The sequence below is a fragment of the Lacerta agilis genome, chromosome 1, assembly GCF_009819535.1.
Source record: "Lacerta agilis isolate rLacAgi1 chromosome 1, rLacAgi1.pri, whole genome shotgun sequence".
Classification (NCBI taxonomy): Eukaryota; Metazoa; Chordata; class Lepidosauria; order Squamata; family Lacertidae; genus Lacerta; species Lacerta agilis.
The window spans coordinates 103,177,204-103,293,084 of NC_046312.1; the positions used below are offsets into that span (position 1 = coordinate 103,177,204).

Here is a 115,881-nt window from a genome sequence, read left to right on the forward strand (position 1 = left end):
ATTACTGCTTATCGGGATGCACACATAAAAACCCTCTGCATTGAGAACGTTCTTGGCAACCCTGACCATCACATTGCTACCCATAAGGACAATGCCCACAACCTTGTCCAGATTGCCCAGATGGCGTGTGCAGTTGCCACTATGTTTGTGTTTCTGTGTGTTTCTCTCAGGGAGGTTCCTATGTCTCAATAACTGCATGACAGGCATAAATTCAACAGGTCCATCTTCCCTATAAAAAAGTAAAATCTGCAAATTCACTTTTGGGGGGAGGTGTGTCAAACTAAACAATAAAAAAACCATTATTAGAAACATTTCATGAGCTATGCTTTAATTTTTTCTCAAATATTTAACCCAAAGATGGTTTTGTAAAAATAAAAACAAGATTCCCCCCCTGTTTTTAGTTAAATCAGAATTACAAACATGAATATGAAATGTCCAGTCTTTTATCTTCTGGGAGGGCATTCATAACAAAAACCATACTACTATAACTTGGGTAGAGGAGACATCCTTTGAATGTACACAGACCAGAGAGCAAATAAACAACTTCCACTGGAACAATGATGTTAGTGTTTGGTTTGTACAATGCAGAACTGTCTTTCCCCCTCCCAGTTAGAAAATAAAGAATGGCCTTGTACGATGAACAACAACAAAAAAAATTCAAACAATATTTGATCCTGCCAGAAATGCAAAACATCAAAGAACTCTTTAGTACTGCAGTAACATAAGCTCCCAGTTCCAGACCCTCGCAGATTTCACTGCAACCCAGGCTTCCTTGCCCCTTACCCCTTTCCTTTTTTCATGGAAGGGAGAAGTGACTGCAAGGAAAATCTGGAAGGGAAAGGGGTTAAGCACCACCACTGCACTTACCCTTCCTCTGCTCCTGATTTCAGTTCCCAGTGGCTCTTTCTCCCTAATTAAATTTCTAATACTTAATTTTAATATTAGAAAGGGGCAGTCCAGAGAACTCCAGATGATCTGCCATTAATATTTTGCATAGGTTTTTTTATTTAAAAGTATTTATAAAGCCCTTAATTATTATTATCGTTATTTTTAAGCTGTGCACACTAGTACAAATCAGCATAAAGCTGGAGAAATATAAAAGCAATGATCCAGTGGTATAGGGCCCAGTCTTATGATCAAGGAAAGGCTGCACACAACCATACATTTTTTTTGCAAGACATTTAATGCAAATAGTTGGTGCTGCTTCTTGTATGGAAGAGGGAAGGACATTTTCCAAAGTGGAGCAGCAGCAGCAGCAGAAAATGCCTGTTTTCAGGTCACTGTCCTGTGATATTCTGTAAAGTGCAGTGCCATGAATAAAATCCCCTGAACTTACAGGTCGATATAGGGGCAGGCAGTGACTCACAAAACTTTTGACTAGTAACTATTCCGCAACCAGTGCGGTTCTCTCAAGCGCAGCTATAAATATGTTTACATCTAGGCTCTCCACTCCACAACTTGGCCACAGTCTTCTGCACTAGCTGCAGTTTCTGTACCATTCTCAAGGGAAGCTCCACATAGAGCGTGTTACAGTAGTCCAGTTGTGACGTTACCAGCACCTGACTCATAATAGCCAATACATCCCTGTCCGGGAAAGGGCGTAGCTGGCGTACCAACTGAAATTGATAATGGGTCTCCTTGCCACTGAGGTCACCTGGGTGTCCAATGACAGGTGAATGTAGGAATGGCTCCGAACTACATACCTCTTCCCTCAGAGCGTACCTCTCTCCGTAACTCTCAGACCACATAACCACTCACCGAAAATGTCTAGTCATAGCAAGATTCAGCCTTAGTTTGTTGGTTGGCTCTCATCCAGCTACCAGAATGTCACCATTTCACCATTTTGAATCATACCAATAGTCATAAAGTAATGAACAGGAGACTCAAGTATTTAACAAGGAGCTTTATTTGAACCATGCAATTCTTAACAATGATGTTTAAAATGCCTGTTGCTCTCGGTTTCGATTCCCTGCTTGGCGCTCCCCAGACCTGCCATAAAACCACCCAGGCAGAACATTTTAATTCCTGTTCTTGGTCACCTCACCCAAAAGTCACTCACAATGGTTTCCCCTGGCTACCTCCCTGTCAGAATGGTCGTGTGAATCCAATAAGAGAATCTGTTTCAGAAGATGAATGTGGAAACGAAAAGTCATATAGTTCTTGGTTTCTCAAAGCATTTGAAATCGAGAAACTGTCTTCATAAGCATTATAATAGTCAGGGGTCCCTTTACCTTTACCTTTTTAATTTCACCTCAGCCTGTTTATTTGGCTGAGGTGCTTCCCTTACGGTTAGTTTCCCCCACTTAACATTTCTCAGGAGTGGACTCTTACCTTTTTTTTTATTCAGGCCATCTGTTAAACATGAAAGCCCTTTAATTTGTGCCAATTCTATTAATTTCCCCGTTATTCTTATTGAGGAATTCTGTTGCTACTAGAAAAGTTGCTATCTGCACTAACGAGCTGGTTCCATAAACAGTATCTGCAACAATTTGGATATTCAAATTTTCTCCCTGCTTTACTGGTTGGAAACGAACTTCAATGGGATTTTAAAGGGTTTTCAGTTGCATTTCATTCTACTAACTAAAATGTACAGATTGGAGGAGGAAGAAAAAGGAAGGCAAACATATTCTCATTTTGAATCGCACAATCTCACTCACAAACACACACACACACACACAGTTTATACCCAATCTTGGTTTTTTTTTTAAAAAAAAAAGTTATAACAATATATCAACCAAAGAATGTTAACAGCTGAAGTACATATATTTTAATACTGTAGTCATTTGCAAACGTGATGTTAACATTCAGTCTGTATATTAATTGATACTAGTATGCAGTGTTGATGTTCTCAGTTGCTGACTGGAATGTGATGGAACAATATTTGGCAGACAAAGTTGTGAGAACTAGTTTGTGAGAATAGTGGACATACAGTTATTTATTTGTGAGATGAGTAAATCTGGTTCTAGTCTGGATTTCAAGTTTTTGAAATGTAAAAGTGTTTCAGCCTTTTTATTAACAATGCATATGTTGCTAACAGTTCCAACACCAGCTACCAAAGCTCTGCAGAGGATTCGCCATGTTCAGTGGGGTTTTCTCCCAAGAAAATGTGAAAAGGATTGCCACCTTAGTTTTAAAGTAGCTCCTGGACTCATTTTGTCAATGCCCATAATGTAAGACTAATACAACTAGCTGGTAAAAATGTATGCAGTTATTTTCTCTCAACACAGAATGATAGGATAGGAAAACAGACAGGAAGTGGTTTTCAAAGGTGGTGTGGTTCATTCTCACAGAACCCTTTAAAAACAGATCATAGCAATTGCAACAAGTTATAACTTTATTCTTGTAACGGTATCCTCAAGTCTACTCTATTTGTCAGGAAATCACCAGAATGGAGAACCATCTTGATTATTCTGCGTGTGTGCTTTAAAGAGATTACAAATTAGCCCAGGGCTATCTAAAACGTCACTAATGTTATGCCCATGTTGTGGTGGGGGGGTGTCCTATGGCACCCACAAAAATGTCTTAGTAAATATCCCCTCAAAAATGTTTCTTCTCCCTGCCCAGTTCCTGTTTGCACTGGCTCACATTGAACACACCCTCTTAAACATGTCTCCACATTTCACTGGATGCCAGGATTTGACACCCATCCTCCCATCAGTTCTGAACTGAGGAGAGTTGCAAAGAGCTTCTCTCTGTGAGTGAAACAGTAGCTGATGTGCCTTCCCCACCCCACAGCTGCGATGAGGAGCTCACACCGTTTTGTGGTCCTTTCTATTTTCTTCTCTTTTAGATGTGGAAGACATGCCCTCATAGCATAGCTGTCAACCCTCCCTGCTGTTCCCCACTGCTATAATAAGGGAATTTCCTGCAAAAAAAAGGAAAAGGTTGATGGCTATGCCTCATAGCAGCAGTTTTGTGTTATGCCATGACCCCACGGCAGCCATTTTATGACTGGTGCCTGCAACACACTTTCAAAATTCAAAATGTGCCTGCTGGCTGCCAAAGGTTGGCGTCCCCTAGCTGTTAATTCCATTTCAGTACTAAAAATGGATGGGGGGTGGGGGTGGGAAACTATCTCTAAAATACCTTTTTGGATTGAGCTATGTTAAAGTTATTACACTGCTGATTTAAGTTACTACATGTATTGTTGTGGTTACATTTCTGAGGTGCAGTAAAATTGCACATACTAGCCCCAATCCAATGAAAGTTAGTTGTAATTTATGACTGCAATCCTAGACACACTTGCGGGATTAAGTCCAGTTGAACTCAATGGGACTTACTTTTGAGCAGACATGCATCAGTCCCACCAAAAGCAGTAGGAGTGAAGTTAGTCATGACTAACTTGTTCTGTTAATTTCAATGAGACTTCCAGCCCAAGCGTATCTACATGCTATGTACTCAGAAGCAAGTCCCCTAATAGTCCAACAAACAGTACTCCCAGATAACAATCCATAAGCCTGCAACCATGCAGTCTCATCCTATGCATATCTATCTGGAAGTAAACATGATCAATAGAGCTTGTTCCCAAACAGAAAGGGTGCATAGGGTTGTAGCCTTAGATTACAGGTAAGCTTAGGTTGGATCGAAGCTGCAAAATATATTTTGATAACTTGATATTATAGGTGAATAAATGTCTGGCAATTGGGAAGGGAGGAGAATCGCAGCATGCCCATCAAATCCTCTGCCTCAGTTTTATGAATGCATCATGGACTCGAATTCATCAATTCTCTGTTTAGTGTTTCCTTTCCGGATCTTCCGGTAAGATATTGTATTGTATCGAGAATAACTGTGCCTGGAGATATCATTTTTCTTTACCAAGCTCGGCTGCTCAGCAGGTTTCTCAGTCTGAGAGTTACAGCTGGCACTGGCAGAAAGGAAATCCTTGCTGCTGCTCTCCAGCCTCTTTTTATGTTTATCTTCATTGCTTTCCTTCTGCATTATTTCTTCGGTGCCGTCGAAGTCTTCCTCTGCCATGGTTTCATTTTCTTCTAGTTGTATTTCCTCTTTCATTGGCTCCTTGGGTTCACTCAGCTCCGCCTCTTCCTGTTCCTGTTCCACCACCACCTCATTAGTGCTGTAGACTTCTTCAGTCTGGGGTTCCTCCATCTTTCTTTCTTCCGTCTTAGCTACTTTATGGTCTATAGTGCTCACAGGATGCTTCTCCTCACAAAAGCCTGTAACAAATAACAGTGGGGTTACAGCGCAGTGGAGCTAGGGTAAAACTATGGTGGCAAGGAGGCTGAGATGCAAACCTGGGAAATCCCTTGTTTAAAGTTTGCCGTTACCTCAGTAGGTGGCCCATGGTCACCCACTGTCTCTCAGCCCTACTCACAACCCACCTTATTATTATTAAGACAAATAATGCTGACAGCCTTGGCATGAGGAATACTGAGATAATATATGTGAAAGCAGAATCAGAAGAGGTTTTGTCTTTGTAAAAACTGAAGTACCAGTGCGCATATTTTGATTTAAAAAATTCAGTGGGTGCCAGTACAAAATGGCAATGGTACTTTGGACCAGTGAGTACTGTCACACACACACAACAACAACAACAACAGCAGCAGCAGCAGCAGCAGCAGCAGCAACAGCAACAGCAACAATAATATTGTACTATACAATAATAAGATTATATGGCCATGGTCTACATACAACACCAGCATACTAAAGAGTCTACCAGTGCCCTACAGATCAATCTAAACATTCATAGGAGTGGGGAATGTTGTTCCCCCTTCTGCTTTTCACACTTTTCCTGAAATATATAAAGTAACTGTGTCTACAATTCTATACACCAGGGCTGGGGGACCTGCTTGACTACATCTCCCATCATCCCTGATCATGCTAGGCTGGGGCTGATGGGAGTTTATAAGCAAATGGACTAGAGACCCCATGCACTCTTCTCCACCATCCTTACCGCCCAGTGGAGCGACTTGAATCCTGAAGCATGACCTCTCTAGCAATATGCTTGCACTAACAAATTATTAGTGAGGCATCCATTAAAGGGAAAGAGGGACACAGGAAGGGCAGGGGTTTACCAGAAATGGATAAAAAGAAATAGGAACTGTACCCGGAGCAGATGGTCTTATCATCATCATTTTGCAAAAATTTATAGCCATCTAATTTTCCCATTCCACCATCACAAACAAATTAGAAAGATAACTGAGGTGTAACATACAGCGCTTGAAAGCCTTGAAATAGATATTTACTAAATGTGACACAGATTGCTATATTTTCTTGACTCAAAGCGCAACTAATTGTCTGCAAACAGCCACTTTTCTCAACCTTCTTATTAGGGTAATATGCCTGGAATTTTTCAGACAATATCTGGTCAGTAGGGGGATAGGTAAGTAGGTGGAGTCCAGTATTGTTTTGACCGGTCAGGAGGTGGTAACATAGGAGAGCAGCCTAGTTTGATACTGGCTTACTCAGCAAAATACCTGATATAGACTGACCACCTATGCATTCCCAACAAATAGAAATGCACCCCCCCCCACCCAATAAAAGGACAAAATGTGATATGGATTTGTATAAAATAGGCTTGTGCTAATTTATATATTCAAGTGCACATTTAGAAATAACTACTATAATAGAAACAGAAGCGCATTACACAGCGGGAAAGACTGTGATGAAGTGACCTGTCTTGCCTGCTCAGTCTCCTGTTCTGGTGGTAACTTGATGGGCAAATGCTCTCCCTTCTTATGGTTCTTAACCTTGAAACGAGATTTAAACCATGCAGCCCTTCAAACCCAGGACTGTCCTCTGTAAGTAGGACACATGGTCACTCTATCCTGATATCTAACTGGGCAAACATACTGAATAAGCAGTAGACTATCCAACTCTTGGTTAGGCCTAGTAGTGTTACACTCAGAAGGTGGTACTGAGAAGCTTATTTTCCATCCTTTGGCCAGTAGGCTATGGGATGCCTGCTGGAAAGGTCATCTAGAGGTTTGAGTCACAGCAACATCAGCATGCAGGTAACGGTCATCTCTACCTCTTCTTTCCAACTACTTGAAATTATTGAAAAGTGTGTGTGTGCGTGTGTGTGTGTGCGTGCGTGTACCCCACTGAAGTGCAGTGTGGCTTGCTAGATAGCTCAATGGTGGGATAGCCAGAGAAAGACATAGTGTCCCATTCAATTGTCTACAGCAGGACCAGAGAATCTGTGACCATCCCAATGTTGTTGGACTCTTAACTCCCATCAGCCCGAGCCAACACGGCCAGTGGTCAGGAATGATGGGAGTTGTGGTCCAAGAACACCTGGAAGGCCACAAGTTCCCCATACCTGGCCTAGAGTCCAGACTGAACAAGTAAACACTAACATCTGGCTTAAAGGAATGTCATATTGAAGATAGCTATGCTAGGCCTTCTATTGTAGCTTCTTTCAAGATTTGGAGTATTTTGCCCAAAGTCATTTTATAAAAGTTCAGTGCACTTCTGTAAGCTCCGTGGAGGGTGCACACGCTGATAAAATAGCATCACTTTGTGCCCCTCTGTGTGGCACTGGATATTGATGGATTTTGACAAGTAGTTAAAGTGGATCTAAATGTATGGAATGACTTGCCAACTGTTGTTAAGCAAAATCCAAATAACGGGTGTTAATGCGTTGTCAAGATTGTGAAATCGCACACTTAGCAGGCATAAAGCTATAAAAGGGGGGGGGGAAGCCTTCTCTTATCAAACTTGGTTCAACCTGAACTATTGGGTCACATTTCTACAAGCTTCCTGCATGGATGTTCAAGGTGAGAAGGAGTATCAAAAGCCCTTTTAATCTCTTCCTAAAATAGTCACCTGAACATAGACATACATACAGCTTCCTGATACTCCTGGATAAAATATTTAAAGGTGGTAGGAACCATAACCCACTTTGGGAGAGACATGGTAATTCAGTACCACCCCCCGTTTCACTTGTAATTTTCAAATAGGGCAGGCATCTATTTAAATTAATAGGAGTACCCAATGTGGTTTCAGTTGTGGGACTATACGATCCTATGCACACTTGTTAGGGAGCAAGTCTCACTGAACTTAATGGGACCTATATCCACATAAACATGTGCAGGACTGAGCTGTATGACTAGCAGGAATGTCGCAACACATGAAGAGCCACATAAAAAATGCTGTTAGCAAAATTTGCCAGATTATTCTCTGGATGAAGAAGAGAAGAAGAAGAAGAAGAAGAGGAGGAAGAGTTTGGATTTGATATCCCGCTTTTCACTACCCGAAGGAGTCTCAAAGCGGCTAACATTCTCCTTTCCCTTCCTCCCCCACAACAAACACTCTGTGAGGTGAGTGGGGCTGAGAGACTTCAGAGAAGTGTGACTAGCCCAAGGTCACCCAACAGCTGCATGTGGAGGAGTGGAGACACGAACCCGGTTCCCCAGATTACGAGTCTACTACACCACACTGGCTCCCAGGGTCAGGACAAAAATTCCTCATGGTACTTGTAGACTTCAGTCCTATACACGCTTACCTGGGAGTAGGTGTCAATGAACCAAAAAAACATAAAACTTACTTCTGAGTAGACCTAGGCTGCATACACACCATATATTTTAAAGAACATGGCTTTCCCCCAAAGCATCCTAGTATTCTGTAATTTAGCCCTCACAGAGCTACAATTCCTAGCACCCTTTACAAACCACAGCTCTCAGGATTTATTGGGGGAAACTGTGTGATCTAAATATGTTTTAAGTGTATGGTTTGCACACAGCCATGCATACCATTGCACTGTTACTCATATTAGATAGAGCTCAACATGGACAAGGAATGTGGTCTGCAGGTAGTTTCTCTGTAGAACTTATAATAAAGAAGAATTTTGCAAGTGTTGCATTCAAACAGGAAGTTATTGGAGTTTCTAAGTAGATTTTAAACAATTGGTTCATGCCCACTAGTTTTTTAAAAGTATTTTTGAACCATCTGCAGGGGGTTGGACTAGGTGATCCTCAGGGTCCCTTCCAACTCTACAATTCTAGGGTTCTAAAGTGTGTTGTTTCAGAAATATCACAAGCAAAGATGCTGTCTATATCCACAGGCTTCATGAGAATCTCGGTCAGGCAAGTCACTCAGGTGCTTATCTCGCTCTTCCCTTAAAAAGAGGCACTGATGATGCCATCTCCTGGACTAGGTACCCTTCCTGCCTTCATATGTCACCTTGGGAATGCAGACAAACACTAATAGTGTGTCATTTCTGAGACTGGTGTTAGGTGTGAACACATATTGCAAGAGCACCATTTTTTTCCAGCTTTGCCAGAATTGGGATCCTTAACGCTGTGCACAAAAACACAGGAAAGCAAAGGTTCTGGTGGTTCTGGTTAAATATTATCTTACTTCCATTTTACCTTTCTCCCCTCATATAAGACATGGGTCCATAAAGATGAGCACAGTGGTTTTTGCTATCCTTGCTTAAATTATTACACAAACTGCGACTGGGGAATCTAAAGTCAAGAGCAGGCACCCCCAAACTCGGCCCTCCAGATGTTTTGGGACTACCACTCCCATCATCCCTAGCTAACAGGACCAGTGGTCAGGGATGATGGGAATTGTAGTCCCAAAACATCTGGAGGGCCAAGTTTGGGGGTGCCTGGTCAAGAGAAAGATAAATGGCAAATGTACCTTATATACATAGGCATGAACTGTCTAAACATATGCCTCCTTCTGAAATATAAACTTTCTTAACAGAGCTGTGCCTATGCTAAGGAAACTGAGGGGCGCAGGGAGTATCCTCAAATGGAAGGTATCGCACACCACTTCAATATAAGTATGTGCCTCACTCTGTTTAAATTTCACCACATAGTCAACAACTTCATGTGGGATTTTCTAGAAGATCACAGCTGAATTCAGATTAACAATTGAGGGAATAACCTGAATCAGACAATTCCTGCCTACCAAATGATGCAAATTTGGTTGGAATGTTGAATCCAGTTTCAGTCCCTACCAGTGATGATCATCACTGTCCAAGCTGACCACACTGACCATCTGTTAGAAGCTGTGTGCACAAAAGCAAATAGGACAGGTATCCATGCCCAAAGCCCCAGAAAAAGGAAACCAAATGTGCATTACACTCCATGGGATTCAATCCATCATATATATGTTTATTGGTGTTAGCCACCCTGAGCCCGGTTTCGCGGGGAAGGGCGGAGTATAAATAAAATTTTTTATTATTTTTATTATTATTATTATTATTATTATTATTATTATTATTATTATTATTATTAGAAGCCTGTCGTCCCTTGTTGGTTGACAGTGATGGTGTTTGCTCATTAAGAGTGGAAGCTCATGGGCAGTCAGACCACTTGCATGAATGAGTCTAAACCCACCATAAAGGTTATGTATCACAGAATACCATTTAACCATGTAGAGTATATAGACCTTGTCCCTAAGCATGAAATTTTGGCCATTCACTTTGCAACATGCTGCAGTTGCTGCTGTGTCCAGCTTCACATATGCAAAAGCAGCTGCATCATCGCAGCAAGTTGGAAGATATTGCAAGACGCTAGGCTGCAGTTTCCATTACTAGCAGTTGCCACAGGTGGGAAGTGCCACACTCTACTGCAGGTGAAGTTATTACCTTAATTATCATTTCTAAGTCCACAGTAGACTCCAGATTTTTGTTTATTTGGGTTTTTTTACATTCCCTCATCTCCACAGCAGGCTATGGCATCACATAAATCCAAGGATCATCAGTGACTGAGACTATATATAATGTTCTAGAAACTGCAAAAACTAAGCAAGAGCAGAACTTGGCTTGTCCATGAAACGCTGACCATTCAGGCTCCACACAGGTGTTTGTAATATAACAGGGTTATTAAACTGGAAGATATATAGGGTTCCTTAAGCAGAGACCTAAACACAGGCCTACTGCAGGGATTTCCCCCCTAGACTAAGGGAAGAAAAGGGAGAACATTATCTGGATGTGGGGCTGTGTTTAAACAGGACACAATTAATTCACTGTGCCTGATCAGTACCTTAAATGGGAGACTACTGGTTACCCCAGATTCAGACTTTGTTTATTGCAGTATAGTCCCTTAACAGGGCTAGCCAAAGCCATTTTGCTTTCTGAGGCAAAGGACAAAATGGCACCCTCCCCCATTCTACATGAAGAAGATGTGTCATGGGCCAGAAGTCAGCTTTGCCTGCTGAACAACAGCCTGAAGGGGGAGAAAGAGGGATGACTCCACCTGCAACTGGTCAGCCATCAAGGACACAGAGGAGAATGTGCTGATGAGAAGCAGCTGGTTTCAGACTTCTTAAGCAGAGCTTCCAGAAGCAGTCAGATGCTGGTAACAATGCTTGGAGTTCTTGGCCCTACCTTGCTGCTTCCTGGTTGTTTTGACCCTGTACCTCCTGATCATTGGATTCCCTGACTCCTGGACTGTCTGATCACATAGATTGCTGTTCACCTGATCCTAGGGCTAGACCAGACTTCGGATGCTGTTTCTGTTTCCAGGTAAGTGTATCTCAGACTTCTGGATGGCTGGCTTCCCACTCCATTGGGCTCTGCACATTGTTGCTCGGCAACAAAACTACAAGAAGCTGACTGGCCTGGTAGTCAAACCTTATTTCCAGCAGTTGCAACAGAATATTTTTATTTATTTATCCTACCCTTACTCCCAAAGGGGTGCAGAGCAGAAAGCAATAATAAAACATTTTTTAAAAAATTAAACAAAATCTAAAACAGTTAAAAACAGCTATCTCAGGTTGCCATATTTTTTTTTTAAGAAAATCCTGACATCCGCAAAGTTCTTGAGCAAAGTTTGGAGCTGCTTCCGCTGCTATTTCCATCGTGTTGCCATACATCCCGGTTTTCCCTGATTCAGCAAAATCTCCCCTGATTTTTATGCCCCCCGAAACAGGACATGTCTGGGATTTTCCTGACATATGGCTAACCTAGTTACAGTGTCTTTCACCCATCAAATGTCTGAGGAAATTAGACTAGTTGAAAAGGATGCATGACAGGCCTTTGGCACTCATAGCTCTGATCTCCAACAGAGAGGAATGTTTGTTCCACACTACTTTTTTTCCAAAGAGTGCCCTGCTCATTGTCCTGCTTTCTCTGCCAGTTTGCTGGCTGCTCCTTTAAAGGTTCTGACCTAAACGTAAGAAAAGTCCTGCTGGACTGGGCAGCTCACAACCCTAGTAGCCATTGACAGCCCAACCCTCCATGAATTGGTCTAACCCTCTTTTAAAGACATGTTTGTGAGACCTGAGTCACACTATGGGCTGCCTTGAAGACACTAACCCACCTATCATTATGTGTAGTATTTATTCTTTATTTTGCAACAAGTGCACCCAGTTGTGTGCATGGCTACTCAGCTAAGCTAGTAGCCATATGGATTGACCAAACGCCACATTGCATATACCGGTAGTCTCTTTGGATTACCCAAAGATAGGCAGGCTACATGATCATTTATATGGGTGTCGCACACTTGTTGTATTCAACTCCTCTCTGGCTTAATTGGTGCTTTAATGTTGTGACAAAATTCTCCATTCAACTTCTGCCTGTGGTGTCTTAAGTATTAATTAGGTTGAATTGGATAGGTAGTAAAAATGCTGTCTGCAATTTAGAGATAAAGTGCTTGTGCATGGGAGTTGGGGAGGGGAAGGTGTCAAATTTTACTTAATAGGTTTTATTGTGTGCTTGTACAATGCAGCGTGAATGCAGATGTGTGTTGGCGGGAAAAGCCATTCTTCATGAGCTGAGCTCTCCAAAATACTGAGGTTTTAAGACTGACAAGGTCACTTCTGATAAATGTGTAGATTATAACACCAACACCTTTCTGAAGCCAAGACAGCTGTAAAATTACTATCCTATTTCCTAGACTGAAATCTGAAGCACAATGGGACTCAAATATAAGTAAATGTACATAGGAGTATGATCTAACTTGGTCCTAATTACTCTGCTTTGCCTAATGGAGTCTATCACTGGAGTCCAAACCATTATTTTTAGAGAGATGGGTAGATAGAGAGCAGGTGCATAATTGTGAGCAAGAATGAATAAATGTGGGGGGAGTCAAATAACTCCTGCTGTGGGGCACAAACTTAGCTGTAGTCTTTCATCCATACATCTTGTACCTGCAAGTATCACTGACATCCTTCACTGGGATTTAATCATGTATGCAAAGTTGGCTGTTGACCCTGAAGAAATAGCCACCAGTTTTAGAATAAACTCATATTGAGTTGAGCTCTTATACCTAGACTGAATTAGCCTCAACTGATTTCCGTGAGAGAGACTTCTGCATGTGCTTAAGTGCCTCATTAAATTAAATTGGATCTTGGTTAGACTGTTAACAAAATCTGTGGCTTTCTTCCTACTTTTTAAAAAAGTAAGGCAGCTCTACTCCTCACCTTCTCTGGATTCTTCTTCCCAGCTTCTTGTCTCCTGGGAAAAGATGTCAGTTTTTCTCTCCTTGTTTCCCTCTGGCTCTCCTTTAGAAGATACAAGACAGTGTAAAATTGACATCTCCTACAAAGTGTTTAGTGATTACAGCGGCAATTACTAATCTCTTCAGCTATATAGTGTAGCTTAAACCTTTCTGCCTGGAGTGATCTTTTTCCATTAGATTTTGATCTAGAGCCACTTGCAACAGAAAATATGTGCCGCAGCAATCAGTGGACTGACTTCCAGTGAAATGGAATGTAGTGCCTTCCCCTCCATGTTTCTTTTTCTTTTTTTGGGCGGGGGGTATACACCAAACACTTAGAAGCAAATTCAATTGATGGAAATTAAAACTCAATTAAAATTAATAGAAAATCAGTGAAAGTTGTGCACAATCCAGCCAAAGTTAAGCTACTTGAAAATGCATCGATTTCAAAGAGAGAATGCAGCACATGCTTAAATCTCTCTTGCTTTTAATTCTCATTCATTTCACATCTCTTCCATTAAGGAGAATTAAAAGCACTTAAATTTGGCTAGATCGTGTTTAGAACTAGATCCACGTTTGCTTTTTTAAAAAAGTATATCCATGTCAATAATGGGACAGATTTTTTTTTTTTTGGAGGGTCGGAGGAAATTTCAGAAACTGTCAGCCACTGTTACTCATTCAACACAAAGGATTTATAATCTTACAGACAGAAATAAAAAGAGAGCTTTAAGAAAAATCATTTAAAACAGGTTTCTCAGATTTCATGAAAAATAAAAAGATCTCCATATAATAAAGCATCTCACATCATTCCCAAGACAAGGGAAGGGGGGGTTGCATAGGCTAGCACTTTACCTTGAATTTCCTTTATCCCAACTGAAACTTCGTATGCTGTGCTCTTTGCTAAATGTTTGCCTCCTCCTCGGTTTCCTTGTGCAAGCGGGGAACCAGGAATAGGCTCTGCGGTTTCGTAAGGAAATACCTCGACAGAATTTGCAATTTGATCAATAATATCAATGACCTGGAGCTGAGGTTTTTCAGAGGGCACGTTCCGATTATATTCAGACATGCTGGTTGGAACTTGGACATCTTCTGTCATGATTCCTGCAGTATCCAAGAGGTTCCTTGGGGATATGTGTCCAGAGATTATCTGGTATCCCAGAATTGCTGCAAAAATCAAACCATCCACAACTATCCCTCCCCCACCAAATAGATATATTGAAGAGTCAACAAGCTTTCCGTCCTCCTGAAGTTGTTGCAGCCAAGCAGGGAATAATGTCAGGATTTGCCTTGGCTTTGTCAGAGGTCCCTTTCCAAGAGGCTGTCCAATCAGCACTTTTCTTGTCACTTAGAGCCTTTCCCCGTTGCATAATAAAATGCACCATGTCAATTTACATAAACAAACAATCTACAAGCAACAAAGCTTTTTGTGCTGGCATGCAGGAGTGGAGCTTTCAGCATGTCAGCCTGGCAGTAATAAACAGAGATTGTTGTCCTTGCTGTCATAAATGGCCCTTTGTATTATGCCAGCCTTTTTAACAGGAGTGGCGATTGTTCTAAATCTTTAATCCACACCAAGTGACTACCTTGAGTCACATTAGCTGTGAGTTAACCAGCTTAACATTCCCAAACAGGTTAAATGTTCTGCTTAAACCTTGAATCGCTCTTGTTCGGACAAAGAGTCCGTTTCGAAACTTTTTGAAAGTGGGAGGTGAGGGAGGTAGGATTGCATGCAATTGTGTCACATTCAGCTATCTTCCTTCCAGATAGCTCTGTGTTCCATCTTCCGCCATCACACACACATCCACACCCACGGGCCCAGTTATTTCCATTTTTAACCTGTCCTTCCCACAAAAGCTCATAGGTTGTTTTTCTTCTAATGCTTTAAAACAATTGATTAAATTACGGTATATGCTAAAAGGATGGGCGTCCAATGCTCCGAAGCACAGGGATCTTTTAACAATGACTTTAAATAAGAAATTTTGTCTGGTCCAGTTTTTCTTACTGGTTCAAGCATCACAGTTTGGCAAACGACGTCCTTACTATAGATAGAGCAGCTCTGCAGGATCAGTCCAAATCCCAGCCTTTTATTCTCACAATGACCACAGTAATAAATTATTATTATTATTATTATTATTATTATTATTATTATTTTAATTAATTAATTAATTTGTACCCAGCCTCTCTGGGCAGCTGCCAACAGATATAAAAAACATAATAAAACATCAAACATTAAAAACTGCCCTATACAGTAATGAGTGCTATTTTCCTAGAAAAAGAAGTATGAGAACTCTCACCATGAATGCCTCCTTTGATCTCTTATAAAGACAATGACCCCCAGTAATGTATACTGTAAACTGTACCTATCCAGGCAAGGCTTGCTGCACTCTGCACATGGAGGTGTGTGTGTGTGTGTTGTAAGGGGTGGGGGCATTGCTAACCAATCCATGTGTCATATGATTCATCTTGTGGGGGCCACAGGATCCCCATACCAGCCATGGCATAATCATCTGAAGATAGTTAATCTCATTTGCCTATGTTTATTTCATGTCCGCCTTTGTACCCCACTTTTCCTCCCAAAAGAAGCTGGTCTATAGAGACCTGACAATTACAAAGAAAAATGAAATAATGCCAAAACCCAATAAAATTATCAAACAGGACATGGATCTCCCCACTTAGGAGTCCCAGTGACTGGCATTAGGAGGCATATGGCCTCTGACTTTGGAGGTAGAGTGCAGCCGTCAAGAGTAGTTGCCTTATCCTTCATGAATTGATAGCCTGATATTTGATAGTTTTATACTCCATGGACTATCTAATCCTCTTTATTTTATTAATTTTAATTTACTTCATTAATGAAATTTCTACCCCACCCTTCCACCCAAAGGAGTCCAGGGTGGCAAAAGCCATCGTTACATCCTGTGGGAGGAAATTCCATAGTTTAATTATGTGAAGCTCTTTCTCTTGCCTGTTCTGAATCTTTCAACATTCAATTTCATTAGACAGCCCCCCCAGGTTCTACTATTATAAGAGCAGTGCTGGATTAAACCCTGTGGAGGCCCCTAAGCAGTCAAAATCTTGGGGTGGGGTGGGGCGCCTTGTGTGCATGCTCTAGTGGGATAACATTGAACTAAGAAAGCTTGATGGTAATTTACTTTCAAGATCAAATCAATCTTATTTTGATCCATTGTTGCAGACTCCTAAAAGGTTGCCTGCTCTGCCTATTTGGTAATCTGGCACAGTATGAGAGGGAGAAAAACTCTCTCTAATCACTTTCTCCATACTGTGCTTAATTTTATACACCTGTGTCATGCCCACTATCCACTCGATTGACTTTTTTCAAACTAAAGAGCCCTAATTGTTGTACCCTTTCCTCACATGAGGGAAAAAAGTTGGCTCCCCGCCCCCCCACAACACCACATGTGAGAAGCCACCTTTTCCCTGTACTGCCCTTACCAACAACATTGTGATTTCATAGCACCATTTCCAGGGACATTTCCATGCCTGTTTTGCAAGCACATGGCATTTTTGGACAACTTTTTAACTTTAAGGAAGTTAGATAAATAAGAAAATTGTGACTTCAAGCTTGTTGAATCTTCTGTGCTACTGAATTCTTCTTGGGGGAACCTGGTAGCACAACTAGTCACTGTCCAAAGTGGAGGTTGAAACCTTCACTTGGCTTGGATTTTCCTTTGTAGCACAATTTGTCATGCTACAAAGGAAAAATGGATCACCTGGTGTCAGGGAATTGATGGTTCAGAGGGGGGCGGGCAGCATATCAAGAAATCAGGGAACCCAGGATCTGGCCTGTCAGTCAAATCCAATTCACCCCGGTTTAGAATCATCTCATGTGACTATCATTTTATGAGAAAAAGCAACAGCACCCCAACCATTAACACTACAGAGGTGCAAAAAATATAAATCAGCTTCTAAAAGATCTCATTTGAATGTTCTCTAATTTAGACCAGTGCACATGGTAGAGCCGTATAAGCATAACTCCCTATCTTGTGGGCTGCTAGGGTGCAGAGGATTGTTGTTCTTAGCAAAAATCATGAACAGTACATAATGTGTATAGAAACCCTCATATCCCTGGAACAGAATTACAAAGCTAGGGAGCAACATACCTACGTGCCCTTTCTCAATGGAACATGGTGCTTAGAGGCCCACCACCACCAACCAGTCCTGGTTGGTTCTCAGTCCTCAACATAGAATCCAGAGATATGAAGATCCCAAGATTGGTTTTGTTTTCTACAACTTTGCTAGGCACTTCTCTAGTTTTAGGTGCTGAACAGCATCTGAAACCCTGTTTTTAATCTGATGCTTCAGGAGTAGTCTGCTTGCTACAAATCCATGTTTACCTGGAAAGATGTACCACTGAGTTCAGTGGGGCTTATTCCCAATTACATAGGCATAGAATTGTCGCCTAGAAGTTTTCTATCAAATGTGGAAAGGCTACAAATGGCTATTGGATAGAGTAATCTTGGTCTTGAGGTCTAAGATTAGTAAATCCCCCGCCCCCGCAATTTAAAATTAAGAAGAAGTTATCCTGCATCTAACGGACCATAAGTAATTTTCACCTTCTCATCTCAGCTTGATTCCTTACTTGCTTGCTTGAGCCAACTATCTATGTTCTGCTGAATGGACTCATTTATCCTTAATATGCATCTGGCATGGTGCACCTTAAAAAAAAAAAACTTATTCTTGATCCTGCTTGTGGATGAAATAGGCTAATCTAGTGAGATGCCAGATTTAGAAGATTGTGGCCTTAATACATAAGGAGTTGGAGAATATAAACTTCAAGTTCTTTCAACTCTGCAAAGTCTTGTTTTCCTGGCATTGTGAGAGTTCAGCCTTTCTTGAGAAGCAGTTGGCCCTTAGAAACAGGGTGGGGGTTGGGAGTCAGATTTAAATAAGCAACAGTACAGAGAATGCAACACATTGCGAGATGAATCAGCAGCGCTAATTTTATGCTTCCCATGAGACTAATTATCAAACAACTCCAAATATTAATATGCAATCATATCCTGCTACCAGGACATTGCCAATGAAGGAGACCTGGAAGCAGAATCAGTCTGAATGCAGATTACATGGCTACATTAGGAACCATGCATTCAATTTTCATACAATGTGCAATTAAATGAAATGCAGCTATAGCAATACTCACTCACATTATATCCTAGGGATGCTCACACGTTACATTCAATGTTGTTGAATTATATTTCTATTACACATTTTCTTTCAACGAGCTCAATTTGATGAGTGCACGATCTGTGAACTTATGTACACAGATAGTTTTGTGCAGATTGACAGGTGTACATTCACACAAGCATGTGAATGTGTGTAGTACCTATTTTCATTGCAAAACATGAGCAAGCTTGTTGTGAATGGAAGTCTGGGCTACTTGTGACACATAACAATATGTGGAGTTTAAGAAGCATACATTGTATAAAAGTCAAACATTTTTTTAAGAGAAAAAAACTGCTGGGCTGATGTGTATATATAGAGAAGCCTTCACTATTTCCTTCACTGGCCCAGCATCTAAAGCCACATAAGGCAATAATTTTCTGTTTTATATGGCATCCTTTCTACTAGGGGCAAAGCATATACACACTTTTTAATTTTACTTGCTTTTATTTTAACCTTCCTGCTTGGCTCAGTTCCAGCACTGGGAAATGGGAGCAAAGCCCAGGTGGCTTCTGATGGTCCCTGAGCTCACATACTTATATCAAGAGTTGCCATCACTGTCATAAAGATGAGCTGGGAGGAGGTGACTCATTATTGCTATGGCTTCTCATGAGAGTCAAATGAGCTGTGAAGGTGTAGAATGAGCCAGACTTTTACAGTAAAAGCAGTCATGATGAGAAGGAAATCCTTACTCCCCAAGTAGGGAAAAGCCCTATGCAATCTGGGACCCACATATTCAAGGAACTGCCTATCTTTGGCAACCCATGTGCCTGTTGTGGTCAGGAAATAAGGCCCTGCGAAATTCGGGTAATAAAAATTAGATGATGTTAAAAAGGTTAATTTTGAGGATTTTTAAAGCTTAATAATGAAGTTGGAAAACAGCTAAAGATGCAATATAATGAAATTCAACAAAGAGGGATTTGAGGAAGCCATGAAAACATGTGAGGAAGGTTAGGAAAGTTAAATTTTTATTTGTGTTATAAATTGTGATGAGGTATATTAATTCTGTTAATGTAAGTGTTTTGTAATCCTTTTTTTATTTGTTGAAATTGAATAAAAAATATTTTTTTAAAGGAAATCAAGCCCTGCACCATATTACATCCGGATAATAGTACAGCAGAATTATAGAATTGCAGAGTTGGAAGGGGCCATGAGAGTCATCCAGTCCAACCCCCTGCAATGCAGGAATCTTTCACCCAACGTAGGGCTCGATTCCACGACCCTGGGATTAAGAGTCTCATGCTGTACCAACTGAGCTATCCAGCAAGGAGTAGGACCTTTGCTATCACAGGCCCAAAGCTTTGGAATACGTGGCTTATTGAGGTGAGGAGTGCCTCTTCCTCCTCTGGTTTCACAAGGCTGCTTATTTGGGCCACACTGGTTATTTCTACTTGCCTTTGATGAAGTCTATGGTTGGCTACTTAATAGTTTTTATGGTTTAAACGTTTTCATCATCTACGGTTGGTTTAAATGGGTGCCTTTCACCAACTTCAGTTGCTCTAGCAGCTGCAGCCATTCCTGGGCAGCAAATACCCCTGACAGTGCTTAACGCTCTGGTAACTTCCTGGCTGGAGTGCTGCTGTCTGTCTTAAAGAAGACCCAGAAGCTTCAGTTACTGCAAAACTCAACTGCCACAATCCTGACTGATACAGCCAGAGTGCCCTAAAAACTCCTATTTTGAAAGACTTCAATTGGCTGCCTATCTACTTCTCAGCAAAGCGACTCCACCCGGTGGGATGGAGCCGCAGCAATACCCTCCTGGCAGCAATGACGCTGCTATTTGCTGGAAGAGGAGAAGGCATGTAGCTCCAAGCTCATCGCTTCCTCACCCCACTAGGAAGTAACAGTGCTGCTGCTGCTGCTGCTGCTGCTGCTGCTGCTGCTGCTGCTGCTAAGCTGTTGCTGCAGCTCTGCTGCCCTAGGCAATCCATTCCTGCTTATCAACACATTAAAACAGCTTCCTCAGTTGGGCTCTGTCAACTGCCCACCATGCCTCCCTCTGGGACCATTCATGAACTGGACATAATGTCCTTTTTTTTTAATGCCCTACTCTTATGGCCAGATGTAGCACAGTGTCCTCCTGGAATATGTTATTCTGGGAATAGCTGGACCAGACTTGAGTTTTTCCATTGCTCCCTACAAATACCTTTTATAATGCTTTACCATCGAGCTTCGCAACAGCCTTGTGAAGGAGGGACTTAGGACTGCCTATCACAATACAGTTATTGCATGGAGGCCCAGTGACACTGTCAGTACCAGTATTTTGTGGACAATCACTACATAGAATAGATTGGCTCCTACTGTGTAGCCTGCTTCAGTGCCGCTCCTTGAACAATTATGAATAAATTGTGCAAAAGAGCAAGCTATTATTTATTCATATCACAGAATTCAGCTTTCCTTGTTGCAGAATATGGGCTACCTTGCTGCAGAATTCCATATTGTTTCTTATCGTTCGTAGCACAGGGAACTCATACAGCCATGACAAAAAGATTATGTCCTCGGCTGGGTACTACATCGCAAAGGACTGCCTTGGCAGCCCGCAAACCCTGTGGGGCCCATGAGACAAGAGAGTAATTATAGAGCCTTCAATTATGCTAGCAGTGAAAGCATCTCAAATGGGCACTTGGAAGGGAAGAGGAACAAACAGCTCCAGCCTGGCACTCGGCAAGCCACATGACACATGAATCCTGGATGAATAGGAGCATCAAATGCAAGTCTGCATGATTGAGTGCAATCACTGAAACGAATAAAATCTGGGAGAGGGAGATGCTAGTGAGGAGGTTGTGGTCAGAAGGAAGGCACACAGTGCCACAACCCTGCTGAAGCTGATTTGATCTGTTTAGGTTTAGGTGTGACGTGGCCTCAAGTCCACTGCCTTGAGATCCACCATGGAATATAAACAAACTAGACTGCTCATGAACAGCTGAATCCATATGTTGGCTCTGAAGACCCATTGGTACTGAAAATAACAAGTGAAACAGAAGGAATGTGTCCACCTACTGAAATGCATCAGGAAAAGCCACAAGAGATTTATCTTCAGCTGAAAATCATGAGATGCTATGTGAATTTAGGAATCTGTCTTAAACTGAGTCAAGTCATTGGTCCATCTAGCTCTACACTGACTGGCAACAGTTCTCCAGGGCATTCCCAGTCCTCTGTGTAGATGCCAAGGTTTGAACCTGGGAGGACGTTCAGCATGCAAAACAGATGCTCTACCACTGAGCTATGGCTCTTCCCCAAGTGAGCAAGGAAACTGATGAAAGTGGTTGTTTTTCATCAGTTCTCCTTAGCGGGCAACACTAACCCTGCTATGTGGGAAATCCCTTGCAGACGACAGCAATGCCTGGAGACAGACAGGTTGTGCATCCATAGCAGTGACCAGAGGAGGAATGACAGCTGGGAGGAGTGCAGAGAGAAGAAATGCTGTGGTATACCGGCATCAGCAGAACCACACGCTTTCATCTGCCTCAGCTGCAACAAAACTTTGGTCTCTACAGCCACAGCAGGTGCTGCAACCTTCCAACAGTCTGACTTCACCCCCAAAGGTGCACACCTCCATTGTCTTCCAAGACAGACGAATGGCAACAACGATTAGCATATAAAGCACTGTGCAGTTCAGTACTGCCTTCGCAGTGCCTCTGTTTTGCAGAAGTAAAATTAAAACCATTTTCCTTTGAGTAAGACTATCTGTAGGCTGATGAGGGTGTATGCCTTTTACACTCAGCATATTTCTCCATGTAAGAGACAGAAAGGCCTCCAATCCACTTACCCATGATAGTTTTTTCTGGAGCATCACAGCAATTTTTTTTATTACTAGTGCCACCTATTGGCATCAAAACATATTTTTTGCAATTAGACATTGCTGCAAATTACATTCTAATCTAAACTGAAAAATCTGTTGTCCGCATAGCACCAAATGCTGTACACCGCAAATTAGAAATAATCTGTGTGTCCAGATGTATTACTGGTAGCCTTTGATCAACAAATATTGGCACAATTCTTGTTACTGGTTCATAAGACAAACTGAGGCAAATGGTCCAAGTTCCAGTTATCAATACAAAGGATTAAGCAATATGTGAGCAAATTCACAATGGCTGTTATAATGGCATTCCTTAAAAGTCTTTCTCAATAGGAGTTCTTATTTCCTTTGTTAATAAGCTAGAGTTGCCCTCTTTATCCTGAGGTTAAGCAGGGGATAAAGAAATCCCTTGATTCTTGGGACATCAAGAAACCCTTTAAAACCTAGAATCAGTAAAAGCAAATCTAGCATTGAAGGTACATCATGTGCTCCGTGGAGAAGGGACAACCAGCTTCCTAATAAACCAGTGAATCACAATCACATTTTCTACAAAACAATACGATTTCTTACCAGCAGTGACATCATGAAACCTATGCAATTTTATCAAATCAATTTATTCCATTGATAGAATATTAGCTGCCATACCTAAATGAAATACCCATGTGACTTTTTGAAGTTGATTCCTCCCAATGGCCTTCGATGTCTACATTAGGGTATTCCAGGGGTTCTCAAACTTCTTACCCTCAGAGGCTACTAGAGAATGTTAAAAAAGAAAAAGGAACATAAGAAGAGACTGCTTGATTTGCTGGCATTTATTGACATCATCATCATCATTCCTATACTGCCCTTCACCCAAAGATCCCAGGGGGGTTCACAAAAGAAAAATGCAAATGCAAAATACACAAGAAAACAAAAACAAACCAATAACCTCCTGTTCCCACAAACACATTTTAAAAGAATGTAAAGAATGTTAATCAAACACCTTGTTGAAGAGAAACATTTTTGCCTGGTGTCTAAAGATATGTAATGAAGGCACCAGGAGAGCCTCCCTGAGGAGAGCATTCCACAAATGGGGGGGGCCACCACAGAAAAGACCTGTTCTTGTGTTGCCACCTTCTGGACTTCTCGTGGAGGAGCCACATGAAGAAGGGCCTCAGAAGGTGATTACAGGGTCCGGGGCAGTTTCTACTGATATCTAATCCATCTTTGGGAATATCTCAATTCTTTGCTAGAGCATTGTTCTTGTGGAAAGGAATTTCACTGCTCAGCTTTCTTCAGGGTATGTATGGATATTAGCACTGGATGTACTGTGATTTGGCACACCAACCCACCCCTCTTAAGGCAGAATTTGCTGATCTGGAGGCAACCTTCAACTCTGATCTTTGTACATTGAGCTCCATCCCAGCTGTGCAAAAAAAAAAAAACCTGAGGTTTCTACACCGCCATTGTCACCCACCCACTGTGTTTCTGATAACAATACCCCACACTCCACCACCTGACAATGCAGCAGCAAATTGGGCAACAAGGGCTGCTGAAAACAAGGAGCAGAAGCTAGGGTTTTCTTTTTTTTACAGACACACCCTTGCCCAGACAGAACTTCCTTGTCAGAAATGGATCCTCACAGAAGTTCAGCAGAGCCCTAAACTGAAATTGGTAGTCATGAATCTTATCTGCAATGTTACTATGCTGCATTGATGCAGCTCCTGCATCCTTCCTACTCCCACTGTGTGGGGCAGACAATCCCTCACTCAAATCCCAGGCATAACAAGGAATTGAGGTGCTACATGGTTTTCAATAGCTGCCAACACTGCTGTGCATCATGTCATCAAAGGCAATCAATGAATGCCATAGGAGAGACAAGGCTGTAAGTTAGAAACGGAGTATAAATATTTATGGTGTATCTATGCATTGTTTATATCTGACAGTTGTATGTAAGGAAGTTAAACCACTGTTCATTTGCTGTACCCCATCTGACTTACTTGTTTCCTCAATTTATTTGTACAGTTAGTACAATAGACTCAGCTGCATTAGTAATGAAACAATGGTTTGAATGAGCTATAAACATGCAACACTAGATGGCGCGAGAGAGCAGGAAATTTTTATATGCATTTTTCCATAGGGTTGTTTGTTATAACAATCTAATTTCTGACTTATTTATAGCGGCGGGAGGGGGTGTTTCCTGTGTGTAGATCCACCCTATGATTATTTCCAAACTTTGTTCACTGACACAGTGAGTGAGGCTATGTGAATGGAAATTTTATCATACATATCAGTTTATTGTGAGGACCATGCCTTTACACATATTGCATACTGTCCCAACAAAACCCTCATCCCACAAAACAGAAAGAAAATTACAAAAAGAATGAGAGAAGGGGTCTTCTCTTTGTCATCCAGAAATCTTTCCCTGGCTTTCATGGCCTTCATCACAAAGACCGCTACCACATGGGAAATCCGTGGGTTAGCATCAACTAACAAAATTTTTACTCAGTCTTCAGGGTTATTTATTGAATTGGGTATGATTTGCAAAATCGCACCTCTAAAGCCCGAGTAAATACGACAATGAAAAATATAATGTATGAGATCCTCTTTAGTTCTCAGGGGCAAGGGCACAAGCGGTGCTCTACTGGGATTCTTGCAAATCTGCCAGTCAGGTATGCAGTAGGTAATATTTGAAACTGGGCCATAGTAAAAGCTCTCCGAAGGGTGGGATCAGTGATGTCAGCCAGGTAGTTTGCACGAATTTTGACTGCTTTTACTTGGGGAAACCAGTAGGAAAACCCAGAATTTTTTATCTTCGTGATGTCTAAAGAGGCGTCTCTATCAAGGATCCATTCTCGGACTTTATCAGGGCTCCACAATTTAAGAATATTAAACTTGGGTAGAGTATATGGATATCTAAGAGGTTTTGATGCCAAGTAGGGTTATACTAAATAAATGCATAGGCTTGTTTAACCAATAAGGTGTCCGAGGAATTTGCGAGATTGATGAAGAAACACAAAAAACTTAAGTGAGCCCTGGCAGACACAGAAGGTAATCCTACTTCCACTCTTAGGAAAGCCGCTGGAGTTCCTTGAGGGAGGCCTAGGAGTCTTTTAAGATAAATTTTTTTGTAAGATTTCGAGCCACTCTAGCAGCTTCTGATTCCACCTCCAGAGTTCTACCCCATATACTTTTCCAACAAAAGCTTTTAGTGCCAGGATCACCTTTTGTCCTCCCCTCATATAAAAAAAACTGAGCAAAGCACCGATGGTCCTACGTGTTAGAAGGGTTACAGTTAGGATTTTCACCATGCTTCAGAAATATACAGAAATGTGCATCATATCAAACTTAACACTCTGGGGTGAAAAAAATAATTTATCTCAAGCCTGAAAGTAGAAGACATCCTCCCTATTGTGGTTAAACCATGCCTGAGAACAAGGGAACCATTTTAAGCACCTTCCCATGTATCTCTGACACCCACTTCCTGTTTGTCTTACCAGCCGCATCAAAAAGCTTCAAACATTTCGATGTATGAAGCAGGCCACAGAAGCAGGCGAGTGAGACTGGGGTGTGATTTCTTTGCTGAGCTTAACTCTAGTTTGCTGTAAAATGTCTGATGCGGGGAAGAATTGGCCACTTGCAAAGGAGTCTACAACAGGATTGACAAAAGGTGTTGCAGAGAGGCACCGATCCTGCATGGTGCAGAGAGCTTCCCTGCAGAGAATTGACCCTCTGCTCTTGGTCAGAAGTCATGTGGGGAGGAGGTGCAACATCACCAAGCTAATTTGGGACCGGATTCAGGGCAGGTGATTTCCCGGGTGGACCCAGGGTGGGCCAAGCTGATTGGGGGACCCAGATCGGGGCCATAGGTGGATGCAGGGGACTTCGCACACAGCTCTAGTATTTACTTGCCAATAAGTATGTTCATATGGCTGCAGGGATGCTGATAATCTTCTCTTTAAACTTCACCCAGGGCATTTCACTGCTAAGCTAAGGGCAAGGTGATGTCTTTTTACAAGTTCACATACAGAAGCAGACTGGACTGGCAGCTGAAGCTTACTTCAACAGTGGCAATGGGACACTGTTTTCTGTACTTGAAGGCAGCTGGCTAAGTTAGGTGCACAGGGTAGGTCGCAGTGCACACACTGTGTCCACTCTTTGCCACTCAACATTTGCCACACTCTGTCTCTTGGTAGCGCCGTCCCTGACTTCACTGACATTGATAGGCAATAGTAACATTGCTTACGTCCTAAATTTCCTGTTGACTGAGTTTGAAATACCGGTATGCACTCCGTGGCTAATACGTTTTCAATAAGTCTGTCACCCAGTCAAAGAAATCTTTAGTACTTTAATCTACTAAAACTATATATATGATTAAATATTCAATTGGGTGAAAGCAGTTGTTCTAAAGCAACATGGATATGCCTTGCTTTTAGATGACACAGAGGGGGGCAATTGTCAAAGCAGGAGTGGGCATCACAATTATTAGTCTGTTTTCCAGCAAAAAAAAAAAGTCTTGACACCAATGAAAATGCAATACAGTGCCACTGGCATACACTGTGTATAAATGAAAATAAGACATGTCACTTAGGCCCTGCCCTCAGGCTTAGAAATTCAAAGGCAAGACTTAGCAGAGGAAGCAGGGAAGGAAAAAAGTAGGAGGAAAGAGACCGGTCTGATAATGCCAGAAGAAAGAAGAGAGATGTTAAGAACCAATTACATCTGGTTGTGTCCATGCTGAACTTCCCCCACTGGTGTTCCTGTTGAGATGGAGGTGGTACAACAACTACCCAGAAGTCCTTTTCACCCAGAGGTCTTTTCCTCAAAGGCAACTGGCAGACCGTTGCCCCCCTACGTCAGCACTGCTGGTTGCGGTAAGGTTGACGTTACTGTGGCAACAGCTGATGTTAGCATAGTGGCATGACAGAAAAACACTTCCTCTCTCCCATGCTATATTAAACCTGCAGCTGTAGAGAAAATGGAAGTACCGGTATCCTCCCACAGAATAACTCACCTCATTTATTTTTAAACCACACAACCTAAAAGCCCACCCGCCTCGAGAGTTTTGCATGGGCAGAGACTGTGGGTCAACCTCATGTGGTGATATTAGCTCTTGGCTCTTCCACCCTCAGTAGGGAACTGCAGTAAATTCTGACAAATGGGTCTGTATATGTGTGTGGTATCACAGGGCACCACCATAGTACCTTAGTAACCTTGTGGCACAAATGTGTACAATAGAGCCAGCATAGAGGTCCTAGCCAAGTTGTTTGTCCAAATGCACATGTAGCCGATGTAGTGACCTCCAGATGTTGTTGGACTACAACTCCCATCAGCCCTAGCTAGTTTGAGCAATGGTGAGGGATTATGAGCACTGTAGTCCAGCAATGTCTGGAGAGGGTAGCACATAGTTTGTATCTGATACTGCAGCTAAGAAGCTTGGCTACAGGTAAGGAAGTCATTTTCCCTCACATCTCACTGGGTGGTAATAGGCCAGTCATTCCTCAGCAGAATGAGCAACAAGGCCTCCAAATGCAGGAACAGGCCTGGCCTGTAAGTTAACTACATTACAATCTGAAGCGGGGGGGGGGAGGTGCAATACTATTAAGTCTACAGCATAAAAATGACCCCCAGTGTGCGCACGCCACTGGTGCCAGTGGGCTCTGGGTTGTTCACTGGAATAAGGCTCAGGAGGCCATTCCAACCCACAGAGCAGTTGGCAGAGGCAGATTTAGGGCAGTACAACTTGTTCCCATGCACTGGGCACTGAGCCAAGAGGGTACGCCTCAGGGCATAGCGCGCATGCAGAATAGAAGGCAAGAGGCGAGGGCGCTGAATTTTGGGCTCACACAGGGCACTGCTGAAATTTGAAAAACCAAAGTCTGCCCAAGCAGCACAAACTTTTTCCAGAAAGGTTAAGGAAGGGGCACCAAATCTGGCATCTGGCACCCCCCAAACAGATTATTGGAGTGGTAGATCAGTACAGTAAAGGGAACCGCATATTACTGCCCCCCCTCCCCCCTCCCCTTTGTGTGTGCTGGGAATGGACATGCAGAAATTTGCTTCCCCACATAGTGGTACCTCGGGTTATAGACGCTTCAGGTTACAGACTCCGCTAACCCAGAAATAGTCTACAGGTTAAGAACTTTGCTTCAGGATGAGAACAGAAATGGAGCAGCAGCGGGAGGCCCCATTAGCTAAAGTGGTACCTCAGGTTAAGAACAGACCTCCAGAACGAATTAAGTTCTTAAACCCGAGGTACCACTGTATTTATTATTTATTTTAAAAAATGATATCCCGCTTTTCACAATTTGGTCTCACAATAAAACTTACAGCATACAAAATTTTAAGACATAAATCAAACCTCCAAAATTTAAAACCTCAAGAATTGAAAATCCTTCTTTAAAATGTGTAAAGCATTTAGGGTTCACAGACCTCCTGAAATAGAGCAGTTTTAACTAGGTGTCTGAAACTCAGAAGGGGCAGTGCCTGTCTAATTTATTGTTAAGCCCCCAATTTAAAATATACAAAATTATTTGCGAGCAGGTGGTTCATCTGCTTTATCAGCAGAGTACTTAGTACTCTGGCTCCTTGCAGTCAAGATGTTTTGCTTATTAATTTGATACGTTTATATCTTGCTGCATCTCTTCCAACATGGATCTCAAAGGCGGCAGGCAGAAAGTTGCCAGACAGTCTCTCACCCAGACCCTGGTGAGATCCAAACATGCTTAGCTTCTGCATGGTTGCCACATCCTCCTCCCTTCAGGCCACGTCATGAAAGACAGCTGCTAGCAGGCAGTTCCAGGATTCATAAGTAAGGGGCCCTGACCACATCCTCTAAATGTTTTTTTTATTTTTAAGTTCACTCTGCTTGAGTACAGTAGGGGAGGAAGAAGCATAGAGGGCGCTGATTGGAACTGAACTCTCTCCAAAGTAACTGTGCAAAATGGCTAATGTGGTTCAATGGGAACGGTAAGGTGATGAACACTGTGGGGGAATCCTAACTTTACATATACACTGATGGGGTCTAGTTTACTCCCGGGTAAACATGCTCAGAATTGCAGCTTTGTTCGTTGCTATATTTTGCTACTCCATTGTCTATCCTTCCTATCTTCCTTTAGAGCAGGCATGTCCAAAGTCTGTTTCGGAGGCGTAATTTGACCCACCGGTCAATTTAAACAGGCCCCAGTGGCAGTATATGTCCCGGGAGAAAATACTTCATCAAATCTGGCCCTCTTTGGAAAAGTTTGGACACCCCTGCTTTAGAGAGTTCAGAGTTTCCAGGACATTTGCCATCTAGGTGTTGGCCCCTGACCAGACCTATTTGACTCGAGGTTGAGCTATGCATGCCTGTTTAAAACCAGCCATCATCAAAATCAGAATCTCGAAACTCCGTTTTCCGCCCCAATGTGGACCTTGAAAATTTAGTATTTTAATTTTTTAGCATGTTTGAGTTTTTAACCCCTCCCACCACCACCACCGCCACCGCCCCCCAACAACTTCTGATGTCCATATCCCAATATTTACCATTTGGTGACCACCTTTCAGTTTGTTTTTTGATATGCAAATATCAACCACTACATTCTTAAAAACTGATATTCAAATATATACACAAGAAATACAATTTGAACTATATTTACAAAAAAGGGGGGAAACTGTTTTAAAGCACTTGGTCTTTTTCTCTTCTGGAACACACACCGTACATCAAAGAACATGAACAGGGAGTGCAGTTACATCTGAAGGGTATAGCTCTTTGAACCCAGTTCATTAATGCTGCCAAATCTTCTTTGCACATACATGCAAGAAATAATTCTAAATATACTTGTATGCTGGTTCACAAGATTGCATCAATTCTCATGTTTATAACAGTTTTGCTTTGCTTCTTAAGGCTCCTCAAATCACAGGAATTGCTGTACTCCTGCAAAGCAGCACACACATATACTTCTGGTTCATGGCTTACTTTTTCCATGTGATCAGAAAGGGACAAGAAAACAAGCATGGGCAGCTGTGAACCCTTAATAACTGTGAAGGAAATGTGCTGGTAGAGCCAAACTTGTGAATGGGCCTTTGTTTGATTACCTAGATAATAAATATGCCTAATTTTCTTGTTAGCAGCTAGTAAGACTTGGGAAAGGACCATCATGACACTTAGTTCCTAGCAGTTGCCATGTCTGACCCACAATGTACAAATGTAACTTGAAAACAGCCATCCACCCTCCTGCCCTTCACCCCAAAATGCCATGTGTGTGTGTGTGTATGTCTTGAAACTATTTCAGGAAAAAACAAGTCTCTCGATCTCAAGTGTTCCCTTCACCTCCATGGACTTTTCACTGAATGAAGTGCAGGTACAGTGGTGCCCCGCTAGACGAATGCCTCGCTAGACGAAAAACTCGCTAGACGAACGGCATTCGTCTAGCGGAAGCTGCTCCGCAAGACGAAAAAGTCTAAGGGGCTGCTTCGCAAGACGAAAATTTTTCGTCTTTCTTTTTCGTTTAGCAGAGCGCGGCTGTCATTGCCGCTTCGCTAGACGAAAAAACCGCTAGAAGAAAAAATTCGCAGAACGAATTATTTTCGTCTAGCGGGGCACCACTGTACAATGTTAGGGATGGGGAAATCTTTGGCCTTTAGACTCCAGTTCCCATTAGCCTCTGCCAGCATGGCCAGTGATCAGGGATGATGGGAATTGTATTTTGTCCCTGACGTAGGACCTGCACTTGTGTCTGAATGGTTTGAAAGCTGCAGGTTGTTGCCCAGATATTCACTGAAGGATGCAGGTTCCTAGCCCACTTCAGTTGTTGTCAGACACGGCTTTCTTCCTCTTCTACAGCTCGGTAAAGGCCAGGGATGAATTTCAGCAGCCTCTTTCGAACACTTCCCTTTCGGCTTTTCCGCGGGAGGGTCCCAAATATGTTTGAGACGTTGCTTCCATCCCAAGAGGGAGATGCCGACCCGTTGCTAGTCACACTGATGCTTCTGTGCCTTCTCAGAGAACTCTTCACAAAGGCAACATCACTGTCCCTTGAGAGGAAGCAGTCATCTTCTGTGCTTGACTGCCGGCTAAAAGTCCCACTAGCAGGATCCTCAGAATCACAGGCTTGGTAGAAGCTGTCCTCACTGTCCACAGTCATTGAGCTCAGGCGGCTTAAACAGCTGCTTTCGCTGGGAAATCGGGGTTTGTTTGCCAAAGCTGACCCTGATCCAGCATACTCGCCAAATAAGTTAGATTCTTCCATTCCCACAAATTCAAGTGGGGAGCACATTTCCCCTAAGAAAGAGACAGAAGAGAACATGCATTACATACCTCAAAATGCACAAGCTGGGATAATATACAGTGGTACCTCAGTTTACGAACTTAATTCATTCCGGAGGTCCGTTCTTAACCCAAAACCATTCTTAACCTGAGGCGCGCTTTTGCTAATGGGGCCTCCTGCTGCTGCCGCACTGCTGGCACACGACTTCCACTCGCATCCTGGGGCAAAGTTCGCTACCCAGAACACCTACTTCCAGGTTAGTGGAGCTCGTAACCCAAAGCATTCGTAAGGAGGACGGTACATAACCCAAGGTTCCACGGTACTAAATGTACTGGCCTTGCTGAAATATAATTGGAGCTCTCACTTTGGAATGGGGGAGAAATTACATTCAGTTTTCATTTAAAGGTGACCATTCCTAATTCACACTCTGAAACAACATGAGAACCAAAACACAGCCATCTTTCAAAATTCACACTTTCCTGAATTTTGCAATGCAGTTTTCCAGCCAAGTAAGGTGTACAAAAATCCATATACCATAGTAAAGTGTGCATTAGATGCACATATTACTGAAAAGAACATACAAAATTGAATTATTATTTTGGGGGCAGGAATTGCTTTACAAAAATGTGTAAGGCAAAATTGCATACAGTTATGCAGATTAGGAGAAATGGGACTAAAATGCTGGTGAATTTCCATTAGGACTTTTTCTTTTTTAAAAAAACTGCAAACTGGTTCAGAAATGTCAAGATATGAAATTAAGATTGGGGGGGATGCAAAATTGAATGAAACCGAAATTGACAGATCCACCCATTGCTAGCTCTCAGATGACACGATAAGCTCCCCAGTGGGCAGGGGCAGGGATTGTTTCACTTCTGCATTCTAACTGGTGCACATTGTGTGAATGTGAAAGCTGGTGAAGTGTAGTGGTAGGCGAGACTGAGCTATGAATTGTATCTGCCATGAACTTATCAGGGAGCCTTAGGCAAGTCTCTCTGCCATCTGCAGGGAGGAGGAGAATAATAACAGCTTAACCTTGCAGAACAAAATAAAATAAAAAAATTCCTTCCAGTAGCACCTTAGAGACCAACTAAGTTTGTTCTTGGTATGAGCTTTCGTGTGCATGCACACTTCTTCAGGTATTGCTTTGACTATGGCAGACCAACATGGCTACCTACCTGTAACTTAACCTTGCAGAGTCGCTGTAAGGATTACAACTAAAAAATGCATGGTAAATTCTTTTGAGTACTCAAACATGCTATGCTAGGAATGGGGAACCTCAAGTCCAGGGGCCAAATCTGGCCCTCCAAGTCTCTCTGGACTTTCTTGGAATTCTTGCCAAGCTAAACCCCTTACCCTGCTTCACACCCAAGTGTTTTTGCCTGACTAGAATGTGTCCTTGAACTCTGATAACGCCTCTTGCTTGCTTGGGGTGTGTGAGCAATGCATGCATGGAGGAACTAGCCAACTCCACAGAGGTATTCACCCTCATTGCTCTTTCTTCTCCTCCTTTCTTACATTTATATACCACCTTTTCCTCTGAGGAGCTCTGTGGTTCTCCCCATTTTCTCCTCACAACAACCCCGTGAGGTAGGTTAAGCTGAGACATTGTGACTGGCCCAAGGTCACCCATAGCTGAGTGATGATTCAAACCCTGACCACCTAGGTCCTAGTCCAGCACACCACAGTGGCTCCACATTTGCCCCTGGCCCTGCCAACCTCTGGAAGGTTGCTCAAAGGGGGAATGTTCCTCACCCCTATGCTATACAAATGTTAAGTTCTATTTTTTACTTAGCCGGCCTGAGAGCTGGTGTAGTATAATGGTCAGAGCAGCGATGGCAAACTGATGACCTTCCAAATGGTGTGGGGCACCAACTTTCATCAGCCCCAGTCAACATGGCCAGTGGTCAGAGATCAGGGGAGCTATAGTCAACAGTATCTGGAGGGCCACAGGTTAACAGCCCCTGCACTAAGAGCATCAAGCTAGGGCTGACAAGAATTGGATTTAAATCTCTACCCAGCAATGGAGCTCAGTAGCTCCATTCACCATCTCTCTCCCTAACCTACATCACTTAAACTCTTTGTTGTTTCCAGGTCTCTGTGGAGGTCCCAGATCTCCTCTCTACCTTCCAAGTTTCCCTTACCTTCAGTTTAGAGATGAGACAAATTCATGTGACCTTCTATTTTGGGGCCAAAATTTGATTACACTTGTATCACATAATACAAATAATATTGTGTTTTTATACTGTAATCTGTCCTGTGATCCTTGGATAAAGGGCAGTATAGAAATTAAATAAATAATAAGTAAAGGCTGTTTATTAAGACACTGGGGGATTCTACTTTCTCCGGTGTGACTCACAGCAGCCTTGAAATACCAATAACAAGTGGATACAAAATTCATGTATGTATATTTAAGGCATTTATATATGGCCCTTCATAAATATCTACCCCCAGGCAGTCTACAGTGCAGATTAAAAACAAAATAGCAACAGTAAGAAATAAAATGTAAAGGTAAATAAATAAATAAAAATACAATTAAAAACAAATCGGCTGGATCAGCAAGGTGAAAAGCTTCGTTTGCAGTGTTTAAAATGCAATTTCCTAAAAGCAGAAACTTCATGCTAAAGACTACTGTATGCACGAGTCAGGCAAATGTTTTAATGCCAGCCAAAGGTGTACAGTCAGTGTCATATGGCCACATTCACACCATATATTTAAAGTATTATCATATGAATTTAAATAGTAATAGCTTCCTACGAAGAATTCTGGGAGCTGTAGCTTGATAAGGGTGTGCTGAATGTTGGTATGAGACCCCTATTCCCCTCTCAGAGCTACACTTCGCAGAGCGGTTCAACAATCAATTTATCTTCACAGGGTAGCTCTGAGAAGGGAGCAGGGGCTGCTTAACAACTCCCAGCACACTTAACAGGCTGCAGCTCCCAGAATTCTTTGGGGGAATTGAAGACTTATCATGGCAATTTATGCTGTGGCCGGTGTTCTTCTATACAGCTTCTCCCAAACCTTTTATCTGCAGGAGAGAACAAAAGCAAACCAAAATCTGAAGCTCAGGAAACTCATTGACTCGCTAGTGTTCACATCATTTTTTGCAGAGGAAACTGGGGTGGTTATGCATTCTTATATTCTATCATAGGAAATTCAGCCTTACCATCAGCAAGGTGGTGTTCTCGTAAGCACAGTGACTGGAACTCCAGCAATTTTTCTTGCAGGGTTTTCTGTAAAAGGCAAGCAGAGATCACTGCAATTTGGGGCACGGCACTTTATTTATACACTCACGACCCCATTGTGATTGTGACAAACGTGTCCAGTGATTTTCTCTGAATTGGTCCAGCTGTGTCTGAGGGATTTGTATTTGTTTTTAAATGCAGTTTAGTTTTTTGTCCCTCTTTCTCATGTTGCCTTTTTCCTGTTTTGTTTTGTTTTAAATCAGTATTTCAAACCCCCCCCCCAAAAAAAGGCATTAGAGTCAGTTGGACACTAATTAAAGTAAATGGTGGTTTTTTGGGAGGGGGAGGGAGCAAATAATGCATATTCAAGTTATTGTGCGAACGGGGGTCATGATGGACTTTGGGTATTCAGATTTTGAAATTTGCTTACTGGTCACACACCTGGGGAGTTGAAAAATCCCCAAGGGAAACATCAGAGTCTAAGAGAAATGACCATGAAATGGGACTTAGATGGGTCTTATCCAAAAGGATCTCTTTATGTTCTTATTGGGACGCATAATCCCATCTCACTTTCCCCTAGAACAGCTGAGCAGTGACATTCTGTACTGTATATCATAGATTACTGCAAATGTATGTATTGCACTTCCTTTAAACTCCAATCCCTTTCCTTAAATCCCAGTGCGTTTCCTAAAGCTTTCCTTCCAAGAGAGAGAAAGATCATCACCAGGGAGTTTATCCAAGTTTTGGATAAGTGACAAGACAGCATTCTTCCTAGTTTGCCAGGCTTCATAATAATCAACCACTGTGCTCTCTCATTAATCACAGCAATGAAAATGTTTGGCTCTGCGGTTCAAGCACATTTTGCTAGCTCTTTCTAGGCTGGATGGCAGGAGTCCCTTTCCTCCTTAGCTGCTTTAATCAAGGCGCTTGCTACCATCCCAGGATTTGGTGTCATCTGGAGGTCAAGCTCAGGTGGTAGCTTTGGGGTTATGTAACCAGTTTGGCTAGGCCAGTGGCCTTCCCACGTTTCCTCCTTTGGTTTCAAGATTTTGTACCAGAGTAGAACAGCAGCAGAGTGAAAGGAACTTTCCCTCATATTCTGTGCTGGATATTGGCAGCATGGTTGCGGCGATGATTTATGGGAATTTCACAGCAGCGGCTAACGGCTTAATCAAGATGAAGGCCCCATTGTGCAGCTGAAGAACCCTTTAACCCTGTTGCTGCCAGGATTTCACGCCCAATGAGTAGAAGGGAAGGTGAAATAAGTTTAACTCCGAATCAGGGACAATAATTCATGACCTCTATGTTAAGGATAATGGTTTAATTTCCTGAGATGGGAATGTTCAATTATAAGTGCATAGGTGCTTCAAGTGACTAGGAAACCTACGTGATCAGGTCTCCAGTTAATGCAGAGGAGCCTGTACAATGGTATGTGTGCAACTTTCCACTATGTTCAGCCCTTCCACTGAAAGTGTGATGGAGGAGAAGGAGCAGCAAGGCCAGTGGACACAATTCTGCTTTTTCCTTTGGTGGTTCAGTATCTGTGCAACTGAAAATCCGAACAAGGCTACTGTTTCTACTGGGTGTTGTTCTATCATGAATTAGACAAGGAGTTATGTTGTTAAAAACTCTGCAAAGTGGGGCTTTCTAGTCATCAGGAGCTAGGTGGAATCACATGATGCTTGCTGACTCCCCTCTCCAAATATAAATATTTGGGGGCTGAAATGTACTTTCCTGGCTTAAGCTGCAGGCACAGAGCCCAAGGAAAGCTGAACGGATGCCATTCTGCTTGAGCTGCTGCCTGTACTAAGTCCTTTCCAGCAAGCAGAAAAGCTGGCTGCTCATTAATCACATTGCAAAATGAGTCAAAACCGGCAATAAAAGATTTAATAATTTTGCGTTCTTTTAATAACTGAAGACATGCAGCATTACGTTCAGGCCCATTTTCTGTCTTCCTCATCCCAAAAAAACAGTGTCTAGGGCAGGTGCTCTTCATTATGCTAGTATTAGTGTAATAGCCATCAGAGAGAGATGGGGTCCCCCCCCTAAGGAACTTTCCTCCTCCTCTCCACCGCCCCCACCTGTTGAGACTGCATTCTTTGGGGAAGGGGGTAATTTGTTGGGAGCAGTGGGCAAGGCTGGAGTAAAAAGTGGGCAGGGCCATTATTTATCCCTTTCTGTTTCCCTTTCTCATTCTCTCCTCCTCCTCCTCCTCTCCTTCTCTCTCCTCCCCCCCCCCCAGTTGCCAGGGGAAGGATAGGATCAAAGATCTGAACTAATCTCCAACAAAGGGCTTCCTCCATCTCCTTTCATTGCTTCACCCATTTCAGATTTTCCCCAACTCACCCCATGTTTCCCCCCTCCTGCTCTCCCTCTGAGCTCCCCTCACCTGCATTAAATTAGGCTGAGGGCCATAACATCACCCAACTGCCGGCAACAAATGCAGCTGTTTTAGAACAGGGGTTATATGCGTTCTAAATGTAACTCCAGCTGCTGCCTTTTGGACCAGTTGAAGCTCCCGAGTTATCTTGAAGGACAACCCCATGTGGACCAGAACAGGCTGTCCCCCCACTTCTGGACTTGAGAACTTAGAACACATGATGCCTCCCTCTTTCAAGAATTTCATCACTGCCTCAAAACACCTGCCTAGCCCCTCAGCTGGCTCTCCTGATTCAGGTGGGACAGAGAAAAGGCTGGTTAGTTTCCCTGGATGCTGTGATTATAATGTTGCTACTTTGCATGGCAGATGTGGTTTTGTTGCTGTTATTGATTTGGCGGTATTTATATTGAATTTGCTTTTATGTCTCGTATTATGGTTCCCTATCTGAACCACTCTGAGTTCACTTTGTGAAGAAAATCAAAGATATAAGCCCCTAAATGAACAAATGTATCTTCAGGTGGTTTCTGCATAAAGGTTAAAACTGATGCTTTCTATCCTCTATATAGAATCAGTACCTTCAAGAACCGCAGCTTAGTTTCCAGTTCCACCCGCTTCATTATCAAGGATTCATTCACAGTATCTAACCTGCAAACAGTAAGTATTATTATTATTATTTATTATTGCCACTATTAATAAAATTTCATACTGCTAATATGAATGCAAGTTAAAATGTCAGGCATGTGTTTCCTGCATTGGACTGTGGCTCCATCTAGTCTTTGCTGTTTCTCCCTTACCAGATATAAGCTATGCTGATGCTCACAAGGAGAATGGCAATAGCCATCCCCTGTTACTTGCCTCTGGCAAATATGAACGTTTGCAGACATCAATGTTTTATATTTTGATCTTGTTCTGTGAAACCACCCCCCTCCCAGACCTCCGGGTATAGGGTGGTATATAAATTCAACAAATAAATAAATAAAATGAAAACCAGCTTATTAACTTCTGGCAGCTCAAGTGGATGAGGAGGCAAACTTGGGCTCATGTCATCACTGATTCTTGCCTAATCCAATAGAACGTGTATTACTGGTTAAGAATGTGAAAGGACATTGTGATCAAATTTGTGATTTGTGATCATATGCCATTAAATAGTGCCTGAGTAGTGGGGGCAAAGAGATATTCCAGGGTTGTGATTGAGAAAGAGAAGGGGACATAGGAGAAAACAGGTGTTCTTTTATTAAGATGAAGAGCCTACATCCCCTCTGAGTTCTGTCCCATTGATATGCCCCAAAGGAGCCATAGGGTAACAGTCCTTAACTGATTGTCATATGTCAGCCAAATTTTAGGCTGTGTTGCAACTATCGGGCAACTCAGGCTCTGAGACTGGCAGGTGCAGCTTACTGTCCCATCAACTTGCTGTGTAGTGTGACATGAAAGAGGGCCTTCTCTGTAGTGGCACCCTGACTACGATATTCCTCCTTCCTGGAGGTATGGCTGGCCACAATATTGTTGGAATTCTGTTGCCGTGTTAATAAAATGCTTGCTCTCTTAGGCTTTGGAGGGGATTCCTTAAGCAGCTTTGAATTTTCTTACTTATCTGGATTGTTCTACTGTTCCCACTGTTTTGATTTAAATCTGTTGTCATTTTAATTGTGTTTTATTGTTTTAAGTAATGCTGCTTTATTTAAAATGCTGCAAAGTCCTCTATGATCACAATGCGAAGAATAGTCCATAAGTTTATTAAATAGATTAAATACATCAGTATATTGTAAGCCAGTTCTGTTGCTGCATTTTGGGCTCATTCTGCTGAGTGGGGCCCTGGATCTTTGCCCCAAAGTTCTGCCCTGAGGGCACCATTGGCTTTTGATGGCAAATGCCTACCTGCCTGCATACTCTCTCTAATGTTCTGAATCCTGGAATGTTTCTTGTGGTCTTTACCCATTGTTGTAGATTGAATGTGGCCTTGGCCATTTCTCTGCTTTCATACAGTGGTGTACGCTTGCTCTTATTAGCCAAAGCATTCCAGCCTAGGCAAAGCAACCTCATTCCTTCCTTAACATGTGCAAAACATCAATGCAATAACAAACCATGAGAAAACCCTTTTTGTCCTCTTGGGGCCAGAAGGGCATTTGATTACCTCAGAAAGTTCCCTGATGACTTGATCAAGTCCACCATTTGCTTATGAGCAAGTCCTTCGGTGCTCATTCCGTTGATATTGGTCAAAATATAACCTATGGTAATTAAAAAACGGACGTAATTAGAGACTGTGTATTCATTGTTCCCTCTGTATCCTAAAAAAAAAAAGCAAATGGGAGAAGCAGTAAACCAGGAGTGGGAAACCTCAGGCCCGGGGTCTGACTGTGGCTGTCCACACATCCATGCCCAGGCCTCAAGACTCTGTCCAGGCCAGAGGTGCCAACTTGAATAAAATATGGGGGGGCAGGTAAGCCCTGCCACACATAACCGATCACATGATGCAGTGCATGCACACCATTTGAACGGCAGTGCCCATCAACTTGGGGGGGGGGGTTAGGGCACCTCTGCCCCTGGGAGTTGGCTCCTATAGTCCAGGCCAAACTGCTCACTGACTTCACTCTGTGCCATCTTGTAGAGATTTTATCTGACTAGAATGTATCCTTGAATTCTGGTGCCTCTTGCTCACCTGTGTGACGAGAGGGGTGTGTGTGTCTGTGGTGTCTGTGTCTACGTCCACACACACACACACACACACACACACACTCTACCGGTGTGTGGCCCCTGGAAAGTTGCCTGTGAGGAAATGTGGTCCTCAGGCTGAATATTTCCCCCATCCCCGCAGTGAACTTTGTTTGGGTGAATTTTAGGGTTGGGGAAAAGGCTAGTTACCACTTTGGAGTCCGGCAAGAGAGGCGGGGCTTCCTTCTTTAACTTTGCAGATGTACGTGCAAGTTTCCAAGGAGTGACTGATGTGGTGCTGCAATCGAAGAGTCTGTGAACAGAAACACAGCATTGAGAACAGGAAAAGGTTTATCTTGCAGCACCAGTTCACTGAAGTAATATCGAAACTGGCTTACGTACCCATCAAACTGCATCCTCCCACCCATTCACTCTCCCACGCACCACTGAAACAAATGCTTCCTCTTTCTAAAAGATAAATAGTGGAAGGGGGGAAAACTAACAGGAACAAACAGTGTTCCCACCCAACAACACGGCTGTCCTTCTCCTTCCCAGACATTTAAAGAAGATCAGGAATAAATTGCTCATATGGCACTACAAAAGAAACTATGTGTCCAAGGCCCTACTGTGTTACACAGCTGTAAGACAGTCTGACAGTGGGTAGGTATGATAATTCAACAAGCACCCAACAGAACAGGGGGACAATTTTTATTATTATCATTATTTATTAAATTTGTGTTCCACCCTATACCTGTAGATCTCAGGGTGGTTCACAACATAAAATAACAATATCAAAGATCTGGTCAGAGCCAAAGCAATGTTTCTTAGGTCTCCTGCCTGGGCATAGCTAATGGCTGCAACTAACAAAATGAAGGGAATGTGAAGCAAAACTGAAGTAACTGTTTTGGCCCTAAGCAGGTCATGTCAAAATGACTAAATGGGATATCCAGGGGAAATAGTGTCCCCTCCCAAGGCTAGCTCAAGCCATTTTGCTGCCTGAGGCAGAGCAGCAAATGCTGCTGACACAACCAACCAAGTGGTTTTGGCACCTCGAGCAGGAAATCTCACAAGCATCTCTGCCCCTCCCTGGCAATAAAAATAGAACAGTAACAATCTGCTGTCCTTTCATGACACCCCAAATCAGCTGCCTGATGCTCCTAATGGCAGGGCTGGCCCTGCAACACCAACTCCCCACTCCAATGGTTAAATGCCCACAACAGATATTCCTCACAATATAGCATTGGAAAAGGAAGTGAAGGGAAAGGAAGAAGAGGAACTCGGAGGCATTCAGTGCTGTGAGATCTTCTGAGCTCTCACAGGAAGCCAGACCTTCCTCCAAGAAATGCATGGCAAATAGCTGTTGTTGTTGCAACAGTTATATCCCAAGTTTCTTCCAATGGGGGTCAGGGTGCATGGCTCTTCACTGCCCTCATTTTATCTTCAACACAGGTAGAGCAGTTCCTGACTATTTCAATCCTTCTCTCCCAGGTCCTAGTCCAGCACTCTAACCAGTAGGCCACACTGGGTCTTTCATAGTTATGAAATGCTGGCTTAGCATGGAATAAAGACCTCCCCATTCCAGTCAACATGGGGTAACAACCATGAGGAGCAGTTTAGAACCCCATGAAAATTCTCTTTCTAAAGGTAGTGAAGAAGCACTTCTGTTTGTTTGTTTGTTTGTTTGTTTGTTTGTTTGTTTGTTTGTATTTTTGTCCCCTCCTTCCTCTAAGCGGGATACATGGTTCTACCCAATATGTCCTCACAACAGTTTTGTGTGGAAGGTTAGGCTGAGGAAAAAACCAGGACCAGCTCCAGGTTTGAGAGAGCCAGTATCCCATAGTGTTCACACACACATGCACACACGAGTGTGCTTGGGCTAACCTGAGAATGGCAGTAGCACTCCAGAATGGTTGAGAACTCCCATTTTAATTTCCCTGCATTCATAGTGTTAAAGGCTCACCTGCATTTCAAATCCAAATGTTTCATTATCTTCTTTAAAGATTTTAAGTGACTTTCTGCATTGAGAGAGAGAGAGATACACACAGAGTCAATAACCCATTGGAAGGGAATAACATGTTTAAGGCTTTATTTAGAATAAATGTGCTGTTCGTCGTAAGCATCAGTAGTTCTTAAGTGCTGTGCAATGAAAAATCTAAAATCTCCCCACATCTCCAAAGATCACGTGGACAGGATTGTTTACAGGACATGTTGTACACATCACCAAACTGTCACTGTGAGAATGTGGATTGACTGGATGTGTGCAAAGCTGAGCATACAAGGAAGCAACTGTGCCATTGCCTCTCATCCCCTGCAGCTAAGGATACTTGAGGAATCCATCCTCTGACCAGATCTGCACATCTCAGACTTAACAAGCAGAACTGTACACAGTTATGCTTCCGATTTCACACTTCCCTGAATTCTGTGATGCAATTTTCAGCTTCAAAGTACTGAAATGCATATTAAAAAGTTTAGGATAAAATACATTTTAAATTCATTCAAAAATACAAATTTTCATGCAGATTTGGGTGTGGGGTTTTGGGTTTTTTTTTAAAGCAGCAGAAATGGGAATGAATGGACTTATGTACAAACACATCCCAGAGTGACATGGATAAGAAATAGACTCATCCATCCATCCTCCCTCCCAGCTCCCAGCTGTCCTCCACGTTTTCCAGCATGGCATCATTTCAACCCACTTTTGAGTTCTGTGCTGGGCATATAGTGAAATGACCGCCTAATTCAGGCGTAGGCAACCTAAGGCCCGGGGGCCAGATGCGGCCCAATCGCCTTCTGAATCCAGCCCACGGACGGTCTGGGAATCAGGGTGTTTTTACATGGGTAGAATGTGTCCTTTTATTTAAAATGCATCTCTGGATTATTTGTGGGGCATAGGAATTCATTCATTTTCCCCCCTCCAAAATATAGTCCGGCCCGCCACATGGTCTGAGGGACGGTGGACCAGCCTACAGCTGAAAAAGGTTGCTGACCCCTGGCCTAATTGCTTCACCCCTCACAATACTATATGCATGAATCCTTTCTGTCCCTATATTTGGCTTCCCATTTTGGTTGTGTGGTCTGGGCCACTGAGTGAAAGGAATGCATCACATACAAAGTGATGTCCGAGTTCCTCTGCACTCTGACGTTCTGTTTACCCAATTGGTAGCACAGGGGAAATGACCAGCCCTGCACTGGAGAAATGATTTCAAATCCATTCCCAATATCAGAAGAAGAAGAAGAAGAAGAAGAAGAAAGAAAGAAAGTATATACCACCTTTCATTTAAAGAAGAAATATTGCCACACTGCAATATGCAATGGTGGTTGCATTAGCTACTGGGTTCAGGGATGGGCTGCAGGTATGCATTGCTCAGACTTTCCACTACTCTCCAGCCCACGGATTTCATTAGTTTTTTTCGCACTTTCATCTTCCTCTTTCAATATCTGCCTTGGGCCTCCACACACAATTATTGCATTTCTAGTTGCAGTGTAACGAACTAATATTTAGAGAGAGAAAGCAATGCCTTTATTACCTTTGAGGGCCAACAGAATCACCTGAAGAGATTGTCCTACTTAAAGCAAGCTGGAAGGAGAAGAGAGAAGGGAGGGTGTTGCATTAGAAATCCATTTGTGTCTAGAAAGCAAAATGCTAGATGAAAGCTTTACATATGCAAAACTGTCAATAGGAATTATGATCAATAAAGTCCACCTGGGTCCGTTGAACAGTGCCAAGCAGGTGACTCCAAAAGTTCAAATTCAGGGCATGATGAAGACGGTTACACCCTCTTGATTTCCCCCAGCTTAGGAATAAACAAACATTAAAAATGGCCCTCTTGGATCAAAGGCCATCTGCACTCTAAATCCTACAGTGGTCAACCAGCTATTTCCAGGAATCACTCAAGTGGGGCAAAAGGAACTACCGGTATCCCTTCTCTCCTGGTTGCTCACCAGCAGGTGGTGTTGGGTGGCATCCTGACTCTGGTTCAAGCACCTGTCATGGCTACTAGCTGTTGATAAAGGCATCTCTCCAAAGAGTGCTGGCCCTACCATTAGGCAAAGTGAAGCTGCTGCCCCAGGCAACTGATTTTGGATGTCATGAAAGTGAATAAATCGTAAGTCGTGGGTTGCCTTTCAGTTGTGACTCTTTGCTAACAGAAGTGGTTGTGCTTGGTCAAGGCAGGGCACAGGATTTTCAAAGATTCCTCCTACCCAGTGCAACTCCTCCTGTTTTGCAGAATCTGCTTCTGAAGAATAGTGGACCCTCTGAAGCAGAATGGGGTATGCCATAGACTTGAGGGTGCTATTGGTAGAAGGGATCAAGGGGAAATGGGGTGTCTCGTCTTGTGCTAGTGAAAGTGCATTCTTAGGGCAAAGGCACCATTTGATACAACAACAACAACAACAACCCTTTTACTTCCAGGGAAGGGGGAAAGGATCTTACGTGATTTTCTTCCTTAAGTGCCAAAATAACTTGACTGGCTTTGGATACTGTGCCAAAATACCTAGGGCCAGCCCTGACTCAGAGACATCAACAACCCAGTCATCACCATTGCCTGAAGTTAAACAATTTATGCTTGAAGGAACAAATTTGAGCTCCCTAAAGTGGAAAGCAAGAGCCTCTCTTGATTAAAAATATAATCCATCTCAGCACATTTGTCAACTGAGAGGAGTCCCAGGTATGGCACACCTCAGTCAATTTAGCAAGCAGCCAAGGAACTTATTGACAGAGGTGGCTTGAACGGTGAATTGATCTTGGGCCCAAAGCCCATGCCTATGGTTGCTGTCAAGATTTAACTACAGCACAAGCAAAGCACTACAGACCATGCCTGGTCATAATCCCTTAGAATCAACTGGGATTGCCTGTGCCAATCCTAATTCCTGCTTCTGTGCCCAGGGCCTGAGGAGGGACAGCACATGGCAGCCTCCTTTCCACATCACCCTCCTTTCCTAATATTAGTACTCAAGTTGTTTTGGCATCTGAGGAAGAAAATATTACAAGCACCTCTCCCACAGAGTAGAATTAAAAAGATAACCCTTTGTTTCCTGGTCACAAAGCTCCAAATCAGCTGGCTGAGCCTCTGAGGCAGCTGCCTCCCCCTGCCTAATGGGCAGACCAGCCCTAAAACAGTAGCCTAAGACATGGAAATTGAATAGGTGTAGATTTCTGTGGCATAGAGATAAATGGTGGGAAAGCCTCACCTGCTAAATTTCTGTGATTCAGGTGGATAATATAGGCACAGCATCTAGGACTGTTGAAAGTTTGCAACTCTAAAAGCAACAGACCCAAACTCGGCCCTCCACGTGTTTTGGGACTACAACTCCCATCATCCCTAGCTAACAGGACCAGTGGTCAGGGATGATGGGAGTTGCAGTCCCAAAACATCTGGAGGGCCAAGTTTGGGGGTGCCTGCAATAGACGATTCAGGGCTGGCCCAAGACATTCTGGCACCTGAGGCGAACCACAAAATGGTGCTCTCCTCTCCACCAGGGAAGAAGGGGTGAGTGAAGGTCTACATCAGGAATGGGGCAGGGTTGATAAAAATCACACCTTGCCTCATGTGTGGACCAGCCCTGAATCCACACAACAAGTCCTCTGCATCGTTATTTCCCATTAGCCCAACTTGGAAATGAATGAACAAGAGCAGCAATAGAAATGTGAAGCATAGGGAAGACATATCACCAAAAATTCTGTGGTGTGCTGAAGGCAACCCTCTTTATCCTTGATACCTCTGATAGATATATTCCCCCACCCCATTCTCTTGACTGTAACTTGGTTTAACTGGTTTTAAAACTCTTTTGAACACTTAACTGCTTTTAACACTCTTTTTAAATTGTTGTAACCCACCCTCATATAATAATAATAATAATAATAATAATAATAATAATAATAATAATAATGAAACATACCTGCTTGTAGTCCCTAGACAAAGTGTCTATTGAATTTGTGAATGACTGGCTCCTCTTGTTGTCCAGTGGTGGGTTACCTATTGGGTCCAAGTACTGGGTGTAAATTGAGCCCACGCAGTTGGCGTTGCGGTTCTGCTGAATGAGCCTCTTTAAGGACATCTTGAATTCAACTGGAAGTCATTCACAGGCTAGCATTGCTTAAGGAACCTTGCGCGACTGAGGAAGGAAGCAAACTAAAAACATAACCTCAGTTGTGAGCAAAAGTAGCAAACACACAAACTGGGGTGGGGGGAAGAGGAGAACAAGGCCATGTGACTTGTGGTTTAGGTGCAGTTTACATAAATCTCTTCTTACAGATCAGTCAGTGTTACTCAATGTTTCTTTTTAAGCTTACCAGAGTTTGTCCCTGCAATTAAAGCAATCTGCTTATTCCCCCCCCCCGACACACTATCAACCCCCCACCCTCCCGTCCAGGAACACACACTGCTTGGATGCATGCAAACAGAAGCAACTCTTTATCGTGCAGTTTCTATGCCCCCTTGATAGTTTGTGTCTAAAACACCATCTGGCTATAAATGTCCTTGGATTTGATGAGTTTGCCGCTTTCTCAGGCTTGTTTAGGATTTTGTTTTTTTTTAACTCCCCATTTCCCACGGAACAGGACAGATTAATAATATTTTTGTTAATATAAATAGATTAAAACCATAACTTACATGTAAAGCAGTAATTCTTCAAGTGGTGGTAGTGGGAGACCTTACCCAGGGATGTGTAGCTAGTTATAGAGACTGAGGGCCAGATTCCCTTCTGGACAGCTTTCAGAGGGCCACATGCCAGAGATGAATGAAGCCAGAGCCAAAAGTGGGAGGAGCAACAAAAGGACGTTTCACCTTTCCTCAGTAGGCTAGTGCTTTTTACATATCCTCAACACGCTCCTCTTTCCAGGCAAACACAGGCAATATAAGAGCAGGGGCGGATTTTAGGGGAGTATGACTGGTTCAACCACACTGGGTGCCGGGTCAAGAGGGTGCTGCAACAATAACTTAGAGCAGAAGAAGGTATCTGAAGAAGTGTGCATGCACACGAAAGCTCATACCAAGAACAAACTCAGTTGGTCTCTAAGGTGCTACTGGAAAGAATTTCCTATTTTGTTAGAGCAGAAGGTGCAAGATGCCAGGAGTGCCAAATTTTGGTGTCACACAGAACGCCCGCCACCACTGAGTGCAAGGATATATTCCAGTCTGGCAGAAGCACTCAAGAAGGGTGCAGATCAGTGCCAGTAAGGGGAGTTGCGCTAGACCAGCAATGTCCAACCGTGGCCTGTGATTGACAGGTAGATTGCCCTGGTGCTCCTGGTCAATTGCGACGCCCCCCGCCCCCTGCGCTATGTCCCACCGCTGTCACCGGTGAAAGGAGGGTAAGCTGAATAACTCTTGCCCCAGTCCCTAAAAAAAGCTCAAGAACTCTTGTCATCCCCTCCTAAAAACAGCTCAACAACTCTGGTCAATTCTTCCCCCAAAAAACTCAACAACTCTGCTCACCCCCCCCCTAAAATGGTCAATGACAATGGGTAGATCACTGCCAGTTTTATTATACTGGGAGTAGATTGCAGTCTCTAGAGAGTTGGGTGTTCCTGTGCTAGACCATCCTGAAGTCTAGACAGAGAGCTGCATTTGGCCTCCAGGCCTGAGACACACACACACCCCATATGACTGTAAATGTCTGGTGTGTACCCATCCTTAGTGTTACCTGTGAAATGGGCCGTTATCTCGCAACTGTATAGGGTCAATATGATATTTGTGCAGGATTGTCAATTGAACACAGCTTCATTATATGCAATAAACCCAGGGATGGGGATTAATCTTTAACACAGTTGTTTTTATCCGCTGCAACCTGAATGCATGGATATGTGCTTCTCATTTACTTCAACTTCCTGAATTCCAAAAGACTATAGGCAAGACAAACTACATAGCAACTGTCCAGTCCATCAGGCTTGTCTTTCTCTGGGGATTTCTGAGGACTATATTTTGGGATGCAAACATGTCAATGAAGATGAATTTGTGAAAACAAAATAAAAAAATAAAAAAATCCTTCCAGTAGCACCTTAGAGACCAACTAAGTTTGTTCTTAGTATGAGCTTTCGTGTGCATGCACACTTCTTCAGAAAGCTCATACCAAGAACAAACTTAGTTGGTCTCTAAGGTGCTACTGGAAGGAATTTTTTTATTTTTTTATTTTGTTTTGACTATGGCAGACCAACATAGCTACCTACCTGTAGATGAATTTGTGAGTCAAGCTTATCATCACCCTTCTTCCAATCAACTAGCGATGTTCCCAAAACTCACATTTGGATGCATGAATCTCAGTGGTTTGTAATGGTCACCTCAAATACAAGACACACATTACAGCCCTAAAAGTTTAGCTATTCCTCCCTCTTTGTAATACTAGTGCAACCATACTCCACACAGTTCACATATTTGAACTAAATGTGCTAGATAATGGAGTGATCACATTTTCCCAGTGACAGACTAGCTGTTTCTGCTTGGGAACTGAGAAAATATGATATCCCCCTCAACATAAGCTTGTAGGATGACATCTGCATTCCCCACAACTACCTTGAAACATGTGGGTTTTTTGCATGAAGAACCATTATCTGTGGAAGTCCCCTGAAATGTTGAGAAACCAGGGTTGGCACAACCCCTTAAGAAATAACTTCAACTTAATCTGATTTCTTAGCTTGTTTAAATCATCTTTAACCAAAACTCGGTGCTTTTTTGCTTCTTTGGTTTCCTGTATATACATTTGCAAGAGAAAGATGGGTTTCATTTGCTATCTTGTTTCCTGTAAAGGGTGGATAATGTCTGGCCTTCAGGATATCTGTGGTCAGACACCCTTCAGAATACTCTTTTGCAGTAGTGCACCTGCATATTCTTTGAGCAGTGCTTTGGGGCTGGTGAGATAACATCTGCACAGAGACTTTAGGACTTCCAACTAATTTCAACACTTTTATCAGTTCTTACAAGGCCATTACCCAGTGTAGCATTTCTTCTGAATCATAGTTTTCAGGAGAAACTATTTCTTTATGTCAGTTGCATCATGTCACTAAACTTGATCTAGGAACAACAGCAAGATAACTGTGCAAAGACAATTGAGAAGGGAAGGAGCCTGGCTGCAGATGGGAGGCACATTCATTCTATGTCCGAACTTGCAGTTATTTCTTTACCTCCCATAAACCCAGACCCTCCAAGTGTCCCTATTTCCCAGGGATGTCTCTGCTTTAGAGAAGCCATCCCAGTTTCTGTTTTGATCCCAGAATGTTCTGCTTTTCCTTATGATATCCCTAAGGAAAAACTGCTGGAGGGTATGGAGTTATCCAACCCCCAAGCCATCTGAAGGCAATCCTGTATAGGGAAGTTTTTTTAATGTTTAATATTCTGTTATGTTTTTATATATGTTGTAAGCTGCCCAGAGTGGTTGGGGCAACCCAGTCAGATGGGTGGGGTATAAATAGTAAAATTACCATTATGGAATGGGAGGTCCCTATTTTCATCAGAGAAATGTTGGAGGGATGTAAACCAGTCAATGGAAGCGATGTAGCTAACTAGATCAAATGGTTTTGCTAACCACCCCTCCTTTTTTTAAAAAAAAAGGGCTCCATCATTGCTCAGCTTGCTTTACTTGCATTTTAAAAGTAAAATTGTTAAAACTACTCCACCGACATGGAGGGGGAAGGGGAGAAGACATGTGCAGCTTTCCACTGCTTATATCATGGGCACTCTTCAGTAGGTGCTCATAACTGCTCAGTGCTCATAGATTGCCATGGTAGTGGACATCACCCTAGTGGAAACTAAAGACCTTCCTCCAAACACCGTTCTTTAGAATTGTTTGAAATCACGGGACAACCATTCACGTCTGCCTGGAAAAATGATACAGCAGCTGTTGGCCAGGGTACCCACACTCATTTTTATCTGTTTTCCCTATCAACTCTGATCATAATGCAGGTTGCAAAGCCTGCTTCACCAGAAACCAGACTGCGACAAAAGAAATGAATGTGTACACCAAGATCGATGGCGTTTCTATCTTGCCACTTTGGGCTCTCTTAAAGACTATAGCGTGTCTTCATTTATTTATTGAATTTGTAGACTGCCCTTCATCCGTAGATCTCAGGGTTGTCTTCTACCCCCAGCGGTTTGGTACTGGTACAAGAATCACAGCCCAGCAGGAAAAGGCGGGAGGCAAGAATTGCAGTAAAGCAAACCCCATCCCAAGCTGGGTCATTTCAGGAACACCAGGGAAGTTTAGCTTCATTGTAGAGCTTTCTATCTGCTTGGCCGCATTGGTTTTCCTTGCCAGCTCACGTCCTCATTCTCCTCCACCACCACGGGCCTAACAAGCCAAGGATGCTCAACTCTCACACCTCCACCTCACTCTCCATCAATTCCTCTCTCTTTTGTTCCGTTTCCTATCCTCCTGCCTTGATTCCATTCTCTTTTATTTTTCTTCCATCCCGCTATGTTATTTATAGCTCAGGGCTAAGGACATGTCTCGCAGCCTGGCAAATCAATCACTGTAGCAATTGGCTCCTCTGCAAAGCAGAGATCAATGAATAGATGGAACTGACTTGAAAGCTACCTGGTGGTTGCAGTTGGAAAGATGCTCCAAGTAAGCTGCAAGCAACCTTTTTTTAATTTAAAAAGTGGTGGGGAAATCCAGGTCCATGTAAGATGAATACTACCGGTAGCTCCTAACTTCCACCCCAACCCTATCCCACTTTATCTTAGGGCTGCCTTTCAAAACCAAATTTAGTCTCTCTCTCTCTCAATTAATCGGGCAGTTTCTCACAAGTGTTCCATTTATTAGGGGTAGTTTGAACCACTCTCTATTACCCCTATTACTAGGTGCATGTGATCACAGTTGCTGGGAGAAACACAGCAGTTATTGTAGGATAAAAGTGAACCATCTGCTTGTCATTGCTTGTTTTCTGCTGAACACAAACTAGGTGGTTCCTCCAGGAATAGCATCATCTCATCACTTGCTTAAGTGATATGACTAATGTCTCCAGTGACTCAAACACTCTTCCTCTTTTCTTCCTTTGTTACGCATTGCTTTGTTGTGTGTTGCAGAAAACAATAAATGTGCATCCCTATGTCTTAAGTATTATATGGGCCTCCTGCCTTTTTTCCTTTCTTTTGGAAACAAAACAAAACAGGAGAAAGCTACACTTAAGAGGCACTACCAGCAAATAAATCTGCTTGCGAAGTCAAAAAGATCTGTAGATAATAATTCTGCTTGAACATGACTAAGTTTTTTAAAAAGTTAACCAAACGTTAATGAATTGATTTACTTACTTATTAACTGAATTTATATAGCTGCTGCATGAGAGGAGTTTTCTAGGAGACTCAAAAGGCCAAAAAAGGCCATTAACAATGCAATTTAGAACAGCAAAAGCTTATCACAAATTAATTAAAAACTAAAACAAAATTTAAAACTGAAAGGAGCTGGGGTGATGTCAGTGTGAGAAGAAACCACATTCTAGACACCTCTCATGTGGCTTACAATGTTACTGGAATAACTGCAGAGCTCCCATACCACTAAGATAGCCTCCCCAGTCTGCTACCCCGCCACATGATGTTGGACTACAACTCCCATCATTCCTCGCTGCTGGCCTTGCTGGCTGGGGTTGATGGGAGTTGTAGTCCAACAGCAGCTGGAGGAAATGCCTTAAAGCAAACTTAGAAGCATATAAGCCCTGAATGAGTATCACTAATAGACTTTTTAAAAAGAAAAAAGAAAAAAGAATGGCATTTCAGCTATAGTCCATCATCAGATCATGCAGTAGTGAAGCATGTTGGCTTACTGTGCACACTTCCTTTTTTTTTTTTTTTTGCTGATGGAGTTACTGCTAATCAGTTTTACCAGATGACTTCAAATTCTGGGTTTATTTATTTTGTAACATTTTAATGGCTCTTCTGCTGTTAAAAGGGGCGCACTCAGGGTTCTCAAAGTGATGTACAAATAGATTTCTTAAAAAAAGAAGCCCTCCAAAATAAAGACAGTAAAATTCGCAAAAGAATACATTCCATTTTGAAAATAATTGATAAAGTATTCAGCACGTAAACTCTCCTGGCAGGATGACCTGCTTGCAAAGATGATGTTGGACTCCCATCAGTCCTAACCAGCACGACCAATGGTCAAGGATGATGGGAGTTGTAGTCTAACAACCTATAGTGAGCCACATGTGAGCTACCCCTACAATAGAGCAGAAATAGTATATACACTGAGGGAAAGAGGGTGGGAATTCTCCATAATTGCTGGACAGGGGGTCAAAGCTTATTAAATTGTTTATTAAACCATGGCTTAGCATTATGTGCAAGCCAGGGCACTATGTGATGTTAGAAACGTAGAGGTTTTTTGAACCCCGTCACTCTGAACTTGTTTGCACTAGATCTCATGTGTTGTTCTACTGCCCACTCATTCAGTTTGGAGAGGTCCCTTTTAAAAAAGTTCTACACACGCTCCCTGAAATGTCATCATACTGAGTAATTTGGTGTCATCTGCAGTCATGACTTTTTGTGAGCTCATGTGATAAAGTTGACTGCACTGTGTGTGTGTGTGTGTGTGTGTGTTTGTAAAAGGATGCAGCTGTGCTGCTGACTGGTTCACCAAAAAGGGAAGGGGTAGGGTGACTCTGGTGCACCTACAGTATGACAGTCCATTATTTCAATCCTTGACATATTCCCAAAACATATTGCACAGGTGAACCATGATGCTGTCTGCACACCACACTCTGTTTCTTTTTTGGTGCCACCATCTGATGGCAACCACCGGTGTGCAAGCCAGCCAAGAATGCCACTCAGTTGCTAGTCATCAATGCCAGCCAAGCAGGTCAGCCCATTTCAGAAGTCTCTGACTCCAGCTTGTCATAATAAATTAAAACACCCTTGAATCCAGAACCAATTCTTAGAGACATTTGGTTGCATCCAGTGCTGCGCAAGCAGCATCCCACTCATGCAGTGGGATTTCCCCTTCCTCTTGGCTCCCCATGCACTCACAGAAACTGCTACAGAGGGTCTTCCAACCCATATTTTGACAGGACTGGGGGGCGGGGAGACTGCAAGGAAAAGGAGAGGAGGGGGAAGTTCAATTGCAAAAGCAAATGTTTGCTGCACAAGGAGGTGGAAGCATTGGAGAGGATCCATTGGTGTAATCAACTGCTTCTATGAAATCTGTAGCGTTTATTGAGAACCACTGATTTTATTTTATTTTTAAAGTAAATATGACTTGCGTATTTGTGAAGTCATAGTGTACACCAGCTGCTGAATTTGATTTTTCTAGTTTGGAAATAGCAGCAGCAGCAAAGGGGTTTACTAGTGCAAATAATTTCCCATTTAAAACAGTCAATGTAAAATTAATGGCTTATATCTAAAGATTACACATTACAATTTTGTTTCCCTTGTGCAAGCATGCAATGGGAAAGTGCTGACCTCACCCTTCCCTTTTTCAGTCCCTGGTGCCTCCCAGCACATGCTTTGGAGATTCACTGTGGTAGTCGGCTTTCAGGAGATAAGGGGACTGGCAAATGGGCAAAACTGGTAACACCACTTGTGCTGTGGGAGAATTGGATACAATCCACTGTACACAAAAGATAAACCTGCTTTGTGTATCCAGCTTAAAGTATATCGAACAAACATCCCATGCAACAATGGTTCTTTATTGATGTGTTATTAGAGCTGCAGGCTTTCACTGGTCAATTAACCAACTAAAGTAGTAGTGGGGAACCTTTGGCTTTGCAAGACTACAACTCCCATCAGCCCCAGCCAGTGTGGCTAATGATTAGGGATGATTGAAGCTGTAGTCCAATAGCAACTGAAAGGCCAAAAATTAAGGCTTTAGTTTATTAACCATTTTAGCGGAGAAGCTGCTGCTCGCCCGTTCCACCGCCCACCAAAGCCTGCTTTAGCGGGAGCCAGGGTGGTGGTGTAGGGGGCAAGCAGCACCTCTCCGCTACAGTGGAGAAGCTGCTGCTAGCCTGTCCCGCCCAAGCCTGGCCAGTGCCCCCTCCATTTTGGCGCCCTAGGCAATTGCCTAGTTCGCCTAAATGGACGTGCCGGCCCTGGCTGGGGTAGAGAGTTAAAGGCACATTTGCATATTTTGGAAGGTGTTTTGGCTCTGGTATGGAAATATGCTAAGGAATGACAAAGACTCAGAGTTCTGACTTGTCTTTGTTCAATTGCCACTTGCAACACAATTCAGTACCTCAAAAAGGCACTAAACTGAAGTGTGGAAATATGCATGTTTATTTAAATTAGTTAAGCAATTCAGCAAATGATTTTTTAATTGGTTGATCAAGTATAAATTATTCCTTCAATGACCCACCTTACAGGGAATAAATCCAGAAATATTTTTGAAGGTGGGGTCCTAAAGGGTAAAAGTCACGGTTGTATTAAAGACATGCACCAAACAGAAAGCATAATCTAGTTTTCTATCTCATAAGTTGGCTCTTGAAACTGCACTCTGACTCAGAAGTTAATACCTATATGAGTAATAGTTAAAGTGCATTTTCTTAATTTTTATTGCATGCCACTCAATGATGTGATAGTAATTTGTTAAGTGCTCGTACATCTACAGTACTTTCCCAATCTTGTTCGCAGATTTTAGTAACAGTTATTCCTTGCCTTAGTTCCCTTTCTAATGGAATTGTAACACAACTACCTCTCATAAGGAAAACAGGTACAGTATGTGTGTGTTTTAAAGCACTTTGCATAACAAAAGCTCAGTGCTTTTTAAGTGCCATGATATGCCAGGTATGTCAACACAGATAGTATGATTGCTATTTTTAAAAAAACAAACAGAAAAGTTAAATAAGGCCACTTTGCAACATCAACTCTTCCCAAATGTCATACCGTAGGTAAACCTCAAGGTCACACTTCTGCGATTTTGCTCAGGCCTGTTCTTGACACTGTATCTTATTTACACCTTTAGAGGGTGGAAAGTTAGGCAGTTGCACTGTTCACACTTTAAGTGACATTCTGGACAGTCTTCACTTCTCTCTGTTATAGGAAGCTCAGGGTGGGGTTGCAGCATTTTACTTTCACCACAACAGTCTGTGGTGAACCATAAATGGAGCCGAGAAGGCCCAACTGCCATTGGTTCTCCTTCAGACTGGTCTCCTGAGGATAAAATGGCATAACCCAGGGCTACCCAGTATTTTGCGCCCTCCCCAGTGTAGTAAACTACAACTCCTGCCATCGCCAAGCTGCCAGGCCAATGACCAAGGATGATGGGAGTTGCAGTTGACAACATCTGGAGGGCACCCTCGACAGACTACACTCTGAACTTCTTAAAATGGCGATAAGAGATGGAAGAAGCAGCATTGAGAGTGTTAACATCTTTATGAGTATTTCCCATTTCTAATGGGATGAGGAACTTGTGGCCCTCTAGATATTGGACTATAACTCCCGTCAGCCAGCATGGCCAGCAATTAGGGGGTAATGGGAGCTGTAGTTCAGCAACATTCGGAAAGCCACAGGATCCCCTGTTCTATCTAGCTGAAGGTGTCAAATATCCTCTTCTCTTTTTTCTAGCTGTGAAACTCTTTCCTGCTTCTGTGGAACAAATAAAGCAACGGTGACCCTGCAACATATCAGTTCTACTAAGCAGGAGGCTACAATATCATTTAAGTGTCTTTACATTAAGCACCTTTAATTAGCTGTCTGATTGGGCATGCATTGTGGTTTGTTCTCCTCGGCTTTTGAAAACAAACTTTGTTTCTCAATAATCTGTGCAACTGTTACTCAATGTGTACCTCTCTTCATACTGAAGCCTGCAGAGAAGCCACAATAAACTTGCAACACACAGACGTAACATCATGCACCAGAATGACTCCACTGAGTCAATGACTTAGTGACTCACCAATGGAAGTTCACTGCAGGACAAACGGATAGGAACCATGAAGAAATATAGTGGGAATGGATCTGTGGCACTGGCAGGCAGGGGGAGTGGGGAAGGGATAATCGCAACCCAGAAAGAGGATGGATTCACTAGGAAATTCTTGTGTTTTGTAGTGGTTAGAGTGTTGGTAAAAAGGTAAGGGTAAAGGACCCCTGGACGGTTAACTCCAGTCAAAGGCGACTATAGGGTTGTGGTGCTCGTCTCGCTTTCAGGCCTAGGGAGCTGGCGTTTGTCCACAGACAGCTTTCTGGGTCATGTGGCCAGCATGACTAAACCGCTTCTGACAGTGTTGGACTAGGACATGAGATACCAGTTTTCAGAAACCTTATCTGTGTGCACTGTGTACCCTTAAAGCACACTGTTTCCTGCAAAGAATTCTGGGGAATGTAGTTGACCTCTCATAGTTACAATTCCCAGCAACCTTTAGCAGAATACAGTGCCCAGAATTCTTTGAGAGGAAAGAGTGTGCTTTGAATGTGCTTTAAATGTAGTGTGTACAGGCCCCACTCAGCTATAAAGCTTGATGGGTGATTTTAGGTTGCTCCCCCTCACTGGGTGTTGTAAAGATAAAAATGAGAGGGGTAAACCATGTATAGCACCTTGAACTCTTTGGAGGAAAGCTGGAAAACAAATGTTAATGATGATGCCGCCACTAAACTCATCTGGGAATATCCATCTGTGCATGAATATGGCACCTTGTTTAATAAAGATTAAAAGCCAGACTCTCCCAAACTGTTAGTCAAACCCTCTTCACAGTAGACCTTCCATTCAACTAATTAAACTAAATGTTTTAAAGAGGTTTCTGTTGTTTTTATTGTTTTGTTAGTTGCTACCCTGGGCTCCTTTGGGAGGAAGGGAGATTTAACGGGCAGTTTTAGATGCCTTGATACTGCAATTTTATTGGATTTGGCTTGTATTTTTGTTTTGATGCTGCTGCTTAATGATGTTGTGCTAAAGGATAAGATTGTAGAGAAGGTGAAAGAATTTTTTGCATCAGTCTTCACAATAGAAGATACAGGGCAGTTCCCAGTGACTGAACTAACTGAACTAACTGCTGCAGGGAGTCTGAGGAACTAAGGCAGATAGTGGTAATGACAGATGAAGTTCTGCATCTAATAAAAACTCACAAATTGTCAGGTCCAGGTAGCATCCACCTGAGAGTAAAGGTAAAGGTAAAGGTACCCCTGACCATTAGGTCCAAGTTGCAGACAACTCTGGGGTTGCGGCGCTCATCTCGCTCTATGGGCCAAGGGAGCCGGCGTTTGTTCGCAGACGACTTCCGGGTCATGTGGCCAGCATGACTAAGCTGCTTCTGGCAAACCAGAGCAGTGCACGGAAACGCCGTTTACCTTCCTGCCAGAGCAGTACCTACTTGCACTTGACGTGCTTTCGAACTGCTAGGTGGGCAGGAGCTGGGACCAGGCAACGGGAGCTCACCACTTCGCAGGGATTCGAACCGCCAACCTTCCAATCGGCAAGCCCTAGGCTCTGTGGTTTAGACCACAGCGCCACGCACATCCCCCACCTGAGAGTAGGAATATGTAACTTGTCCCTCAGACTGATGACTGGAAGTTAGTGAATGTAAAACCAATTTTTAAAAGGAGACCCTGGAAATTACAGGCCAGTTAGCTTAACACCCATCCCAGGAAAACTGGTGAAAAGTATTGTTAAGACTATGTTAAACAACCTTGCTGAAGTAAGCTAGCAATGCTTCTTTGAGGGTAAGTCATGTGTCACAATCCTATTAGAGTTCTCTGACAGTGTCAACAAGCATCTAGATAGAGATGCTTGACATAGCCTACTTGGACTTTCAAAAAGCTTTTGACAAGTTACCTCACCAGACTCCTGAGTAAGCTTAGCAGTCATGAAATAAGAGAAGTCCTCTTGCAGATCAGGAAATGGTTAAATAGCAGGAAGCAGGGAGTAGGAACAAACAATTATCTGAATGGAGAAAGTGTTAGGGGTGGGCAATGAGGTGACCAGGTTTGCTGACTATAATAAATTGTTTAGGGTTGTTAAAACAAAAAGAGATTGTGAAGAGCTTCCAAAGAACCTGTTAAAAAAGGAGTGGGCGGGCAGTAAAAAGGCAAATGAAATTTATTGCAAACAAGTGTAAAATGAGGCATGTGGGCACAAAAAGAATCTTAGTTTCACAAAGTTCAGAACCATCAGTTCAGACCCTGTGTGAATTTAAGTAACTGACCAGGAATAAGCCCTTGGGGTTGTTGTGGCAAGCTTGATGAAGACGTCAACACACAGTGTGTGGCATGCAAATTCCATATTAGAGATCATTGGGAAAGGAAAGGGGAATGAAGCTATTCAGTATGTGGGAAGAGGGTGGAAGGGGGGTGTGGCGTTTGCCTTTATAGGGAATACATATAGAAGAAGTAAGTAAGGGGTTAAGTGGCTGACCCTAGGCTGTCCAATAAACAGAGGGGGGGAGGAGCTAGGGGCAGCTGAAGGAGTCAGTTAGAGTTAGAGAGCGGGGAGAAGGTTGTTGTCGTTAAAGAGCAGTTGATCGAGGGAGTTGGTTGGTGGGTGGTTGTTGATTGGGAGGGTTGGTGGTGAGGTATAGTGGTGAGCGTAGGCAGGGTTGTAACCAATATCTTAAGTTGTTGAAGTTTTTAAATAAACACTTATTATTTTTGTTTAAAATTGCACCCTGACTGTGAAAGTTATTACCAGGGAGGGGATCCTGGTTGGTGGCAGCAAAGCGCCGTGGTGGCACAGGGATCAATAGTCCGTCAAACGACCGGGGACCCTGTGTGATCGCCACAAAACTGGCGGCAGCGGTGGGACGAGATCAATACGCCAGCAGGAGACATCAATAAGCCCGTGGAGGGATATTGAGATCGTTGTGCCTGTTCACCACAAAATTGGCAGAAGCAGCTGGGGTTAAACAATACACCTGGAAGGGGAAGGGTAAATCTGTGAAGTGATAACCTAGCCCGGGGGTGTAGTTGTGGGTACCCAAGGACGCTGCAAGGCTAAGATAACAAAAGGAGAAAAGAGAGCTCACAAATCTGTTCTGGCAGCGGGTTTTGACTTGGGGTCGGAGGAAGTAAGCTTAACGGGTAGAGAGAAGACCCATAGCAGAACTTTAAGACCCGAGTCTGGAGAAACCTAGCCAGGGGGAACAGTGCTGAGAGGAGATTTCTCTTATTTTGTTAATTTAACTGTCAATCCTCAATCACACAATATGCCACCTAAAAAGACAAAGAACCCTGTGAGGGAACCAGCTCAAGATAGCTCTGAAGGGGAGGAAAATGGGAATCCTCTGAGGGAAGAGCAGAGCTTAGAAGATGAAACTAATATTGTACCTGAGGCGAGAGAGCCACAAGTTTCTATAGAATTAGAAAAGTGGAAACTAGAACAACAATATAAATTAGAATTAGAAAAAGAAAGAATTCGAGCTGATAGGGAAAGTGAGAGCGAAAGAATTAGAGCTCAGCAAGAGAGCGAAAGAATGCAATTTCAGTTGGAAATGAAGAAACTAGAATTAGCAGCAATGGAGAATCAAAACAATAGTAATAACGCCAGTAGTCAAACAACAGGGAAGGTAGATTTAAAGCGATTCCCTGAGTTCAAGGAGAAAGATAGCCCAGAGGCTTTTCTGATATCATTTGAGAGAGCCTGTAAAGATTTCCAAGTGAAGGATGAGGAGAAAATGGTGATCTTAAGGGCTAGAATTAGTGGGGTACTGGCAGAAATATACGCCCAAATGACAGAAGAACAGTCAACAGATTTTGAGATGTTTAAACAATTAATTTATACGAGGTTTGGAATTACCTCAGAACAACTAAGAAAAAAATTCAGGAGTGTGACAAAGTTGAGAGAAGAAACGTATGCTCAGTTGGGGGCAAAAATTACGAATTACCTCAAAAAATGGTTAGAGCAGGAGGGTGCGGATTCAATTCAAAAAAATCAGAGAGGTTATTGCGTTGGAGCAATTTTATGCCACCATAACTGGGGAGCTGAAATATCTTGTAAAGGAAAGAAGTCCTAAAACCATCCAGGAGGCAGCAAACATAGCTGACCAAATTAATGAAATTAGGGACCATGGATTTGATAGTCCAAAATTTGGCGGGAAATTGTGGGGGAACCCCAGAAACCAATTTCAATATGCTAAAGGAAGCTCTTCTCCGGCAATGAAAAAGGGAAACATACCACAGTCAAAAAGCCCAAGTGACGTGGGCCAAACTAACACCCATACCTCTGAGGTAAAAGAAAATAAATCTAATTATACTGGGGGAAGAGATATGAGGTGCTGGTCGTGCAATAAACTGGGCCACAGAAGCTTTGAATGTAAGACTGGTGAACAAGTTAAATCTGGGAGCACAAACACTCAAAAACACTCTTATTGTATCCACTCAGTAGGGCAGGGTGAGGCTAAGCAGGTTGCCACGGAAACCGAAGCTTTAGCTAGGCCTGAGACAGAGGAGATTCCTGAGGCCTCAGTAATACACTGTTACTTGATTAAACAGAATGATTTGCTCTTGAGAAAGTCAGGAGAAAATATTTGGATTGAAAACAAAAAATATCTAGGGTTAAAAGATACCGGATCCCAAATCACGATTGTTCATCCTGAGATAATCAATCCCGAGAGAATAATTCCAGGAAAAACTATAGAATTAAAAGGAATCGCCAAGGAGCCAGTTAGACTCCAAATGGCTGAGGTAAACATTAAGTTACATGACTGGAGTGGAAAGTGGCAAGTGGCCATTTCAGAGGAAATCCCCACTGCGGTGCTTATCGGTTGGGATCTCCTGGAGCATGTGCAGAGTGCGTTTGTTATTACCCGCTCCAAAGGGGGCCAACTGTCAACTGATACTGAGGGAAGCGAAACAGTTGCCAATGAGGGCAGGACTCAGAGTCCTCAAGTTGAAACTTTGAGTGAGCCAGGCTTCCTAATACCTTTTAAAACTACTCAAAAGACTAATTTCTCTCAGGAACAAAAGAATGACATGGGACTAAACAGCTGTTTTGAGGCAGCAAAATCTACTGTTCCATTAACCCCTGATTGCCCAGAGAGGTTCTGCCTAGAGGAGGGGCTGTTATATCGTGAAGCCCTTAGCACACCTTATAAAGGGGGAGGAGGAAACCGCAGACAACTAGTGGTTCCTCACATGTATAGAGAAAAAAATCATAAAGCAAGCCCATAATAGTATTTTTGGGGCACATATGGGGATAACTCGGACCAAACAAAGAGTGGCACAAAATTTCTATTGGCCAGGAATGGGGAAGCAAATTAAAATGTATTGCCAAGCCTGTGACATTTGCCAGAGGCGGGGATCAGGTCAGGACAAAACCAAGGCAAAACTGTGTCCTTTACCTATAATCTCCACGCCATTCCAGCGGTTAGGTCTTGATCTTCTGGGACCCTTGCCGCGGGCAACTAAACGGGGAAGTAAATACATTTTAACGATCATAGATTTTGCAACTAGGTATCCTGAAGCGATAGCCTTAAGAAATATAGAAACTGAAACGGTAGCGGATGCACTAATTAACTATATGAGTCGCTTAGGATTCGCTAGTGAGTTGGTGACGGATCTAGGCCCATCTTTTACATCTAGGCTCATGAAACGGCTGTGGGAAGTGTGTGGCATCACCCACATAACTTCTAGCCGTTATCATCCGGAGACTAACGGATTAGTTGAAAAATTTAATGGGACATTGATAAGAATGATCAAAGCATATGTAGCAGAGAACCCAAACGATTGGGACTGTAAACTACAACCTCTGCTATATGCTTACCGTGATATTCCCCAAGAAAGCACTGGGTACAGTCCCTTTGAACTCTTGCTAGGGCGCAAAGTAAACGGGCCTTTAGATCTCCTCCGAAGGAATTGGGAGGTTCACCGAGAGAATGACCCAGAGTCAGTGGTGGAGTATTTATATAACCTTCAGAACACCCTACGGCGGTCTTTAGAATTAGCTGGGGAAAATCTTAAAAATGCCCAGTTAAAGCAGAAGACCTGGTACGATAAAAAGGCCAGAGAAAGAACTTTTAAACCGGGAGATGAAGTATTATTGCTACGACCCATAAAAGGGAATAAATTGCAACTAGCCTGGGAGGGACCATATCAAATTGTGGCCAAAATAAATGATGTAAACTACCTTATCCAGCAGGGGGATGAGGGGCGCAAGGTAGTTCACGTAAACATGATTAAGCCTTACCAGAGAACTGAGAGCTGGGCTCTCTATGCTATCCGGGATGACCCAGAGGAAGCAGAAATACCATGCTGGGAGGGGAGAGGGGAGCAAGAATGTAACATACAAGAAGTTAAGCTAGCCCCTACCTTAACCCACTCACAGCAGGAAGAAATAAGAAACATCCTACAAAAATTTAAAATGATTTTCAGTAACACTCCAGGACTAGCAAAAGGGGTAGTCCATCACATTGACACCGGAGAGGCTAAGCCCATAGCAGTAACCCCTTATAGGATTACCGGGGAATACGTGGCGAGAATTCGTAAAGAAGTTCAAGAAATGCTGAGAGCAGGACTGATAGTCCCCTCAGAGAGTCCCTGGGCAGCCCCAGTTGTACTTTTAGACAAGCCTGATGGCTCTGTCAGATTTTGCATTGATTATAGAAAATTAAACCATGTCACTAAAGCGGACGCCTACCCAATGCCCCGTTTAGATGACCTTATTGAGTCTATAAGCCGATGTCACTTCATTACATGCCTAGACTTAACAAAGGGTTATTATCAGGTACAAATGAACCCAGGGGACCAAGAAAAGACAGCTTTTAGAAGTCCCCTAGGGCTATATGAATTTACAGTCATGCCTTTTGGATTAAAAAACGCCCCAGCAACTTTCCAGAGGTTAGTGAACAAAATCCTGCAGGGTTTAAGCGAGTTCACAGTTGCTTATCTCGACGACATTGCCATCTATAGCCAAACCTGGGTTGAGCATAAAGAACATCTAGAGACAGTATTGCAACGGATTAAGATGGCAGGCCTGACAATTAAAGCTAGCAAATGTCAGATTGGGGGCTCTGCAATTAAATACCTCGGACACATGGTGGGTGGAGGAAAGATAAAACCTGTAGAAACCCAAGTAGAGGCAATCTCAAACTGGCCAACCCCCACGTCTAAGAAAAAAGTCAGAGCTTTCCTAGGCCTAGCTGGGTACTATCGTAAATTTATTCCACGATTCAGCGAGTTGGCCGCTCCATTATCGGACCTAACTCGGAAAAAGGAACCAGATAGTATCAAATGGACAGCTGTCTGCCAGCAGGCGTTTGATGCCCTAAAAAGTGCCTTGATGACTGGACCCATCCTCGTCGCACCCAACTACGACCTGGAGTTCACCATCTACACGGATGCGTCCAATGCCGGGATCGGGGCCGTGTTGTGCCAACCGGGAGAGGGAGACGACCTGCATCCCATCATGTATATAAGCAAAAAACTGTTGCCACGAGAAAAACATCTTTCTACAATAGAGAAGGAATGCTTTGCCATCGTTTGGGCGCTGCAAAAGTTAAAGCCGTATATTTGGGGTCGAAAATTTACACTATGCACTGACCATTCCCCCTTGCTATGGTTAAGGACGATGAAAAATAACAGCAAACTAATGAGGTGGGCCCTTTTATTGCAAGATTATAATTTCACCATCAAGAACGTGAAAGGGACCCTAAATGTAGTAGCCGATGCGTTGTCCAGGAGTCCAGATGGAAAGGGTTAACCACGATCCACGAACATCCTCTTTTGTAAATAAGCTCGTTATGTGAATGTCTAATGTGGTACATGCTTTGGCCATAGATTACAGTTATTGATAAATATATTGATTTATTTGAAATAGGTACGTAAGTATAAAAATGTCTGATGTCAAGTGCTTTAGGCAGTTTGATCAGGAGTATAACTCTGTCCAGTTATCCCTCCTGAATCAAACTTATTTAAGGGGGGAGGTATGTGGCGTTTGCCTTTATAGGGAATACATATAGAAGAAGTAAGTAAGGGGTTAAGTGGCTGACCCTAGGCTGTCCAATAAACAGAGGGGGGGAGGAGCTAGGGGCAGCTGAAGGAGTCAGTTAGAGTTAGAGAGCGGGGAGAAGGTTGTTGTCGTTAAAGAGCAGTTGATCGAGGGAGTTGGTTGGTGGGTGGTTGTTGATTGGGAGGGTTGGTGGTGAGGTATAGTGGTGAGCGTAGGCAGGGTTGTAACCAATATCTTAAGTTGTTGAAGTTTTTAAATAAACACTTATTATTTTTGTTTAAAATTGCACCCTGACTGTGAAAGTTATTACCAGGGAGGGGATCCTGGTTGGTGGCAGCAAAGCGCCGTGGTGGCACAGGGATCAATAGTCCGTCAAACGACCGGGGACCCTGTGTGATCGCCACAGGGGGTTTCTGTGTTGGTACAGTAATGCTGGAAGAGGACAGAGGACTGAGGGTTTTCTTGAGAGAATGGGCCTTTGCATAACTTTCCCAGATGAACTGGGTGAGCAGAAAGGAGTATATCCCCTGCTCTCCAGTCTGGAGGTGATGTCATCAAGATATTTGTTTCCAAATATCTAGTTACCATGTCCATTTTCTTCAAAGATAGATATTGTATGAGTTAATACCTGAGCTTTATGTTGTGTGCTCCCCGCCCCCATACACATGATGAAGTTGCACCATAATTGTCCAGCCTTAGGTGGCTGTGCTGGTCCTTCCCCAACTGTCGACAGTGGCTCCAGACCACCTGTGACGTCACAAAAGGACATGGGGGGCTGAGGGGGAAGAGGCCCTCCCACTATGACATCACTGGGCAGTGGGTTGTGTCTGGGTCTCAGGTTTGGGCCCTGAAATCTTAGGGTGTGGGGTGCTGCTGACCTGGCAACACTGCTGCTAAGGAACTGCTAGAGACTTTCTCCTCCCCTTGGTGAAATCATCCCCTGCCCAGAAACAGGACTGGTAATTTTGAAAGTTCCTTTGCACCTTGCTGTCCTTAAGATTCTCATATTTGCTTTTCACGTTGTTGTTATTTGATATGTGGTGGCAAACTAGCTAGCTAGCTAAATAAATAAATAAATAAGATCACCCCCTGACATCATTGAACGATGAAAGCAACTATGCATTGTTTTATTTTTTTTCAAAAAAATCTAAAACATAGAATGTTTCATTCAGAATTAACCCAGTATTCAGAGTACATGCACTCATAAAAAAAGCCTTCAAGATTCAGCAGGTGGCGCACCGCTCTCACCAAAAGAAAAGCTGCTCTTTGCTCTCCATGCCGATTTATTGTTGCATTTGAGAGAGGCAGACAGAGAGAGTGCGCAGAAAGTAGAGCTCTGATGCTATGGAAGCCTATCCTGGGATTCTCAGCTTTATTTATTCTCTTCAAATTAAATAGTTTACTCTGCTTAGGAAAGCATTTCAGTATGTATATAAACTGGCAGACGTACAAAACATTTTAAACAGCTGCAGTTCTAGTTGACATTACAGGAGATAAAATTGTTTGAGCCTATACTGTAGTTAAGTGACCTGATGGTAAATTTTACTTTGTAATCATGTGTCTCTAATACAATTTGTAAAGGCTGCTGTTGAAGTGGTGCAAATGTTCTTTAATATTTATGGTGTGGATGTGACCTTGGTTCTGGCTATCTTGGGAGAAGGGAGCTGTGTGACGAAGATGGAACATGTTGGGCCAGAACACATGGAGAGGAGAGAGAGAGACCTGGGAGGGGACAGACCTTTCCCTGTTCATTTCTTACCCTGTTTCCACTAATTAATGGGTGAGAGAAGGGGGAGGCAATAGTTTAAATAAGGAAGCTTCCACCTGCATCTCAGCCACAGCAAAGGTTTCTATCCCCACCTGCATGACAGGCACATAACACAGTGCAAAGTGCCTCTTCCCCACCCCAGGCTAAATATATTTAGCTCTTTCAACTTTTCCTCTGAGGATTTGGTTTCCTTCCTTCCTTCGGATTTTCAAATCCTTCGGATTTTCAAAAACAGGAACAGAGAGCATAGTTAACCCCCCTCCCCCTGTCCCACTTATAACTTCGTAACAAATACAGCATGCATTCCTTTGCTTTTCTACTACTCCATGTAATCCACATCTTTTTAATCTTTTTAAGGATCTGGTTTCTGGACCGCTCACCACCCTGTGATCATGCTCCAGTCAACATCCCTCTTAAAATTTGGTGCCCAAATAGACATGGTACTACAGATGCAGCATGACCAGCGCAAAATAAGGTAAGAACTTTTACTTCTCCTATTCGTCGAACAACATGCAGAGGTTTCTAGGCTTTAAAAAGCACCTAAGATTAGGACTTGGGGTGGGGAGACGTGTCAGTGTTTTGCTTTTACTCAAAAATAAAAGACTGCAAGGTCGAGAGAGAGATGGCTTTAGGAAAGACATAGCAGCAGAACAGAGCACATTTTGTTGGCATTGTGTTTTTATTCTTTAAAAGAGGTTATGCTTCACAGAAACAATGGCAAAGAAGGATTAATATAGTAAAATTGCCACTTTACAAAAATACACTTTCAGAAAAATGTAGGTATTCAAAAATACAACATTCAAAACTCATTATTTACAACCAGAGGCAGCAGCAGTATTGAGCAATAAAAAAAATAAATATTTTACTTGTTACAGTATTACACTAAGGTTAGACCAGGTACAGTTTGAAGACTGACATCATCACTCAGTTCCATAACTATGTTTGAAGCTAGGTCTCTTAATGAACATAAAAACATTCCTACTGTATTTCTATAAAAAAGCACAGCTTTTATGGAAACTTGCAGGTTTGAAACGCTACATATTCCCCACTGGAATGGAGCTATACCCAACCATTAAGCATCTGCCAAACTCTAAGAGTTGTGCTTTCTTCTGATATAGCCATCTTACCTAATACATTCAGGATCCTTCAGATTCAATTTATTGCACTTCTGTCACATTCCATCAACAAAAAAATAATAATACTCCTTTACTGGCAGAGCCATAAATTTGTGGCGCCTGCTAGCACAGAATATGTGTGTTCCTTTCAAAAAGGTTCATACAAAAGAAGATCACACAGCACAGACTTAACAAAGTATTTCAAAACACAAATATGAAGCTTGTGGCAGCATCCAGTTAAATATATTTTTTCCCTGCAAGGCCATTTATTTTTCACATTAGAATTGCACAGTACAGGCAATAGGCATGGGTCATTAATATAAGAAGATTTCAAACTATACCAGTGATTCCTTAAAGAACGGGGGGGGGGGGGTTTAAGAAGGAACATTCCTCACATACATATAGGCATCTCTCACTCGACTTGCAGCAACAGCAGGGTTGCTGCTAATTTTACAAAGTTAAGCACATGGCAGGACAACAAATAAGAGGGCAACAGATTGATCCATAAAATGAATTTTAAGGATAGGCTCTGTGACTCACAGTGCCAAATACATGAATTAAGAACCAGTTCACACATGCAGTATTTTAACATTGGTTGACTGCAATATCAAATGATGACTTAAGCCACCCTGGAGGGCTTCCAGCATATACAAAACCATAATAAAACATACAGAGCTGCCTTCAGATGTCTTCTAATGGTTGTATAGTTACTTCTCGGGAGGGCGTTCCACAGGGTGGGTGCCACTACCGAGAAGGCCCTCTGCCTGGTTCCCTGTAACTTCAGTGAGGGAACCACCAGAAAGGCCTCAGAGCTGGACCCCCGTTTCCAGCCTGAACAACAGACATCTAAAGACATAGCTCTTCTTTAAATATATGTATTTAATAGTCTCATCACCCTCCCAGATTCACAATTTCATGGAAAATTAACTTTGAAAATATATACCCAAATTTTCTTTATCTAATACCCATTATTTTCTGACTTCCTCCCTTGCATTAAGAATCACAGACATATTCTACAGCCTCATTCTAATTTTTGGCACCACATAGCACACAATCCAAGTTTATCCCAACAGCAGTGGTTCTTGGCTAAGATTCTGGAATACGAAACTGGACATGTGTAACAAAATGCAGTTTGCAACATTTAACTATAAATTTGCATTCGAAGCATTAAATAAATGGCCACTTTTAAGGCAACACATAAAGAGAACTTTAAGTTTCACAGTATATGTGTTCGATTGAATGCCTCTCTTATTTGGTTAATAAAAGACCAAACAAGAAACAAATTCTATACACATTGCACCAACTAGTTTACAAAATTCTATGGGAAATGCTTCAATGAATTTGGTCCAAGATTCTCTCTTGTTTGAAGGGTAACAGCACACTTGGTTTAGAACATAGAAAGTGGCCTTATATCAGGTTGGATCATTGGTCCACAAAGCTAAATATAATCCACACCAACTGACAGCAGCTTCTTATAGTCTTGGGACCAATCTACTCGTTACATTAGCAACATAGCTGTGCCTTCTAGTGAAGGGTTTTTAATACAGATTTCCAGTGTGAAATGGAGGGGGCAGAGATCTGCATGGGAGGGCTAACATCCTTCCTATGGTTCCAATCTAGGTTGGGTCCCCTGTTGCTGCAATTTGCATAGGGGGAAAGTTCTTATTGAATAAAGTGAGTTATTCCCCACCAAGCAAAACTGCAGGAATGGGTGGAGGCAATCAAAATTGGTACCACAGCAAGGAGTAAAGGGTTTAAACCCCCTTCCTCTTCTCTACTAATTTCTGTAACACCACCACCACCACCTAAACTTAAATGCACAGCTACATAGCCAACACAATAGGTAGTGTGGCTGTTAGGGAGGGGTCTGTTATTTCACAAGGTGCTTGGTTGTAGCTGGAGATGCTAGAGAAATGTGCTACCCTTCGCAAACATTTTCTACAGTCACACAATGCTCGTAGTTTAGAACAGATATACTTGGCAGTTTTCAGGAATCCCTACCCAACATAGTAGCAATCCACTGGAGAGACATTTGTCATGCCCTGGATGGAGATGGAGCTCACCGCTCCTCGAGGACACCCTCCAGCAAGCCGGCAGGAACTTAAGAAGCTCAGCATCCCTGCAAGTGGGCATATTAATGCTCCAGATCCCATGGAGATTTTCCAAGACATACCTTCTAGCCTGTAGTCACACTTGAAATCCCATGAGGAAGAAAGCTCTAGGTCTATGTTGTGTGAGGTCTCGTGGCTTAAGTCTCAGTTCTTTAGATGACCTGAAAAGCTATTCATCTTGTGAGATTTACAGAAGGGGGGGGGGGGAGTGTGGCTCAGGCAGGCAATATATCTTAGCACAGAATAAATACGCAGAATATTATATTCGGGTTTCACTTAGAATGCAAACCTTAAATGCTCTAGTTTCTTCAGTTACTTTGCATACCATCTGCACAGACTACAAAAGTCCTAGGTGTGGTTGCATCCTGACCTCCTCCATGCTCTCTCAGTTGTGCCTTAAATGCTTAAGGGCTTGCATGGCAGGTGCAGGGCAAGTGATGTCCCACAGTGGAACACTTGGGTGGACCAGATCCCGTTTTCATTAACCAGGCAAGGCAGTCTGTGGACATCATGAACCAGCTGGAAATTAACCTTTGAACAACCAATGAAGTTAATTTCCAGTACTCTGCTTTGGGCTCTTAAATACTGTGCTCCGCATCATGTGAGGTAGAGAGAGAGAGAGAGAGAAATCAAAACAAATGCAAAACACAAAAAAACCAATAGAATCCCCCCCCTTTCCTCTTCTGTGGGGGTGTGCAAATCTAAGCTTTGGAATCTTCTTGTACGTAGAGCTGAGAAATGGTCTTCTTAATGCGAAGCGCTGTCAGTCGAGCTGCCCCATTGGCGTACCAGCACTCGCGCATTATCCGGCCCATTACTCTGAGTGCCTTGAGAAAAGAGCAAAAGCCGAGTATGAAGAGCACATCCATAGTTGTTGCAGTGCTTCAGCATGAAAATTGCCAGCAGGAACAAGACAGCTTCAGAATGTGCATACACACACACACACACACACACACACCTCAATATCATACACACACACGTTATTGTATTTGAACTTGGAACCTTTTTGCTCACACATCAAGACTGTGCTGCCTCCTCCTCCTCCTCCCCTCTGCGGGTCCCTGCACCCCTGAAGAAGTGCTCCTGAGGTGCTGGGAGACCCTATTGGAACACCATGACAGGGCAAAGAGGGCTGCAAGCAGGAAAGGGGGAAATCAATGGAAATTGGGGGACCCCCTTGCAAAACTTCTGCTCATGCAAATACGCTTTAAATGGGGTTATACCATTGGGGTGACAAGTTCTATGGGGAGTATATCCACAACTGCTACCAATTTATCACCAGAAATATGCTCTGATGTACTCTTTTCTGTTGTGCATGTGTTGATATAATTCCTCAAGTTTACTGTCAGTAGTTAACTTTTTTTTTTAAAGACCATCACCAAGGCTCAAGGTCTGCCTGGAAGCCATGCTTTTGACAAAAGACTGAAATTCTTTTGAGCAGTAAGCCCCTGTGTGCTTGGTGCAATTAACTTCTTAGTAGACGTATGTAGGATTTTGCTGGAAATCCTAGACGTTTTTGTGGGGTGCAGGTATGTGATAGTCACTTGGTCATGAGGACAGGATTCTCGACACCTGATTGAGGCACTACATTTAATATTCTTTGCATTTCCTAGGCAAAGAGTGGTTGGGTCACCTGATGAGCTGCATATAAATATTATTGTTATTATCATCAGACTGGGTTGCCCCAGCCACTCTGGGTGGCTCCCAACAAAATATTAAGAACAGAATCAAACATTAAAAACTTCCCTATACAGGGCTGCCTTCAGATGTCTTCTGAAAGTGAATAGTTGTTTATTTCCTTGACATCTGATGGGAGAGCACGGCTACCAAGGCGGCCCTCTGCCTGGTTCCCTATTGGGCAAAAAGTGGGTGGGACCAAAGGAAAGGTGGCTGGGACACCGTTTTTCTCTCTTCTTCACACATACCATATATACTCGAGTATAAGCTGACCCGAATATAAGCCGAGGCACCGAATTTTCCTACAAAAACCTGGGAAAGCTTATTGACCTGAGTATAAGCCGGTTCACCTTTGCCGCTGTGGAGGAGGAGGAGGAACGAGCAGCCTGAAAGCAGCCCTTTTGGCTGCTCTTTCCTCTTCTTCCTTTGCCGCTGTGGAGCTCACCCCATTGCGGGGTTTCGAACCGCCATTCTTCTGATTGGCAAGCCCTAGGGCTCTGTGATTTAACCCACAGCGCAATGTTCCCTTGTGTTATACAGAGAAGGCTGGGATCCTGTCCTGTTTAAGCAGGAGCCAGGGAAAGTGAGCACCTGTGGGGTTTCTGCCTTCTGGGGTCTAAAGTTTGCATTTATGCGAGCAGTTCAGGAATGGAACAAGCTGCCAGGGGAGAGTAAAGAACTGCCGTTCTTAAGGAATGGTTGACTGGGGTGAGCAGGCAGTGGCAGCACGAGCGGAGAGAAATTGCTTCTTTTTCACCGCCCCCACCGCCCGCCTCACTCGAGTATAAGCCGAGGGCAGCTTTTTCAGCACAAAAAATGTGCTGAAAAACTAGGCTTATACTCAAGTATATAAGTACTCTCTTAAACCCACACACACTCTAGCTCTTCCCAATCCTTCCATCATCCATGCATTCTCTCTCTCTAGGTTTGGAGGGCTGCATCGAAGGAAAGTCGCACGATGTCCACCTGTGGATTAAACTCTGGCATTTGGAAGGCCTCTAGTGGTGAACTGCGCCTCACATTGAGCCCATTTACTTAACCAGACAGGTATACGCAACTGTTAAAGAAAATTCCTTCCTTTTGGGGGGGGGTGTAAGTTTTCTTATTTTAGTTCAGTTAAAAACATGCGCTTTTAAGATACACAGTAAAAGTTGCAATTTGAAGAAAGGGGCAAGCAAGAGAAAATTTTACCTCACAGCTTTGCCACTGATTTGGGATATTTGGTCTATGTTTTTGCTCACAAACTACTTTTCTCATATCTTCTATTGAAGGATCAGAAGGCACAGCATCATAGTAAGGTAACTGGTACTCCTCAACAATTCCTAGAAGAGGAACATGGTAAAAATATAAATTTACTAGGGGACTTTGAATTGTTATGGGAGCAAAACATGTAGTACAGAAACTGCTTCCTGGCACACCTGTACAAATATCCATTGTGTCAACAAATATGTTCTTGAAAATATTGTGCTATTTCCAAATGCTTCGTTTAAAAAAAAAATCTGTAAAGCCTCATCCTTGAAGCATTCGGAAACTTATTTTCATTCAGGGCTACATGGGAAAGTCCTTGAAATTTCTGGCAATCATTCCTGTCAAACTAGCTCTGCGGTACCCACAATTCTTTCTGTCAGCTTGTTAAGGGCAGGTGAAGTCCCAATATGGGCTAATACAACTCTGGCTTGGATCCAAAGAATGAGAGGTGAAAGGAGAATATGTATTTAAGTGGGGGAAATGTAATCACGCAACCTATTATATAATGCAATATGACAATCCCTTATGTTGGAGCCGTGGCCCAGCTCTATGGTTTTACAATCCAGTGGGGATGAGGAAGGGATCCCGAGGGCCATCTAGTCCTACCCTTTGCAATGCAGGAATCCTGTCCACAGAACTGAACCCCCAACCTTCCAGTTAATAGCCAGATGCACTGACCCAGAAGTCTCAAAGACGAAAGAAAGCATCGTACTTGAGCTAGATGCAGGCCCGTGGTTGTGGAAGACTTTGGGGGGTGTTTGTGTGAAGTTCATTTATGCTGTGTTTTAATTAGTATGGTAATGTGTTTGATGCAGGAAGTCCTGGTCAGGTGAAAGTTGGTTTAACTGTTCATTGGGTAACCTTAACTGACAGCTGAGATAGGGTTGGAGATTGAACTCTCAGTATGCAAAACGAGTATAGAGAGCATGCACATTCTGGTGGAGGGCTGCAGGATCAGAATTCCATGTTAGATGGTGCGGTGGGCTGGGGATAGACTAAGGGGGGTGGCAGAAGAAGTGTCTATATGTTTGGGTGCCGGTCGGGTCCATGTTGGTTGGTGCTGGTGTTCTTAGCTGGCAGCCAGAAGAAGAAGACAGCAAAGAGGAAGAGGATCAAGGAAGAAGAAAGGAGACCTGAGAAGGAAGACAAAGTGGTTTGATGGCTGAAGACTTGCTGGGGTAGCTGAATCACTTGACTTGACAGGGAGAACTTGTCTACAGGGGTGAGAGGAGTTTGGAATGCTGAGCTCTGACTCTTGGTAGGAGCTCCAGAGGAAGGTCTTCCAAGACAGGACAGCAGAAACATCCCCACACTTCAATAGGTGAGTAGGAGTTAAAACAGAGGCTTCAACAAAAGTCCTCAGTCATATAGAGTTGAGGGCTTAAAAGAGGTAGCCATCTTCCTCACCAAAAGCTGCCTGGTATTAGTAACAGTAGTGTAAATCGAGCTGTTGGTGTTGAAAGTGACAAGTAACAAATTAGCAAAGTGTGCACTACGCAATCTTATTTTAAATAAATGTTGTCAAATATAGCACCTATATGTGACTGGCTTTGTCCCACAGTTACCAGGATTACTGGTAAGTTAAGGGTACAAGTGATATTAAATGGTAGCAGAAGTACAGGTGCAGGAAAACTATTGGGCGTGGAAGTTAGGGTGTTGTCATTTTATTGATTTCTTAAATTGATATACTGCCCTTCAACCAAGGATCACTGTTCTCTTTATGTTTGCATTTTATACATATATTTGTAGCTCTTCTGTTACAAGGCTACATTTTGTAAACCACTTACCTGGTGAAAGGTGTATGTTCTTAAAATTAAATAAAGTACCAGTTGTGCAATTTCCTATTCTCCAGTCTCCCCACTAATTATTTCAGTCACTCATAATCCACCTTTAAGCAGTGTTATTTGTCTAGAAAAAAGAGCTGCCCTCGTTCTTTCATAATGGCAATGGTTCACAACTGAGAGGTGCCAGAAAAAACCCTGCCTTTAGGCATTATTCATGTGAGGGAGCATCACGCTATGTCTAGGACACAAAGCACTCCCACACCCTCATGCAAAGGGGATCTTCTTCAGATGCCTGCATTGGTACGGCTAGTCCAGGCATGTGATGCTACAGCAGCATAGCTCTGCTCCCTAGTCATAGTGTGAGACCCTCCTTCCCATGTGTAACACATAAACTTCCACAACCCTAATTCCTGTGTTAGAAACTGCACTGAACGCCAAGCAAATAGCATAAAAACAGGGACATGTTTCAACCTATCTAAGAATAGTTTTAAAACACAATGGCAGGTGGCTGGAGCATTAAAAAAGAGACATAGGTTATACCTCCAACTGAGCATCTTCGGGATATCTCCCAGTACACCAGCCCAAGAGAGTAGATATCTGCACGCTTGAAGGACTCGAAGATACTTATGTTCATCGTGTCATCAAGTATTTCTGGAGCCATGTACCTTTCAAATACAGAGATATCAAAACTCATATTTACCAAAGAAGTAGAAAGGGGTGTGTTTAGTTAACTGGGATTAAAATTAAGGGACAACAAATAAAAATGAAATACAGATGTGGTATTTATAGAAAGCTGAACTTGTTTGAGAGAAAGCGAAAGATTCGAGGCATTCTTGTTAGGTCTCCCGCCTTTCTCATGAGATCAACATTTATGTATTATGAAAACATTAAAGAGGAAGGCAGGATCTCAATAACTGATCCTGACCCGTTGGACCTGTGCACATTGAGTAGACCATCAGAACAGTACAGCCTAGTTTGTACATCACACTAAGTCAAACCATGGCTGCCAAAGAGGCCACTTCACTTGTACCTGGCAGTTCTATGGTGGTACTGTGTTGAACTAAGCCATGACTTGACTTAGAGTATTGTCTGAACCTGGGCTCATGCTTTAGCTTTGTCCAAATTAACCATGTGCTACAACTAAGGTTTGTCCAGGAGATTGTAAAGCAAACCTTGAGCTCAAGCCATCTTAAAGCAACTGCAGGAATCCTGGTTTATTTGCTTCTCCCCCTGCCCTCCACAGCACATGAAATAGTGAGGGCAAAACTGCAAGCTGCATTAACCTGCTGTTTAGCACTGCATGAGTTTTTCCTTTCTTTTAACAAAGCAGCTCCAGAGCTGGGGCCGTCAGGAGGGAAGCTCTGACTGGGACACTACAGCTTTTCTTTGAGGGGAGGGGGATACTGGGAACTTGGTGTGTGGGAAAGGGTTAATTCCACCCTACCTGATTGTCCTGTTCCTGCCCTCAGTGGCTGCTATTTTAAAAGAGCATGCACGCACACACACGCACACACACAGCAGTAACATACACATATTTTGCAATGTGTCATTTGGCCGTAATAAGGGCAGATATGCAGTGAGCCTTGAGTAATACAACATTAATTTTTGAAGGATTCTTGGCTACTGGTATCTTGATTCTCATATGCCTAGTTACACATGTTGCTGCATGTCGTGTGGACAAATCTGAGTGAGGGCAATGAGACCGTGAAACATACTTCACCCTGTTTCACCAGCCCCTTCAAATATCTCTGAAACAATCTGGGGATGGGGAGACATTTCACAGGGAGAAAGGTTTTGGGGTTTTTGCCATATGCATGTAGAATTCCAGCTCAACCCTCTTGGGTGTGAAATATTTAATGGGAAATATTACAAGCATACTGACTTACCTCTTGGTTCCCACTCTAGAATTCTGAGGTATATCAATTGTGTTCAACAGAGAGTCATGCTTGACAGCCAGTCCCAGGTCAGCAATGGCACAGGTTTCATTCCTTTTGACTAAAATGTTTTTAGATTTCAGATCTCTGTGGGAAATGGCTGGTTTGCCTGCAAAGCACAAAAAATATGCCCACAATGTCTTTACGTTACCCACTGATATATTTAACAGAAACATTCATTGCATGTATGTAAATGTAAGCCACAAAAATTCAGAAGTAATGTCTTCTGCTCATACAACTTTTTTCAGCTCTTGTTTTAACACTCAAAAGTTTATCACCCTATCCTTGACAGCATGGGTGGGGAAGCTTTTTTCCATCGAAGGGCAATACCAGCAGCAGGTGGGGCTAAAACAATGCACACAAACTCTCTTTTGCTGTCTTAAGAAGGGGGGGGTGAGTAATGATGATCTTAAGGTTATTAACCTCTCTCACACACACTCACACACACCCTACACACCACACACAATTCCCTTTACATACATGTACCTATCAACACTGTGGGATGTGATATATAAGTAGCAGTCAAGTACAACATTCCTTGTTTTCCTAGAGTGGACATGCAGGGGAATGTTTGGTCTAGCCAGTTGAAAACTTCCTGTTTCCTCCTGGCTGGAACATAGTTCCTTTGCATGTGACCTTACCTGCCCAGGTAACAAAAGGGCAAGTCACGAAGCACACTCTCTCTCTTTGACTTCCTCCGTCGTTGGAGCAGCTTTTTAGCTAGAAATGCTCTAGCTAAACAGAGGACACTGGGATTATCCCCATATGGGATAGTTCCACACAAATATACAGTACTTTGTAACTAAGTCTGCCTTCAGGGATCCAACTGTGAACTGATGATGTGAGTAAACTAAGCCAAGATTGTGATATAAGGGGACTTACCAGGAATCTAATAGTAAGAGGCTTAAACAAGTCTGCAACCTGCTATCTGCTGTGCATTTAAAAGGGGGAATGTAAAACTCTGCTAAGTAAAGGCTCCGCTGCCTCCCTGAACATTCCCACAAACACAGTTGCTTCACATCCATATACCTCTCCCCACTTCTTCAATGTAAATTTTAATTTTGTGTACGGGAGAGGGGAGCGGAAGGTGACTTCCACACTAATATTAATATTTAGGCCACCCACTCCCTCATTTATATTAAAAGCGCTGGATTTTTTTTTGGTAAACACGTATCTACCAAATGTACTGTGCTCATTTAATACATAAAGATGCCAGAGAAAGGGGCAGAAATAACCACGAATCAAACAAATCCTGGTTCATTCACTTCTCCAACATCCATCCAAGTCATCTTCTGCCCAAAGTGAGCTTAATGTGAAGGCATAAACATGAACACGTTACCTTGAGTGCCAACGATCTCCATGTGAAGATGGGCTAAGCCACTTGCTATGGAAAATGTCAGCCTGATCATGCCGTTGGCTGTTACAGTGTTGTTGTTTAAGTAGTCAAACAAAGAACCTTGGTCATGGTATTCCGAGACAAGCCACAGCTGAGTCCAAGTCCCATTATCTGTGGAGAGACATAACTGCATTTAACAATAAGTAGCAGTAAAGCGCAGCAACCCTCAAAGGGGAAAGTATTCTCTATAGGTATTCGTTTTGCAAGGCCCATTTATTTTCGCAACGGAATATTTGGCAATACAGAACATAAGAAGAGCCCTGCCAAAACAGGCCCAAGGCCCATCTAGACTTCCATCCTGTTCTCACAGTAACCAATGAGATGCTTATGGGAAGCCCAAACACAGGACATGAGTACAACAGAACTCTGATCCCCATAAATTGGCATTTAGAGAAAAGGCCCACGGCCTCTGACAGTGAGGGAGAACCAAGTGAATATGGCCAGCAGCCTTGGTAGCCTTCTCCTTCTCCACGAATTTTGTCTCATCCTCTTTTGAAGCCATCCAAGCTGGTGGCCATCACTACTTCTTGTGGGAGCAAAATTCATGGTTTAACTATGCATTGTGTGAAGAAGAACTTCCTTTGGGCTGCCCTGAACCTCTCAACGTTCTGCTTCATTGGATGATCCCAAATTCTAATATTATGAGACAGGGAGAAAAGCGTTCCTCTAAACACTTTCTCCACACCGTGTCATGTCCCCACGTCACTCTTCCTTAAACAAAGAAGTTGCAAATGTTCTAACCTTTCCTCACAGCAGAATTTCTCCATCCCCTTTGGTTGCCGTTTTCTGACCCCATTTCAACTCTACAATATCCTTTTTAAGATGAAGCAACCAGAACTGTACATTGTAGGAAAAGTTTAATTCATGCCAGAATGGAATTTCACACTAAAAAGCTGCAATCTCCAACACACTTACTAGGGCATAAGTCCCACTGAATACAGTGGGGGCTCATCTCGAAGTGAACATGCATAGGACTGTGTTGCAAATCCTATTTTGTAAGCCACATAGCAAGGAAATCACTGGTAAAGATCCACTTGTCATTAGAAGAAAAGGAGGAAGTTTCACGGTTGGACTCTTGAGCTGCCTGCAGCCCATCTGTCCCATTTGCTTGAGTCCTCAACAGGACCTGAATTGTCATGATGAATGTCATCTAAACTAAAAATCTGTTGATATGCCTTTTTATAGGGCATGTGTGCGATGTCTCCTAAGGTGGTTCAAGAGAATGGATGCTAGCCCCCCCCCCCTCCGATAGGAAACTACAGCTACAACTAGGTGCATATTCTAGTAAAGTATCTCAGATGGTTGGGTCAGCAGTCGTATGATTGCTGGAAAATGTGAGGCAAGCACCAGCATAGGATTTAAAAGTATGAAAGAATGAGCTCCAAGAGTTCAGGTTTCGAAAACTGATAATATAATATTGCGCAAGATTAATAACCATATTGCATGGCACCCTTTAGTAATGGACACTGCCTTACACCTCAAGTTGCAATTATTCCACACCTGTATCAGATCAAAGCATTACTTCTACGCTCACTATCCCCACAAAGGCAAGCATCCTTGTCCTTTGAAATCAATGGGCTTAACAGCATGCTGCATTGTGAAAGCTATAATGATGTATTTAAAAATGCCAAGTACCAGTACCACAATGAATGGACGTAAAATATGGATAGATGTTTGTTTTGCAATTTAACTTTAAATGTAACCAAAAATAGACTTTCCTGGGAGAGATTGCAATGTTTAAGATACATCCATGGGGAAAGTCTTTTCTCTTTATAACTACTGAACCTCCATTGGTGAGGGAATCCTGGAAAGTGCCCACAATGAAGATCTGGGGGGGTGGGGAGGCTTGTACAGGAGTATAACAGGATGGGACTGCACTTGGCATCACATCATCCAAATCATAATAAACCAGGCTTTCTTAAAGAATAAAATAACACAGGGCTAATCTAGCACAGGGCAAACATTGTGAAACGGTGTGGAAGTACTATACCCTTGTTATCGGCAGCAATAAAACCCAAGATATTTTCATGCCTCAGCATAATGGTCTGGTAGATTTCTGCTTCACGAAACCAAGACCTTTCGTCTCTCGAGGAAAAGATCTTCACAGCCACGTCTTCTCCACACCATTTTCCACGCCAGACTTCGCCGAATCGACCCTTTCCTACTATTTCCTGAAGAACTATTGTTCTTGCAATTGTTCTTTGGACAAGCAGAGGCAAGCCTAACAAAAGAAATACAAGCATTAAAACGTTTTCTTAACCCTCCCTCCAATAATTATCATTGATCTACAACATGTGCAATATATATGCAGAGGCCATCTCCAATTTGTGAAATCCATATCTTGTAATCAGTGGCAAAACTCCCATTGTTTTTGGTACAGATGGATTGCTCTTTGGTTGCTATCCATCCATCCATCCATCCATCTAATAGCAAACCCAGATGGCAAGTGCCAACAGGATTGGATCCAAAATGGGCTTCCTGGTACTGAGGAATGCTCCTTGTGGCTATCACACAGCAATAGTTTGTGTGTTTGTGTTTGTTTGTGTATGTTTGTGTGTATGTGTAAAAAAAAAAATCAATATTATGGAATCTTCTCAATCAGGAGCAGCAGGTCATAGCGGTATACCATGGTAAGCATAAGGTTGTCAGTTGTGGCTGTCCCTAATTTGGTGTTTCCTCATGGCACCTATTTTGTGACTGGTGACCCCAGCACTCTCTCAAAAATTGAAATATGCCCACTGGTCCAAAAAGGTGAGTGACCCCTGCTTTACAGTATGCCATTTTCAACTGGCATTTCCTGTTTCTACCCGAGGGCAACAGGGCCAACTAGCAGCACACAGGCATAGTCTCACCTCAGAAGAAAACTTGATCTGGCCCTCCTGAGAGTGACACACTAGAACAGGAGAATGAATTACCAACAGCAGATTAAACCCTTGATTATTAGGTAACTTGGGGGATAACATCATAACCTTACAGATGGCTGTACAGATGGAAAATAATAGTCCCTGAGAATGACAACGGCACTGTTCAAAGATATCAGATAACAATGACATGAGTACCATCACTTCTGTTTTGTGAACAATTGATAGATCAGCCCTGTCTAAGGCCAGGACTTCAGGACACTCTGCTTGGAAGAAATTAGATTTCAGCCCCAGTGTCTTCACTTCACATAAGGCATGGTGTTAAGCAAGAAGATTAATCTAAATCTACACTTATTTCAAAACAGTTTTAAAGTTTCTGGCTCAGGAAACACCCAGGAATTGTCAGCATGGGCCTGACCTTTGAAGCAAAAACATTTGTCTTTCGCAGACATACAAAGAATAGTCTAGAAATGCTGCAGAGACTTCGGCTGCTGCAGCTTGACAAGTCTTCAACCTCTTCCCCATTTGGCTTGCGGTCAGATACTGCTCAGAATATCAAAGATGGTACTTTTCCCCTGGCAAACTTTAGCTTTCAGTGGAGAAAGACACAGAATATGCTGAAGTAAATGGTATCTCTCAAGAGTGGTGAATGGCACTATTTAGCAGGAAGAAACTCCAATGAAAATCCTCATTATTACATATTTTTACATGGCTGTTTATTTGTATATATTTTAAAATTTTATATATGGATGTTTTATGATGGCCTGTATCTGTAATGCCTAATAAAGGTTTGGCAACGTAAGTAAGTAAGCAAGCTGAAGTCAGATGAACATTTCTAAAGCCAACATCACCTTTGAGGGAGCTATTATCTGGAATTTAGTTTTATCATGGGGGGGACGGGGACATAATTTTTCCACGTAGTACAGCAAATCTAAGTAGCAGCCCCTTACTAACTGCATTTCAGGGTGGGTTTTTTTCCACATTACTTATTTGAATATTCACACGTGTTGGGAAAGATTAACATTCTCCAGATGGTTTCATGTGCATGCATGTCTTGCATGAAACACATCTTGAGAAGCAGGCATGCCTCACTCTTAACAGAGAAGCTACACAAAATTGCCCCAGTCATTATGCAACACTGATTCTTAATGTTGCTATGACCTTCGGTTAATACAATAAACTATTTGGTTTGCATTTTTAACGTCTAGCTGCAACACCTGTTCTCTGCATAGCTGTAAACACAACGCAGCTGCATAACAGACACCAGATTAAAAGCATTTTTTCTACTTGCACTTCCAGTTCCAAGTATCAGGAGTATGCCTCACCCACTTCGGTTCCCATTTTCAGGCTCTTCCAGAGAGATTTTTTTAGCACTATGCCTCTTGGAATATTACCCTAATCTGCTACACATCACGGGAAATTCCAACAGAATCCACAGCGCACACTCACATACCAGATCCAGAACCTGACGTCGTCATATCAAAAATCAGATCTTTGAGAGTCTTCCCTGGGTTCACCAGACTGCATTCAGACAGAGGCTCTTCAATGTTTTGTCTTCTTTTCTTCCTGAATCTGCAGTTGTTGCCTTGATGTGTGCACAGAGTCAGCATTAAAGCTATAGACAAGACACATACTGGTACAGTTATAACCACCGTCAGTTCCACAGGGCCCAGCTTTGATTTCCTTGCAGCATCTGGACCTTAAAAATACACAAACCAAAATCTGTCAAATCCACTATGCTCTCAAAGAAGCATTTAAATGTACTTTATATATATATATATATATACTGGAAGTGACAACAAGGACTGACATTATATTGAGAAAGGTGAGAACGTAGCTGTCTTGGTTATTGAACTCTATGGTCACATCCATTACCATATGTTGAAAGGGCATGGTCTCCCTGAAAAATATTAGGAACGTTAAAGCAGCTTGGAATTGTAACTCTGTGTGTTGTAATTCCTTTCCACCTTAAGCTGCAGGCATGCAACCTTTACATGTGTCACGTGTCTGCTACACACCAGCACAGATTGCTGGGAACTTCCGTTGTGTATAGCTTTTGTTTTTCTCACTGTCTCTTTGTGAAGACGGAGGGAAGACGCCATGATTTGTCTGTCCTGAACTATGCTTAATAAACTGCTGCAAATATGCTTCTACATAAGCCTCTCAGCGCCTCTTCTGTTGCTCACCAAGAGCTGCTAAACTGTGCTCAGGCTCGGGTGGTCTGAACTTGGTGTTCGGCAATCCGGCCGGGGAAGAGTCGGTAAAACTGGGGGCTAGCCAGCTGCTTTCCACTGTGGGGGGTGGGGCGGCAAACTACAGTTCCAAGTATTCTTTGCAGGGGAAACCATGATTGTTAAAGGGTTATAAATGCTTGATGCGGATTTGACCCAGGTCATTCCAAAGTCTTCACTCCTAATCAACATCAATTCACCAGTGCTTAAACTTCTGCTAAGCACTTTACAAAGAGTAAAGCAGGTATCTCTTTGTCATGCTTTTCCAAAGTGACTGGAATAATCTGACAAGTCCCAAGAGCCTATGGTCCAACTCCACACATACCCACACCCCACAACCAGTATTATCCCAAGTTTCAGAGGGGTGGGTGCTGTGGTGGGGAAGGGCCACAGCATGGGCTTCTCTCCACACAGCCTGGAGGTTGTCGTTTTATGCCAGAAGCACAGAAAAGGTCCAATGCTTCCAATGCAAGCAAAGAAATGGGGACTTGAAGATGTGACACGAAATGGGGGGAAGGCAGTTCAAACAAGAGGCAAACGTATATGAGTCCAGATGTGTTCAGAATGGCAACTAATACAAGAGGTCAGTTCTGGCACGGAAGAGCTCAATGGTAGTTAATCCTCTGTAAAGTAGGACGCATGTTCACATGGTTAAGTCCTCAAAGAGCCATCCATTCCAAGTCTGCTTTACAGATAAAGAGCCTTAAAGAGGGTGGGGAGCAAGAGTAGGGAAAGTGTTTCATTTCTATTTAGCTGACAATAATGGTTTCTGAATTTGCATCTATGCCTATAGCTTGGCTTATGGAAATGTGTGTCCTCTTTTTTTGTGATGCCTATTGGGCCAGCCTATTGACACAGAATTGGCTAAGCGGCCTCTCCCTCTTCTTTGGACAGCTACTGTGCAAATAAATTACACCACAGGTTCAGAACGCAAGTCTTTTTTAAACCAGATCAGATAACTACATACACGAATCTAATGAACATTTCGGGGGGGGGGAGGTTTCTATTTCACAGCAGCATAGAACAATCAGAAGAGTGCTTGCTCCTTGTAAAAAAGAAAAAAGAAAAGCACAACGAAATTAAGGCAGAACAAAAGGCAGGGGTCAAATTTGGCTGCAGAATACACAGTGATGAGGTGACACCTACTGCCCTCAATTTAGCCAATTTCTTTGTCGTGTGCTGCCAAGCACTCAGCTTCTGTAAACAAACCACTCAGTGGGCGGAATGTCATCTCTGATAAGCTTATCACCAGAGGTCTGATGTGCATGGGACATGAGCAGAGACCTTTCCCCTGACACCCTAGCCCCCTTCATAGGAAGGGGAGTCTGTCCACAAGCTGAAGAGGTAAGGATGCCACACCACTGAATCTGCCCCCAGGCACCCATGTGTTGAGTGCGGGGGTCTAGGAAAGGGAAGCCTACATGCTCCATATGCAGGACCAGAGAAACTGCATGGCTGTCTGGTGTGAGAGCAGTGGCACTGTTACACTGCTTCTTCGCCACCTTTGCATAAAGGGAGTTCCTGTCATGCTTAGAATGTGCTTATCATATGCATCAAAGTATTTACACATGGCATTAGTACACCAGATTGGGTGCAATGCTTGCATGATCGTGCCAAATGGGTCAGTGGACACATCGTATGTGTCCGTGCATAGAATACTTACCTGGAAAAGCACAATTCAGAGCTTTGTAAACAAAAACATAACATTTTTTAGCCTGGTTTAGATCATTAGGAAAGGAATTGAAAATAAGAACAGCCAATATTATAATGCCATTATCCAAATGTAGGTTGCAGCCATACTTGGAATACTGTCTACAGTTCTGTTCGCCTCACCTCAAAAAGGATATTCAGAAAAAAAGAGCAAGCAAAATGACCCTGGGGTTGAGGCAACTCCATTTTGCGGAAAGGTTGTGTGGAATCACAGAGTCATGGAATTGGGAGGGGCCACAAGAGTAATCTAGTCCAATTCCCTGCAATGCAGAAATCGTTTGCCCAATGTGGGGCTCGAACCCACAACGCTGAGGTTAAGAGTGTCATGCTTCACCAATTGAGCTATCCTAGGAAAGCTTTTGTAGAAAGAGGCAAATAAGGGGTGGTACAATACAGGTGTATAAAACAATGCTTGGTGTGGGGAAAGTGGATGAAGAAATGTTTTTTCCCCCCTCCATCTCTCATATCGCTAGAACTTGGGGACATCTAGTGACACTGAATGGTGGGAGATTAAGAACTGACAAAAGGAAGCAATTCCTCACGCACTGCATAGCTAAACGATGGAATTCGCTTGCACAAGAGCCAGAAATGGCCAATTAGGCCATCTTTTAAAGAGAATTAGGTAAATTCATGGAATATCAGGCTATCATTGCTTACTGGTCATGGAAGGTGTATTACTCTCCCCACACCAGTTCCAGAGGCAATGTGACTCTGAAGACCAGTTGCTAAGGAGTGTCGAGAGAGTGCTGTTGTGCTCATACCCTGCTTGCCGGTTAGCCTGGTCTAACTTGAATGGCTCTGGTGTTCTTACTGTGGGAAGCATATTGTTGAACTACTGCTAAACGAAATGGGCCTGTAGTTTGATCCATCAGTGGTGGTATTCATCCATAACTGTGTCTATAGTATCCTCAAATATTGCATCAGTGGAGATTACATTTTCACCATGTTAGAAATAATAGCCTTTGCTGCTTCCTTATAGCCCAGGATGTTTACTTGGAAGGATGGGCCACTTATTTTAATCAGACTTACTTCTGAGTAAACTTGCTTAGGATTTCAGACACCAGTCCCCTGAGAATTTGATCAAGATATAATGCCTCTGTCTGGAGGTGGGTGGGGCGGAAGAAATCCTGGGAAACAGAACGTTCTGTCTATTACACAGAAAAATTATTTTTAACACTACATCGTGATACTCAATGACAGGTCATCAGAGGCAACAAAAGTCTGATGAGGATAAAATCATGAACTACGCTGGAAATACAAAAAAAAAGTTAACAGCTCAATAAAGCCAAACTGTGGAATGATCAAAGTCTGGCCAAAACTAAAGGAAAAATTGCACCATCACCATGTTTACAGCTTATGAATTAGGATACATAAAATCTCCTGGTGACTAAGTGAGGCCACTAATGGACAACGGTAAACAAAACAGGTCTTCCAGCTCTTATTTCAATACCTACCCAGTTATTTAGGGTTCAAAAACAGAAGCTGTTTATAAATTAACTTGCAGTCAGATGAGTGATCCAATATCTGCCTGATGGATTTGAAGTACTGAATGAATCACTGACCATGTTCTGCTAACGAAGACCACTTTTAAGCAATGGAATAGGAAATTTGGTTGCTAAGCAGTTGAAAACAGTCATTTGAAGTGCAAGGTAAATTAAAAGCAACCAATATATGACATAAAGCAATAGTAATCCAATTTCAATTACTAGCAGAAAAACATATTAGTGTGCAATAGTGCTTTTAACATGCGTATGTTAAAGCAGACCCCTGGTTTGAAGCACTAACTCCAAAGTTTAGTGAACTTACAAGGTAAGCCTATGCCTGTTTACGCAGAAATATCTCAGTGAGACTTGCTCCCTAGCAAGTATGCTTAGGGTTGCAGCTGTAGAAGGATATTCTGAAGTTTTACTATAAACCCATTTCTTCACCAAAGCCTGAGATAGCACTTCATTCAGTAGAGGCACTTGAAGTAGGGCCTCCAAAGAGGATTTTAAGGTTTGGGTATATGTGGGAGAAGATATTTCAGGTTACCTGGTCCAAGCCATTTAAGGTTTTAAAGGATAAAAATACTACTTGGCCAACTGCAGCTCAGCTGACAAAAACATAGGTGTAATATGGTTAAACTGCCCAGTACCAGTTTTGTTCTTTGGGAATTATTGCCATTTCCTGACCCTTTTTAAAGGCAGCCCCATGTACAACACAACACAATGCATTAGTCTAAACAGGAAGTGAGGAAAGCATGGGTAATTGTGGCCAGGCTATTTTCGCCCAGGTAAGATTGCAGCTGGCATATTGGACTAAGCTGACAAAAGATCCTCATTCATTTACTTACCTGCCTTCATCTTAAGGTCCCAAGGCAATTTAAAACAACAGAAGACCATATACAGTTATAAAAACAGATAAAGCCGTTACAATGATAAAATAAGCAACCCCATTCCATAAGGAATAGTAGAGTAGAAATCCAGTAAAAGAGGTGGGTCCCATGAAACAGAATACCATAACGGTCAAAGACCAGCATAAAGAGGTCCACTTTTAGCATATGGCAAATGCTACGCAGTGAAGATGTTAGCCGCACGCCTGTGGGGAGGGAGTCTGACAGTTTAAGGGCTGCCACAGAATGCTCTCTCCTGAGCCACCTGTCTGAAGAGCGAGCAAGCAATAAAGCATCATGCCAATGCCTCGGACAAATCTCTGGTTGAACTAACCCAGTTGCTTCATGTAGATGTTAAAACAGCCATGGGAGAAATAACAGAACCCAGCAGAATCCCAAAGCATGACGGCCAAGGGTCGAGCAGTAATCTCCCAGTGCCACCTTTTGGAAACAGTCATGCAGACAGGAATGGAACTGCTGCCAAGCAATGCCTTCCACACCTAACCTATTCAGAAGGATTTCATGGCTGATGGTGTCAAAAGCCATTGAGAAGTCCAGACAAGGTGGCACTTCCATAGGATGCTGCCTTACACCAAGTCAGACAGCTGTCCCATGTAGCTCCTTACTGAAGCTCACTAAATGTGGCTCCCCAGGTTTCAGACAGGGACCACTGTCAGCACTACCTGGAGATGTCAGGGATTGAACCTGGGACCTTCTGCATGCAAAGCGAATGCTCTACCACTGAGCTATCTATGGCCCTTCCCCAACAGGTTCCCTGCCCCTGGTTCAAACAGCATCGTTCTGTAGGGTATTGCTTACAACATCATACAGGAGAGGAGGGAAGATGAAGGGGCTACTGGGAGTAATGGGGAGCTTTTCCACTAGTGCGCATTTAAAAGGGTTTGGGCTTTTAAAGAGACACACAGAGCTTCTAACATCAAGCTATGCATGTTTACTTGGAATGTTTACCAAGTCGTAAAGAGCAAAGGAAGCTCCCTTGTACCGAATCAGTCTGCTTTGCTGAGCTAAATTGACCAATGGTCCACCCAGGTGGCTCAACCCAAGGCAACCATGGACAGAAGCTGAATGCTCTCGGCTTCATGCATGTGGTATCCTGATACAGTGGTACCTCTAGTTACGAACTTAATTCGTTCCGGAGGTCCATTCTTAACCCGAAACTGTTCTTAACTAGAGGCGTGCTTTCGCTAATGGGGCCTCTTGCTGCCGCTGCACCGCCGACACACGATTTCCATTCTCACCCTGGGGCAAAGTTCTCAACTCGAGGTAACTCTTCCATGTTAGCGGAGTTTGTAACCTGAAGCATTTGTAACCTGAGGCATTTGTAACTTGAGGTACCACCATACTCAATAAGTAAGTTTGGAACAAATATTTGGTGATGCTACCAGTTTGGGTAATTAAATATTACTTTTATGAAACACTGACCTGGTTCAGCATATAAAGCAGGTTCCAAGGCTCTCATCAGTGAACAACACCCTTGCCTGTTTTTCATGTTCATCACAACAGAACTTTCAGAGGGGTTGCCTGTGCTTGAGCAAAGGCCGCCGCATATCTGAGGTTTATCAGAAGAGGACTCTTTGCTAAGCTTCAGTAACACGTAAACACAATCCCTGCTGCTGCAAAACAGTTGACCAGGCAAACTACACGGTTATGGAGCAATTTGGGAGTTGCTCCTGAGCAAATATTCATAAACTAGTTTCTCAGGTATCCAAAGGATTTTGAATCCCAGCATTCTCCTCGCCGGACAATGGCTGCCTTCAGACAGAAAGACAAATCACGCTTTGGCATTACATCTGAACACGTTAGGTTACAAAACATGGTTTGTGAGGGGGTGGGTAAACCAGGGTGTGAGTTTTAAACCATGGGTTGGACTCATGTTTTCTGAACTGAACTAATGGAACCTGTCAATCTGGATCTGGATGAACAGTCTTCAGGCTTGTCAGTGACAGGCCCATTAACCCAAATCAGAAATGGGGTGTGTGTGTGTGTGTGCGTGCGTGCGCACACACACGTGGGCTTTAAAGCAAATATATTAAATAACAAATAAATAAATGGGACCCAGTTTTAATTTAATGTGACCACTTCTCAGGGCATTATCTGCACTGTAAGCATACTGAATTAACAGTTATTCTTTTTGCCTAATTAACCTTGGGAATGACAGCTGCATCCAGGAGTATATGTAAAGATTTTAATATAATTCTCCAAACCACTGCTAAAAAATAAAAATAAAAATCCTGAATTACTGTTGCCAGGATCCATTCTATATCTCAGTGTTAATTTTTGGCTTCCTCATAATTATGTATTTGAGCTAATGAACTTATTTTGTACCACACTAGATGCTTAAGTCTCAGCCCCATCCAAATTCAAAGATTCACAACCTGTGCTAACTTTCCAGCCATCTGTGTGGCTACTGCATGCGACCAACTTTGGTGTCGGGTGTCTTGAGCTACAGCTGACGGAATCCTCTGCCAGAATCTCTGAGATGATGGAATTCATAACAGCAACTCAAGGGCATGGTGAACTGTGCTATAGGAACTGACCTCTTGCATTATTTCAACTGCTCCAAGAAGCCAGCAGATCTAGCTCTCTAGGTCTCCACAGCTTCGCTCTCTGCTAAGATAGCGAGCAACAAATCAGGCTGCCCATTCTTTACTAAGATCAGACCAATTTAAAACAGCTTAGTGCTATAAAGCAGAGAAAAGGCAAACAGTTTGCTACACATGTGATTATTCTAATGTGATTGGCGAAATCCCTTTTATTTGTATCGGGAAGATGTTCTATTAGCACAAACATGGCATAAAGAAATTGCAGCTTCTAATACAAAACTGCAGACCGCAAAATAAATATATATAAAAAGATGATCTTGCCTAGGAATGGACATTTCCAGTTATGTGTCATTTTAATCTGCACCAATGTTTTTATATCGGTTTTTTTTTTAAACACGTCTTTCTAAATGCATTTTGGCCCCAAATACACGTTATTACATGCCTTATGGAATTTACTTCTTTATTATTTAGCCAAAAATTGCATCACAAAATCTGAAGACGTGTGAACTCTGAGGGACGAATGCGTTCTGAACTCCACGTTAAATTGGGAGGTGTGGATCAAGTCAGAACAGTTCATATCAGAATTTGCAGAGAATGAATTCCTCAGGCACCTCTACCTACATTTGAGTTCAATACTGCAATATACATGCTCCTCACATGACAGTGTTACTGTTTTATGCCACATAGCTTCAAAATCAGAACACCACAGGAAAAAACCTTTACATAGATTCAGCTGCTGTAGCAGCAGCAAGACACATACACGTTAACTCAGTGAAGTTGAGTTTATTTAAAGAAAACAAGAAAACAACCAAGCCTCTAGACTGGAGCTCCCTGCTCTCAAGACCTCTGGCTACTCTGTTGATGACTCATCTGAAACTTCAGGGTGGTTCCTCTTCCCTTTGAAACCTCACAAGAACAGCATCCTCTTCCTCCTCCTCTGCGATGAAAATTTCCCTTTCTCTTGCACCCCACCCCTCCTGCATTCCTCTGAGGTAAGAGGAGCCAGTAGAGGCTCTGATAAACTGCTTTCAGAGAGATTCGGACTAGCCCTGGACTGAGTGCTTCCCTCAGTCTTATCTCCTGCTGTTTCCATGACAACCTGCTCTCCCAGCTCTTGGCTGTTGTCCCAGTCAGACAGCTGCAGCTGCTGGCTACTTGGCTGTAACCTGACATCCATCGTTCTTCCCAGTGCATTGTGTTTCCTTTATGGGTAACAGAAGTATAACCTCAGCGTTATAATCCTGGTGTAGTATCACCAATTTCCAGGAAAGACTAATCTAATATAATGAAGCAGCTTTCACCAACCTGATGTCCTCTAGCTGTTTTGAACTGTAACACCCATCAGTCAGTGTTAAAAACTCGTATATATAATCTAATCACCAAATGGCACCTTAAACCTAGGTTATGGTCACCACAACAGAATGTCTAGGCACCATTTTTTCCATTGATAGTGGTGGTAGTGGTGGTTGTTATTCACTTCATTTCTATACCGCTTTTTATTTTAAAGAACAAATCTCAAAGCGGTTTACAAAACATTAAAACATCAAAATAAAACAATCCAGAATAAAACAAATTCAAACTTCAAGGAAAATATTTCAGATCCTTCTCGAAGTGACATTTTGCTCTCCCCAGTCACCAACCAGGGATCCAGAGATCTCCACGTGGTCCCAACTGGACCACAATTTTGAACACTGACCAGCCCCAGCTATGACTAGTGGGAGTTGTAGTCCAAAACATCTGGAAGGCACCAGGTTGGTGAAGGCTGTAATAACAGTAGGACTCACTTCGTTTCATCAAGCATATTTAGATTGAGAATGACAGAAGGTAGGCTTGCACTCAGCTCTTCCCCATCTCTTTCTCTGTCTCTCTCTGTAAAGGAAGATGCCTTATACTATGTCAGACCCCTGGCCCATCCAGTCCAATATTATTTGGATGGCTGCAGCTTTCAAAGGAATAAGTCTTCCATCTTAGCCTGCTACCTTTTTTGTTTTAGCTGGAGATGCCAGGGATTGAGTATTGGGCTCTAACCAGTTGAAGCACGCACACATTGCCGCTGTGCAATGGCCCCTCCATTCTTTAAGAAGCATCAAAAGGAAAGGTTAGCATCATCAGCACTTCCAGTCTCCCACACTGCCCAGGTACAACCTCCACAATGCAAAAAAAAAGAAAGAAAGCTTAAAGCAGATCCTTTATGGAACAGCACAGCAGGCAAACGGCTTTGGTGAAAACTGCTTGCTTGCAAGCAAATAGCGCCAGTCACACAGAACTATTATCAACTTTTATCTGTAAAGGGAAGGAAAAACACACACTTCACAGTTTTCTATCAGCTTAAAACATAGCATAGCTTTAAAAACCCAACACCACCCCATCAAACAAAAAGGTTCTCAAATGGAATCGCCTCGTCTCAACTGTTAATGTTGGTTTCATTGGAAACATTTCCTCTCCCTATTGATGTTATGAATTCAGCCTCTCAAAAATCTCTTACAGCTGCTGTGCAGCATTGCTTTATATTAATGTTATTTTCTAGAGCCTGGTGACATAGGAACATTAATCATCCTGTGGGTCTTTCCTCAGAAGCAAACAGTCCTGTTAATGAACGCTTCGGACAACGAACTCCGAAGTGTTCCGGTTAGCGCACTTTGCCCCGGAAGACAAATGGAAGCCGAATACCGGTGGTGGGAGGCCTCATAGGGAGAGTGTGTGCCTTGGTCTAAGAAGGGAACTTCGGAACGGATTAAGTTCGGAACCCGAGGTACCACTGTAATCCTATATATAACTGATTCCATTGAATTCAGCAGGGCTGACTTCTGTGTAGATTGCGAGAGAAGAGCGAGAAGGGTCCCTTCCTGGATCTCAATACCTTAACAAAGCTTGTAGATAACATACTGAAGCCACAGGGAGCTATTTATTCTGCAACATATATAGAAGTAAAAGAAGCAGACTACACTTTGTGCTAACAGTTTGCCTTGACAGACTACTATAAAGAGACGGGAGAACTTTAATGAACAAAACTGAAAGGTGTTGAGCTGCCGCACATTATTTAGGCATATAAATACATCTGTTTTTGATGGAATCTGTTCCAATAGATCTATTTTTAGTGCAGTGTTGCACAAACATTTCGATCTCACTTCTTCACATTTTTTCATACCTTTTCGGGCTGCTGGGGTGCTCTATTTTATTTTTATCAGAATTTTTTGTTTGTGTGTTTGTTATTATCCTCCTAACAGAAGCGTGCAAGCAGCAGAACACCAGAGGTAATGGAGCAGCTCATCGGCCAGGAGTTCCCAATTGGTCTTGCCAATTCAGCGATTTATCCCAAAATGGTTTATTCTTAATAGGAAGCTGGAGTCACATACCCCCCACCCCCCCTTAAAACGCATTTAGTTTTCCTGGTTCCAATTGTACTTACTTCCAGAATTGCATACCAGTTCAGGTTGGGATATGCCACCATCATGTGCTGGTGGACCTGCATGATTATGGGAGCTGTAATCCAGGATGAATGAAACTGTATTGCAGCAACATGTCAAGGGCTCAAGGGCAACACATTGACTATCCCTGACTTAGCGGGAGAGCAGCATCTACATCTATATGCTCTGTAATATACAAGTGTTACTACCTAAAAAGTGGTCTAAAAAAGCTCTAAAAAGCCTTGGCTTCAGAAACCACTTATTTCACAGCTCAACATAACACAGGGGTCAAACGTCAGAGACTGGCAGCAACAGAAGCTAATAATTAAGGCTGCCCCCCCCCCCCGTTGACGAACATGAAATATTCATGTGGCGACATTCAGTGCTGTTTTTTCTAGAAAAAGAGGTGCCAGAACTCACCATAAACGCCTCCCTTGTTCTCTTATAATGGCAATGGTGCCCACCTGGTGAGAGTCAGCATTCGTCATACTAATGGTTGCATCCACTGAATTCACACCCAGGGTGTGACTTAATCGTACTTCACTCACAGTGGAGAATAACCATTGTCACACACCTTCGGGCTTGGACACTGAACCATGGCTGATGGATCACCCTTCATTTTTGGTCAGTTAAATAAAATAATCGCCATAGAATTGATGCTTTTGAATTATGGTGCTGGAGGAGACTCTTGAGAGTCCCATGGACTGCAAGAAGATCAAACCTATCCATTCTCAAAGAAATCAGCCCTGAGTGCTCATTACAAGGACAGATCCTGAAGTTGAGGCTCCAGTACTTTGGCCACCTCATGAGAAGAGAAGACTCCCTAGAAAAGACCCTGATGTTGGGAAAGATGGAGGGCACAAGGAGAAGGGGACGACAGAGGATGAGATGGTTGGACAGTGTGCTCGAAGCTACTAACATGAGTTTGGCCAAACTGCGAGAGGCAGTGAAGGATAGGCATGCCTGGCGTGCTCTGGTCCATGGGGTCACGAAGAGTCGGACACAACTGAACGACTGAACAACAAATAAAATAAAATATGGTGTGATCATAGCCGATCTAAGTTCAGAAGCTGGGCACCCCATTAATTCCCCCCCCCTCTTTTGGTAGGATATGTTTAAGAACAGATATCCTATATTCCGTGGTAACTAATATCACAACAGAAGTACTCTGTAATACATGCACACAAACACACCACTACTCTATGTCCCATATATTTTAATTGTTCACCAGTTTCATGTTACTAGTCTCCCTCTGCTGGTTGGAATGTGAAACGTCAGGCTGAATGACAGGCCAACCAACTCCGCCTTTTTTTGAAGGCAACTATGGCAACTCTTTACATCAGGCCCAGAGGGCTGCCCCACACTCCAGCGTCTCAGTCATAGTCTCATGGCCACAACAAAGTCCAGCCACCCAAAGGCAGAGCAGGCCTATGCATCTTAATTCACCCTACCATGAGACAACACAAGATTCTACACCAGGCTTCCTTAACCTCGGCCCTCCAGATGTTTTGAGACTACAATTCCCATCATCCCTGACCACTGGTCCTGCTAGCTAGGGATCATGGGAGTTGTAGGCCAAAAACATCTGGAGGGCCGAGGTTGAGGAAGCCTGTTCTACACAGAATTCTAGGCAGTCCACAAACCACCTTGTTACTACCAAAAGGAAAAAGGAAACCCTTTCCTGTGACAAAGCAACAGTTAAAACTGAATCAAGAAATCAACAATAATTAAACATTAACAGCAAAATAAACACAGTATGAAAATGAAACACCCAGAGATGTTCTATCAAATGTGCCTCTGCACAATCGCACTTCAAAGCTGCCCTCAGCAACAGTTCTTTAGAAGCTTATCGCGTTTTGGAGCAAGGAGCACTTCATATAAAATCCCTCTGTGCTCAAGGCAGTAGGCAGAGCAATCTTAGCCCCCCCCCCCCAATTTGCAAAGGGGGTAGGATTCGCCAGAGATCATAGAATTGTAGAGTTGGAAGGGACCACAAGGCCCATCTAGTCCAACTCACTGCAATGCAGGAATATTTTGCCAAAGTGGGGCTCGATCCTGAGATTAAGAGTCTCAAGCTCTACTGACGAAGCTATCCTAGCCAGCACACGGCTCCAAAGGTCCCCACAGCTCAAAGTGGAGGCCAACCTCTGCATTTTTATATATATATATATATACCTTCTGTTTACTGAGATTTTATATTTACTGTATGCTGCTTAGATGTTTTATATGAGTCAACAGTATATAATTACTTAGATGGATAGATAGATAGATAGATAGATAGATAGATAGATAGATAGATGATAAATAGAGAAAACCCTGACTTTGCATTAGCAGTGGCAGAACCCTGATGCATTATTTTTTATGGATACGAATCAAGCTTTCCAAAGCTGGAGGCAGCCTCCTCCAGATGTTGCTAGATTATGACTCCCATCATCCCTGACCGTTGGGCCATATTGGCTTGGGCTGATGGGAGGTAGAAATCAACCACACCTGTAAGGGGAAGGTTGATGTAAATGCTAGTATTTAAACTTTTTAAAGATGTAAGTAAACTGTGTGGGCATTCTGCATTCTGCAGCTTCCTGATCGGTCTTGTGATAATGAGGGGAATGAGCTGAAGCCTAGTGGAAGCAACTCCTTCGTCAGCCTGCCAGGGCAGCTGAATAGTCTATAACTCGCACAAAACCACAGCCATATGTCTTTTCTCCTTATACCAGTTCATTGCTGAAGGACAAATTCTTGCACTGTAGGATTCTACCTAAACTGGCACATACCTCATGTACATCTCAACTGAGGGCTTCTTTCCTCCCTTCTGTATTTGGCCTTCTCGCAAGTGGCATGTGTCCCACTTTAAATAAGATAGTCCTCTATTTGAAGGAGTGATCACAGAATCATTGTAGAGCTGGAAGGGACCGAAAGGGTTGTCTAGCCCAACGCCCTGCAATGCTGTTCATAAGAACCAGAAGTTGGATCAAGGCAAGATCAAGAAGAGAGGAAGCTAAGCAACACCCAGATATAGGATCACAGTTTGAAGGCAGGGATGGGAATGTGAGCAAACAGAAGGGAAACTCTGCAGCGTTTACCATGATGCTACTATGCATGAAATTCAAAATAGCCTCCAAGGACTATTTTAAATAAACTGTGGGTATATCCACTGCTTTTTTTAAATTTCCTTTAGTACTTCATTCACAATCTTGTTGCCTTGAAAAAAAAAGTTTGTCTCTCTCTCTCTCTCTCTGTCTCTCTCTCTCTGTCTCTCTCTCTCACACACACACACGACTGAAAAAGGTCAAAGTCAAGTTTTAAGATAAATAATCTTTATAGCTATGGCACTTTATTATAATCATTTATAGAAATGGCTGCTGTGCTACATTAATTCTCTAAAGTGCTACTAAAGTTCACAGGTTTGCCTAGAGGGATGTGACTGGGTGGGGGGGGGCACATTCACAAGCTCCGTAGAAGTGGAGCTAAAGAGCTAGAATTACTGCAGTACACTCTGTGGACAACTAATCCAGAAAGGGGCAGCTAGACTAGTGACTGAGAGCAGCTGCCAGCCCTACTGGCTCCCAATATGTTTCTGAGCATAATTCAAAGTGTTGGTGCTGACCTTTAAAGCCCTAAACGGACTCAGCCCAGTATACCTGAAGGAGCGTCTCCACCCACATCGTTCAGCCCACACACCGAGGGCTCTGGAAGAGGGAATTTCACCAGGCGCTGCTTTCAAGCTGAAATTCCCTGTTTTGCACAACTATTAAAGGTGTGGGAGTCCTGCTGCCTATTACATCTGGCCACCCTTTTATCAAGGCAAGAACAAAAATCCAAAATCTTGCCTTGAACAATTGACTGGAATTTCCAGGAAAGCAAAAAAGAAACAAGTTGTACCTCTAATCATTCGTTTGGCAGATTTCAAATTTGTACTAAGATTTCCCAAAATAGTGTTTTAACAAACAAAAAACCCCACAATTTGTTTTTACTCTAACACACTGCTCAACCCTGTGCACACTGACTAGGAAGCAAGTCTCACTGTGTTTAGTGGGAAGCACTCCCAGCTAAGCATAGGATAGTAGCAGATTTCTTTACCCTAACAAGCATAGCTTACCTGTGGGCAGGTGAATGGTGATGTTGTTGCAGAAATCTGTATAGCAGCATTCTGTCTTGGTTATGTTCTTAGAACTGTGGCAGAAGATTTGTGCTTTCAGTTGTGGCAGGGAGACACACGCCTTTATTACTTCTTGTCTACCGTTTTTTGTTAGCATGACAGAAGCCCAGCATGCTCCCTCAGTTTCACAGGTGAAGTTTGTTTTTTCACACAACTGGCACACACACGTTAGACCTGAAAAGATAATTAATCATTGGGTGAACACCACCAAGTAAAACCAAGTTTGTGCTGGTTGAGTTGCACACGGAGAAGAGATAAAAGTTGTTTGTTGTTGTTGTTGTTTAGTCATTTAGTCATGTCCAACTCTTCGTGACCCCATGGACCAGAGCACACAGATACAAGTTTAGTATTCTTTAAAAAATTGAAAAGTTCACAATCTTGATAAAAATCAGTTTTTGAGCTTTACTCAAAATTCTAAATGGTGTATCTTTATTCAAACACTGGCTTACTTCCATTTTAAGACTCTTAAATGTGAACCCCATGCTACTTGCTTTGCGGTCCCAATATGTGGCATGCATTGAAACACTTTGGGCTGGTTGAAATTAAAACAAACATAGAAGGTTGCATTCAGACAGCACTTTATTCCATTTTCCTGATGTTTCCTTACCTGATCATTTCCATGTTTTGTGTGATCTTTCACGCGATGTAAAAGCCATTTCTTGAACAGTAGCAGAAATGAGTGGAAGTTTAATGCTCATTTCCCTGTTATTTGCTTACAGAAATAAATATATATTTGCAACTTGGTTACAGCAGAAAATTGCAGGGCTTTTGCACTGTAATGTCCTGTGATGGGACTGAGAGTGGTATTCTGGCACGTAGTTTTCTCACCATTTAGTGACATGGCAGTGTAACGATCAAAAAGCCACAGGCCTGTAATGCAACAGGTAATGTTGTGTAAAAAGGAACATTAGAACCTTGTGATAGAAGCACTAGCATTGTAATCAGGAAAACTATTGCAACCATCTCCACATCACAATGCACTCCAAGTTTATCAATTGCCTTAGCATGGTTGTGCAGTCAGTTGCAGACTAAAGGATTATGCACTCCCACCCCTTCCTTTTTGGGGCACAAACTCTCCCAGATAGGCCTAACATAGTTTAACACTGAATCAGCAGTAATGTTCCCCATAGTTAGGGGAAAGTACCCACTTAATCACGGGACGCGGGTGGCGCTGTGGGTTAAACCACAGAGCCTAGGGCTTGCCGATCAGAAGGTCGTCGGTTCAAATCCCCATGACGGGGTGAGCTCCCATTGCTCGGTCGCTGCTCCTGCCAACCTAGCAGTTCGAAAGCACATCAAACTGCAAGTAGATAAATAGGTACCGCTCCAGAGGGAGAGGGAAGGTAAATGGTGTTTCCGTGCGCTGCTCTGGTTCTCCAGAAACAGCTTAGTCATGCTGGCCACATGACCCGGAAGCTGTATGCCAGCTCCCTCGGCCAGTAAAGCGAGATGAGTGCCGCAGCCCCAGAGTCGTTCGCGACTGGACCTAATGGTCAGGGGTCCCTTTACCTTTACCTTTACCCACTTAATCACAGACTTTAAAACCAGCCTAGTTTTTGTGCCCATGGTTTTTTCCGTGCATGAACTTTGTGCACTATGTTGTTTGTTGAGCCCTGACTTTTGAATTTAGACTCCACAAGAGTATTAGTAACTAAGCAGATTTATTGACAAACTCTACACAGCTCCCCAGAAGGGTTCTCAACACAGCCCCATTGCAGCAAGATTTTTCCAAACCAGTTGGGAGAGGGATATCTGCGTTGCCCTTAAGGGAACAGTGTAAAGTCAGTTCACTGTATTCCAGGGATGGGCAACCTCTGGCTTTCCAGATGTTGCTGGCCTCTCACCATCACTTGATCAATGGTCATGTGGGCTGAGGCTGATGGGAGTTGGAGTCCAACAACATCTGAAAGGGCAGAGGCTCCCCATTCATGCTGCATCAGAGTACAATGCATGACTGTTATTAAGCAGCTGCCAGACTATCATACATGGCTGGTGGGTTGCATTCCTCATGGTGGGTCACAGATTGTACTGACCCAGAGCACATTTTCTACAGCACTTGTATTTGCTTACATGTAAGACTGGGTATGTATTTTAGTTGTACATACTGTATTATGCATTTTATTTTATACAGACTCAGGTTTCATCTCATGTATATTGTAATTTCAGCTTGTTAAGAAATTGAACTGCATCCTTCTCATATTAATTCTTACAAGTCTGGCTGATGAATAATTGATCAAGATTGGCTGATGAAGCATTGAACGAAACAGATTGGTTATCCAGAAACTCTGTTCCGGCGATATTTGGTGATAGATTAGGTATATATTGAACTTTTGAATTATTCTACCGCGACCGGTGAAGAGGATTTAGAGACTTTGGTTGTAATTTCTGATCTTTGTATTAGTCTATAGTGTTTAGTGCCATTGTTACTGGCCATCGTGTTGTGTTATTTAGTTCAGCTTGTCTATATTGCAACACAGGGGTCTGTTTAAGGACTATCATACATGGCTGGTGGGTTGCATTCCTCATGGTGGGTCACAGATTGTACAGTCCTAGTCTAAAGCTGTTGAGGAGGGTTGGCTTTCTTCAAAGCAGTTCAGACGGTGTCCCTTTAAAAAAGGAAAGGAAAACCTATACCATCCCAATACTATATTGTTTTGCTTTCAGGTATCATTAAATTGACCCTACAAAGAGATGCTCTGTGCCAGCTTTATGTCATAGGAGAGATATGCCTGGTTCATAAACTGAGGGTAACAGTACATTCAAGTGTAGGCAGGCAATCCTTTTTTTTTTTTTATTATTATTATTATTATTATTATTATTATTATTATTATTATTATTATGTGATTGCTGACAAATAATTGCCCTCAACCTCTCTAATTTGCTGAATGGTCCCTACCCAGACAATCATAACATTATTGCCAAAAAACCTCATGGTGCATCGATTCTTGAATATCAGTGGTGCAAAAAGTTTTTCAGCATCTGTACCAAATGCTTTCTCTTAGAATTAGAGTATTTTTGCATTATGCATCAAGCCAATACTTGAGTTATGAGCAAAACATGCCTTTTAAATCTTGTTAAATATAAACACAAACAAGCTTGCTTGATGATTGCAGTTACACCTGCTGAGAATTGAATCTGTTTTCCATCAGTACAGTTCTAATAGTCCTTTGGGGAAAGTGTGTGTGTGTGTGTGTGTGTGTGTGTGTATGTATATATATATATATATATATATATATATATATATATATATATATTTGATGCAGCTTGTTTAGCTGGGTCCTTTCAAGTTAAATTGAGGTATATTTTCAAAATTGCATTTTGCTCTGTGTGCGCTCTATATTTAAACCAAATCCTGTCTTCCTAAAAGCATATAATTCTCCATAGCCTTTTAAAGTTATTCAGCGTATTTTCGTGACTATTTGCCACTAAATATTTGCCTGAATGAAACTACCATTCATGAAGTTGTTAGCTGTAATGAACAAATAAAATTACTAAGACCTTTTTGTTGTCAAGGTGAAGACAGAAAAGGAAAATGCTTCTTTTATATGAGAGATAAATGGAGGTCTGTAACAAGCTGTTGTTATGTGGAGTGCTTCTCTTAAGGATTCCTGCTATCCAGCCATGCCCTTTCCCAGGTAATGCATTACCCCTTCTCTCACCTCAACTCCTGGATTATGTAACCACCCACTGACCATGCTCAGTCATTAGTGGCAAGTTCCTCTCTTCAGCACCCTCTCCCCCAAAAAGATGTTTCATACTTCAGCAAACTTTACTGTCCTTCTCTTTCACCCACCCTTCAACCATACATGCTGTAGAAGTGGGAACCCAGACAATCTAGCAAATGCATGCAGGGCAGGTCCTGCTATCATGTTCCTGTTCTTCCCTATGCACATTCACTAAAACATTCCTGCCCCCATCCCATTTTGGAAGATCCGTTTTAAAAGCATTCTGTGGATGAGACCTACTGGGAACAATTGCTGAGATCACTAGGCTGTTTTGGCTTCTTGGAATAAAGAGTTAACTTCACCGACACAGTATGTATGTGTTTGTTTGTTTGTTTGTTTGTTTGTTTGTTGTTGCTGCTGACCTGCACCTGATTCTGGCTCCTGACAGGTGAGCACACCTTCTTGTCACCTGTGCGACATGGTTGAAAAGACACACAAGCAATTTGAAAACCAAATTTGGTTGTCAGTCTTGTCCTTTATCCCATTCTCCCATCAGGCTATCCAGCTTTTCTTTCATAAGCGCCAAGCATACTTTCATTCAAACATTCACCCATCAACTTTGTGGAGTGGGGGATAGTGGTGGTTCAAGATGCAAAACTGCTCTGGGGACTGACCGGAAATTGTAAGAAGCTGTGTGTGTTGGCATACACACCCTCACACCTAGGCAGAACAGTTTTCAGCGGAGCCGATCCGAATGACCACCCACTTCGCAATCCAGCATTATCATTTACATAGATGAGCTGTGTATGCCTCTGTCTAAAAAGGGTAGGGTATTACTTATAAAAGTCAGCAATGTGCCTTTTAATCTTTAAACTAAAAATGTGATCTGAAATAAGAAGACATTTGCTAGTTTTTGCCCAGAAGGTCTACAGATAAGCTTAATGGATTTTGAAAGGACATCTCATAGTAACTCAGCTTGTATCATATGCTTGTTTGTCACATTTTTCTATACCGTGATTTATTGGTTGGCAAAAGCGCTTCTATTTTAGTCACATCTCTCTCTACATAAAACAACAATATTTTTCACATGCAAAATGACTCATGCCTATTCCCGTATCATTTGCCATTCAACTTATCCCCTCTGCTCCAACATATGAGACTGAAATAGCTATTCATATTTTCCTGTTCTGGCACCCAAAAGCCAGTTATATTGCAAAACATTACTGCGCAGGTTACTGTGATCCTCCATTCATTAAACTGATTCTGAAAGCTCCCTGTTTATTATATCTTGAGCAGAACAGTGCGTGCAAGTCTGATTTCTATGGGGTGTCCAAACCCCTGTAGAATAGTGGGTGCATTGTTAGGGTAAGAGCCCGAGGGAACTGTGAGGTTACCTTGGTAAATGAAGGGCATTTAAAGACTCTCGTGGCTTAATAATAACATTAAAAGGCTTATTGCAGATGCAGCTGGATCCTGTTAGGTGTATCCATGGATTGCACATTTGTATCCAAAACTGAAAGAGAAAAACATTTTGCTTTGCTATCCGCATCTCATCTAAAGCAAAGAAAATATATTAACCAGAATTGGGCAGACGTGATTGTAGGCATGTTGATCCTACCAACTTAAAAGACTAGGCAGGTCAAGTGACACTTTTGCAGTTGTTTTAAACTTCTGCAAGACTTTGGACCTCCTGAGGCATGAGCATATACTGCAAACATTAAAGCAGATGGCTAGCAAAGTGTTCTGGTCTGGAAACAAAGGAGGTGAGACTATGTTAATCTAATCATGTTTATTCTGGCATGTGCCTCATATAACTTCAAACCCTTGGACTTTTTTATTTTTCTTGCTTTACCAAAGTCAACTCAGGGGTCATATTAAACAGTAATAAATACAGGGTAGTGCTCTGTTTTGCTCTTTCTTCTCTTCAACCTTTCCTAGGCAATTTTCCCCACATAGAGCCAGTGTGGTGTAGTGGTTAAGAGTGGTAGACTCGTAATCTGGGGAACCGGGTTCGCGTCTCCGCTCCTCCACATGCAGCTGCTGGGTGACCTTGGGCAAGTCACACTTCTCTGAAGTCTCTCAGCCCCACTCACCTCACAGAGTGTTTGTTGTGGGGGAGGAAGGGAAAGGAGAATGTTAGCCGCTTTGAGACTCCTTCGGGTAGTGATAAAGCGGGATATCAAATCCAAACTCTTCTTCTTCTTCTTTTTCTCTCAGATATGTGCAGTGCATCAAAGGCCTGCTTTGGCATCAGTGCTCTTACTTTCCATGTCATCTTTTTGTTTATATTCTGAATTACACATGGCTGAACATGCAAGGAATCTGGCTTTGCCACTGAATTTACACTCAACAAGGGGTCAAGTCTTTGATGAAGATACGATACAATAAGCGTTAACTTCAAAACATCTGCATGTCATATTCACAGCTTATGTCTTCAAAACATCATAGAAGTACTATCTTTAAAATAAGCACCACCCAGTAATGAGTGAAGTTGTCCATAGAGGCACATTATTACCAAAAGCAGCATATTCTGGCTTCCAATTGTGTCCAGGTATGTATTCCCTTCTGAACTAACGGGAGGTGATGAGAACACAAAAAGTTGTCAACATAAATGGCAATAAATGGAGTGGGTGAAAAGAACCGGATTATTCCAGTGCTTCTCCATCTTCACTGGCTGCCAGTCTGTTTGCAGGACCAATTCAAATTCTGAAGGACCACTTCTTCCCATACAGGCACCTTCCCCATTTACACGCATTCTATTTGCGAGTGACCACACCCGTCTGGTGCTGGGTACCTGGAAATGGGGAGCACTCGGTCAACCAACCCCACTGTCCCTGCAACTCACATGAGCCAGAAAGGCAGTGGAACTGGCACAGCTGACAGAGGTGGGGAAGCCTCTTCCCCAGGTGTCAGCTGGGCTGGTCAACCAAGCCTCACTGTGCCTCCAGCTCATAAGAAGACCCTCCCCAGAGCCCAAAGAGGTCCTTTGGGTCGGTCTCCTCCCTAGCCATGAGGATTCTCCAGGGTGCTCCTCATTTTATGTGATTTCACATATGCACACAGGGCCCTGGACCGTAACTTCCCCATAAATGGAGAGTCACCTGTATATCTCTATTGCAGTAGTAGCCAACCATCAGAGATGCAGGGTGCTGTATCCAAAATTCCTGGAAAGCACCACGTTGGCTATCACTGATGTACCTGGACCTGGAGGTCATCTTCAGAGGCTCTTCTTCAGGTGCCTCTGCCAAATAAGGTGTGACAGGCAGCTACTGGAGAAAGGGCTTTTTCATTGGTAGTGCCCTGGTCTATGGGATGTCCAAGGCAAAAGAATGGCTTGTAAATGGGTTTGTTTACTGTCCAGAGAACATCAAGTTATTAATGACCCGTGCTACTTACACCAGTTTTATTCCCAGAAATCCCATGGAATTTGTATCTCCCGGTATATAGTAAACTTGCAATTTATGTAAGGGTTACATTCCAGGGATGGCACCTAAAGGCGAAATCATGTACAATCAAAACACATTGGGTTAAATGGCAGGTGGGATTGCCCAAGCTATGTTTCCCAGAACCCTGCTCCCTTTCAGCCCCTTGAAAATAAACTCTCTCTTTTTGGTCACGTGCACAAAGATGAAGCATGCAAGTTAAATGCACGTAAATTGTGGGCTTACTGTAGATTGGTAACATTTGGACCGTATACTTTTATTCTTCTGTCATGAATGATGCATGGTAGAAGTGCCATGTTCACTGATGTTGCTCATCACACCATCAAAATAAATGCTGAGGTGCCAGTTACCATATTACCAGTTATGTAAATGTATAAAAGTTTAAGATGTAAGAACCAAGAGTTATTCAAATAGTAAGTTGGAAGCCCCTGTATTTGCACTCAACAATAAAAGTCAATGGACTCATTTTTTTCCCCGTACAATGCCTCCGTATCATAACAACTTGGACTGAACCCATCCTACCTAATAGCTTTTGACTGGTTATTCCCTTTAAAACGTAATTGACCTAGTTCTTGAATGTATACATTGATTATAATTAAATGCACTAAGCTCCTTAACATCCCTGGAAAAAAAATAATGAAGACACATCAGCTACAAGCAGCTGTCAACACTATACAGACAACAGACTGAGGAAAGTGGAGGCAGTATGAATTATATCATTGATTTGGAAAAAAGGAGAAGTGAGATATAATGGGAAATATTATGAATGAATAGATGCAAACCCCTGGTCTCTTGGAAGCAAAAAAAAGAAAAAGAAAAAAGCTGGGATTAAACAGACTTGGTATTCCAGTTGAATTATGCAATTAACTATCTGGAGAACACATGTTTGTCACGTACATTTATGCGCAGACTTGCTTTCTGGACTTTATATAGCACCTCCAATTTTAAAATATGAATTTGAACACACAGAATAAAGCTAAGTGACCATGAGAAAAGGGTATTGTACAACCAGTGTTGATGCTTTGAATGCACGTATCTCAGTGTAACCAGGGTCCTCTATAACCAGGGATGGGGAACCTGTGGCCCTCCACAACTCCCATCATCTCTGGCCACTGGCCATGAGGGCTGATACAAGTTGTAGTTTAACAACATGTTGCCTATCTCTGCTCTAACCCCTCACACACATACATTCCCAACTGTATTCAAACCCTCCTCCCAATTTTTTTTAACTGGAATTGTGTCTGCCTCAGACTCCTTGCATTAGAAGTAGCAACCATCACAATCATTTATTATGGATTTTGCTCTTACTTCTATCACTGTTGACACACAAGCATCTACATTGCACAAACACTTTGGGTCACATAAACAAACATACATGCCATGCACCACAGTAATTAAACCTAGTACTTATCGTCTCTATACAATAAAAGTGTGGAATCTAATATTAGGTTGAAAATATTCAGCATGTTTTGGCTATCAGCTTTCAGTGTTCAAAAAAGGAAAAAGAGGAGAGCCACACAGGTGTGAAGATAGGTTTTTCCAGAGTATGCAACATTTGGTGAAATTGCCAGAAGCTTATTTGAAACATAGCTTTGCAAAATAAGCAGATATTTGCAAATTTTCTGACTTTGCATAATCTATGCAGATTATAGAATTCCACATTTTTGGCACAGAATGTGGGTTACCTTGGCACAAACTTGTTCCATATACAGGTATTTAGAACATATTACTTCTAGTTCTGCTGCCAATATTGCATGACCATGCATAACTCCACTATGCACACAGGGTTGGCCAAACACTAGAATTCCAAGTTCATGGAAATATGTTCTTATGGAAAAATCTTGAGATAACTCAGGTTTAGACATGGAAGCAATCGGGTCCACCTCACCACCTCTCCTCTTTTTTTCATGATTGCACCTCACTGCTCATTTCATGCAAATTCCCCAAAGATCCGAAGTGCCCCTTCTCTTTGTTGTGTTCATTTGTACGGAACAAAGAAAAGTACACTACAGGAAACAGACCTGAGTAAGACACATACCACCCTATACAACAACATGCACCAGAGTGACTTAGGGCAGCAAAATAGCTTAGAGGGTTCAGCAACCGTGTAAATGCAATTAATCATAGAATCGGAGAGTTGGAAGGGACCCCGAGGACCATCTAGTCCAACTCCCTGCAATGCACAAATAGGCAGCTGTCCCATACGGGGATCGAAACTGCAACTTTGACGATATGAGGACCCTGTTCTAACCGACTGAGTTATCCAGGCTCTGTGCTAGTGGACATACTGTTTTGCACAAAGGAAAGCCTGGGCAGCCTCAAGGCTATGGAGGTAGTATGGGAAGTTTAATTCTATCCTGTCTCCTGGTACTGGGGGGTAAGAGGATCGCCCCTCAAACTGCTATTTGCATTTCCAAAAATGGTGCCTCCATTTGCACCAATGGGAGCTTTCCTCTGAAATGCAAACAGTAGTTTTGATTTTTGCTAGGACTGCCGGGCTCGCTCCCATTTACATAAAATATGTGTGCATTAATTGCATTCACACCCTTTATGTATCACCCATCTCAAACTCAAACCCGTTGTCCTCAGTCTGTTTTTCCCAAGTGGATCTCCTCCCACAACTCTGATAACTCTGATACAGCAGCCCCTATCCAGCAAACATCTCCTCTGCATATTATCCCACCCCTTGCCAGAACATTGCTCCCATAGCATTCTGCTAAAAAAGACAAAAGACCAGCTCCCCATAATCCTGAAAACCTGCCACATGCTATATTTCTTCCTAACTGTCATGTACGCGATGCACCCAAAACTGTCAGAGACACAACCTCCGCTCTCCAAATCTGTCCTTTCCCCCACATCCCTCAGAGCCCATCTTTCTCACCTAAGGAACGTTCCAGCAATACTTCCCCAAAAGCACTCTCTGTCTCTCTCCAACCATTTACAGTGCCATTTGCTCACTGTGCACTAAAGATGTGGCTTAGATACCGAACTGGTACCTAATATGAGAGGACTGGCTCTATGCCTGCCTGCCCATTCTTTCCAACAAAGTGGATATCACAACTAGCTTAAGATGATTTTCCCCCACCTTCGGGAGTATTTTGAGAACATACTAAGAAGAAGAACACTGATGGAACTCTACACACAAAAATAGATTTTTGTGGGTTTAAGAGGGGGAAAGCATACATTTGAATTGCAGTTCTAGCCACCACTTTGGGATGTCTCATAGAGCGAGAGAGAAAATAACTGGACCATATCAGTTTAATTTGAAACAAGTGTCAACCTGAAATCCAAACCCCACTTACCTGTGAGTAAACCTCATTGAAATCAGCAGGGCTTCTAACTTCTGAGTAGACATGTATAGGATTGCAGGGTTACACTTTTTTCTTCCATTTTAGAAGTTCAGAGCATGAATATACTTTATGCAGCAATTTAAGATATACTAAAAACCATTCAGTGGTCGAGGGAGGAGTATCAACCAGATGAAACTCAAAATGCAAGGGATTTTATTGAAAGTCTTTGGAAAACTCAGTCTACAAATATACCCCATATTCCTCAGTTAACATGAAGGAAACGGATGCAATAGCAAACGGTCCCAAATTCCTTTCAAGCAAAATGCTCTATGTGCAAGTGCAGCAAAAGTTGCATAAATAAAGGAAACATGAAGTTGTGAAGGTATGAATCCAGGGGCCCTGCCCCCAAGCATATTTAAACCCCAGGGTCAAACCTTGAATCACATGAAGTAATACTTCGGAGGAATGTGTAGAACGCCCTTCGCCCTAAGTAACAACCAAGTGCTCCCTCCACATCTACCACCAGGGGGGGAGAACCTCTGGGTCGGGGGGGGGGGATTGTAACTTCTGGCAGAATAGATCCCAGAGCCATTTAAATCAGTCAGCTGAGTTTGTAAACATAAAAGACACGCTCTGTAATATATATATATATATATATATATATATATATATATATATATATATATATATATATATCACACACACACACACAGTTCCCTGACGTCAACTCTAACCGGCCTTTGCCCTCAGAATCGTACACCAAAAGGTTTTATATTAAGCAGAGTTCAGCAGGATCAAACCTGGAGCCGCTCTTCAATGACGGAGCTTATGTGACTCTCCTCCAACCCCATTCACGGGCGCTTTATTCCGTTCCCTTCCTTTTTCAAAAGAATACTTGAAAACAAACAAACACACTTTTAATAGGCTATATTTGCATGAGATTTAATCACCCAAACCGTTCTTTGGCAACAGAGCCATTCAAGCAGTTTTTCATTCTAGTTAATTTTTTTCCTTTACGCATGATATATAATCACCCAAACCGTTCTTTTGCAACACAGCCATTTCATTCTAGTCAAAAAAAAATTTTTTTAAATAAAAAAGTACGTGTAAGTGGACCAAAGGGATGGGGGCGAATGCCTCTGGGCATGTGCAGAGAGCATCGGAGACGCGTCCAGACCGAATGGGCAGAGTTTCCTGGGATAAAAACCAAAAAGAAAAGTTTCCAAGCCAGACCCGCTCCGCGCCCATGTCCCGCGCTAAGGAGAAACAGGTATGCCGCCGCCCCTCCAGATCCTGACCCCCCCCACACACACACCTTCTTTTCCTTACCTGTGCAGAGAGAGGCGCAGGCTACCAGGACGAGCGCCAAGGCGCCCAGCCCGGAGCGGGACGCCGGAGGTCGCATGGCAGCACATGGGAGAGGTACTGGCGGGAGGAAGAGCGGCCGGGGTGGAGCGAGCCGAGCGGCGGTAGGACACGCGCGCAGCCCAGCTAGGGCGGGCTTCCCGCGGCTGCCCTCTCCCCTCCCTTCGTCGACGCTCCCGGCAGGGTGGGCTGCAAGCAGCGACTGTCAGCGGCAAGCAGCGACTGTTGGGGGGGCGGCGGCGGCGGCGCCGCCTGGGGTGGGGTTTGCATCTTCGCCCTCCTCCGGCTCCGCCCGGCCCGGACACACCCCTTAGGTCCCTGTTTACAGGGCAGAGGGGATTTGCCCCGGAGGGGGGGGGGAGAGAGAGAGCGAGAGAGAGAGAGAGCGAGAGAGAGAGAGAGCCGAGGGCCGCCTCTCCAGCGGCGTGGCTCCAACTTCGGGCTCGGGGAAAGGCGCCTCAGTCCGTGGAGCGCGAGGCATTATCTGCAGACGACGGTGCCTGGTCGGGGTTTCGCGCGTGAAACTTCCGCAGGCCTGATCTCAGGTGGCTCCTCGGGTAGCACACGAGACTGCTTTTGGCTCTCTTGTTGCCCTGCGCACGGGCGCGCACCTGTATATACTCTTCTAATTCCAAGGGTGGAAGGGAATGTTAAGGTGTGTTCGCCATTATATTTCATTATTTGCAGGTGGTTCGCACACATTGTATTTTGTTTGCCAGCGGCAGCAGGTCACGTTTTTTTCCGGATAACTCAAAAAGCGCAGCAATGTTTTAGTACCCAGGAAAGAGCTCTCCCCCCCCCCCCAAGTAATGTGTTCCTTGGGTTGGCGATGCGTTACAGGCAGTAATTGTTTTGTTTGTTTTGAGTAAGATTTCATTGCATCTTTTTTTTTCGTAATACAATAAGAGAAAAGAAACTATTCTGAATAAAAAATAAAGACAGATAAACATGCCATAGTAAAAAAATAAATTAATAAAATACTGATACTAAGCCTTGATTTTTTATGATTTAAATGAAAATGTAGAATTAGAGCACTCAAACAATTCCAGGTGTCTTAAAAAAAAAAAAACACCACCACAAACATTTCAAGCATTGGTTCATTCATTTAACAGGATTTTTTCCACACAAATCAAAGGCGCCCTATCGGGTTACAAATGCTTCGGGTTACAAGCTCCAGTAACCCAGAAGTAGTTACCTCAGGTTGTGAACGGTTTTGGGTTAAGAACGGACCTCCGGAACTAATTAAGTTCATAACCCGAGGTACCACTGTACTTGGAACTATGAAATCCTGAATTGAAGTGACCAAGTGGAACTTGTGTGTGATGAGATAAACAGACACAACTAAATAGGGAGAAACCCCACCATGCTTCCTGGGTTGCTACAAATATCTGTAAGTGGTTAGTCTGTTGGATGAGGACCCAGGAGACTAGGGTTAAAAAGCCTCAGAATTTAAATTGCCCAGAATTTCACTATTCATATGTAGGTTAGCAAGTAAAAAAATAGGTGTATCACATCTACACAGGAGAACTAAGGTTAGAGTTCCATTTCCCCCCCTACCTTGTTAAAGTTAAGCTTGACCCTTACCATTACCGTGAATTAAACACATGGGAAATGTTCTCATTTCATCTGTGCAGTCCAAAAGTGAGAGCAGTAATTGTCAGGATAGCAGAATTAAAATCTGTGTCACCGTTCAATTCTCCTACCCACCCACCCTCTTACGTCTTTGACTCTCACATCCTTCCAAGAATGGCCTCTGTGGTTGCTTACATGCAGTAGCAGAAGGTTGAACTAGTCAGCTAGAGAATTAAACTTGGATGCCAGAGTTCGCGACACAAAAGCAGCACTATGTTCAGCGCTGTGGGCTACCACTGGCTTCTGTTCCCGGGGGGGGGGGGAAATAACGTGCATCCTTCTTAAACATCAAGCATGTAAAATGTACACAAGGACAATGAAACCCTCTCATATTCCTTGCTAGTTTGTGAAGCACAGTCCTAATCTCACAAGAACTAATGAAGTCTGGGACAATCCTAAAATATGTCAAGTATCAGGTGCAGGAGGGACAGGAAACGAACCACTAAGGACAGGTTGGCTATTACTGAGCAAAACTCACCTTTCTAGCTCACTAACAGCCAGTGTAGCAGTTTTAAGACTGGTGACACTTGGTCCCATTAGGTTGCCTGACCTACTGGCTTAGCATTCTGCACTAGCTCCAGCCTCTGGAGCGTCTTCAAGGGCAGCCCCACATACAGTGATTTACAGTAGTCCATATGGGAGGTCACCAGAGCATGGATAACTGAGGCCAAGGCTATCCCGATTAGAAATGCCCATAGCTGGTGAATCGTGTGCCTCCTTGAGAGGCCTGGAGGGTGACAACACAAGAACAGGCCTTCTCTGCAGTGGCTCCCTGTCTGTGGAATGCTCTCTCCAGGGAAGTTTGCCTGGCACCTTCATTATACACCTTTAGGCGCCAGGCAAAAATATTCCTTTTAAACCATTTTGTGGTTTTATATCTTTATTTTATTCTGTGAACTGCCCTGAGACCCCTGGGTATAGGGCGGTATATAAACTCAAATAATAATAATACTAATAATCATCATCATCATCATCATCATCATCACTCTTGGCCACAGAAACCACCTGTGACTCCAGTGACAAGCTGGAATCCAGGAATGCTCCCAGCCTCTGAACCTACAGGGGAGAGCACCCCCTCCAGGACACAGGAACCACCCACCCACAGCACTTCCATCCTATCAGGATCCAGCTTCAGTATATAAAAAGGAACCTCTTCCAAAAGATAAATGAACAAATGAAAATAGGTAAATATTCACTCACTAAAGTATTTGTATCTGAAGAAGTGTGCATGCACACGAAAGCTCATACCAAGAACAAACTCAGTTGGTCTCTAAGGTGCAACTGGAAAGAATTTCCTATTTTGTTTAAAGTATTATAATAAATCTTTGAAATTAAGGCAGAATATAAATATTTTGAAAACATTGCAGCAGGCTGAAACAAGGGATCTTTAGAATATTTGAGCACATTTTCACATTGAAAGGAGCGGTTGAGAACTTTTAAAGTAAATACTTCAAATTCAGCTGAATAAAAACGGCACCACTGAACATCTAGTCTGAATGATATATATTGGAGAAGGGACAAAAGATATATACATAGTGGAGAATCTGCTTGGCTTGGAGACGATTCCAGGTTCAATCCCCAAGGGCACCTCCAGGTAAGGGCTGGCAATGTCCCATCTGAAACTCTGCAAAGCCACTGCCAGTCAAAGGGGACAACTCTTGAGACTGTTGCTCCGATTCTGTATAAGGGCAGCTTCCTATGTTCTTACGTCAACAAACAATGGCCATTTCACACCTTCAGCTGAGGAAAAGCCATGGTCCACAGGAAGCTACATACTGTCATGTTTCACTGTATAATACCTCCAATGCAATGTTGACCACACTCACGCTTTTAGGTGTATGCTGACAATATCCAAGGTTGTACACTTTTTTAAAAAAATGCAACGCTCTAGGAATTCTTGCAAAATGGAAACTTTGGTCAACAATAAACAAACACTTCATACTACCCATTGCATTAAAGAGTCAGGAATCCACGACTACCATCCATTTGGAGCATTCATCCCAATTCCCAGAAGATGCTCCTGCACTGCTGTGCAACTCAAAAGAGGCGTCCTTAAAATGCTGCCTCCTCATTGGCTGTTTGCAATCTTCTCTGTATGAAAACTTCTCTCCAAGATTTACAGCTCTGCCTATCTGCTCCAGCTTGCTTAGGGAATAAACCTTGGACTCTGGAGCCTAGAACGATTATGTTTGACTGGCATCTTGAAAATAATGCTCTATTGATTTCCCCTATGAGACACATAACTTATCAGTGTATTTGTTTTGGAAAGTTTCTGGTGGCCAGCTCATTTTCTGCAAGCGTGCTTTCCCCATGTGTGGTGATTGGGGAAAGGGGTTTTGCAAGTGCCAGTGCAGAGAAGGGCCATGAGCAGAATGAACAGGAAAACAACAAGAGACATAAAGCTTGAACACAAAACAAGTGTTGAAAAGGCTACGTCACTTACTACAGCCCCCCAGCCAGCATGGCCAATGTTCAGGAACTATGAACATCTTTGAGAGCCACAAGTTCCCCATTCCTGATATAAACCTTTCTGAGAATGTGATAATACATTTACCACATATGGTAATTCCATCAGCTTATTTAACAACTAGTGGTTAAGACACACAAAGCAATGGCTGCCCCAGTTAATACAAGTGACCTCATTTAACAAGTTTTCTTTTCTTTTTTTAAAGGGAGATTAATTTGTGAACAGCACTGCACCCCTAACCATTTCAGCTGCAGGAACTGAAAGTTGAAAACAATCAATCCTCTTCAGAAATAGAAGCAGGCTTGCATAATTAGGAAACGAGGGCAAATATAGGCCTGATCAGCATTATGCAGTTAAAGTAGTATCATACCTCCCCCACCCTGAAGTTTGTTCGTAGTTTGTAGTTTGTTAAAGGTAAAGGGACCCCTGACCTAAATTAGGTCCAGTCGCGGATGACTCTGGGGTTGCGGCGCTCATCTCACTTTATTGGCCGAGGGAGCCAGCATACAGCTTCCGGGTCATGTGGCCAGCATGATTAAGCCGCTTCTGGCAAAACCAGAGCAGCGCACGGAAACGCCGTTTACCTTCCCACCGGAGCGGTACCTATTTATCTACTTGAACTTTGATGTGCTTTCGAACTGCTAGGTTGGCAGGAGCAGGGACTGAGCAATGGGAGCTCACCCTGTCGCGGGGATTTGAACGCAACCTTCTGATCAGCAAGCCCTAGGCTCTGTGGTTTAACCCACAGCGCCACCCGCGTCCCTGTAGTTTGTTAAGGGTGTTGAAAGTTAAGAGGCACCAATTCCCTTCCTATGGCTACAATTCTCAGTGTGGCTTAACAGCCAATTCCTCTTCCCAAGGAATTCCAAAAATTGTAGGTCTGTGAGAGGCAAGAGGGATTTCCTGAAAAATTGCAAGGTCACTTTTTCCACTGTTATATCAATTGATCTAAAGTAACCTAAATTGAACAGTGCCACAACCCCACATTACTGATAAAAAATACTGTACACCAGGAGTTCAAGCCACCAAGTTAACACAGGTGTGTGCACTGTGGTTGTTGTTTTTTTAAAGCAATACATTTTAACACCAGGTTTAAATGAATGAAACATTACACTTGTCTTCCCTCTTCCACTCCTGCTCAACTCATCAAAACTAGTGTGGCCACCTGCCTATTTTTATTCAAATATCCAATAGTATGGAACCAAGCAATTCAATATTAGCCGGGGGGGGGGGGCTTTAAAGGTATCAATGTGTCAAATGCAAGCTACAGCAAGTTGGTTTGCTTCTCCTTTTTCTTAAAAAAAAGCCCCCCAAACTCAGTGCTTTAATCTAGACATTGAACAATAATAATTTCCCTCCCTTTCACTGGACCTCAAGTTCTATTTTTAAATCTATTTTGCAATATGAGCAATTGCAATACAGTATCTATTCTAAAGTAACCACTATGAAGGGGGGAAACTGCTCTACTCTGCCAGTCAAAAGGCAATTTCTACCCAACCACTGTCATTTTGCAAGTTTTGAACATTGTACTCTGGCAGACTTTGCTTGTTAACAGTTTATCCATTTGTGATCTCAACACTTTTTCAGTTTATTCCATGTATTCTTGCCATTGACAACATTTTACCTGAATGCACACATTTCTCAATGTATTTTCAGAAGCATTTCATCTTGAAATACACATATTTTTTTTAAAGAACACATATTGTTGTTGATTTTTTGAGTGGAGAACTTTATTGCAAAATTCAGAGAAGTGCGAAATCCAAAGGATAATCACATTCTAATATGTACATTAGCCCAGGAAGCACAGATCAGATCTGTTCACATTGGAATTCAAAGAAATTGAATTTCTCAAGCATCGGTTAGAACTTTACTCTCCCAAGGAATTGTACACAGCCTTAGCTGACATGCTTGTTCCTGTGATGTAGGGTATCAAATAATAATGGTGTAAATGCACTGAATAAAGAAGAATGAGCGCTGAATTTGGTTTTTAAAAGGAAACATTTTTGATAAGGAAAAGAAGGAACTGCTAGCCTGGCCCACCATAGGATTACCAGAATCAGGGTTTAATGCAGAATTTATGTCCACATACATTTTATTATTGCTGGAATCGTAAGAGGGCAATTGAGCCTCCTCTAAACAGATGCAATTTTATTTCCTCCAACACACTCCTGCTGTGCTTGTACTATTCCTTGACACTTCCCATGTTTCTACCATGCACTGGCAATCCCACAAACACTTGACTTGCCACTAACAAGCAGTAGATATACAGGTGAAACTCGAAAAATTAGAATATCGTGGAAAAGTCCATTTATGTAAGCAATTGTCTTCATTAGCTACTGGAGTTTAATATATGAGATAGACTCATGACATGCAAAGCGAGATATGTCAAGCTTTTATTTGTTATAATTGTGATGATTTATGGCATACAGCTGATGAAAACCCCAAAGTTGAAATTGTTAATTTGGGGTTCTCATCAGCTGTACACCATAATCATCACAATTATAACAAATAAAGGCTTGACATATCTCACTTTGCATGTCATGAGTCTATCTCATATATTAGTTTCACCTTTTAAGTTGAATTACTGAAAGAAATGAACCTTTCCACGATATTCTAGTTTTTCGAATTTCACCTGTAGTACTACTAAGTAAGCAAAGCTGAACTAGTAGTACAGATGTGCCAGAACACCCACAATTCATCAAAAAAAAATTTTTGATATCACTTTCCTTGATAAAAACCTTCATACTGTTAAAAGAGGACCTCATCACTAAGAAGACATTCACAAATTAGATTATTTCAAATTAACCATATAAATGGTAGAATAACTAGAAGTTTGCTTTTTAAATATAGATAGGTAGTCTGGCCCACCCACCAACTCATGGAAAAGTTCACTCTGATTAACCAGACAGGAGAAGAGAGATTATTTCTCCTCTCCTCCACCTGCCCCCCGTTTCCTTATCATCATTTATTTTTAGCAGGATGAAACTTTTTGCGACAAGCCATCATTCTCCCAGCAAATACCAAACTTCGTCTCAACACCCTGGAAACCTCAGGGACAAATGCATCCAAACACAGACACTTCCCAGCATGTCTTTGGAACGCGTGACCAGATCATATTATCGATTCAGTTTCCAGCACAGCAAATCATGGAACACCTAACCCCGTCTCAAGAAGAGGGGCCATGGTTTGCAGCCAGCGTTAGACATGCTCAGAGTAGACCCGTTGAAACCAAGAGTATGACTGAGTTCCATCAAGTTCAATGGGTCCAACTCTAAGCAGAACTGAGTTGGAAACAGCCCCATATTCCTCTGCCCCCTGTATTCAGTGACAGGCGCAGCGGTGTTCCATGGAGCACAGGCGCACAAATCAAAGCTCTTACAACGCTTCTCCCAAAAGGGCTTTCGTAAAGCAATCTGAAGGAGAACGGGGGAAACGGAAGCCGCAACAGGGACCTGTCTCATTTGGGACAATCAGCTTGAAACAAAGTCCATTCAGCTTGTTTCCCAAGCTTGCGGCATCGTGCTGGTTTAAACGGTTGTTAGGACAGCCACTTACATTCAGCATCCGTCGTTTTCACTATGAGGGCTCCACGGGGGAAACAGCTACACAGTATAAGGCAAGGCACTCAGATCAAAACTCTTTACTCAGGAAACTCAAGATTATTATTATTTTAAAAAAACAAAAACACCACGGTCAGAACAGCATGATCTGATTTGTTCATACATCATCACACAATAATTTGTGTCCTTGCGAGGTCACTGCTCCAGCACGGACCCCACCTCCCCAACAACAACATCAGCCCGGCACCCCAACATCAGCATCACCTTTATGAAGAATCTCTCTGGTGTTTTTCAGTGGTGTTCTATCCTACACCACCAGTTTGTTGACACTGCTTCTGACTTGCAGAAACAGCAAAGGCAGGGAGGAGATAATCAGTGGATATACGCTGGTGATGCAAAACTTTACGGCCTTTACCTCGAGCCGCAGGAGGCACTAACAGAACGAGGGGACATTTTCTTCCCATTTGACTTGAAAATATTCTATGTCATTTATACAAATAACTGCTAAATACAAAAAAGGAAGTAAATTTAAAAAATAGCTTTCTCCCCGCCCCGGTAGAGTTCATATGCAC

The 115,881-nt window shown here is 42.8% G+C and overlaps 3 protein-coding genes and 1 long non-coding RNA gene across 4 annotated transcripts; 1 reads left to right on the forward strand and 3 right to left on the reverse strand.

Moving 5' to 3' along the window:
• Nucleotides 1-3,905: 3,905 nt before the first annotated feature.
• On the reverse strand, nucleotides 3,906-14,780 carry ERMN (ermin). The gene is made up of 3 exons (XM_033165246.1): nucleotides 14,205-14,780; nucleotides 13,336-13,416; nucleotides 3,906-5,174 (listed from the first exon to the last, which is right to left on the reverse strand). Exons 1-3 carry the CDS (start codon nucleotides 14,446-14,448, stop codon nucleotides 4,693-4,695), a joined length of 807 nt encoding a protein of 268 aa, XP_033021137.1. The 5' UTR covers nucleotides 14,449-14,780; the 3' UTR covers nucleotides 3,906-4,692.
• Nucleotides 14,781-30,927: 16,147 nt separating this feature from the next.
• CYTIP (cytohesin 1 interacting protein) lies at nucleotides 30,928-46,403 on the reverse strand. The gene is made up of 9 exons (XM_033165270.1): nucleotides 46,382-46,403; nucleotides 45,669-45,884; nucleotides 43,295-43,344; nucleotides 41,731-41,785; nucleotides 39,981-40,083; nucleotides 39,253-39,346; nucleotides 37,694-37,763; nucleotides 34,720-34,786; nucleotides 30,928-31,570 (listed from the first exon to the last, which is right to left on the reverse strand). The coding sequence occupies exons 2-9, from the start codon at nucleotides 45,825-45,827 to the stop codon at nucleotides 31,104-31,106; spliced, it is 1,065 nt and encodes a 354-aa protein (XP_033021161.1). The 5' UTR covers nucleotides 45,828-45,884; nucleotides 46,382-46,403; the 3' UTR covers nucleotides 30,928-31,103.
• Nucleotides 37,696-71,276, forward strand: LOC117055630. Its single transcript, XR_004427662.1, has 3 exons — nucleotides 37,696-37,772; nucleotides 65,680-65,797; nucleotides 71,151-71,276. It is a non-coding gene; the product is annotated as an uncharacterized LOC117055630 (long non-coding RNA).
• On the reverse strand, nucleotides 68,564-107,799 carry ACVR1C (activin A receptor type 1C). Its single transcript, XM_033165259.1, has 9 exons — nucleotides 107,615-107,799; nucleotides 95,828-96,061; nucleotides 80,902-81,147; nucleotides 78,578-78,808; nucleotides 76,531-76,698; nucleotides 75,144-75,300; nucleotides 73,798-73,922; nucleotides 71,417-71,547; nucleotides 68,564-69,375 (listed from the first exon to the last, which is right to left on the reverse strand). Exons 1-9 carry the CDS (start codon nucleotides 107,688-107,690, stop codon nucleotides 69,250-69,252), a joined length of 1,494 nt encoding a protein of 497 aa, XP_033021150.1. The 5' UTR covers nucleotides 107,691-107,799; the 3' UTR covers nucleotides 68,564-69,249.
• Nucleotides 107,800-115,881: the final 8,082 nt, after the last annotated feature.

What these genes read in the sequence shown, in the direction of transcription:
- ERMN (XM_033165246.1), bottom strand. Translation starts at nt 14,448, where the DNA reads ATGACAGAAGATGTCCAAGTTCCAACCAGCATGTCTGAATATAATCGG. An exon ending in TGGGATAAAGGAAATTCAAG is followed by an intron (nt 13,417 to 14,204) that starts GTAAAGTGCTAG and finishes TATCTTCTAAAG; the next exon opens with GAGAGCCAGAGGGAAACAAG. An exon ending in GGAAGAAGAATCCAGAGAAG is followed by an intron (nt 5,175 to 13,335) that starts GTGAGGAGTAGA and finishes TATTTGTTACAG; the next exon opens with GCTTTTGTGAGGAGAAGCAT.
- CYTIP (XM_033165270.1), bottom strand. Translation starts at nt 45,827, where the DNA reads ATGTCCTTAAAGAGGCTCATTCAGCAGAACCGCAACGCCAACTGCGTG. An exon ending in GATTCTGTTGGCCCTCAAAG is followed by an intron (nt 41,786 to 43,294) that starts GTAATAAAGGCA and finishes CTCTCAATGCAG; the next exon opens with AAAGTCACTTAAAATCTTTA. An exon ending in TCATCAGGGAACTTTCTGAG is followed by an intron (nt 37,764 to 39,252) that starts GTAATCAAATGC and finishes TACTGTTTGCAG; the next exon opens with GTTAGATACTGTGAATGAAT.
- ACVR1C (XM_033165259.1), bottom strand. Translation starts at nt 107,690, where the DNA reads ATGCGACCTCCGGCGTCCCGCTCCGGGCTGGGCGCCTTGGCGCTCGTC. An exon ending in CACCATTCACCTGCCCACAG is followed by an intron (nt 81,148 to 95,827) that starts GTAAGCTATGCT and finishes TGTATTTTTAAG; the next exon opens with GTCCAGATGCTGCAAGGAAA. An exon ending in ATCAGTGGCAAAGCTGTGAG is followed by an intron (nt 69,376 to 71,416) that starts GTAAAATTTTCT and finishes TCTTTTCTCAAG; the next exon opens with GCACTCAGAGTAATGGGCCG.